The sequence below is a fragment of the Equus przewalskii genome, chromosome 13 (assembly GCF_037783145.1).
Source record: "Equus przewalskii isolate Varuska chromosome 13, EquPr2, whole genome shotgun sequence".
Classification (NCBI taxonomy): domain Eukaryota; kingdom Metazoa; phylum Chordata; class Mammalia; order Perissodactyla; family Equidae; genus Equus; species Equus przewalskii.
The window spans coordinates 18,474,411-18,613,687 of NC_091843.1; the positions used below are offsets into that span (position 1 = coordinate 18,474,411).

The window sequence follows — 139,277 nt, forward strand, 5'->3', positions numbered from 1 at the left end:
TAATTTGTCCTCTGAGGAAGACTGGGGCGGTCAGAGAAAAAAACCTTTTTTTTCTCATTTTCTACACAGGACAGCTGGGGACAGGTAGGACGGTCTTAACCACTGGGCCACAGGGATGGCGCCCAAAGATAAAATTCTTAAGAAGTTCAAGTTGGTGATGGTAGAGCATTAAAACAAGCAGGAGGCCCTTCTCAGCACAGGCTGTGAAGCCCAACTTGTGAGCTTCAGAGAAAGGGGATAGAAGGATGGTAATTGGCTCACAGTAAGCACCTGACAAAAGTTTAGTTTTTGAATGAATGAATGAATGAACGAATGACTACTTCTTGGCTCGGTCAGGTGGTGGGTGGGAGAAATGACTCCAGTCACTCGTGCCCCTGCCATCCGCCGGAGGAAGCCTCTCCCGCTGAGGGCACTGACACCATTTCTACCTGTGGACAGTGACCAACAGTGCAATGTGTTTTCATTCTTCAGAGATTCTGGGAAAACCAGAGACTGCCGAGAATGATACAGAAAGGACTGAAGACTGTGAATGACGTTTAGAATCCACTTAAAATGGCCCCCGGAGCAAAGCCTGAAGCTTCTGCCTCCTCCTCTCACCTATCAGGACTCCTGATAACTGAGAGCTGAAGTTTAGGAAAAGAGGGCTCCAAAGTTGTGAATAATAAAGGCTTTCCTTCTTTTGATGTGCCCTGTATAGACAGATTATTGAGAAAGAACAATACTGCTACTGAAAAAAAAAACAAAAAAGAAACAATACCATGAGTTGTTATTCAGTGGAAGGCCACTCTAGTAAGTATGTCATGTGAGATTTTAAAATAACATTCACTTTTTTTCTGATTATGAAAGTAATGCACATTTCTTGCAGAAAAATTAGAAAATATAGCTATATTAGAATAAAAAGTAAAATGAAATTTCCCGTAATCCTACCACTCTGATTACACAGTTAATATTTTTACGGATCTGCTTTCATTTCTTTTGCATGTGTGTGTGAATGTAGTACAGTTGGCGTCATACTCTAATCTTTTTCACATAATATAATGTGAACATTTTCCCAAGTCAATATTCACTCTCTTAAAAAATATTTTTTAAGAGCCAAATCCTTATTTAACCAGTCTCTGCTCGAACAGTTCAGTGTAATAAAAAAGGATTATGAGGAAATCCCCTGTAAATAAAACTTTATACTCATCTGCTTATTTTTTTGAATAAATTTCCAAAAGTGGAATAGTTGGATCAAGTGATAGATTTTTAAACTTTCTGAGTTCATTTATCTTTTAGAAATATGGTGTTAATTTATATTCCCAACAACACTGTATATGTGTCAACGCTGCATGCTACGTTTTTTAAAATCCTTGACAAAGGTGCATGCCTCTGTTTCCAAAAAATTTTCAATGTCTTTGGTGGTGAGTATGAGCACTTTAAAAATGATATTTATCCATCTGAATTTCTTCTTTCACTGCGGGCCTGTTCATCCATTTCTGCATTTTGGGTGTTGGTGTTTGAAGTACTGATTTATAAGAGATCTATACAGTAAGATCAACCTTTTGTCACATTTGCTAAAAACATTTTCTCCAATTTGTCATTTGCCTTTTTTGGTGATATTCGGTATGTTTAAGTCTTGCATATTTATTCAAATATATATCCTCATTCTTGCCTTTGGTTTCTTCCTATGCCTTATTACCTGGGCCTTCTCCTCTGAAATAATTCACTTATGTGTTCCTTTAATTCTCTGGTGATTTCTGGTGGTGGTTTGTAGTTTTGGGGCTTTGAGGAAATTAATTCATATATAGGAACCCACAAAATGGAGGCCACCATAGTGGGCCTGCTCAGGTCACAAATCTAAACCTAAGTCAGCCTGTACCTACTGGAAACACCTGTCAAGGAAACCTAACATACAACAATCACAGATCTCCACCTCAGCTTTAGTTAGCTCACCTTGCCCTAGAAAGTAGGACCCGATAGCCTTCTAGGAAATCCCCAGCCTCCTAGGCGGTCATGCCCTGTTTCCACATTGCCTCCTCCAACGTTCTGTAAAACTCACTCTTGCCCAAAATCCCGGGGGAAGAGCGCTCCACAGCTCCTGAGGCCCTGTACTCCCCACCCCATGGATTGTTCTCCCTTGAATAAAGGACATCAAACTCATCACTAAATTGTTTTCGTTTTGTCATTAGACAGGTTCTTATATTTATTTTGGTGGTGGTTTAAATAAATACCTAGTTTTACTTTCTTCCCCCAAATTAACTAACTGCCCGAGCCACATTGATCATCTGGTTAATTTTTACGTATATCGTATATGTTTCTAGACTTTCAATTATTCCGGTGATGCTTCTCCATCCATTCGTGTATCGACACCACGCTGTTTTAATTATAGCTTTGCAATATGTTTTAAGATTCAGCGATATGTCTATTCCCATTTTCAAAATTAAAAATCTTAGCTTTTTGCACAGATATTCTTCCATTCAAGTGCTAGAAAAAGTGTTAAGTCTCATCCTCTCCCATCTACTCACAACCATTAGAATTTATTAAAAGAGTTAATTTGGGTAAAGTTGCTATTTTCACCTCCTATTTCTTCAAGCCTTTCTTATTACGTTTCAACCTTTATAACTTCTTCATGAAGAGCCTGCACTTTTTAGTAAGTTTATTCCTAGGTTTTTTACAGTTTTACAAGAATTGATAATTTTGGGTTTTTTTTTTTTAAGTTAAAACTGCTCTTTAAGCTCCAATTAAAGCTTACCAAAGCTGACTTTACGATTTTTTTCCAGGTGGGTATTTGCTTGCAGGAAACTAGTCAGAAACCAAAGGCTCTTTAGCAGCAGCTAGCTATTATGTTCCTTCTATACTCGGCATGGCGGTTATCCCTTTATGCGAATTATCTTATTTAATGATAGAATATCCCCAGCAGGATGGTGCAACTTTTATTCTCATTTGACACAGGAGGGTTCCCAAGCTTCGAGAGTCTGAGGAACTTGGCACAAACCACCTAGTTGGTAGGTGGATTCGATCCCAGGACTGTGAATCTCCAAATCACAAATACCGTGCCATCAGATTAGCTGACTGAAAAGAGTGCCTTTCCGAAAACAATCAACTGAATTAAAAAGACAATGCTTTCCACCTACTGGACCGTCCCAAAAGATTGCTTTTCCTCCCATGTGAGGCGTAGATCAACATGTACTTCGCAGGAGCACAAGACATCTAGTTGACTTACTGAGCCTCCTGTAGAATTAGGGACTCGTGGATAATTAAGAGTGGCTTTTCTGGAGCTTTCGTGGGAACCGTCCGTTTGGAAATCTACCTCCCCAACACAGGACAGGATAAAACAAGAAAGAAAAAACAGGTGGAACGGACGTAAACTCGGCTAGAGCAGCGCACGCGGGAGACAGAAGTTTCTGGGTGCATCCCGCCCGCGCGTTTCACGTGTGCCGCGCGCAGGTGGCGCCGCGGTCCCTGCGCCCCCGAGTGAGCCGGCAGGGTGCCCAGGAGGCCACCGGGAGGCTCGGCAAAGGTGAGAGGAAGCTCTCCACCGGGGCGGGGGAGGACGGCTGGCAGGAAGCGGAGCCAGCGCTGGCGAAAGAAAGACTCCAATTCCCAGCCCCCCGCCCCGCGGGGTGCGGGGCCGGCGGCGCATGCGCGAGGCCCGGCCCCCAATTCCCCCAGCGAGGGAGGGAGGCCCCCGGCGGCCCGGAGGCTGCGAGCCGCGGCGGGACCGAGCGCACGCAGGGGCGCGGCGGCGGCCGGGGCGAGCGGGCTGCGGGGGCGGCCGTCGGGAGCGGGGAGCGCCCCGTGCGGTGCCCGCCGCGTGCAGGCTCTCGAAGGCGCCGCCGGCTCGGCCCTGGGAGGGGCCCGGCGCCCGCAGCCCCCCACGCCCGGAGAGGGATGCGTGAGTTTCGCCCCGGCTCGAGGGCAGGATGTGGGAGCAGGACAAAGGCTGGGCGGCGGGGGAGGAGTTGGGGACGGCGAGCCGGTGGCCGCCGCCGGAGCCCCAGCCTCGGGCGAGCTAGCGGCGACGGCAACTTTCTCTGCAACTTTTGCAAAAGGGAAGATAGAAATTCTGCAAGTTCTCGCACAGCTCCAGGTCGCCCCAGGTCCCGCGAGCAGAGGGGAGGGGGCACCACAACCTCCCCGGGACAGGAGGCGACCGCCAGCTCTGCCGAGCAGGGCAGGAAAGGGTCCCCGGGTGGGGACGAGCGACGATAGGGATGCGGGGGGTCGGAGCCGGGGGTCGCGCTGCGGCCGCTGAAGTTGCCCGTGTCTACGCAGGGTGCGCCCGGAGAGCCCGGTAGCCTCGGATCGCGGCGCTGCGCACGCGGTGATGGATGAGCCGTGGTGGGAAGGGCGCGTCGCCTCGGACGTCCACTGCACCCTGCGCGAGAAGGTCAGTCCCTCCCCGCCCTTGTCACTTACAGGACTGGGTAGTTAAAGTCCCTTCGCTCTCGATTCCGTGTCCTCAGGTCACCCCGCGTGGGAACTCAGAATCCTTGGTGCCTTGCTTTCTTCCTGCCCTTAGCTTTCTCCCGGAGTGTGTGGGGGGAGAAAGGAAAACGAGATTGGAGAGTTTAAGTTGATTCTTCTGATTAGGAGCCCAGAGCTCCGGCCAATTAAACAGAGATAGTCACTGTACTCTTAAGGCAGTATTTCCCGTCGTATTGGCGCTCGAGATTATTTTAAATGTCACATGAATGGACTTTAAAAAAAATAGTGTATTTTAACGTACAGTTTAAAAATGTATCTAGCAAATTCTGCGTAGGATAAATGATGCTCATTTTCCATTTATTGTAACGATGTAGCAGATCCTTTTAAATGTAAGTAAAAATAGTGACTCGATAACAAAGAAATATTAGGTAAATGAAATTTAAGAAACACTAATCTAAATGAAAGAGGCTACAAAACTAGGAGGCTGTGGGGAGAAAAACACAAACTCCCCTGCCAGTTTGCCTCTGGTGGCAGAAGGTGGGGGCAGCTGAAATGTGATCGCTCCACTCCCCTCGCCTCAAAGGAGGGAAGCTGATGGCTCCTGGGAAGGTGGAAAAAGTCCCGGTGGGCTGGAGGCATGGCCAGTGTGTCTGGCCTGCTGCCTGTGGGCTGAGACAGGGAAGGGTGGTTTGGGGAACAGGTGTGAAGTAGAAGAGTGTGTATTGGTTTCCTAGGGTTGCCGTGACAAACTACAGTCCCTCGGTATCCGCGGAGGTTTGATTCCAGGACCCCCGCGGATACCAAAACCCGCGGATGCTGAAATCTCTTATATAAAATGGCGTAGTGTTTGCATATAACCCAGGCAACATCCTCCCGTATGCTTTAAATCGCGTCTAGATTACTTATAATACCTAATACAAGGTAAATGCTGTGTATAATGGTTGTTATACTGTATTGTTTAGGGAATAATGACGAGAAAGTAAAGTCTAGCACACGTTCAGTACCGTCGCAACCGTCAGCGGAACCACGTGCGTAGGGCTTTGCATCTGCACTTAGTTGAATCCACGGATGCGGAACCCGCAGATCCAGAGGGCCCACCGCGCCACAAATCTGGTATGAGGGTCTTAAAATAACAGAAATTTGTTGTCGCAGTTCTGGAGGCCAGAAGTTCGAAATCAACGTGTTGGGAGGGCCATTCTCTCTCTAAAGGAGGGTCCTTCCTTGCCTCCTCTTAGCTTCCGGTGGTTGCACACAATCCTCAGTATTCCTTGGCTTGTAGTTGCACCCCTCCAGTTTCTGACTCCCTTGTCACATGGCTGTCTGTCTGTATGTCTGTCTGTGTCTGTTTTATCTCCTTATAAGGACACCAGTCACTGGAATAGGGTCTACTTTAATCTGGTATGACCTCATCTTAATTGAACTAATTACATCTGAAAAGACCCTGTTTCCAAATAAGGTCACACGCTGAGGTTCAGGGTGGGCTGAGGTTCAGGGTGGACGTGAATTTGGGGTGGCGGGGGGGATGGGACGCTATTCCACCCAGTACAGGGAGGGAGAAGAGGCCTTCCTAGTGGGGCTCCTGGGTCTCTGTACCGACAGGTCCCACATCCAGTGCACTTGCACCCAGTGTCTGTGGAGTTCTGCTTAAAAAGTCACCAGCTATGCGGGATTTTTTCCTCATTAGGGAATAGCTGTCTTCCAGCCAAATTAATTATTTTTTCTTTTTTCCTATATTTACTAGCCTGTCCCTGTCTTGTGCTGTTCGTCCAGGCTTTCCTGGGCTTCCCTGGGGCTTCTTCCTCGAGCAGGATGGCCAAGGTGCAGCACATTCTAGACATCTGAGAGGAAATCCTGGTCTCGAGGGTTCAGTTAAAAAGCAGGGGTGGTGGGATGGAGCCCAGGCTGCGCGGTCTCCGTCCTTTTCTGGAGGTGGTGGCTGAATGAATTAGTGAGGGCCGCCGTGGAAATGGGGCTTCCTTGTTTATCATAGGCTCGAGTGGCTGTCAGTTCTGCTTATAGCTTGGGAGGAATGACTTTGACCTAATTCGCCCCTTTCTACCAGGCAGGATTTCTGAGAGCAGTATAAACTCAGCCGGCTCGTTACCTGAGAATCCCCAGCCTTTTATACGTGAGTGAGTGTTCTCATCTCGCCTCCAGCCACTCAAAGGAGCAGGGCAGGCTGCTCCCCAGTAATTGTGCCTCACCCATGCCATGGGGTCATACTCCTTCACTGTTGGGCCACCCACCTCAGAGGGTAGATGGGTTTGTCCAGGTTTTACAGGTTAGAAATAGAAAACTCAGGGGTTGATGCTCAGGGTCACCAGTGACTTGAAGCTGGTCGTACCAGGGCAAACCCCAGGTTCTTTTTTTTTGAGAAAGATTAGCCCTGAGCTAACTGCTGCCAATCCTCCTCTTTTTTGCTGGGGAAGACTGGCCCTGAGCTGACAATCCATACCCATCTTCCTCTACTTTATATGTGGGATGCCTACCACTGCATGGCATGCCAAGCAGTGCCATGTCCGCACCTGGGATCCGAACCGGCAAACCCCAGGCCGCCGAAGCAGAACGTGCGCACTTAACCGCTGTGCCACCGGGCCAGCCCCAAATCCCAGGTTCTTGTGGTTATAATGTCCCGCCTCCCCAGTGTATTAACTATTTTTCTCCTTTATTTCCTTTCCCTCTTGAAAGAAGCAGATGCTTCTGGAGAAGGTTTGGCTTAACAGAGAGTTTGCAGAGAGAAGTAAAGACTAGGGGGAGCCCAGAACCACGCCAGCCTCACCTTTCTTGAGGAATGAGAGCTGGCCATTTCTTTTTTCCCCAGAGTAATTTTTTATTAAACATCTATCTAATAAAACTTTTCTTATACTGTAGAACAACTTTACAAGTGTCTGGCACACAGGAGACACTCACAGTTTGGTGAATGTTGCCAGATGGACGCAGAGCGTGTTTCCGTATGTGCCGTTGCGCTGTCGTCCCAGAACCAGGAGCACTTACTCTCGGCAGACTGGTGCAGGAAGCAGGCTGGGGTCGGGGGGATGGCGGGATCCCCGCTTCATCAGATGTGAGATTCTAGAAGAGCATTGTACTACAGCACGTAGGATGTGCCACTGTGGAAATGAACCTCAATGTGGGATGCAAGCCAGTAATGCCAGTGAAACCCTGAGCTGCTTATTTACCCTTTCTAAACCTCTTTAAACCTGGCCCCCATTGCCCATTCTTTCCACAGCAGCCAGAGCTTGGATCGTGTCGTTCCCTGCTTAAAGATCTCCCGTGTCTTCTCAGTGCACTTAGAATAAAATTCCCAGTCCTTACCACTACTTGTGTTACTTGATACAAGGGCCCCAGCCTGCCTTCCTCCCTTGTCTCACTGCTCCCGCCTGACCTCCTATCTCCTCCTTGAATAATCAAGCTTGTTTGTGTCTCAGGGCCTTTGCACTATCTGTTCCCTCTATTTGTAGTCGACTTTTCTCTATTACTGTTCCTCCGAGTCACTCTGTCAAACCATCCTATTTTGTTTTCTTTGTAGCATTTACCAGTATCTGGCATTGTTTTCTGTGTGTTTATCATCTTTTTTCCCAGACTAGAATATATGCTCCACAAGAATAGGCCTGTGTCCATGTTACTCAGGTCCGGGCCTTTGTGTCTAGAACAGAGCCTCCCGGATCTGTGTGCAATGACGAGAAGAAAGAATCTTCTTTACTTTCCTCTCTGTCAGTGGGGGTAACTGTGTTATAGGAGTGTTAGGAGTAAGTGAGAGAACCTAAGAGCTGTGTGAGACATGTGCTGGGTACCTCTCGGGTGTCGTGCCTTTCCACTTCCGATTGCTGCCTGTGAGCACGACGGCCCTCTCACGTAGTGCATTGTCAGGGTAAGGCCTGGGGTTTGTGACCACCCTCCAAGGGTTTACAAGTGTGACAGATAATCCTCGTAAGAAAGGCAGCATTCTGCCCTTGGACTATTGGACGGTGATGGGGTTGAGGCTGGGGATGGCAGCAGTTTGCCAAAAGTTATGTCCTGCTGAGGGCTGGGGCCCACGAGCTAGACACCATCGGCAAGATCTGACAGCCCAGCTAAGGCGTCCTGACTGGTGAAGAGGAGAATGAGCTCTCCTCCCCCGCCAGTGCTCTGGAGCAATCTCTCTCTCTCAGGTCACCTTTATCCCATGCTCAGCCTTAAATTGCTCCTTTGATCACCCTTCCTGGCCCTACTGCTTCTGCTGGAGCAGACCTAGAGCCCCCCACTTCGGCTACACCCCGTCTACCCCACATCTCACCTTTCTGCTGGGTCTGGGGGCTGCCAGCCAGGACAGGGGGTCAGGTTTCTTGCTGTTAGACCTGTGCCCTTGAACCTCTTCACTGAACACGAGGGGAGGAGCAGATCAACACCAGGCCGGTGGTGATAATGAGGCTGGTGGTGGTGTTTTTCTGGTAACCAGGTGTATGCCCTGGTGAGTATTCAGATGACAACTGAGAGCTACCTTTTTTTTATTGTGAAAGATGCATCCACCTAAGTTTAAACTTAGCAGGTTCTGGACGCACACGATGGAATTAGGGCATGGTGTGGCTCTCAACTTGAGGGCCAACTTCCTTGTCCTTCAAACCTCTCCCCTCTGCCATGTGTCCCGGCTCCAACCTCATGCATGCTTCTCACTGTCCCTGTCACCCTGTGTAGTCGTGTGTCCTGCCCGCTAGACTTTAAGCTCCTTGCAGCATGAGGTTGTGCCTTGTGTCCCGGCATTCCCAGATGAGTGTACCGTGTGGAGAGGGGCCGAGGGATGTCCACCGCCTCACCTGATGCAGACACAGGCATTGTGAGAGCACAGAAGGGAAGGACCGGGCTCAGATGGATTCTTCTGGGGCCCATGGAATGGGTATGCGGGAAGGCTTCCCAGAGACCCTACGTTGGGGCTCTTAATGTAAGGAGAATTCCTGTAGGCCAGCTTGCAGAGGTGATGTGGGCAGCCCCCAGAGGTGCATGAAGACAGACAGAGGGTGCAAGATGGATTGACCAGTGGGGTTGGGGGGCTGGATGAGATGTCATGCAAGGTGGCATCCAGTTTGGTGACTCCTTGACTCCGGTGTGTCACCTGTCTTCTGTAGGAAGCTGGTGACAAAACAATCAGAACTTGGCGTTTTCTCGAGTCCTTCAGGTCTCAGAAGACCGAAGGGCTCAGTGTACCCGCGACACGCAGCTGAGACTTGCTCTCTCTGCACCTTCTCTGTGGAAGAAGCAAATTAGCTTGGAGCCTTCTTTCCATCTGTAAACCAGGAAGTGATCCCTGTCCCACCGGCCTCCCAGGTGACGCTGGAGAAAATGACGGGCATGTTCCGTCAACCTCTGGGGCCTCTGGATTGGGGACAGGCAAGGGGCTTGGCAGGCGCGCTGGTTGGCTGGGGAAGCCTGGGCTCTCTGAGTGAGGGAAGGACACAAGGCTTTGGGCTGGCCCTGTGCCCTTGCCCTTGACTTGTTCTTTGTCTTCCTAAACCCCATGGCCCCTTGGGTAAGAGGAGTGCAGCCAACCGCTCTCTCATGTATCTGAGAACCTGGCAGAAAGAGGTGACGCTATGGGTCTGCTTTTTCTCTCTTCTCATTTTTAAGCAATTAAACACACACACTCAGAGTGGGATCTTTTTTTTTTTTTACTTGTTTGTTTAGGAAACTGCAAAAATAAATACAAGCAAACAGAAGAAGGTAAAACCCCTCCCACAGTCCCATCGCTTGGGAGTAATCTCTGTTGACATTTTGATGTAGGTTCTGTTCTTTTGTGTGTGCGTTGTCACAGAACATTTTTATTTTTGAATTTCTTATGGTAAAAATGGAAAACCTCTTGTCTCAAAACTCTTTGTTCATTTTGCCTTTTATCATGCACGCATTTCTATATCGTTCTTCCCCACTCAATTCCTGGTTATTGGTTATTAGCAAAAAATGAGAAACAATCAGTTGTGTTTATTTAGAATAGATAATACACGAACATTGTAAAAAAAAGTTCAAGCTGTCTGTGGGGTCTGGCCCTGTGGCATAGTGAAGTCTGGTGCACTCTGCTTTGATGGCCCAGGTTCACGGGTTCAGATTCCAGGCACAGACCTACACCACTCATCAAGCCATGCTGAGGTGGCAGCCCACATACAAAGTGGAGGAGGATTGGCACAGATAATAGCTCAGGGCTAATGTTCCTCAAGCAAAAAGAAAAATCTTTGGGACTGGCTTGGTGGTGTAGTGGTTAAGTTTGTGTGCTCCACTTCACTGGCCCGGGGTGCACAGTTTGGGATCCTGAGTGCAGACTTAGACACTGCTCATCAAGCCATGCTGTGGAGGTATCCCACGTACAAAATAGAGGAAGATTGGCAGAGATGTTAGCTCAAGGCCAATCTTCCTCACCAAAACAAAAGAAAAGGAAAAGAAAACAAAACAAAATTAAGCTGTATAAAAGACCAGATAGTGAATAGACTTCCTCTGTCGTGTTCCCCTAGTTTTTTCTTCCTTGGAAGGTACCACTGATCCCAGTATCTCATGAATCCTTCCAGAGTTATTCTGTGCATAAACAAATCAAATGTGTGTATGTTCTAACACAAGTGGTAGTATCATTTACACACTTTCCTGTACCATGTGATTTTTTTTAATGTTTACATTTTAATAATTTAATATTTTCTGTGAAACCACTGAACAGAATCTCCATGACCAGAAGGGACTTTTTTTTGTCTTTTCTGCTCATTGTAACAATAAAGATATATAGTAGATAACTCAATAAATTTGTTTTGAATGAATGAATGGAATATTTCTTTTTGGTCATTTTCTATCCAAATGTACACATTTTATTTTACAAAAATGCCATTAGACTACATTAGTGTTCGCTAACAATTTTTTTCTTAATTGTATATACTAATGACGTAGTCCTATGTCATTAACTATTCTAGAATATCATGCGTAATGTTTTATTGTATGGATATACCATGATTCAACGCGATGCTTCAATTAACTTGTCTTGTTGGGTATTTAGACGGAGCTGTTATTCATTTTCTAAATTGAAGTATAATTTATATACAGTACAGTGTACAGATCTTAAGTGTGCATACAGTTTTGAGTCTATAGTGAGTTTTGACAGATGTATACACTCATGTAACTACCACCATAATCAAGATATGGAACATTGCCATCCACCTAGAAAGTTCTCTGTTGCCCCCCTCAGTCACTCACCGCATCCTGCTCCCAGTCACTCACTGATCTGTTTTAGTCTCTGTAGGTTAATTTGTCTTTTCTCGAGTCATATAAATGGAGTTACGCCTGTGTATGCCTTTTTTTGTCTGCCCTTTTTCACGTAGTGTAATGCTTTGAGATTCATCTGTGTTGTATCTATTAGGAGTTTATTTCTTCTTATTGCTGAGTAGTGTTCCTTTGTATGTATATAACATAATTTGCTTACCAATTCCCCTCTTGATGGTCTTTTGGGCCATTTCTAGTGTACCATTTTACACAGCACTGTGGTGGGGAGCCTAGTCTGTGTGGATGCTCATGAGAATAAATCCCTGAAATGGAATTGCTGGTCACAGGGTATGACTCTAAGAACTTTGCACATCAGCAGTTAATACGTTCCCAAAAGGTCGGCCCAGCCTGTGCTTGCCCCAGTGGTGGGGGAGAGTGCCTGCTTCTCAGCAGCTTTGCTAACTCTGGATATTAGCCTTCCAAAAAAAAATAGGTCCCTTTAGATGGTGTCTCTTGCCTGTGCTTAAAAGGAGCAGGAACCCAGAATAGGAAAATCGCTGCGGGATGGCGGGGCAGGAGGAGGGAACTCTGAATACTTTCCAGCATCTGGGAGACCTGTCTGCAGCAGGGAACCAGCCTGAGGCCTGTGTCGGGCTGCTTGAGGGCTGTGAAGGTGACCCTCAGCCCTGGCCAGAAAACTCCCCATGCTCCCTCTTAGCCCCATCATTGCAGTGTGTGCTGTCCACTGCCCCCAAGGGGCAGTTCCTTGGAAACTGAATCCTTCTGAGGCTGAATTGGAAACTGAATCCTTCTGAGGCTGAATTTGAATTGTCTTGAGGCACTGGGTCCCTTGCAGGTCGCTGGAGCAGATGGTGCCAGAGTCTAGGCTATCTTTGTGATAGGGACATCCACACTGCTACCACCAGCTACTTAGTCCAGAAATGGTCATCCAGTGACTTGAGAGTCTGAATTGGGGAAGACAAGAGGGGGATGGGAGGATCATCAGAACAGAAGCTTCTGGAATTGGATAGATTCAGTTGTTATAAGGAAAAGTTGGAAAAAACGTGACTGCCCATCAGAAGGGAGTTGGTTTCACTGTGGTTCATCTATCCACTGAAATATGGTGGAGTCATTAGACGTGATGTGGTCGATAACTTTGTATGATGGCAATTGATTTTTCTGATCATTGTAAAAAATCCAAGCTACCGGGAGTGCTTCTGACGCTTTGGAGTAAACCACGGCTTTTTCCTTAACTTGTTATTATAGAAATATTTAAAGATACGCAAAAGTAGAATGAATCCTTCTGTACCTTCCACCCAGCCCGGAACCTGTTTCATCTCTTTGCCAGACAGCATGTCACTTCACCCAGAAATATCTACTAACAGATAAATATCTACTAACAGCTTTTTTTTTTAACATAACAACTGTGCCATTGTTACACTAAACAAAATTAACCATAATTCTTTAATATCTTCTATTGCCCAGGCCGTATTCAGTTCTCCCCAGCTGTCTCAAAAATGGCTTTTATAGTTAGTTTGTTCAAATCATGATCCAGATCTGTGCATTAATTACATTTTTAAAAGATTATTCTTAAGTGTTTTATTCTCTAATGGTCCCCCGTCCTCCATCCCCTTAAAAGTTTTTTTTTTCATGCCATTGATTTTTGGAGAAAAACAGGTCATTTGTCCTGATGAATGTCCCCTGTTCTTGATTTGACCTATTGCTTCCTCTTGATATCATTTAACTGAGTTCGGTATTAACAGTTTGGTTTATATAGTTCCCCACTCTTGTGGATTATAATTTGCTGTAACCTACTTGTTCTCTAGCTGTTAGCTCAAACATCACTTCCTCCGAGGAGCCTTCCCTGACTCCCAGACAAGGACAGGGCCGGGCCCCTTGTGATGTTCTCAGACCACCCTCGATTATTCCTTCTGCGCTCAGCACAGTTTGTAATTATACGCTTCTTAATGGGATTGTTCCATTTGGATCTGGCTCCATCCCTAGATGGCGGGCGGGGGCTGTGTCTCCTCAGATCTCAGCAGAGCAGCTGCTGCATGAGAGGGCCCACCCCACCCCCCGAGTTGGTATGTGCTCATCATGGACACCTTATCTGGGGTCTGTGCCTTACAGCCCACACACTGCCTTCTGGGAGTTTGCTGTCCACAGTGTTGTGGGGTGGGTAGCACGGCTGCTGCTAACTTCATTCTGCTGGTAGAGAAACAGTCTCCCAGGACTGAAGAACTCGGCCAGGGTCTCCCTGTTAGATGGAAGAGCTGGGGCCTTAAAACCTGTGATCCACTGTCCAGAGCCTGGCTTTTGACAGGCAGAGGACTCGCAGTCAGTCTTGAAGTCAGTGATGGTAAACTGTGAATTTCCCCTCCGGTGGGCCGACACCCTGGGCAGCCACGGAGCGAGGTGAGAAGGCGGGGGTTCGTGGTACAGAGCTGTTGCCTCTGGAGTTGAACTCTCTCGTTGGTCTCTCCTTTTGTGTTAACTTTCTGTTCCGAAAAAATTTCAAACTTGCAGAAGAGTTGCCGGCAGAGAACACAATTGTGAACATTTTAACACATTTGCCTTATCGTTCTCTTCTTCTATCTTTGTACGTTTTTTTTTCTGGAACGAAGTTGCAGACGTAATAACCCATTATCCCTTAATACCTCAGGGTTTATTTTGCATAGTTAATTTTAAGATGGGCCGTGAAGCGGTTTCTGGGGGAATTTATGTCAAGCCACTCAAAATGTCTTCCCGGGTGTCAGGAACCTCCCCGGAAGCCTGTTTGGGAGGAGGGGAGTCAGCATTCTGGTCAGGAAGGAGGAAGCCAAGTGGCCACAGGTAGTCTTGGTTGACTGTGAGTCTGGGAAGGGCAGTTCTGGCTTATTTCTGTGCACCATCTCCGTGGCTTATTTAGCAGAGAGCCTCTTTATCCAGCAGCTATTAACTGAGCCCCATGTATAGCCTGCGGACCCCTGGGAGGCTCTGCCAGGACATACCCGGACCCAACTCCCACCCTGGGGGCCCTTAGCACAGCTGAGGACATAGTCGTATTAAACCAGTTACGGCCATTCCATTTGTTGGTGGCTGTAATAGCCAGTGAAAGTTGGTAATGACTGCCCACCTTAATGGGTGCTGAGAGCTTGACACACCCCCTTCCAGTATCTAAGCCCTCGGGCCCCCTCTTGTAGTGGGTCCTGTAATTATCCCCATTTTACAGATGGGACATGCTGTAAAAGTTTAAGACTGAACTAACTTACCCAAGGCCGTACAGCTAGTACTGTAGATGGCAGAGCCAGAATTTGGACCCAGGCAACCTGGCTCCAAGCTCACACTCACACCACTATACCAACAGCTACATCCCGTTCCCTAGGAAAGTGTGAAAAGTTCAAAGAGGAGGTGCTGTTTGAGCTGGGTTCAAAAGGTGAGCACAAGCTGGCTAGACACAGAGAGGTGTGGAGGAAGTCCATCTCCCAAAGCCGGGGGCAGTGGATGATGGTCACACATCAGTGACCTGTGAGGGGCAGCCCGGTGAGTGGGGAAGGAGAGGGAGATGCGCCAGGAGCACTGACTCTGGGGATGCGGTCTCCGTAGATGTTTACACTTATCCTGAGAGCACTTGGAGAGCTGTGAAGAGGGTAGGGGCAAGGCAGTGCCAGACCACTGGACAATGGCCTTGGCCTTGGCAACCTGGGTGTTGGCAGTGATTCAAAGAGATGGCATTTGAACCAGGGCAGGAAGTGAGGAGACCTCAGAATTTTAGAAAATAGGATCAAAAGGGCCAATTAAGGGGCCAACCCTGTGGTGCAGTGGTTAAGTTCGCACACTCTACTTCGGCAGCCTGGGGTTCATCAGTTCAGATCCCGGGTGCAGACCTACACACCACTTATCAAGCCATGCTGTGGCAGGCATCCCACATATAAAATACAGGAAGATGGGCATGATGTTAGCTCAGAGCCAATTTTCCTCAGCAAAAAAAGAGGAGGATTGGCAGCAGATTTTAGCTCAGGGCTAATCTTCCTCAAAAAAGAAAAAGGGCCAATTAACAAAAGGACTGAAAGATTTCAAGTTTCTTGCTAGTTAGAACAAAGTAATTTTCCATTGCTGAGCACAATCAGCCTTTTTCACAGTGCATTGTTCTTAGACTGCTCCTTCTAGCAATAACTAGTTTCTCTGTAATCTTTAAGGACCCCCCACTGACCACCACAGTAAGGGAGTTGGTGTTTATTGGGTACCTACTATATGCCGGACCCTGTTGAGTGCCTGATGCACATTATCTCATTTGATTATTAAAGTTGCTTTAAAAAAAAGGATAAGTTAAATGTCCTGACTGAAGCTCAGTGCATGTTCATTCTTGCATTCAACACGTATTAGCAGCTGACCGGGTGCCAAGCACTGCTAGCCACTGGGGATGTAAGTGACGAACAAAACAAAGTTCTCTACCTTCATGGAGCTTAGAGTCCAGCATCAGGCTCAAGTGAAGTGCTTGTAAAGCACAGATAGGGGCCCAGGACGTCTGATTCAGTAGGTCAGAAATGGGGAGGGTAGTAGGTTTCTAGGGCCACCTCAGTCTGGCTGGCTTAAAACGACAGTTCATTCTCTCACAGTTCCGGAGGCTGGAAGTTTGAAGTCAAGCTGTCTACAGGGCCGTGCTCCCTCCACAGGCTCTTGGGGAGGATCCTTCCTTGCCTCTTCTAGATCTGGTGGTTTCCAGCATCCTTGGCGGTTCCTTGGCTTGTAGCTGCATCACTCCATTCTCTGCCTCTGTCTTCACATGGCCTTCTTCCTGTGTTCGTCTCCACCTAGTTTTTCCTCTGTGTGTCTGTCTCTGTTTTCTCCTCTTGTAAAGACACCAGTCATTGGGTTAGGACACACCCTAATCCAATACGACCTCATTTTAACTTGGTTGCATCTGTAAAGACCCTGTTTTCAAATAAGGTCACGTTCTGGGTAGACATGAATTTTGGGGGTCACTATCCAACTTAGTACGGGGGGGTGCCTCCATTTTTCAGGAGATTGCCGGGAGATTCCAATGCCTGTGGTCAACTGACCACAGTTGCAGAAACCCGGGACTAGAGACCAACAGGAGAATGGAGTCCTGGCTGGGGTGACTGGAGGGTAGTGGTGGTGATTACCCTACTGACCCGTTTTTGGGCTGCATGGTAGGGTCAAGGTGCCAAGGATGGAAGCCATCAGAAGGAATCTGGAAGTTAGGGACAGGAGCTCCAAGTGTGGAATGGAGAGCTTTTGAGGCCACAGCTTAGCAATGGTGACCTAGGAAGAAAGGGGGAGACATCCAAGGGTGGGACGTGTTACAGAGAACTAGGAAGGGGGCACGTGATGACCCCTGCCCCTAGGTAATGGAGGGTGTGGGAGAAGGAGGGGAACCCCAGTCAAGGGGGTGTGGGACGTGGTCCTATCAGGAAGCTGCTGAAGTGAAGACCTTGGGGGTGTTTTATGAAAAGGCTGTGAGTGTTGTCCATGGGGGTGGTGGGAGGGCTTAGTGGCATTGGTGGGAAGGAGACCACCAAGAAGGGGACACACATGACTTTGGCCACAGTTGGATGCCTGGCAGCTGTAGCCGTGCCTGGTGCAGAGTATGCCCGGAATGGCAGTGGCTCTGGCTCCTGGGAATGAGGAGGTGTGTCCTGAGCTGGCCCCCCTGCCCTTTGCTGAGTTCAGAGGGTTGGTGAGAGATGTGGTGGCTGGGGGCACCTTTCTCTCTGCTAGAAGGAAGCTAAGCCAGATGTCAGCAGGAGGGGATGTCACTGGCATTGTTGGCTTTTTGTGCCGGGGGCCTCCCTCTCGAGAGAATGTTGAAATAGTGTTCCCGCAGAGATGTCGATTCTTTACCGAAAGTGCCTCCTTGGGCTTTGTGAAGCAATAGGGCAGAGAGGGGAAGGAGGGTGACCCTCCAGCCTTGCGGGGCCTCCCGGGTCAGTGGTGTGTACTCCTGAGGCCTCTGAGGAACCCCTCCCCTTTCTTTTTCCCTTTCAATTTGCAAGTCTCCGCTTCCTGTTGGTCACCTTGGTTACCCATGGTGTTTCTTCACATCTTGCCACTCTTTGTTCTCAGGCAGACGCAACCCCTGGAGCTGTTTCCCAAGCAGCTGGCCCAGCGCCTGGAGGCCCAGCCTCCCTAGGGAGGCAGCAGTTGGCAGCAGTGAGGAGGAGCTTGGTGGGGAGCACAGAGGAGACCCAACGTGGTTTTCTGTTCAGTGGCTATTGTTGGGGAGCAGCTCAGCCCTGCGCTGCACCTTGGGCTGTTTCTGAAGTGGCTGTCACACCCCAGGCCTGGCCAGTTCCTCTCGTGTCTGAGTCCAGGATTTGCCACTGACGTGAGTGTGGCCTTGGCTCTCGCACTTCTGTGCCTCGGTTTCTGGGTACTAATGCTAGTGGTGGTCCGGCTGCCTGGGCCCACCTCAGGAGGCTGGGTGTTGGGATGGAGAGCCTAAAGTGAGTTAGAGTTGTCAGGGGGCCATGGTCTCCTGAGAGAGAGAAGTGGGGGCATGTGTGCGCCAAGAAGCGAGACTGGAAGGCCTGTAGACTGACACATGCACATCTTCGCAGTTCTTTCCCCGCTGTGGGGTTGCTCGTCATTTTCATTTTCGTTATTCATCTGTATTCTCTGAAATTTCTGTAGTGATGAGATATTTTATAATTGGTTAAATGTAACATTATTTTGGAAGGAAAACACAAACAAACCTAAACTGTCCTGTGGAGCCCCCAAAACATAGTTAAGAGCACGGAGTCAGAAAGCCCAGATTCTGTTTCATCATTTATTAACTGGGTGACCTAATCAGGTTATGTCACCTCTCTGAGCCGTCCTTGTCTGGAACACAGCGATGCTCATAATGCTCACCTCGTGGCCTGTTGGAGGATGAGAGCACGAAATGCATGGAACACAGAGTCTAGCCAATGAGAGAGAGAGAGAGATAGATATATAGATAGAAAAGCTTTCAAATTATATATATAATACATATTTATAAAATGGAAGGGTGTATAAGACTATTCATCATAATGAGCAATTCCAAGCACTCGTGAAGACCCGGGGGAGGTGCAAGAAGCTCGGGGGGCTGAATTCCAGGGAAAAGAGAAAACTGTCCTTGCCTTGGAGTGGCATTTGCCTCAGTCTACCCAATAGCGACAGAGGGTTTCCAAGGAGGAACCAGATCTGTGTTTTCGAAGGATTGGGAGCTGCCAAAATTATAAATATAAATATATGTAAAAGATATATATGTAGTCTATATAAGAGATGGGGGCATTTAGCCTTGGGCCAGGTCCCTGCCCACCCCCCCCCAAGTCGGCACGTAGCCCTTGGCTGCCTGGGGCTTCCGTGAACTGGCACCTGCAGCCTCTTGTGCCTCTCCTAGGCTTCTAGTCCCACGGCCGTGTAGAAGTTCTCACCAGGGCAGTTCTGCAGGTGGAAGCTGTGGTTTTTAATCTCAGTGAGCTTTTCAGTAAATCTCTCAGCTTAGAGTGATCAAATTATTCGGCATTGAGCCAGGGATTCCCACCAGCCTCGCCTGGCGGATGTGCTGGGGTTGAATTTTCCCCAGTGCACCAGTGCCCAGCCGCCAGCACCCTAAAGCACCCTTTCCCAGAACAAGCTCTCTGAGGTGTTGTTACTCTGCCCCCGCAAAAGGGGCCGGGGATGGTGGAGGTGGTGGTCTGTGGATAAATAAATTTACCTAGAGTTTCTCAAAACTAGATGTTTTTTCCTCAACAGATGTTTCAGGGCTTCTAATGGGCTAATGTACGATTCCTTTGAGTAAGCAGCAATGTAGTACGCACTGCTTCCCAAACTACTGGCCCACAGAACCCTTTTCTTCAAGGAGTGTATCTTAGCACTGGCGTATTGTGGATCACACACTGGGAAACGTTGCCTTTGAAAGGACTGAATGTAGAGTACATAATTTGTAATTCTTGAAGCTCCCAATCCTCTCTAAACAGTGACCTGCTTCGTCCTTGGTAACCCTCTGTTGCTACAAAGTAGACTGAGGCACATGCCACCCGAAGGCAAGGACAGAGCTTTTTCTTTTCCCTAGAATTCAGCATCCCCTGGAATCCTTGTACCTCTTCTCTGGTCTTCATGAGTATTTGGAATTACTCGTTATGATTAATAGTTTTTGTTCAACCTAAGATCAAGAGCAAATCTTTTTTTTTTTTTTACCTATTCATTTCAAGTATTTGCCATTCCCCAAATTTGGAGAGTTTGGTAATTATCGAGTGTCCTTTGTGTTAGGTATTAGAGTCACAGAGCTGAACAAGGTGAACCCAGATCCTGCCCTCTTGATGTTTTATAGCGAAGCGTTGAAAGACAGTGAAAATGGATGGATAGATCGATGAATGGATGAAAAGTCCTTGATGCCTGGGGAGTGTCTGACAGGGGCATGACCAGGGGACACTCTTTTCAGAAGAGACTTTTAAGCTGAGATCTGAAGGAAGAGTGGGTCAATAATGAGAAGGTAAAACCAGAGGCAGTAGAAAATAACACAGTGCAGGACACCAAGGGTTAAAATGAAGACTTCCCTTCCTCCCGTAGTATGAGAAACCAAGGGTGACTGGCTGACTTCTGCACTGCACGTGACCTTCAAACGCCTCTGAGGTTAGCCTCAAAATGCCAGCAGAGCCTGTGTGTCAAGAGCACACGCTGAATTTTTTCGTTTATCTGTCCAGCGACTGTGACAGGCCGAGGTCCCTGCCCAGCAGTCCCGGCTGTGGGCTCGGGGTCTGTTTAACTGCACTTTGGGGTGGGCCTTGCCCGTACCCGCAGGCACTTGTGAGCCCAGCACAGGGGTGGGGTGTTTGCCACCTCTGCCAAGGTCAGCGCCTCTTGGGGGGAGGGGGAGAGCAGTGGAGACGAGACACAGCCAGGAATCTTCAGAGGCCTGTGCTGGCCGGCCTGCTGCCTCTGTCCGGAGCTTGGTCGGGGCCTTTGTGTAGGTGTGATTCACTGGTGCTTGGCCTTTCCTGGAGCCCTGTGCCGCTCAGATAATCCTGTTTCTGCTTCAGAACCTCCGGGCAGAGCTCTTGGCAGAGTGGTTGACACCCACCACCTTCCTTCCCCCGAGAATGGCTCTATCTGGTCTCAGAAATGCTGGGGTTTCCCACTCAAGGGGGCAGTCACCCCCCACCCTGTTGGTTACCCCAGAGAAGGAGGCAGGGCCAGGCAGCGGGGGAGGAGGGCAGAGCAGGCCACAGGCGCAGGGACGATCCCCCAGTTGGTGTTTGCTCCAGTCACGGCTGTGTTCATCACATGAAACACTCCACTTATTCATTCGAACGTTCATTCACTCCTTCAGCAGATGCTCATTAGCCCTAACTCTGTGCCAGGTACCAAAGGTACACCCAAGACCTGGAGAGGGAAGTGGTGCCCTCCCTCACGGAGACCACATTCTGGGGGGTGGGGAGGACATTTAGTAAACAGGCCAACACTCAGCAGGGATGCGCCCTGCAGAGGTGTGGGGTGCTGCGGCCGAGGAGGGCAGTCAGGGAAGGCCTCAGTGACTGGGCCTGACCAGAGACCAACCGGAAGGAAGGGAAACAGCCCAGATGTCCACACGAGGGTTTGGTGAAGTCACAGCACAACCTTACAATGAAACGAGCTGGGCAGCCATTGAATACATGGCTTCCGGTGCTGTCTGAAGGGGAGGTGGGGCCCGCTTGGAGCTTATGATCCCGTTTTGTGAAAGTTTGCAGAGAGAAACATCGGAACAGTCCGTGTAAAACTTACTAGTACTTCTGTCTTTATGAGGGATTATAAGTGCTTTTTGTTATTCTTTTCTACTTTTGAAAATTTGTAAGTGAACACATAGTTTATCATTAGTAAACAGAAAAACATTACTTCTGGGTAGGACCTTGGCGGGGCCTTTGCATCGTGTGAGGCTGAAATGGGCTATTGAGTGCAGGGCTGGCCCGCGGATGTTCTTGTTAAAGGGCTGACGTTGTCAAAGCGAGGATACGGGGTTGCCACGAAATCGTCGGCCATACACTTTGAGCTGGGCTTTAACCCACTGGGTATCTGGGTATCTAGTCCTTCTCTCCATTTTTTTTTTCGAACTCAAAACACAGTTATTGAAATAGTAAAGTGGTTATACTTTGAATTTTTTAAATTTTAGTCTTTTTTGTTGATGTCTTAGTTCCAGGTGTGCAACCTGATTGGCTATCTGTGTATATTGCAAAATGATCACCAGCACAAGTCCAGTTAATGTCCATTACCACACAGTACAATTTTTTTTCCTTCTGATGAGAACTTTGAAGATCTACTCTCTTAGCAACTTTCACATATGCAGTACAGTATTAACTGTCGTCACCATGCTGTACGTTACATCCCCATGACTTATTTATTTTATAGCTGGAAGTTTGTACCTTTTGATCCCCTTCACTCGTTTTGCCCACCCCCCACCTCTGGCAACCACCAGTCTGTTCTCTATCTATGAATTTGGGTTTTTAACATAGAATGTTTTTTTTCAAATTTGCTGGGTTGAAATTCGTGAAAATAAAAATCACACGTGATCCCAGCCTCCAAGATAACCCCTGGTATCATTTTGGTGTATGTCTTCCATTTTCTTCTAGCCCATTGTTATTGTTTTTTAAAAATAAAATAAATTAGGGGCCAGCCCATGGCATAGTGGTTAAGTTCGGGTGCTCTGCATGGTGGCCTGGAGTTCGTGGGTTGGGATCCCGGGCGCAGACCTACACACCGCTCATCAAGCCGTGCTGTAGTGGTGTCCTACATACAGAAAAAAAAAATAGAGGAAGATTGGCACAGATGTTAGCTCAGGGCCAACTTTCCTCACCAAAAAAAATAATAAAATAAACTACTGTGGTAACAAAAGCAGGTTTTTGTAAGGTGGGCTCCCCACCCCAACTCCATCACAGCCGTCTGTCCTTGTGCCCTGCCTGCTCATCTGCTCATCTCCAGCCGTACCTGAGGCTCACATGCTCTCCTTTCTGGCTGGGCTGCTAAAGGGCCAGCAGCTGGGGAGGAGGAGTTTCGGAAGCCTCTTGACGCCCCTCCGCCCCTCTTCGTCTGTCCCTCCCCGCAGCCTTTCTGCTGGCCACACTGGTGCTGCCCCTGGCCCTGCTGAGAGGAAGGTCACCCTGCCTGGCTGGGTTCCTGCCCTCTTTCCGCCCACGCTGGCTGCTGAGTGCCTGCCAAGGGCCCGCCTAATCCGGGAGTGCTTTATAAGCCCCCCCTTGCAGGCTGCTCTTTTGTTTCTGGAATCCAGGCTGCTCAGCAGAGGGGGCAGGCTTCATGCATCCCGGCCGGCTGCTGCGGGCTTCAGGCTGACTTAGGTCAAGATGCTTGGGAGGAATGTGATCTCAGAGCAAAGCTCTCGTAATGACTGCCTTTTCCCCCTCATTGGCTTAGGGAAGTAATCAGCTGGACTCTCAAACTAAACAGGGCAGGCATGCTGGCGTCCCACAGTATTGTTTGTTTGAGAAAGAATCGCCCTTCTCTGAGTGCCAGAAGCTGAAGCTCAGAGCTCTCGTTCCATTTGGTTTGGGAGCTCTGCCGAGGACACAGGGACATGAGGACACAGGATAGGCTGATATCCTTTCCTGCAGAGGCCCCCAGGCTCAGCTGTAAACCCTCAGGTAGAAAGCCACATTCCACTGTACAAAGCAGGTTCCTTCGAGAGCCCGACAGAGGCAGAGTCACTCAGCTTATCTGCAGCCTGATTCCCCTGCTTGAGGGAAAGGCCGCTAACGCTTGCTGAGTCCTAAGGGGCAAATACTTTACGTTTATGGCAGCTTGACCCCGATTTTTCACATGAGGACATCGGGGTTCAGGATTCACATGCCCAAGGTTAGTACATAGTGGAGCTGAGATTCCCCCAGAACTGCCTGGCTTCACAGTCTCTGCAGAGCTCTTCCTCCACGTGGGCGGGGAGTTAGGAGTGTATTTGGTACAGGGAGAGACGTTGCTGTATTTATTCTTTCTTTTTTAACAGACTTTACTTTTTAGAGCAGTTTTAGGTCCACAGTAGTATTGAGCAGAAAGTACAGAGAATGCCCATATACCCCTGACCCCACACATGCATTGTCTCCCTGTTATCGACATCCCCCACCAGAGTGGTACATTTGTTACAATCGCTGAACCTACACTGACACATCATTGTCACCCAAAGTCCATAGTTGACAGTAGAGTTCATTCTTGGTGTGGTACGTTGTACAGGTTTGGACAAATGTAGAATGACGTGTATCCACAACGACAGTATCCTATAGGGTAGTTTCAGTGCCCTAAAAATCCTCAGTGCTCGGCCTTTCATCCCTCCCTCTCCCAGCCCTCGGCAACCACTGATCTTTCTACCGTCTTCATAGTGTTGCCTTTTCTAGGTCGTGTAGGTAGAATCATACAGGATGCAGCCTTTTCAGATTGGCTTCTTGCACTTGGTACAGTCATGCACCCCTTAACGACATTGTGGTCGACAACAGACCACATATACAAGGAAGTCCCGTAAGATTAGTACCATCCAGCCTGGGTGTGTAGTAAGCTGTACCATCTAGGTTTGTGTAAGTACACTCTATCCTGTTCATACAGTGACAAAGTTGCCTGATGTCACTTTTCTCAAAACATACCTCCGTCATTGTGTGACGCATAGCTATAATATTCATTTAAGTTTCTTCCGTGCCTTCTCATGGTTATTCATTCTTTTTTACTCGTGCAGATGTTTTTTTGAGTACCTCTTCCAGGCACACACTGGGCATTGGGCAAGTGGTAGAGGCAAGGTGGACATGCCCTCTGGAGCTAGAACTTAGCAGGAGGAGACACAAATAGTAAATATTTGGCCGTGGAGAACAGCGTACTATGAGGGAGAACAAGGGGGCCTGATTTGGAATGATGAGGAGTCAGAGATAGCCTCTCTGAGGAGGTGACATTTAAACCAGTGTCTGAGGGACAAGCAGAAATGAGGAGGAAGAACTCGCAGACAGCCATTCTAGCTTTCAGAATCCTGCCCACCCTTGAGTCTAGCCTTTTCCAGGAAGCCCTGCCTCCTCACTCCTCCTTGTCATGTATGCTTGCCCATTCCAAAGGTCCATATCTTTTATGCACCGATGGCTTCCGGTGAGAATCTGCTTAAGCCAGTGGACCGTTTTCCCAGGAGAATGTACAGAGGAAAGACCTACAAGTGTGTCGCTTTGAGTTCTCTTCTCCCAGTTGGCACAAGGGAAAATCCAGGAGTTAAGCTTGGCTGAGTTGAGCAGGGAGGGAAGTCACGATGTTGCATATCTGACCTGTTGTGTTTGGGGCCTTTGAACTGCCTTGATGAGGGCAGCGCCGCCCGGGCCAAAGGTCGCTTGGCTAATTTCCGGCAGCTGCCGCCTACAAAACAGCAAGGATCTGTGGCTACTTCTTGTCTGGAACCTTAGAGCCGTCTGCTTAGAGGAAATATACAAGTGGCCTGCAAGCTTGTGGGGGCTGCTGAAGGGTGCAGAGTGGGGCTGCTGTTTGGGGAGCTGCAGCCCTACATTGGCTGCTGCTACCAGCTGTCTGGCCATAGCTTGGGAGGAGGCTGGCCAAGAGATCTTCATGCGTGTCCACTCTGCCCAGGTTGATGCCCTGCTCTGAATCCTTCAGTGGCTCCCCATTGCCCCCAGGGCAGGCCAGGTATCTTAGCAGGACATGTAAGCTGGGATCCCCCAACTCTCCCAGCCTGCTTTATCCAGCACACCTCCCTGTCTGCCTGTTCCAAGGGCTCTAGGTTCCCTAAATGGGACACCTGTGTGGCTCTGCAGGTGGTGTTTACCCTGCTGAGCTTCCTTTCCTTCCTGCATCTTCAACAGGTTGATTCCTAGACATCCTTCCAAAACTTGGCTAGATTGATCTCTCCTCGTCAAAGAGCTGCCCACTGACCTGTTACTCTCTGCAGACCCACCTTCCTCTGTGGGCCCTGGGCGCTCTGCACTCACCACTGAGAGTCTGTCCTTCTTTTTTCCCTCCTTCTCCCCTCCCTCCCTGATTCCTTCAACAGTTAGTTATTGGGCACCTGACCAGGTGCCAAAGCAGACCCGGACCCCGCCCTCAAGGAATTTGAACTCCCGTGGTGGCTGCATAAATTCATGAAACAGTGAAGATGAATGATACACAAAGTCAAGTCTTTTCCTTAAAGAAGTTAAGCTGGGGATAAAAGATCTCCTCCCTGATTAAAAAAAATAAATACAAGCTTAGAAAAGATACATTAAAAATCTTCTAGTCTCAGATCTGTTGCTAGTTAAGTAAAGCCCCGAGTTAATAGGATAGGACTTTTTCAAACTCAGTTTCTGCATATGTAAGCATAAGAGAGAGGAAATAATTTGTTCAGGTTTAGCACCTTCCATGAGCAAAGCTCTAGGGCACCAAGATAGCCGTGTCCCGGCCTCCAGGCTCTCAGGGAACCGGCCAGAAGAGACAGGATCCAAGCGTGAAATTTCAACTCAACTTTCTCTTTGAGGGGAAAGTTTCTCTTACTGGGCCATAAACTCCATGAGAGTGGGTGATGTGTCCATCTTATTTTTTACAGCAGCTTTATTGAGATATAATTCACATACTATAAAATTCAACCCTTTAAAGTACACAATTCAGTTGCCTTTACTGTATTCATAGAGTTGTGCAACTGTTAACACTATCTAATTTTAGAATATTGTCATCATCCCAAATAGAAACCCCATATCCATTAGCAGTCACCCCTCATTAAACTCCACCCCCAGCCCACAGTAACCACTTATCTACTTTCTGTTTATATGGATTTCCTGTACTGGACATTGCACATAAATGGGATCATACAATATACGGCCTTTTATGACTGGCTTTTTTTTCACTTAGCATAATGTTTTTGAGGGTCATCCTGTTGTAACATGTATCAGTTCTTCCTTCTTTTTTATGAACTAGTAATATTCCATTGTATGGATATACTGCATTGTATTTATCCATTCGTCAGTTGATGGACATTTGGGTTGTTTTCACTTGGGGCTATTATCAATAATGCTGCTGTGAACATATCTGCATACGCATTTTTGTGTGGTGATATATTTTCATTTCTCTTGAGTATCTACCAAGGGTTAGGATTGCTGGGTTATGTTGTAACTCTGTGTTTCACATTTTGTGGAACTGCCAAACCATTTTCCACAGTGACTGCACCATTTTACTTTCCAGCCAGCTGTATGCAAAGGTTCCAATTTGTCCACATCCTCACGAGCACTTGTTTATTTCTGTTTTTGTTTTTATAATGGCCAACCTAATGGATGGGAGGTGGTATCTCATTGTGGCTTTGATTTTCATTTCCCTGATGATTAGTGATGTTGAGCATCTTTTCATGTTATTTTTCATTTTTCATCTTTTCATTTTATTGGCTACTTGTATATCTTCTTTGGAGAGATATCTCTTCAGTCCTTTGCCCATTTTTAAATTGGATTGTCTTTTTCTTTTCTTTTTTATTTTTGCTGAGGAAGATTCCCCCTGAGCTAACATCTGTACCAATCTTCTTCTGTTGTGTATGTGGGTCACCGCCACAGCATGGCCGCCGACAAGTGGTGTAGGTCTGTGCCTGGGAACCCAGGCTGCCGAAGTGGAATGCACTGAACTTAACCACTAGGACACAAGCCCGGCCCCTGGGGTTGCCTTTTCAGTGTTGAGTTATAAGAGTTCTTTATATAATCTGACTACAGCCTTTTATTGATTTATGGTTTCCAAACATTTTCTCCCATTCTGTGTTGTCTTGCACTTTCCTGATGGTGTCTTTTGAAGCATGAAAATTTTTTATTTTGAAGTCCAACTTGGGTATTTTTACTTTTGTTGCTTCTGCTTTTGGTGTCATATTGAAGAAATCATTGCCTGATCTAAAGTCATAAAGATTTGCTCCTGTTTTCTTCTGAGAGTTTTTTAGTTTTAATCTTACGTGTAGGTCTGTGTCCATCTCATTGCAGACTGTATCCCCAGTGCCTGGAATAATGCTTGATCTATAGAAGGATACTTACTGAGGGAAACGATGAATGGACATCTCTTGAATGAATGAACAGCTATTTCCTAGTCCCAGAGCTGTCTGCTTAAGTAAAGCTCCAGGGTTAAGTGAGTGGCCTTATATAGAGAAGGGGCATCACTTTGTTTAATCTCATCTCCCAGTGAACCTGCCACCAGTGAGCTCTCACAATTCCTTTTCTGCCAGCTTCTCCTTTCCTGTTTTTCCTCAGTTTTGCTTCTCTTTAGTCTCCCTATTTGACAAAAAGTTGCCAAGACATTTCCTAAATAAATCATGTCCGGTCTACTTGGGCAAAATTGTAAATATGGTAGATAGATAAGAACATTTTTTCCATTATAAAAATCTTGGTTGGTTTGATATTTCAGATATTTGTTTTTCTTGTATTAGACAAATAAATTCAGATAACACGGCAGTGCATACCTTACAAAGGAAAAGTCGCCTCCTGCGGGGGTGGGGCATATGATGTCTGGAACCTTTAGGAAAAAGTGCATGTGCTTGTAGAGAGAGGAAAGGTACAACATCAACAGCTAATGAATCTGCGGGGCGGCTGTTTGGGAGTTCTTTGTACTATTATTTAAACAACCTTTTTTAGGTTGAATTTTTTTCAGGAAATTGTCCCTTGCAATCCTAGCCCCAGAGGGAATTAAGCCGTGATCCCTGAGAGGTTCCCGTGTGCCAGGTGCTTCCCATTGGTTTTTCATTTACTCCTCAGCTACGGAGGAGGGAACAAAGGTGTGGCAGGTGAGGCAGGTGACCAAGTGGTACAGTTGGTTGAGCAGTAGAAGCAGAATCTGGATGCAGGTCTCCAGCCTCAGGGCCTACATTCTTTTATGTCCTTGTGTATCTGGAATAGTAAACGTTTCACTCGGGAAATGACTGGCTTCTTAGCCGATCTTCTTCACCTGCCTCTGTCATCGTGTCCCTGACACCTGACGAGCCTGCACTCAGAGAGGGCGGATGGGAGACGGTCCAGGAGTTTCTGGAATAGAGGGGCTGCCCTCCTGGGGCTTGAAGGAAAAGAACAGGGTATGGAGGGATCCTTGCCCCCTAACCAGCCGGCAGCTGGGCCCCCATGTCTCACTTCCCGGGGCATCTGAGGCTCTGGGGAGGCAGCCCTGACCTCCCTCTGCCCTGCCTGTCCTCCAGGAGCTGAAGCTGCCCGCCTTCCGAGCCCACTCCCCGCTCCTGAAGAGCCGCCGGTTCTTTGTCGACATCTTGACCCTGCTGAGTAGCCACTGCCAGCTCTGCCCCGCAGCCCGGCACCTGGCCGTCTACCTGCTGGACCACTTCCTGGACCGCTATAGCATCACCACCTCCAAGCAGCTGTACGCCGTGGCCATCTCCTGCCTCCTGCTCGCAAGTACGTGGAACCCGCTTCCTCCTCTGTGCTGTCTGCTCCTCTCAGTGAGCCTGGGTGCTCCCCAGTCATTTTACATTTCCCTGGTCTTTGCACATCTCCCATGTTCATCTTTAGCTGACTACGAATTATAGTGATAATAATCAACATTTTCTTTAGCGCCTGTGATGTACCAGGCTAAGTGATAAGGGCTTTAGCAGCCTGACTTAATGAATCCACACAATGCCCCTAGGAGATGCCCCTGTGTGCAGAACCCATGTCACTGGCTTCCTGGTCTGGGGCCCCTGGATGTGCTGGGAGGGGAGCTCTAGCACCCACTGTTCTTAGAGCTGTTTAGAAATCTGACTGCTTGATTGAGGCCCAACTGGGACCCATTATGTAGTTAGTGGGCCTGGGCACAGGCCTCATGGGTTTGCATCTTCCAGTAAGGCCTCACTGGTAACACGGTATGGCTTTGACCATCTATCTGCCTGCCTTAGTAGGGAGGCCTACGTGAATGTGCTGCTGCTTGCATCATCTGCTTAAAACAGAACTCTGCACGCCACCTGCCACTTACAATCGCCCCCTGGTTTACCAGCGACCAGCCATCAAGGTTCTACCTCCATGACCTCAGGCCTTTCTCCTCCTCACTCCCTGGGTTCCAGCCAAGCCCCGTCCTGTCACAGAACTTTGCACATGCAGTTCTGTCTGCCCGGAGAGCTTCCCGTTCCTCCCGCTGCCCGGCTGGTCCTGGTTAATTGTCACTCAGGCCTGCGTGCCCAAGAAAGCCTTCCCCGTTGCCCTCGGCAGGTGGGGTCTCCCTGATATAAGTCCCATGGCATCATGTCTTTTTAATTCACACCCGCCTCCTCCACTAAGCAGTGAGTTTCAGGGAGGGAGAGGAGCCTGGCGCGTAGTAAGACCTCAAAAAAATATTTATGTGACAAATGAAATGAGGGCCAGGAGTTCCTTGAGAGCCGGGCATCTATACTTCTCCAAGTTGCCCTTAATGCTCAGGAGCAGAATGCCCCAAAGTGGCCAGCCACGGTTACGCATTTCCTCGACATCTAGTATTTTATCCTTAAAACTAATCAGATTCTACGTTCTCCTCTGCTATATGTTATTGTCCTGTTTTATTATATGAGCACCCCTCTCCTTGAGTCCCGCTGATGCTCGAGAAGATGGCACCCCTTTCCTTCTGGGGCTCTGTGTGCTCCTGGCACGCTGCCATGAACCCCCATGGGCACAGTCACCCAGTTCCAGAAGCTTTAGACTTTCCAGCAATCCCTCTTGCTTTCCACCCTGGCATCTTGCACCTGCTGTTATTTAGAGTCCCTTTGGCTGTTTTGGGTTTACAGCCTCCCAGTTCGTGATTTTCTTTGCCTTGGACCAGCTGGATTTCCCGTGTTGCACAGAGGGGCCCGTCTTGCTAGGCGGCTCCTGTTGGCTGCTTCCAAGCCCCAAATCCACACACAGCTCTCTTTCATCTTGGGAGCCATCCCCATCAGCGGAGGGCAGAGTGGGCATCGCGTTTCAGGAGGCCCCGGAGGAGTCTGTGCTGCGGCCTTTGACCTGCCACTGTCTGTGATCCGTGGGGTGCATCGAGGTCGCGGGCCTGGGGACTCGGATTTCCATGGGGCGGTGGGGTCCTTCTGGGGAGCTGGGGCGGGAGGCGCACACTGCAGACTCCCTCGTGCTGCTGCCACCGTGCCAGGGGGAGTGGGCTTGGCGACACAGAGGCAGACGCCCCCCTGTGTCTGAGGGCAGCAGCCAGCCGCGGGCAGTAGGGACGGATTTTTCAAGACACCTGCCGTATGCTCAGAGGCCCAAGGAAAGAAAGTTTCCATGACGGCCTGAAATCCTCTCTGCTTCTCCCTCCCCTCTGCCCAGGTCAGCTGTGAGGGGGGCACCTTGCCTCAGGAAGTGTGGAGTTCTAATTCGGTACCAAATCACTTCCACATAGAGAAGAAGAGCGACATTCTTCTTGCCCCCTCCCACACCCCCGTCAGTTCTTAGGTTTTTAGAGCTGCTGCAGATAAGGGCCTTTGCACAGGTAGGAGCTTTTCACCTACATGCAGCCCCTTCTGCCTCCATGAAACAGGTGTCCGTCAGGGACCCATGTCTACAGGCCTCCGGAGGGAGTGGGAAAAGCAAGAGCTTCTATGTTGTCCCATGGTGGACAAGTGGCAAAGCCGCCCGCTGGTCTCTCTGTGACCGAGGTGGTTGTTTGTGTTTCCTACCTGAACACAGGACAGACTGTAAGTACAGTCTAGATAGAAATCTACTATAAATATAGTCGAGCCCCTCTCCTATAATCGTTCATCTTACACAGCACCTGTCCCCCACCCGTCTTGTTGTTGTTGCTTAATTAGGATAATTTGAAAACATGGAAACCCCACCGACTGCCAGGTGCGATGGCTTTGACAGTGCAACATAATAATCCTCATCCTGGCCGCAGCGGCTTCATTACTTACTGGTCTCTTTCTGCCCGCCCAGCTCTGTGCCAAACACTTTACCCACACATCGCATGGAATCCTCACAACCGAGCCTATGTACTCATGCTGTTGTCTGCCCATTCTGTAGGTTCAGAGAGGCTGAGTAACTTGCCCAAGGTCACACAGCTTGGAGTTTTATTTATTCTTTTAGTTGAGGTAAAATTTATACCGTGACGTAAAATTCACCATTTTGACCACTTTAAAGTGTGTGCTTCTGTGGCATTTAGTACATTCTCACTGTTGTGCAACTGTTATCTCCATCCAGTTGCAGAACATCTTCATCACCCCAAAAGAAACCCTTGTACCCATTAAGCAGCCACTTCTCATGCCTTCCCACCCCCAGCCCCTGGCAACCACTAACCTGTTTTGGGTCTATATGGATTTGCCTATTCTGGATGTTTCATATAATATAATATGTGGCCCTTTGTGTCTGGCTTCTTTCACTCCATGTTTTCAAGGTTCAGCCGTGTCATGGCGTGTGTCAGTACTTCAGTCCTTGTTGTGGCTGAACAATACTCCATTGTCTGGAGAGACGGCCATTCGTTTATCCGTTCGTCTGTTGATGGACATTGGGTTGCTTTCACCTTTTGGCTGTCGTTGGTTCGTGCTGCTGTGAACGTCCAGGTACCAGTCGTGTTTGAACGCTGTTTTCCATGCTCGTGCGTATATACCTAGGAGTGGAATTGCTGGTCCTATGGTAATTCCGTGTTGAACTTTTTGAGGAACCTTGAAGTTTTGCGTTTGCCTGGTTGTTGCTGCTCAGAGATGTCTGGGTGCTGAGTCCTTAGCCCCAGGGCATGGACCGGCCTGAGGAAGGAGAGAGGGTGAGAAAGAAAGGCAGGAGGCAGGGCCAGGGGCCTTTTTGCTAGGGTAGCATGGCCTCAAATGTAGGACCTTATTATTCTGAGACAGGAAGTATGAGATACGTTTTTATTGTGAAAAATCTGAAAGATACAGAAGCGCCTAGTGTAAAAAATTGGTTTCCTCCCAAACCCTTAATCTCATTCCTACAGTTTAGTGTATATCTTTCCAGACCTAAATATACTTATGTATTTTCATAATTGGGAAAATAAGCCTATTTTCATTTACAAGAGGAGGATGAATCATAGATTACACCCATATAAATGCCCAGTATACAAAATTGCCAGGTTCCCTCTCTTCCTCCCTTTTCCGTTCTCTTTTTTCCCCTCTATGTAATCCCAATTCCATCATACTTTCCTTTGCAAACTTCTGTTTTCTTTCACTGTGACTTCCGCCCACCCCCCTACCCCCCAGCCCCCGGGAAAACAAGGTTTCTCAGTACCGAGTTGTTTTCCTCTGGACTGTGAGCCCCGTCCTGCCCCTGGCCGACTGCTTCTGGTTTGTGAAAGGCAGTGGAAGCTAAGAGTGGCAAGTCCATCTCTTTCTTGGGGGAAAGTTCTGACTTTGGGTTGTTGTAGGTGAAGCCGAGTCCTATGTTCTTCATCTCTGCCGTCATCCTTCTCCCCAGGAGAGGGGAGCGTCAAGCAGGAGCCTGCTTACGGCCTTTCTGCAAGGGCCCCTCTCTAGACGCTGGCCGTCCTGCAAGGCAGAGTCCTTGAGTCCGGATGGAGTCTGTTGTGCTGTGCTGTGCTTACCTGTGGAAAGGCCCGTCTCCTTACGGCAGATTTCTAAAATTAGAAATGGTATGCTCACAGGTAAAGCGAGAGTCAAAGAATAAAATAAAAATATGTTGCCCTCCCACTCTTCAGAGATAACTTCTGGGAACAGCGGTTTTTTTTTGTCTTCTTCTAAAATTGACCTAGTATATTTTCTAGAAATGGTCTGTGCATGTACAGACATACAGTCGATCCTCATGATTCAAAAACCCCGAACTTGTGAGTTCGCTTGCTCACTAAAATTGGTGACCCCGAAATCAGTACTCACAGAACTTTCGTGGTCGTTGATGGACATGTGCAGAGCAGCAAAAAGTGTGAGTCGCCCCGTGTGCCCGTTCCCAGTGGAGGTCGAACCAGGCAACACTCTGCCTTCATGTTTCAGCTCTCATGCTTAAAACAAGCGTCCTTTTCTCTGTCTATTTAGTGCCATGCATTCTCATTTTTCTGCTTCTTGATGATTTTGCTATTTAAAATGGTCCACAGGGGGCTGGCCCAGTGGCGTAGCCATTAGGTTCGTGCACTCTGCTTCGGCGGCCTGGGGTTCGCCAGTTCATATCCCGGGCACAGAGCCACGCATCACTCATCAAGCCATGCTGGGGTAGGCATCCCACATATGGAATAGAGGAAGGTGGGCACAGATATTAGCTCAGGGCCAGTCTTCCTCAGCAAAAAGAGGAGGATTGACGGCAGATGTTAGCTATAGGGCTAATCTTCCTCAAAAATAAATAAATAAAATGGCCCCCAACCATAGTGCAGAAGTGCTGTCCGGTGTTCCTCGGTGCAGGACGACTGTGACATGCCTTATGGAGAAAATATGCATGTCAGATAAAACGTGTGTGTTCAGGCATGACTTATCGTTGGCTGTGAGTTCAACAATAATGAATCAACAATATATTCAGCAGAAATAGGCGAAACAAGGTTATGTATTGATTGATTGATGAACATGTGGTCAGAGGCTCATGGGAATCTAACCCCGTATTTCCTGTAGGAGAAATGGTTCTGTATTCACTAATTCAGTGCCCACAGGGCCTTTATAGAATGTAACTCCACGAATAACCAGAATCGGCTGTATAGTTACACACGTGGGTTAAAACCAAAGGTACTTTCTTTGAAGTACGTCAGGAAACGTCTTGCCAGTCTGTCTGGGTAGATTTTCTTGACTCTTTTTCTTGATTGCAGAGTTCCCCATGTTATAAACACTGCCATCTATTCACTGATTCCTCTGTCAATGGACATTTAGATTGCCATCTGGGTTTTTTTGCTGCTATAAACAATATGACAGCAACTCTCCTTTTCCCTGTATCTTTGCACACTTAAGTATGTCTGTGAGAGAAATTCCCAGCGGTGGAATCGCTTTGGTCAGAGGTGTGTGGATTTAAGATTTTGATAGGTAGCCCTAAATCACCTTGCAGAGGTTTCAACCAACAACTGATGAGATCCCTTCAATTGCACTTAATTTGTGGGCGCCTTTGGAACCGCGCTTCTCCACCTAAACCGCAAACCATTGGAAGAGGCGTGATGTCCCTCCTCCACCCTGGCGCCTCACCAGTGTCCACTTGTGGCTTTTCTTCCGTGCTCCCAGCGGGGCGTGCATTTGCCTTCCGCCTTCCCGCCTTGTCCTGTCCAGGAGGCCCAGGTGAGAAATGAGTTCCCAGACCGATTGCTTTTAAGGCTCCTCAAAGCTAGAAATCAGTATCTTCATCTCTTAGGGTAGGGACCAATAAAAGCTGCTGCCTGCCGGGTGCTGGTGCTCAGGAGAGACCTGTCCTTCTCTCTGTAAACCACTTGCTGCCCCTCCCTCATCCCTGCACCCCTCCGCTTCTGTCCTCCTGCTTTCATTACTTAGCAGCTGCTGCTTCTGAGCAGCAGCTTCTTTGACAGCAGGGCAGGGGGTGGGAGGAGGTCACCCCCAGATCCAGAAACTTGAAAGCAGTCTGAATCCCTCCTGGGAGACAAGGAGGAAGGAGGGCGCTGCCTTCCTCCTGGGGAGGTTAAAACACACCAGCTCTCCGCAAAGCTGGGAATGCTTGAGATGCTTCTGGGGCACTGATTCTAGGCAGCACATGCAAAGGGGATAATTTTTCCAGGAGGCCTTTTTTGGGGGTGTACTTTAGACGAGGCATGAGATTTACTTGAAGGATTAAACCCAAGTCTGCAAGGAAATGTGGCCATCCCCGTCCAGGAGATAATGTAACAACAGCTCCTTGCATCTCACACGAGAGTGGCCAGGAAGAATACGACATTTCCTCCCTGCCGTGGTTTCACGTTTCAGAAATCAGGATGGGTCTCATAATTGACGTGTGCACTTAATGTGAAGGCCATTTATTATTTCCTCCCCAAAGCTGCTCTAACATCGAGGGTGTGTCTTCTGAACAGTGGCATTTCGGCCGTGGCCACACGGCTCAGGGCGGACTGGAAAAAGTGGTCTGTCACGTGAAGCCACACTGAGCTCATCCGGACTCGGGGCTCCAGTGTTGCAGCCCCGTGAGTGAGGACCTGGTGATTTTCCGTTTCCTGTTCCCATCTCTGCAGACTGGCAGCCTGAGAGCTATTTCAGGGGAGGGATTTTGTGTGAAGTGTCTGTCAGACAGCTGGCTGGGCTGGAAACTCAGAAATTGTGCAGTTTGCCTTAGCAAGTCTAGTGCCCAACCTGTTTGTCCAGGGCCTGGGCTTCTGGTCTCTGAGGTTTTTTTGTGGCGAGGGGGATTCTTAAGCTGCGTGAGTTAATGGCTCCCACACAGGTAAAACATTCAAAAAACATTTATTCGACTTCTGCTGTATGCCTAACACTGTGTCCCGCCCCAGGGAGATGGTGGTGAACAGACGGAGTCTGCAGTCTCTGTCGTTGAAGATGATTCATTCCACACACATCTACCTACTATGCGCTGAGCCAGGGAGAGACAGTGGCACACAAAATAGATCAAGTCCCCATCCTAAAGAAGCAGCGGTGAAGCCAGACATTACCAAGAGGTTTCTGGGCACGTGCCAAGAACAAGCCAGTCTCCCTTCTAAGAAAGTCCACGTGTCCTTACTGCGAGCAGAACAGCCTGGCTCACACAGTTAGCGGGAAGATGACCGGGACGCTGGACATCAGGCATTGTGGCTGCTGGGAGCTAGGCGTTCGTCTTTCTTTTCTTTTTATTAACTTTAACCTTGAACCCTCTCTGAGGTGAATACTTGTGTCTTGTGGTACCTTCTCCCCTGGTACAGCCAGCATTGCATTATATCCGTTCTCCTGTTCATGCTGGATTTGGAGAGGGAAGAGCTCTGGAATCCTTATTCTCTACGCTCCTTGTTCCCTGGGAGACCCACCCAGATAGTTTTCCAGATTATAGCTCTTCCTTGCCTTGCCTAAGAGCCTCAGGCTCCGTGTGGTGGAGGGTTCACTCCCCTGGTCACAGCAGCCTGTGCTTTGCTGGGCACTCACCGCCTAGTCAGCATTGGTGGTGGTTGAACCAACAGGGCAGTCTCGGTTGGTTTTAAAACCACTTTCAGCCCGGAGGGAAATATGCCAGCCTGTTACACCCCTGGGCAGTGAGAATAGAGATTATTTTTGTGTAAGGTATGTTTGTGTGGATTTTCACAATTCACTTCAAGGAGCGTGCACAGCCTCTCCCTGCTTCCTAAGTCTTCATTTTAATCACACACATTTTGGTGTCTAGACAGCAAAAGTATTCTCTTCATCACTGTCATGTTGGGGTTTCTGGGACTCTCCTAGGAAAGGCTGACACCACCTGACTGATGGATACTTGTACAGCAGGTTCACGCTGGGATAGTCGTGGACTAGGGCAGACTCACTTTCTGGAACCTTCTCTGGCAGTTACTCTTCCAGTTCTGGCCTCTAGGGTCCCATCAGTGGCATCTTGTCTTCCGAGAAGTTTAAACCGTTTTTCCTCAGCAGGAGAGTGATATTTATTCCTTGTAGAAAATAGAAAAAATATAAAGAATAAAATAAAAATCACTTGCAAACCCACTGCTTTTTTTTTTTTTTTCTGTAATCACAATTTGGGGTGGAGGGCACATCCTGGCCTTAGTGATTGTGGAATAGCTAGTGTTTTTTGAGTGTTTATCTACCAGGCTGTGTTCTGCGTTCTTTGCATGGATTATTCATTTAATCCTTAAACAACCTTATGAAACAGGCAGTGTATTCTCCCCAGTTGACAGAGGAGAAAACAGAGGTCCAGTAGGTTAGGTAGCTTGCCCGTGGGCGCGTGGCTAGGAAGGAGCGTGGCTAGGATGGGGACCCAAATAGCCATCCCCCTGAGTCCTTGTTCTCAGCCACTACACAACAGCAGCTCTTGTCCTATGGCTGGATCACCTCCTTCCTTGGTTGCACCAGGAAGACTTGGGCCAGCAAATGGAGAGGTTTCTGGGGGACTCCTGACTGCTCTGCTCTCCAAGCCTGCAGAGCTGAATGTTAACTGCTCTGGATGGAGACTTCAGCCCTCAGGACCAGATCCTGTGTCTGGAAGCAGCTTCCCTTTTAACCTCTAGAGAAGTGGCCAAGATTCCCTCTCCTTCTCCTCCTCCCTGCCCCCAGCAGAGGTTGGAACAAAGGACCCAGCACCCCTAATGTCCACGCCTTAGGCACTGTAGCCAGAAGGACTCGCTGTCTGTTCTTCCTGCAGCCGCATCAGGCCTGGTCCAGAGCAGCCCCTGGTGAGCTGGGAGTGGGCATCTTGCAAAGCAGTGACCTTCATTACAGGAGAGGACTCCATTCCTCCACGCGAAGCATTTGATCGACCCTGGCCTGGATGTCAGCCGTGTACATGACAGGTGGCCCCCACCCCACAGCCCCTGCTTTTAGACAGACAGTAAAATTACTTGGGTCTCTTATGAACGGGAGCACAAAGGAGCCAGGGATTTGCTGGGCCACCATGTGGAGTCATTGCAGCAGTTGCTCTATCCTAAGACAGGGAAGTCCTCGCAGCCAGAAGGGAAGCTGGTGTCTGACCCAGCTGGCCGAATGCCACCTCTGACCTGGAAGACAGTTTGACAATTTCCTTCTGAAGAAAGTAACCACCCACGACCTCACCTCTAGTCTCTATTTCCAAAGTTGGACTCAGGAATTGATTCAGCCTGTCAGAAATGTGCTTTCCTTCATTCACTCAATGTTTATTCAGCCCTGCTCTGTGTCGGAGACTGGAGATGCAGCTGTGAACAGAACAGCCTTGCTTTTAAGAGAGGAAGGAGGAGGCCCCTGGAGCACAACGTGGAGACGGGGCTTTTTCTGTTTTGTGCTCCACTGTCTCGCAGGCCCAGCACGTAGTAGGTACGTGTGTGTGGAATGAATCTTCAACGACAAGGACTGTAAACTTTCCTTCTGTTCACCGCCATCCCCCCAGGCTGTAGGCCACTGTAAGGACCTTTCTTTGTGTCCTAAGGAAGAAAGGGAACTCAGCCAAGGAAGGTCCCAGGTCCACCTTCAGGCCAGGTCTACCCAGCGGGCCCCTGAAGCCCAGGTATGGCTGGGACTGGAGGCCTGTTCCCGCAGGACCTTTCCTAACCTCCGGATCCCTGGAGGGGCTAGGGCTCTTGACATGGCTGCAGCAGCTCCCCACCCCTGTGGTCTTCACACCTTGCTCCCTTCCCCGAAGACCCCCGAAGCCTTGTGGTATAGCTGGAAGGTGTTCTTGCTCTGTCCCTGGCTTTCTCTCACCCCCACATCAAATCCTGTCCAGAAATTAAACTGTCATTGCACCTGTGACGCTGATTGTGTCGTTGGTCCTGAATCAAGCAGGGCTTTATAAAGCAGAGCGAGTTCCAGTGTTTGTTGAGCACTGGGCACCATTCTCAGCACGCTGAGTCCTCCTGTCACCACAGTTCTGTCTACTTCTGTTACTCCCATTGCACAGACCCAAGAGGTTGAGACTTGCCCCAAACCACCCAGCCAGTGAGTGGCTGAGCCTCTGGGGACCCAGGGTGGTCAGAACGCACACTCTGCCCTCCGTGCTGCCTCGCAAGGTAAAACAGCCTTTCAGAGGGTGCTGTCCTCAGAGCAGGCTCCTGGCTTCTCCATCAGATTGCTTAGAATGGTCTCAGAAAGACAATTCTCTGCTGGACGTATGAGCAGTGCCCTCTTTGGGGATGAGTAGAAAGTGACCTTCTGGCTTCCAGTAACTACAAAAAGCCAAAGAGGTTTGTTTGGGTTTTTTAAATTTTTATTTATTTATTTATTTACTTTTGAGGAAGATTAGCCCTGAGCTAACATCTGCCAATCCTCCTCTTTTTGCCAAGGAAGACCGGCCCTGAGGTGACATCCATGCCCATCTTCCTCTACTTTGTATATGGGACGCCTGCCACAGCATGGCTTGCCAAGTGGTGCCATGTCTGCACCAGGGATCCGAACCGGCGAACCCCAGGCCGCCGAGAAGTGGAACATGGGAACTTAACTGCTGTGCCACCAGGCCAGCCCCCAAAGGGTTTTTTAAATAAAAAGACTTGGGCGGGGGGGGCCGCTAGGAGTAGGTCCTTTATTACAGAAAGTATCCTGTTAGAGATTCACTCTTCAACTTCATTTCTGTCATTGGAAGGAAAAACCAAGTCCTGTCGATCATTCCGATCTTTAATGGAAAGGGCTCTGGAATTGTTACTGAATAGCAGAAGCAGAGGGGAGGGTGAAGATGAGGGTATTTGCGGAGAGCAGGGCCGTTAGAGGAGGAGGGGCTTCGCCTGGCCCGACCCCCACATCTGTGGGAATTCCGGCTTGTGGTATAGAAAGCTCTGGACTTTGGAGTCATTTATTCGTTCATTAAAAAAACAGAGCTCTTGGGGCCCTGCGGCCGAGTGGTTAAGTTCCTGTGCTCCACTTCAGTGGCCCAGGGTTCACTGGTTCAGATCCTGGACATGGACCTACATACTGCTCATCAAGCCATGCTGTGGTGGCATCCCACAGAGAAGAGCTAGAATGACCTAGAGCTAGGATATACAACTATGTACTGGGGCTTTGGGGAGGAAAAAAAAAGAGGAAGATTGGCAACAGATGTTAGCACAGGGCCAATCTTCCTCACCAAAAAGCATAAAAATAAATAAAAAATAAAATATTTAGGAAAAAAACAACAACTCTGTCTAAAGCATTGACTTTGTGCCAGATGCCATGCTAGGTGAAGGGCATCTATGATGTTCTACAAGACAGATGTGGTCCCCACCCTCATGAGCAACCAGCCAGACTTTTCATTTTGCTTTGTCCCTTACCAGCTGGTGATTGGGGCAATTCACTTAACCCTTCCAAGCTTCTGAGTTCCTGTGGAAAACTTGCCCAGCCTCCCAGGGATGTCTCAGAATGAACTGAGAGCGCTTGTGAAGGGGGAGCACAGCCCGTGAGGCTCCCCTTCCTGGGGCTGCCTGCATGCGGTGATGCCTGCTGTGCTGTGCTGGAGCCTGGCCTGCAGCGGGGAGCCACGTGTGGACTCCCTGCCCTCCAGAGCTCACATCCTGATGCTACAGATGCTGCTTGTTGCTCACCGCCTGGGTGACCTGGTGGAGTCCCGCCCCTGTGGGGAAGACCCATCTGGGAAAGGCCTTGGACCCCATACACCCCTTTGCCTCCCTCTCTGTGAACCTTGGAACCACCAGCAGGAGGGTGCGAGTTCAAGGTCACAGCCCAGAGGAAGGAGGCTGGAGCCACTCTGCTGTCCACTTTGGGTGTCCAGCACAGCCTGGCTGGTGGATCAGGTAGGGTTGGGGGAGCCTTTTCTTGGGCTTATTTCCACCCCTTTTCCAGAGCCTGTAAGAAAATGTCTTACAGCATCGGCTACTAACTCTAGTTATCTGTGCCCGACTAACAGGACTTTAGAAGAAAACCCAGGTCTTGGGGGGCTGGCCCCGTGGCCGAGTGGTTAAGTTCGCGCGCTCCGCTGCGGGCGGCCCAGTGTTTTGTTGGTTCGAATCCTGGGCGCGGACATGGCACTGCTCTTCAGGTCACGCTGAGGCAGTGTCCCACATGCCACAACTAGAAGGACCCACAACGAAGAATATACAACTATGTACTGGGGGGCTTTGGGGAGAAAAAGGAAAAAAATCAAATCAAAAAAAAAAAAATCAGGTCTAGGGTGCAAAGAATAAATACCGTGTTCAAGAAATGATACAGCAGCAGCTGCTACCGTGTCTGGAGCCTCCCCTGTGTGTGCAGTCACATGACCTGCGCCCCTTGGGCCCTCACCACCCACCCTTTGACACGTGGGTTTCCCAGTGATAGCCCAAAATCATACAAGTTATAACAGGGGGTTGGGGATGGGAGGCTGGCACCTGAGCCTGGACTTGAGGCCGTCGGGAGGGGCATTCTCACCTGTTTCCAACTGGCTTCACAGGATCCTGGGCCCTTGGGATCCTGGGTCCTCATTAACTATCCTCAGGACAAGCTGTAAATAAAGCTGTCAGGTTCCGCCCCTCCTGGTGGCCACTTCTCTCCCCTCTGAGGAAGGAAGCATCTGAGACAGAAAGAATTAGCATCAGAAAGGTCTCCATTCAGCCTGGCCTTGCCTGGGAACTATTGGACCATGCTTCCTCCTCTGGAAAAGCCTTTTCACTAGAGCTTCCTCTGTCTTCTTGGGTCCCCACCACCTCTACTGTCCAGCACGTCCCACAGTCGCCCGGGATGATGTCAGGCCCCACCCGGAGAGCCAGGCAAGGCCGGGAAGCCACTGGGGCTGCTCTTCATCCCTCTCACCTGCCTCCCTCCCTTCCCATTGTCGTCAGCACCCTACAGAGTAGGCCGGGGGCGGGGGCGGGGGGGGGGCGGGGGCGGCGCTGCTCAGGTCTGTGAGGCAGCCACGGAGTCTCAATTCCTGATCAGATTTTGTTTCTCACTCTCAGATGAAAAGCAGGGGAGAGAATACTTTAAAAGAGGAGAGTAGTCCTTTCATGGGAGGGAGTAAGCTGTGCCTGTTTTCAAAGAAAGGGCATTTCTTTAGCAAAGAAGAGTAGCAGCTGTTGCTTTAAAACCTGGTTCTCTTTAGAAGGAAACTTTGGCCTCTTCTCTGAGCCTCCAGCTCCTGAACGGGCAGCAGGTCGCCCAGCATGAGGCTGTGAACCAGCATCGAGGACTGTTGGGGGGATTAACTGGGAACCGTGGTAAAGCAGCTGGCCAGGGGAGAGAGCCGCGCCGGGCCTGGGCGTCAGAAATGGGGCAATGCTGACTTTGTATAGAATCCTGTTCTGTGCTATTTACCTTTCTGTTTAAGAGTTTTTCTAAAGGTAGTGTAAAGGTTGGTGATTATTGGAGCTGGAACATGCATTCGTGGCGGTTCATTGTAATCTTTTCTATTTTTTTCTTTTGGTATATTTAAAAATTTCCAAAATAAAGTGAGTTAGTTTTTTTTAAGCAATTAAAAGTATTGCTTCTCTTGGCCCTAATTCAGAAAAGTCAGGAATCCTTTTTGGTCTGCTTAAGGCTTGATTGCCGGGACAGTAGGTGGGAGAAGACAAGCCAGTCTGTAGAGTAGTCTGTTCATAGAGACAGAGAGTGGAATGGTGGTTACCAGGGGCTGGGGGCGGGGCAAGAGGGAGTCGTTTAATGGGTGTAGAGTTTCATTTTGCAAGATGAAAGAGTTCTGGAGATTGATTGCATAACAATGTGAATGTACTTAATGCCATTGAACTGTACAGTGAAAAATAGTTAAAATGGGGCCTGGCACTGTGGCCAAATGGTTAGAGTTCCCCGCTGTCCACATCTGTGGCCTGAGGTCACAGGTTTGGATCCCGGGCACAGACCTACTCCACCACCAACCATGCTGTGGAAGTGTCCCACGTACAAAAAAAATAGAGGAAGATTGGCACAGATGTTAGCTCAGGGCTAATCTTCCTCAAGCAAAAAAAAAAAAGGAAGACTGGCAACGGATGTTATCTCAGGGCGAATCTTCCTCAGTAAAAAAAAAAAAAAAGGTTAAAATGATAAAATTTATGTTATGTGCATTTTACCACAATTTAAAAAAAAAGGAAAAGCCAGTTTGTGAGTGTCCCTCCTGAGGCTTGCTAGATCGGCAGGATCTTGCCACTGTGGCCTAGTCCTGGGGTTAAGAGTTTAGACCTCTTAGCTGGACTCCTTGTCATCAGTCCACTGACTGTCACCCGCCAGGAATCGCCCAGGCGCTCTATGCAGCAGCCCCTGGGAGTGTGGGAGGAATCAGTCACAGGTGTGCAGAGGGTCCTAAAAGGTGTCACTGTGAACATCCAAGAAGAAATATGTGGATGGAATGATAGAACTGTTAACAGTTCTTTTTCAACCCCAATGTAATAATATATTCAGGAAAGGACCATCTGTGGATGCCAAACCATTGAGTTAAAGGTTGGGAAACAGGATATTCAGAGTGTCAGGGTGTCACCTCACAGATTACGTATTAATTTCACAGGAAAATGGTACCCTTAAAATGGAGAGATCTAATGTCACCCCCTTCACCGAGCGATCAAACATAGCATCGTGTTGCTGGGACAAACTGACGTTACATACGTAACTCCTCAGGGGTCCGGTGAGAAGGACAGGGCACCACTCTGCAGTTCTCTTGCCCAAAGTGTCAGATCCCGAGGAAGCACTCAGCAGTCCAGAAGATGGGGCATTTACAAGACAGCTGGCCCAGATTCATCCGGAGTCGGTGTCATGAAAACAAAGAAAGAACGGGACTAAGGGACCTGACAGACACCATGTGTGAGCCTGGTTGGATGTAGATCCAAAAACACAAAGGTTATCAAAGGCATTCTGGGGGCTTTTGGAGGAAAGTCAAATGTGGCCTGAATATTAGAAGATGGTGCTGCATCAATGCCGATGTTCTTAGGATTGCTAATAGCCTTATGATAATGTAGGAAAATAACCCCAAGAATGGATGAGCAAGTGTCCAGGGGTGGGATGTCACCCTCTAAGTGAGTTAGAAATGGTCCAGTAAAACCAGTTTTTATACCCTCACACACGCACGTGCACACACACAGAGCTAATGTGGCTCGGTGTCAGCAGTTGGTGAATCTGGGTGAAGGGTCATCTGTGTTCATTGTTCTGTTGTTTTCTCTGTTCTGTTGATTTGAAAATTTTCCAAATAAAAAGTATATCAAAGGAGTCAAAGAGAGTCTGTGGCTCTTGTCCGACTTGGAAAGACATGGACTTCTGTCCCCCGCCCGTCCCAGGGGACCTGCCTGAAGCCTTCCAGGCATCTGTTGTCTGCACCCTTTGTCGATAAGGAGCAAGCAGCTGAGTGGCAGTGTTGGTGGCTTGTTGGTGGCGGTGCTGGGGACAAAGGTCTGGCCCCACTCACAATCATGGGAGGAGGGGCAGAAACGCCTGCTGGGCACGTGCGACACCAGGAAACTCCTAAAATGTTTTCTGGTTGTGAAATGTATTGTGCTGGGGAATAGTCGCTAAGCTGGGATCTCCGGCCAGCAATTAAAAGCAGGGTCTTTGAGGTCGCTTGTGGGTGTGGAGCTGATCTCACAGGAGCTTTTCCTCTGAGCCTCTGGGGCCGGAACAGAACCTCCCTGGGAGGATCCAGTGAGTGACCGGCACAAAGCCCAGGGCCCAGCCCAGCATGAGGCTCCGTGTGTTTCTGTGTACCGGGCGCTTCTTAGGCACTTTCCATTCTGCATGGCTATTTCATCTGCACAGGGGACATATTCCTAGAGAGGAAACAAATGGCCTGTGGAGTCTAGTGCCGTTAGGTCCAGAGCCAACTCGCTGAGGATTCAGACCCAGCTCTGCCAGCCTCTGGCCTGCAGTGTGCTGGGTCCCCAAGAAGCGCAGTGTGGGGAACAGAGGGAGCAGGTGACTTCAGATTCCTCTGTCATCCATGTCTCCTTCCATTTGAGGGTCGTCCTCTTGGGCCTGGTGGCTGAGCTCTGAAAGGTTTGCGAAGCACCATGGTCGGGGGGGACACTAATCTGAGCACATCTGCCACTCGGAATAGATTGCTGGCTGCTGGCGATCCTGTGGAAGGTCTTATCCGCCACCCCTAGCACAGTGCACGTTTCTGCCGGGCCGGGACCTTCACCTGGCCACCTTCTGGGCCAGGGAAGAAGAGAGCTTGTATCTGTTGAGTGCCTGGGAACCGCGCTGGCCCAGGTCAGCACAAGGTTCAGGGAAACCTTGACAATTTTGCAAAAAAATATTTTTTCTTTCTTTTTAAATAGCACAAAATAATACTCATTGGAGAAAAATGAGGGAATACAGGGAATCAGGGATCATCAGGTAACAGTTGAAATGGCCCAGAATTCCACTATCCAGAGAGCACCATTCGTTCTCTCCACGAATGTTCTTTGAGCACCTACTATGTGCCAGGGACTGTGCTGGGACCTGGGGGCACAGCAGCAAATGGGTCAGAGATGGTTCCGGTCCTCATGGGGCTGAGACCCATTAATAACCTATGAAAGGTCAGGTGCTGGCCATTAATATTAATACTTGATATTAAATAAGTAATGGGAGTCCAAGTGCTTTGATGACATCCAGTGGCCTCTGAACTGAGCTCTGGAGGATGCACGGTAAGGTGAGTGAGGGGTCCAGCACCCCCAGCTGGAGGAGGGGTCAGACTTCCATGGGGCAGGATCCTGTGCTTGGGGACATGGGATGAGGGGTCATGAGGCTGCGGAGGCTGGTAAGGCCTGGTCAGCCAGGCCCCACCCCAGGATTTCCATGTACGAGAGGGTCTTCCCCCTGGGGCAGCCTGGACCTTGCCTTTACCTGCCTGAGTTGCCCAAGCACGTGAGTCAAAGGAAGCTGTGTGCCTTGGAGGCGGTGCCATGCCAGGCTGAGCTCGGATAAATGGGGCTCAGGAAGGAGATAGAGCCTCCGGGTGCCATGAGCTGCTTAGGAACCCATTGTCTCTGGTCCTCACCGTGTTGTACGTTTCCACCCACTCCGCTCCTGCCCATCAAGACCGGAGCTTCACGGCACGCTGTTTGCCCCCTTAGTGGACTGTTGCCTGGCTCACTGAGGAGGAGGAGACACCAGCTTCCTGGAGTTGGTGTTTCCTTTCTCAGTGACGTCTTCTGAGGCCTTCCTGAGGAATGTGTTGCATCTGCAGTAGGGCTGCCTGTCGGGGTTACTTCTTTCTCTCTCCTAAAAAGCATGAGTCTCATGAGAACTGGGTCAGAGGCACTCGCGGTTGTGCACAGGTGTGTGGACGCTCTGTGGGCTGCTCCTTTGATCGGCACAGACGTGTGCCTGGAGCTCAGCCCGGCTGCTCCCTGCCTCTGCTGACGCTCGCTCAGCAGCTGCTGTGCATGCTGGGAGGCTGGGCTTTGAGGCCACGGGTGAGCAGACTCAGGCCAGGCCTCCGGGCTGAGCATCTGATGTGGGGGTCGGGCAGTACATGGGCACTGTGGTCACGGAGGCCTTCCCAGGGGCGGTGACTTTGAAGGTGAAGGACAAGGCTGAGTGAGTGAAGAGGGGATGGGGAAGACAGACAGAGGGGCTGCATAGACGAGGCTTGTAGGCAAGGAGGGCACGGTGCCTTCAGAGAACCGCAGTGACGGAGGCCACAGCCAGGTGTGCGTGGTTTCCCCAGAGTGAGGCATGGTGAGGCTGGAAGGGCCCAGCAGCCCCACCTGCAGAACCCCCCTCCCCCCTGACCCCTTTCCCCTTGGAGCCACGACCGCGATGACTGCCAGGGCTTGCTGTGTAGATACCTTGGTCCCCTGGACCCATGCGTGGGATAACCCAAGGCTTGTGTTTTATTTTTGTTTGTTTGCATCTAGTTCCGTGTAGTTTTATTTCATGCAGTTTATTTCCAGGACCTTCCAGTATCTATTCGTTGTTCCTTCAGTACTTTCTGAGCTCTGTGACATTTGTGGGGTTTCACGTCTTTTTGCCACTGTTCATTGATATGCATGTATTCCAGCTTTCTATTCCTGCAAAAGGAACGCCCCAAAACTTGATGATTTAAAACAGCAATGATGTGGGTGGCGTGATGGTTCCTCTCCTGATTTCCCTGGGGCTCATTCACACAATTGCTGGAGGATCAGCTGGGTCGGAAGGTCCAGGATGGCCTCATTCACACGTCTGAGAGTTGGTGCTCCTGTTGTCTGGACACCTTGGTTCTCGTCCTTGTGGCCTCGTCGCCTCCACTAGGCTGGACTGACTTCCCTCCGTGGAGGTCTCAGCATGGCACTCCAAGGGCGGAGGCGGAAGTTGCAAAGCCTCACCTTGGAAGTCACGTAATGTCATTTTCCCCCCAGTTTTATTGAGGTATAATCGACATAACATTGTATTAGTTTAGGGTATACAACATAATGATTCGATATATGTATATAGTGAGATGATCACCACAGTGATTTGTTGTCCATCATCTCACATAGTTACAGGGTTTTTTCTTGTAACAAGAACTTTGAAGATCTACTCTCTTAGCAACCTTCAAATATGCAATACAGTATTATTAACTGTAGTCACCATGCTGTACATTACATCTCCAGGACTAATTTATCTTATAACTAAAAGTTTATACCTTTTGATCCCTTCACCCATTTCCCCCACCTCCCACCGCGCTCTTCCTGGATGCGGTCAAGTGCTGTCTTCCAGTAACCTCTGCTTCTCCCACAGGTAAGTTCGAGGATCGGGAAGACCATGTACCCAAGCTGGAGCAGATAAACAGCACGAGGATCCTGAGCAGCCAGAGCTTCACCCTCACCAAGAAGGAGCTACTGAGCACGGAGCTGCTGCTCCTGGAGGCCTTTGGCTGGAACCTCTGCCTGCCGACGCCCGCCCACTTCCTGGACTACTACCTCTCGGCCTCCGTCAGCCAGAAGGACCACCACTGCCACAGTTGGCCCACCGCCTGCGCCCGCAAGACCAAAGAGTGCCTCAAGGAGTACGCTCACTACTTCCTAGAGGTCACCCTGCAAGGTGGGGCCCGATGTCAGGAGCTGTCACCCTTCCCCACCCACATGGGCCAGGATCAGGTGGCACGATGGCATGTCCATAGGAAGTCCGTACTGACAGGGGCCCATCCACCCAAGTCACCAAGTCACTCCCACTTTGCAAGGAAAAAGCAAAGAAGGAGTGAGGATTCCCCCAATACGTAGAAGAGAAATAACAACTTATATGCAGGCAGCTGGTACCCTACAGACTTACGATCATCTGGTAATTTTTCTTAGGGTAACCTGGAACATTGCAAATGATCTGAATAGCACAGGTGCACAGGTAGGTTGTTCCTGAAGAGCTGTCATCATACAGATGAGGTGGGGGTGGGGATTATGTTTACGTCTGCCTTAGCAATAAAGTTACCCTGTTTGGGGACTTTTATTTGAATCTCACTCTTCCCAATGTCTTAAAATCTAGGTATTAGATAAAATACTGGGTCAGAAATACTGTTGAGAGAACCACTCGATTAGCCACCGCAAAGCGAAAATGGTCATGAGTAACAGTGTTAATAATTGCGATATAAAGCATTAACTGAGCGCTTACTGTGTACCAGGCACCTTATTTTAGTGCTTTGTGTACATTATCTCATTTGAACCTCATGACGACTCCACGTGACAGTCCTTTCTGTTGTTCTCATTTTACAAATCAGCTTCTTCAATTGATGCTCAAAAGGTGAAGACTTACCCAAGGTCATGGCTACGATTTGAACATGAGGACACTCACTCTGTCTGTGCCTGTAACCATAATACCACCCTGCCTGATTGATTCATGCTTTAACAGGCCAACACTGAAGTCATCAAAAATTATAAACAATTGAAGATGGCATGATAACGCACTGACAACCAAGTGTCATTCGCGAAAACTGGGGGAATTTCAAGTTGGCCTTTGCATATAAGTAATACCAGCTCTGTGTGTTGCCAGATAGCTCAGCAGGACATTAAGATGTCTCAGATCATTTCTCAATGTGGACATGTACCAAAACATCACATTGTATGCCTTAAATATATACAAATTTTACTTTTCAATCATCCGTCAATAGGGCTGGAGGGGAAAAAAAGATTCCTCAGTAAACCTAAGTCAAGAGCCAATTTTAGTTTGAATATCAAACTCTTATAGCCATTCATTCACTCAACAGATTTTTATTGAGTGCCTACTGTGGGCCAGGCTTCATTACCCTTAGTAAGTAGCCCTCAGTCACACCCCAAAACAGAAGTCTTTGAAATGGTACGTCGTTCACCCCTAACAGCCAGAGAAAGGACAAATGATTGGCGGTTCTGCGTGCAGCCCCCGGGAAGCTATGGACAATATTTTAAAGACCACTTGCTCTAGGCTGCCATCACAAATCCCAGACTGCAAGCCATGGCGTTTAAGATTCAAGAATGGAACTTCACGCTGTTCCAATTTTTCATCATATGTGTGTGGCAGCAGTGGACAGCCTTGCACCTAGTCATCTGTCTGGCACTTCTCAGGGGGACCTCACCCCCAGGGTGATGCTTTGTGATACTGACTCCCTCTGTGATTCCGTTCCAGATCATATTTTCTACAAATTCCAGCCTTCGCTGGTCGCTGCAGCCTGCGTGGGGGCCGCTAGGATCTGCCTTCAGCTTTCTCCCTACTGGACCAGAGACCTGCAGAGGATCTCAGATTACTCCCTGGAGCATCTCAGCACCTGCATCGAAATCCTGCTGGTGTAAGTTCCCGTTGGGATCCTTCCATGTTTCCAAAAGACCCAGGTTCCACCTGCTCTGCAGGCCCACCTCTAACGATTGCCTGAAGTCTGAGGCTTGTGGTGGTTACCCCAGCTGGTGTCTCACTTTAAGTGGGCCGTGTTGACTCCTAATAGAATTGGGATTTGAGGAGCCAGGCCCATGGCCGAGCGGTTAAGTTCACGTGCTCTGCTTTGGCGGCCCAGAGTTTCGCTGGTTCGGATCCTGGGCACGGACATGGCACCACTCGTCAGCCCATGCTGAGGCGACATCCCACATGCCACAACTAGAAAGACCCACAACTAAAAAATACACAGCTTTGTACTGGGGGGATTTGGGGAGAAAAAGCAGGAAGAAAAAAAAAGAATTGGGATTTGGGGAGTTGGTCCTTCCTATTTTGGGTAGCTTTGGGTTTGCAATTTTTAGGTCAAAGAGTGAGGGAGAAGAGCAGCTCTGTGCACATCCTTCTAAATGTCCGGGTTCTTTGAGTCCCAGTGTAATCTCTTGGAAGGAACTCTCATTACAGGCTGATTTTCTCAGACATGGCCACAAAGTTGACCTCTTAGCCAGTAAGCCTAAAATGGCTTACCCTAAGAGACCACAGCCTGCTTGCAAGGGTCCCTGGGAATCTTGGGGAGGAGATGTTCAGTGTATCAGAGAGGATGTTTAAAGGCATCATAGACCCAACACCATGAAACTGATAGCAAGGCGAAAGTAGTGACCACACGGAGGAGAGAGGACTGAAAAGTCATACCTGGTGACACCCAACAGGTGGCAGCATTTCCTGGATGCTGGTCCCTCTGGCTGCGTGGGGGGGATTGAGGCAGCGTGGTCACAGCAAAAGCCCACGGGACCCTGAAGAGCTTTCTCTCGGCCTCTGATGTGGGAGCTTTGCCCATGCTGCCCATGTCTCATTCCTCTAAAATGTTTACAGTCTGTACCTTTCAGAAGGTACCAGAGCCAGAGAACGTGATCTGGTCTGAGTGAGGATGGGCGCCCTGGGTAGCTGGCACCAGCCCTGGCTCTTCACCATGCTTGTCACTGCTCTGGGATAGCCCCCTTCTCAGAGCTGCTGCAGCCTCCTTTTGCTCTTTTCTCTCATCAATTTGTTTTCCCAAAATCTCTATGGGGAACCTCTTTATGAGATGATAAAACACCTGTTCCGGGGCTGGCCCCGTGGCTGAGTGGTTAAGTTTGCGCACTCTGCTGCAGGCAGCCCAGTGTTTCGTTGGTTCGAATCCTGGGTGCGGACATGGCACTGCTCATCAAACCACACTGAGGCAGTGTCCCACATGCCACAACTAGAAAGACCGACAATGAAGAACATACAGCTATGTACTGGGGGCTTTGGGGAGAAAAAGGAAAAAATAAAAATCTTTAAAAAAAAAACACCTGTTCCATCCCCCATTTCAGATGGAAAAACTTAAGATCTGCTAGCTCAGGAGCAACCTAGCTGGGGATGGAGCCACCAGAAGGGCCTGGAAGGCAGAGGTTGTGCTCACCTGAGCAGCGGGAGCTCTGCCTTCTCAGTACCGGGCGCTGTGCCAGGCGTGGGGATGCAGTGATGTGCAAAAGCAGATGGGGTCCTCCCTCTCAGAGCCTGCACTCAGCACGAGGGGCCAGGTAGTATCCCGGAAGTTACTGTCTGGGGTGTTGACTGCTGAGATGGGACAGTGCAGAGGCTGCGGAGAAAGCTGGGCTGGTCTTAAGGAGTCAGCAGAGGTTTTTTTGTAGGAAGGAGATTCCAGCTGAGATCTGAGGCCTGAGTTTAGTCAAAGAACAGCTGAGGCGAGGCTGTAGGCAGTGAGCACAGGGTGGGCAAAGCCAGGCAGTAAGAACACACAGATCTCCTCGGATCGCACTTAGCAAGGCAGGTGGAGGTGCACTCAGGAGTCTGGTGTTGTGGTCTTTGACCTCCAGGTCTCACCCAGGTCCTTTCCTTCCAGAGCTTATGATAATGTCCTCAAGGACGCCGTTGCGGTCAAGAGCCAGGCCTTGGCCATGGTGCCCGGCACACCCCCAGCCTCCACTCAAGTGCTGTTCCAGCCGCCCGCCTACCCTGCCCTCGGCCAGCCGACACCGCCCACCCTGGTGCAGTTCCAGACCCCCGTGCAGGACCTGTGCCTGGCCTATCGGGACTCCCTGCAGGCCCACCGTGCGGGGAGCCTGCTCTCGGGAGGCACTGGCTCATCCCTCCATGCCCCGTACCCTCCCCTCCAGCCCCTGGATGTGTGCCCCGTGCCCCTCCCCGCGTCCCTCAGCATGCAGATGGCCCTCGCAGCCGAGCCCAGGCACTGCCTCACCGCCACCTACGGAAACAGCTTCTTCAGCGGGAGCCACGCGTTCCCCACAGGCTGCTTTGACAGATAGGGCCCCTTTGGGCCACACAGGGAGGCCTTGGAGACCCAGGCAGAGGAAGAGGACACTGACGAGGAGAGCTCAGCAGAGCGAGGCGACTGGGAGGCTGTCCCCACAGAGCCTGGTCGCCCTTGAATGGAGAGGTCCGTGCTCCTTTTAAATAAAACTGACCCAGAGCAAAACAGTGAATGACATAACTCACCCAAGAGCATTCCTCTGGAGGACGTCTTCCGCATGTGGCCGGGATGCACGGGGATGGCTCGGTGGCCGTCCCCTGGAGCAGGGCCCAGTGAATCATGAAAGCCTGGCTAAGAGGCCAGGAGACTGGGAATGGGGTGCAGACCACCAGTCCATGAGCATGTCTGCTTTTTAGTATCAAAGACTCCTTTTTTCTTTGCCGACGGCAGCTACACCACTAGAAAGAAGGGGCAGCCTGCTGTGTTCTCAGGACCCTGGTCAATGCTATATTGGGTGCTTTTCTTTTCCTGGCCCCACACAGGGGTCCCTGTGTGTGTTGACGCCTGACCGGCTGCCTTCCAAGGCACAGGGTGGGGCGGCTGTCTTGCCTTTGTTGTCGAACCTAAACCTTCTTGGGCCTTTTAGATATTTCACATGCTGCTGCTTCCCCGAAGTGACCTAGCTTTCTGTTCCGTAAAATATCTTGTTTACATACTGCATCAGGGATTTTGTGATACTTGAAAATTCCTTAGGAGAAAAGCAATGTTAATCGCCACACTGCCTGTCCCGCACAAGGCCTGGAGGTTGGAACCCAGCTTGTAGCTGACCCGTGGGTGACAACAGAGCTCCCTTTTCAAAAGCGTATGGTTGGGGAGAACCACTTTCTAGGCTCTCAGTTCCAGGAAATTCCACGTCGTCTTGGATGCTGTGTTCACTTGTAGAACTTTGATAACCACCCAGAGGAAGAAGGTTGTTGAAATGTAGACAGAGGTTTGAAACCAGCCCCCGACGCACACACATGCTTATGTATGTGGGCTTAAGCCCAGCCTCAGCTTCGAGTCTGGCTGAGAGCAGAGGATAATAATGTGGAATGTGTGCTTAATGCCACTGGATCTGGGGCGTGGGGGTGTACAAAGGAAATGACACCACCACCGACGACAGGCCAGTGACTGGATGGAAGGCCAGTATTTGGGTGTCTGCAACGAGAGGGCTCTCAGGAAGACCCTTGTAACCATGTGCAATATGTTTTTATTTTGACTGGCAGCTGGTGCTCAGCGTGTTTTTTGTTTGGTCCAGGGTCTGGGGACACATTATTCACTCATCACAACTGGGAGGTGCCAAGAACCATGGAAGCATTTTTTTTGGTTTGTTTTTTAAGAACCCACGTTGGTTTTCTTGACTTGTTGGCCAGTCCAGGAGACCGTGGCAGGGGGACTGCCCCAAAGTGGCTGCAGCCTGCTGAGTCGGATCCGAAGGTGGTGTTCAGGGCAGGGTAAGCCTCAGTGTGGAAGCGGAATGAGAAGAGAGACTGGACGTGGAGACGGTGCTGCCACTTTGCCACACTAGCGTAGGAAACTGCACGTTCGTTTGTTGTTTTTCTCTTTTGCCTTTGCCAACCTCCTTTTATTTATGTGCGACTGGTTTGGATTCCAAGTTATTGTGTCTGTCTTTTTGGGGGCTGGGGGCTTGTGAGGGGCCCCCCAGTAGAGCCTCACAGCCAGCCGGCCCCCAGGAAAAGATGCCCTGCAATAAACACGTCACCTGCTCCTGGTCTCTCAGTTCTCTTCCTGGCCGGTTCTTAGCCCGCCCCCTGGCCCCCGCCCCCTTTCGCATCAGCTCCCTTGGGAGTGTCTGCTCCTCCTGAGAGGTTGTGGGGGCGGGTGACAGCAAGGCTGGCTCCTGTGGAGCTGGGTCCTTTGATTTGGGTTGGAACTGGGGCTCCCTGGGGACACAGGCAGCAGGTAAGTTAAGGCTTGACATCCCAGCTGGACCACTGTATCAGTCAGGCTTCTCTAGAGAAAGAGAACCTGTTACATATAGAACGAGAGAGATTTATTTTAAGGAATTGGCTCAGCATTGCGAATGCCTGGGTTAAGGTCGGGGTCAGGGTTCCGCTTCCTCATGCCCTCTGGGTTCAGAGTCCGGCTCTCCAGAGCCATCACTTCTCTCCTCTGAGTGCTCTTCTCCCTTGAGCCTTTATATCAGTGATGCTCAGCAGGGCTCATTTTTGTCTGCCAGGGGACACTTGGCAGTGTCTGCAGACATTTGTGGTTGTCACCATTGGGAGATGGGTATGGCTGGTACTGAGTGGGTGGAGGCCAGGAATGCTGCTCAGTATCCTGCAGTACGCAGGACGGCCCCCACAATAAAGAGTGATCTGGCCCCAAATGACAGCAGTGCCAAGGTTGAGAAACCTCAACTCACCTGTCACCTCCTAGAGAGGTCTCTGTGCTAGCCCTGGTCACTCTCATTATCCCTTTTATTTTCTTCATAGCTGTTAACCATCTGAAATGATCTCAATTTGTTTACTGGATTTGAGGGCTGTGCCCTAAGCTTCCTCCCCCAACAGGATATATAGAATGTCGTCATCACCTGGTGCTGGTGGCACTAAGGATAGCAGCTGGCCTGTGTTGAGCATCTACTGTGTGTGATGTACAAACTAAGGAATTTGTTCGTATTATTCCAGTCATCCTGGTAACCTGCAAGGTAGGAACTATTACTAGCTGTGTTTTACAGATCAGAGAACGGGGGCATGGAGAAGTGGTTTACCTGAAGACAGCAGTGGTGAAAGAAGGAGCCACAGTTCGAACCCAAGCAGGCTGAGTGCCTGCCGCCCTGTGCTATCTCCATCAAGGGTTTCAGGTGAAAGGCTCTGTGACTGTCCCAGCTGGCTGTCCCGCTCACCTGGTGGGGAGGACATGACATCAATGGATTTAGGTTCATAAAAGCAAAGAGTTGCCTGGAGTTCATGCTCTGGATTTGCGGAGTGTCAGGCGTTCTCAGAGCATGCTGGCCGGCAGACAGATACAGAAACACAGCTCCTGGCACATCTGCCATGGACTAATGTGATTTATGGTCCATCTGTCTGCTCACATTCGGCTCTGATCTTGGAGGGGTCCCCCCAGCCCCACTGGTGAAGGCAAAGATCTGGGACCAGGCTTGAGGCTTCCTTGGAGCATGTCCCGGAGGGACGCTGCCTCTGGCTGGCTCTGGCAATCCCTGGCACCAAGCGTCTGGGAAAGAATCGTACCTGCCCTCATAGACCTCATTCTCTGTTCCTCAGGGAAGACCTTTGTGACTTGAATTTCAGCAGAAAGGCCATAGCATTTGGCAGGAGTCTCAAGTCTAAGTGCCCACCAGGACCAGGCAGGTAACATGGTGAGTGAGTCTAGCTTGGTGACTGAGACAGCGTGACATCGTAGGGACTGTGTTGAAGCCAGTGTCCCCCTAGAGGGTATGGCTTCTACTCAGCTCTGGCCAATTAATACTTTTCAGGTATTTGCTCTGGGTTAGCGAACTGTCAGATGTCCAGAGAAACTGGAAACCTGCACCTTCTAGGAGATGTACTAATTTTTCATTTAATTTAGAAATTATATTTTAAAAGATTTTTAACGCGATTGAAGACCAGTAAGATACATTGTAAGTTAGAGTGGTTCTTGGGCTGGAAGCTCGGAACTTCTCGTATGTAGACAAGAACATTGAGCCTGAGAGGGGGAAGTCTGAGTTTGTCTGCTCTCAACTGAATGACCTTGAGAAAAGCAACCTCTTCACTCTGAACCTGTCTCATTTGTAAGCAGGAAGTCCATCTGCCTTCGCTTCAGGTCGATGGTAGGAAAGCACAGAGTGCTTGGTATCGTTACTGAGCAGTGCGTTCTATGAGGGTGTTGTATGTAGTGGGCCCTCCCTTCTGTGGGGGCCCAGGGAGCCTCTGAGCTTCACCTGCCTCCAGCCCAGCTGCAGCCTTAGAAGAGGATGTCCTTGAGTGGTCAGGCTTCTGCAGGGCCAGCTTGGACCAGGGTTTCAGGCCCTGCCCCTGCCTGAGACACGACAGGCAGGATAGACAGGGAGTCAGGCTTTCTGCTGCTCCCTGGGTCTGGGCAGGTCATTTCTCTTTTCTGGATGTCAGTTTTTTTATCTGCAAAATGCGAGGGTTGGGGGGCCAGACCCGTGGCCGAGTAGTTAAGTTCATGTTCTCCACTTCAGTGGCCCAGGGTTTCACCAGTTCGCATCCTAGGCACGGACCTGGCACCGTTCATCAGGCCATGCGGAGGCAGCATCCCACATAGCACAACCAGAAGGACCCACAACTAAAATATACTACCATGTACTGGAGGGCTTTGGGAAGAAGAAGGAAAAATTTTTTTTAAGTTTAAAAAAAAATGTGACGGTTGGGACTGGAATAATCTCCCAGGTCATGCCTGGCGGGGAGCACTTCACAGTGACAGCTCCCTGATCTTCAGACCTAAGGAATATGGTTCAGCAGGTCCGGGGGGCGCCCGGGCTATCCTTCTAACAGGACCCCCAGGTCATGCTGTGCACAGCTGGTTTGGGACACTTCTCCCTGCTTTAAGAGCTCTGACCCTGTGTGTGCCCATTCTCACCAGCTGAACCACCAGGAAGGGCCCTTAATAGCTGTTTAGTGAGACTGACTATGTGCCACGCCCTGTATTTCACACTTTCCTCGTGCTCTCTTAGCCCCGCTACTCTTTTGTCCTCAGAAACAACACTGTGAGCTAGTAGTAGTATCACTATCTTCCAGATGAGGATACTGAGGTTCAGGGAGGCTCAGGGTCTCACTGTGGGCAAGTGGTAGACTGGGTTTCACACTTAGATATGCTTGACTGAGGAGTAGTGTGGCCTCCACGTTGTCACCCATAGATCTCTCATACACACCAGCACCAAGGCCCAATCTCTCAGGATTTCTCTGCCCACCGTCTTCCCTCTGCTCCCCCAATTTACTCTCTCATCTTGGTGTCCACAGGGTGGCAGGTGGGTGGTGGAGCGCCACCTAGTGATGGTCTGTAAAGATGCTTTGGGATGCTCTTGTTTCACCAGATAAGCTTGGCAGGAGGGAGGCGGTTTCCCTGGCAGAAGGGGGGAGAGATGATTCCCGAAGATCAGGGTGAAGGCCGTGAAGGGCCCGGGGTAAAGGGCGCCCGACTGGGGTCTGTGGTGTGGCCAGTCACTACAGCGTCTTGAGCAGCACAGCAAAATGATGAAGCTCCTCTAACTTTTTGGAAGCCATGAGAGTGGATTTTTATCCTTTACCCTTGCAACTCCCCTGGTTCCCAGGAAGGAAAGGTCTTATTAGCCCATTTTACATGTGGGTAAGGTGAGACTGAGAATCCAGCACCTGCCCACGGCCTTACAGCTTCCCGGAGGAGGAACCCCTAACCCTTCGTCACACTGGTTGATAACAGTGGTGGCGATTGGCGATGGTGGTGGTGATGGTGGGCGTGATGGCGGTAGCTAACATCTAGTGAGTCTGTAGCATGACGCCTCTATTAGGTAAGGGAAGTTGTTATCCCCATTCACAGGGGAGGAAACTGAGACTCAGAAAAGTGGCTGAACTTACCCCAAGTCACAGCTTCTAGTTGGTAAGAGAGGGATTCGAACCCTAGCAATGTGACTCCAGAGTTGAATCTCTGAACCACTGTCCCTTCTCCTGGCCAAGGAAGCCTCCTTGCCATTTGCCAGCAAAATGGACACTTTTCTCTAGTTCACCTTAGTCCCTTTACCCTCATAAGCTGAACTGAGAAACTGAAGCTTCCATCAGCCCAAGAGGCCCAACCCCACATTACTCTCAGAGACTCATTCACTGCTGTGTGACCTTGAATGAATTTCTTCCTCTCTCTGAGCCGCGGTTTCCATATCTCTGAAATACAGAGTTTAAAGTGCTGAGCTGCAAGGTCCTGCTATTCCATGAGTCTGAGAATCCGTTACAACACTGGCTTAAGAATTTCTCCCCTGCCGGTGATTTGAATTTGTCCTTGAATCAGTTACCAAAGTAAGAATTTCTCTCTCTCCTCTCCCCTTCCCCACTCTCTTTCTTTCTCAATTTTCAGCCTAATTATGGTTAACTCTGTTATTTAGAGACTTATTATCCAAGCTCATTATGAGTAATTATTCAGTCTGGAGGGGAAACAGCAACACTGCTAGTTTAATTTAATGCTTACCTAGTTCACTTAATTAGCAATAAGTCTTGGCCCAAAGATGGGATTCGTGGGGTCCTGGCTTGGTGGGAGGCGGGGCAGGGGTGTGGGGGTAGGGAGGGCAGTGAGTGCTGTTCTTGGAAAGATAAACAAGCTTCAGGGCAGAATGTGGGAGGAGGCGAAGAGCGAGCTGCCAGTGAGCTGGGCCCTGCTGTCTGTCTTGTCTCTCCCGGTCGGCTGAGGCTGGCCCCCAAAGGGAAGGCCATGGATTACATGGGCTAGAAGGGTCTTACGTCAGGTCGCACTTATTAAGCGCCTGCTGTGTGCCAAACCCCATGCAAGGCATTGAGTCAACCTTATTTCTTATGTCCCGTGTGCCGGACTTGTATATTCAAGGTAATTTAGATACTTCAACTTCCAGTCTGTGTTCCTCTCTTTTCGGCAGGCCTACAGGTGTGATTAGTCAAAGAGAATGTCCCCCTTCTGACGCGACTGTCTCTTACATCTCTCTCCCCTCTTCACGAAGGGGGGCCTCAGGGTCAGGGCTCTGCACAGGCAACAGAACCTAGCTAGAAGTCAACATCTTTCAGCTTTGATTTTTTTAGTAGTTTTCATCTATTTGTGGCAAAGGATGTTAGCTTTCCATGTGTAGAAGTGATGATGGGCTGGGCCAGCCGGGTGGCACAACAGTTAAGTTTGCACGTTCTGCTTCGGCAGCCCAGGGTTTGCTGGTTCAGATCCCGGGTGCGGACGTGGCACCGCTTGGCAAGCCGTGCTGTGGTAGGCATCCCACATATAAAGTAGAGGAAGATGGGCACGGATGTCAGCTCAGGGCCAGTCTTCCTCAGCAAAAAGAGGAGTAATGGCAGCAGATGTTAGCTCAGGGCTAATCTTCCTCAAAAAAAAAAGAAGTGATGTAAAGTTTGCATTGTAGTAAAAATAAGTGAATTTAAAATAAAAATTTTAAAAGTTTCTTTTTTTGCTTTTTTTTTTAAAGATTTTATTTTTCCTTTTTCTCCCCAAAGCCCCCCGATACATAGTTGTATATTTTTAGTTGTAGGTCCTTCTGCCTGTGGCACGTGGGTTGCCACCTCAGCATGGTTTGATGAGTGGCGCCATGTCCTCGCCCAGGGTCCAAACCTCTGAAACCCTGGGCCGCCAAAGCGGAGCGCGTGAACTTAACCACTTGGCCACAGGGCCGTCCCCCTTAAGTAAGTAAATTTCAAAATAAGTGCATTTAGGGGCTGGCCCCGTGGCCGAGTGGTTAAGTTCGCGCGCTCCGCTGCAGGCGGCCCAGTGTTTCATTAGTTCGAATCCTGGGCGCGGACATGGCACTGCTCATCAGACCACGCTGAGGCAGCGTCCCACATGCCACAACTAGAAGAACCCACAATGAAGAATACACAACTATGTACCGGGGGGCTTTGAGGAGAAAAAGGAAAAAATTTAAAAAATCTTAAAAAAAAAAAAAAAAAAGTGCATTTAAAATAAAAACAGTTATACAGAGAAGTATAGGGTCAAAAGAAGTCAAGGTGGTATCCAGATGGGGAACACTCCCAGGAGAGAGATTCGGGGCTCTGGGTTGGGGGTTATGTAGCCAGGAGCCAGCAGGCCACCGCCTCTACCCCATGCCCCGGAGAGATGCAGTAATCAGGCAGGGACATCTGCTAAATCCAAATGCCGCCTCCCTTGGAAGCCTTCCAGACTCAGGGCTCCCAGCACCTACCAGGGCATCAGGGCAACCCTTCTGACCACCTTCCCCAGCCCACTGCAGCCTCTCGAAGTTTCTCCCAGGCCCCCCTGTCCAGACCATGACATTCCTGTCTGTTCTGTTCCTCCTGTCACTCCCATTGCCCCTTTGCCCCCTCATAGACTCATTTCTCCTCAGTTCCTTATTGGTCCTCCTGGCCCCTCTTTATACCAGTAGGTAAACTGAGGCCCAAAGGAACGACTCCACAGCAAATTAAGAGCAGAGCCACGGCTAGGCTGAAACAGCTTCCCTGGCGAAGCCCTGGGGCCTGCATCCCAGTGTCCTCACAGCCAGAAGAGCCACACCTGCCCCCACCCACGAATTCTGATGTATTTGTCCTCCTGGCCCATGTGAGAGTCAATGTGTCACCCCTCCCAGGTGACATTTGTCTCTTGAAAGGATTGTCTAACCACAGAGTGGTGGGTGGCAGGTGGGCGGGTGCTCCACAGAGGCGTGCCACCATGCTGCTGGAGCACCACCTCAGGCTTCTTCGAGGTCAGGTGGACTCGGTCCACGTTCAAGTCTTCCTCTGCCGTGACAAAGATCCCACAGGGACCTCAAGGCCACAGTTTGGCCCGTGTAGCCATCCTCAGGGGTTTCCCGCCCCCAGCCAGCCAGAAACTGGCCCCAGACACCAGAAAACAAAACCAAAGACAAAGAAGTTCTGGGGCGAGCAGAACGTCTGTTCTGATCCCAGCTTTATTGGTGGCTCTGCAGCCCCCTTGGAGCCCCGCCTGCTTGCTCAGGCCAGCCTCTTGCTCACGCGCTCGTAGGTCACGCCCCTGACCGTGGATGTCTGAAAGAAGCAGCCAGAACAGAGGAAGTCAGTACCGGGGCCCCAGGTGACCATGGGCACCGCTGGAGGAAGAGTGGCCTCCGGTCCCAGCCCTGAGGAGAAGCGAGTCAGCTGCACCACTTCTCTGGGCCTCAGTTTCCCCTTTTATTACGTGAGTCACTGTGCGGTCTCAGTGTGGCAAAAGTGCTAAACAGATGTTGAGGGTGATGTGGCTCTTCGCATGATAAGCTTCCAGCTCCTGTTCATTTCCCTTCACCTATGCCAGGCACTTCCCTTGAATTATCCCATTTGACCCTCCCAACAACACTCCAGGGTTGTACCCATTGTACAGATGAGAAAACTAAAGTCTAGAGAAGTCAAGTGACCCTTCTGAGGTCGAGAGGCCACACTCAACCACGCCACCGTACAGCGTTCATGGGCACCTGTGCTCGGTGAGCGGAAGATGGTCCCTGCCCTCCGGAAGTGTAAGGTTCTGTGGGAGAGGCAGGCAAGAGCATGCTGTTCAGTGAAGGCCCACTGTGTGCAGTGCCCTGGGCTCAAGGCTATCAGGACACGCTGTCGTGAGATGGACAGGCGTTGTCAGTTGGTCCTGATACCCAGCGAAGGAAAGCAGCATTCTCACGGGAAGGGGGTGGGTTGCAGAGGGGGTTTTATGGAAGCGGGTTTGTCAAAGGGCAGTGGTGTGAGGTGATGTGTGATTTGCCTGTGGGATGAATGGAAGTTGGAGTGGGGTGGGGGGAAGCTGAAAGCAGCAGGGATGCTGGGCTCAGTCCAGAGGAGAGGTGCTGAAACACGGCAGGGGAGCTGCTGGTGAACTGGAGGCCAGAGGAGGGACGCCCACCAAATGTACTCCCTGTTGGCAGAAGGAAGGTGGTGGCCAGGATGACTCTGAGCCTCTAGAGATGGGAGATTTGGAACCCAGACGGTGCACGTGCATTTGTATGCGTGCATTCCTATGCCCTTGTGCATGCATGCATCGGTGTGTGCATGCATACGTGTGTGTGTGACAACCCTGGACTCTGGGCACTGCTCACACGACACAGGCTCCCTGCTCAGGACCCTCTAGGTATCAAGAAACAGGTTCATTCCATTTGGGAAGATCAGTTCTCTTGTCGGGCACAAACCTGCTTCGGTTCTCCTGCCTGTCCTCGCTGCACACCTCGCAGGCTGGGGAGCCTGCCTCTGGGAGTCAGAACCCACTGCTGACTTCATGTAAAAACATGTCCAAAACTTTCGTCAGAATCTCCAAGAGCTCAATTTCCATCAGAAAAAAGTATAGTCACTTTTGTCCTTTTTGTATATTTTTTTAAAACATACATCTATTTATTTCTAGATTTTTAAAAAAATTAAAATGAAGGGAGGAAGAACAGGCAGAGAGCCTAGTCTAGAAATCAACTGATGGGATCTGCCTCCACCATGAACTAGCTGTGTGACCATGGGAAAGTTACTTGCTGTCTCTGAGCCTCTATGGCTTCTCTGTAAAATGGGAATAATAGGAGTGCACTGAGCCTGTTGGGCCGTGTGCTCCGTTCCTCTAGACTGGGCTTGAGATGAGGAAAAGGAGGAAACAAGAGAGAAATGGATAGAGAGCAAGAGAAGAGAAGGAGAAGATGAGGAGGTGGCAAACCCTGCCTCCCTCATTTCCCTTCTCCAGAACCTTAGGGAGAGTAGACTGGACCCCAGGGGGCTCTGGCCTGGTATATGTGTTGGCCTTGCCAGCATTTTAAAAAAATGTTTAGAGGGCCGGCTCAGTGTTGCAGTGGTTAAGTGCACACAATCTGCTTCGGCGGCCCGGGGTTCGCCTTTTCGGATCCCAGGTGCGGACATTTAATAGTCTGGAGATTTCACATAGAAGTGCAAATTTCCAGCTTCTCTTGAAAAATTAGGAGATTTAGCAGGAAGAATCCGCAGTCCCTTGTAGAAGTGGAGTGGGGTGGCAGCTGCCCTTGCAGGGCCCACCCGGACCCTCCATTTACACTCTGGGAAGAGTCCGTAAAAGCTCTGGCTAATCAGTGAGGCTTCCTGTGCCTTGGTCTCCTCGCCTGTTAAATGGAGGTTAAAACTCCTAACTGACAGGGTTATTGTGAAGAGCCAATGAGATGACATGCCCCAGTGCTCAGCATGGAGCCTGGCGCATGGGAGGTGCTCACAGAGCCAGCTGCCCAGAGGCCCACCTCTCAGGGACCAGGGCTGGGGCCAGAAAAGTGTCTGATCCATCGTCCCAGGAGCCAGCAGGACACTCACCTCCACCAGCTTGTCCCCCACAATCTCCGAGGAAAAGTGAAAGTTGGGGGAGTCCACCGTCAGCTTCCCACCCTCCATCTGCACGGTGGCCTGGAAGAGAAGCGAGACCCAGCCTGAGTTGGCAGAGGCCCCCGAACCCAGGCCAGCCCCTCAGGGAGGAAGGGCCGGCCACAGCCCCAGCAATCCCCCTCTGGCAGTCACTTGGCCTTATAGACAGACAGTTACATACTGTTTATCCAGAGAGAGAACTTGCGCGAGTCGCTCAGCCTCGCTGTGCCTCAGTTTCCTCTTCTCTGAAATGGGGGTAGGACCTGTACCTACTTCACAGAGTGACTGTGAGGATGAAATGATTTAATGTGATGTGTGTAAAGTGCTCAGAACAATGCCTGGCACATGCTGAGCGCCCCTCGTTAACTACGGAGTTGGTTGTGATCATCATCATCAGGGTGACAATGCTGTCGTCCAAGGACGTCGATTGCGGCATTGTTTGTAAGAGTTAACAACCTAAATATCCAGCCTAGATTCCCCACCCGTAGATAGCCTAACTGTCCGCCAGTGAGGGAGTGTTAAATAAACGACAGCGTTTCCATACAATAGGATACTGTGCAGCCATTAAAAAGAATACGGCAAATCACTGTGTGCTGGCCCAGAAACACAGCTTGAGAGATTGTTAACGTTAAAATACCCAAGTGACAGAATATGAACATTATGACTAATTCTCTGCCTTGGTGGCCTGAGGAGCAAAGTACTGATGGCCATAGTTGGGGCTGGAGGGGACCCAGAATGGGTGGAAGACCTGAGAGACCAGTCTGGATAGGATGACGACAAACAGTTACCTTTTACTTCTTTGCTACCCAAGATTGCAATTTCAAACCCGGATGGGTCTGATTCTGGGATTATTCATCTCTAGGCTACGCTGGGAAGCAGCATAAAAAGTGATTCTGCTCTCTGAAGCCAGACTGGCTGGGTGTGAAGCCGTGCCCCTATTGTGTGACCGGGCAACCTCTCCCGATGGCTCAGCCCGACTCCCTATCTGTAAGATGGGATAGTAATTGTAGTGACCTCGTGGGATGAACCACGTGAATGTGTGTGAGGTGCTCAGCAAGTGTCTGGGATGGATTAAGTGCTCAGCAAATGTTAACAATTTTTACTGTCGTTGGAGTGTCCATTATTGATGGTAGCACTAAAAACCAGGAGTGGTTAAATCACCAAGTAACTCAAGCTCCTAATGCTGGAGGCTAGACTGGAGAAAGAAGGCTGCGCTGTGGAGCAGCCCCAGGGGATGTGTTTGAGGAGAAGTTAGCCAGAAACCTGGGGAAGGAGGGAGGGGCGGCCAGCGGCCTCTCACCTTGAACTTCTTGCCCCCCACAGTCTCCATGTCACACTCCTTGCCGATGGTGAACTTGTTGGTGATGGAGTGGCCCCCGGGGTAGTGCTGGGACCAGGTGAAGTTCTGCCCGTCCTGCTGCACCTCCGAGATGATCTTGAAGTTTCGGCCCTTTTCGATAGTCTCGCTGGGGATCCCTGGGCCCGGGAACAAGCAGAGTGGCCGTGTCGGAGCGGCTCACAACCTGTGACTTTGGGGAGGAACCTTTCTCCCCTGCGGCAGGCTAGCACGATAATGAGGGGCACCAATCCCAGACCTACCACAAGCCATGTGGCTTGGGCAGGTCACCGCCTCTCGGAGCCTCAGTGTTTCCATCCACACAATGGAGCTAATAAGGCCCATTTCACAGGGCTGTTGCAAGGATTAAAGTGATTGTGTCTTGTAAAGCCTCTGGCATATAATTGACAATAAATAATAGCTGCTCTTCTGGTAGGACTGTAACATAAATATAACAGAAATCTGCCAAGCTCACAGAGTTCTAGAATGAATGGGACCATCAAGACAGTCTCCTAACGCTCTGATTCCACAGTTCGGAAATGAAGACCCAGAACGGGAATGGGGCTTCCAGCATCTGGATGGGGGCTCCAGGCAGAACTGGGTCTCGAACTGAGTCTGGCTCACTTCCAGTTCCACACTAGAGTGTCGCAGGTGAAGCCAAGTCCCGGCTCCTTCAGGGCCACCCCCAATCACTGACTCAGAGGGGCTCTTTCCTCCCCAAGGCTCCAGAGCACGTGGACTGTGCTCTCAGGGCCTTCCTGGCCACTAGGGGGTAGGGCACAGGTAGGTCCCGTGGCACTGTCCTCTGAAGCTTGACAGTGGCACTGCCTCAGACTGAGACAGCGCACCAGGATTGCTGCAGGATTAAGTCCATGGCCCCATTGGTTCCTCACAACCAGTGTTGCAAATCGAGCAGTGAGAGGAGTAGGATCTTTGATCTCTGCCCACAGTGCCTAGCACGGTAAGAGGCCCTTGTTTGGTGAATGACTGAGTGAATGAGTGACTTGTCAAACCTGGTCTCTATATTGACCCTTTGGTCACCACTCCCCAGGCAGGTTGTGGTGACAGCACTCATCATCTCCTCATAGGGTCCTGGGTTCTAATGACCTCTGCCACTGATTTACAAGTCTTGCTGAGACACCCTTTCAGTAACATTGGGTTGGCCCTTGCATACAGCAGGGGTTCAATAAATGTTTGAATGAATAAACCAATCAAGTCTCTGCTTCACCAATTACTAGCTGCGTTACCTTGGACTAGTAACTCAACTTCTCTGGGCCTCAGTTTTCCACCAGAAAGTGGAGATAGTAATATTCCCTAACTGCTTTAAAGTATTATGGTTCTTATTAGTCCCAGAGCCTGGAACAAAGTAGTTGCTCAACAAATGCGGGAGTGAATGAATGAATAAGCGAAGTCCAAGAGTTTGGGTTGCTGGCCCCGAGCTGGCTGGGACAGAGCAGCCAGGGAAGGTATATTCAGGAGCTCACTCACCAATGTGCTTCATGAACTCATCGTAGTTCTTCTCACTCTCGATCTCGTACTTGCCGGTGAAGGCCATGCTGCCGGGAGAGCTGGAGGCCAGAGAGCAGGCGGGGGCAGGAGAAAGCTCGTGCTGCTGAGCCCTCTAGTGCCCCAGCTTATAAATGCCTCCGGATGCCGAGCTCAGCCCCCAGGTCAGCCCACTTCTCCCCTGAAGAGGAAGCACTTGCCGTTTTATGATGTGGGCAGGACCGAGCCCTGAGGTTATTCACCCTGGGGAAGGGCTGGCTGTGAGCCCATCGTGCTCCCAGGGCTGGAGCTGCCACCGGGTTTGAGGTGTCATCCACCTCTGCCCATCCCTCCCTGTGTGCTCTCCTCATCCGTCATTGACTCGTTCAGCCCCTCATTCATCGACCAAAGTGCATCGAGCACCTGGCACTGCGGATGCACTGAGTGAGACACACGCCCTTCCCAAAAGAGCTTCCTGTGAGTCCAGAGACCAACACACTGCTGCGAGAACTCTCCTGCAAGCAGGATGTGCTGCGTCCTGAGAGAGAGGCAGATGTGCGGCCCGGGGCATGGGGAAGAGCCATGGTGTCCAGCTGGGGGCTGGTGCATCCTTGCATGGAGATGGCGTTTGATGCAGGTCTTGAGGGAACAAGAGGATTTGGATGTTTAGAGACACAGTAGGGTTGGAGGAGGCTGAGCCTGTAAGGAGACAGCATTCTCAGATGAGGGAACAGCGTGATGAAGGTGGGAGGGCCACAATGGAAGGAAACAATGTTTGGCTGCAGCAAAGAGCACTTGAAGGAGAACAGACACAAGGAGGGTGCAGATAATGCGAGCGGAGTGGAGCAGCAGCCCACGGCCCCAGGGAGCCCACTTAAAGGAGGAGGTGCCAGCATGCATTGAAGACCCACTGTGCGCCAGGCACGGGCTAGGAGCTTAATGAATTGTACTTTGTTGGAACTTCACTGCGGGGAGGGCTGGGAGTTCAGACCCTTGATTCCAGCCCCTATTCTGTCGTCTGGCGCCAATCCACACGCAGGACCCTCTCCTCAGCATCACTCCTGCCCTACCTGTCTTGTGGGACTGCTCTCTGGAGCAAACAGACTGATGATGAAAGGATGAGGCACTCTGCAAGGCTCTCCTTCTTATTATTAATTAAGGGAAATTCTGCAAGTCTGTCTCCTTACCAGAATCAGCTCTCCATGAACCCCTGTCATTTCCATCCAAAGCAGAATTCACTTCAGCCGCTGACCCCCAGACCTGGGCCTGAGCAGTTTCTGAACGGATGAAACCAACTTTGCCACATTTTGCCAGTCTTCAGTCTCCAGTCTTGGAATTCCTTACCCCAGCTGCGGGTCCTATTTTTTAAAAACCGTAAAGACACATATTAAAAAGGAAACAACCACATACACATATCATCGTGGATTTTCTGATGATAAATTATATATAGTGATTCACAGCAATGGCAGAGAGGGTCCTTGATAGCAGTTTGATATCTATCCTTCTGAACTTTTAAGTGTGTACATATACTGTCTTATGTAAATGAGATTCTATTGTTCTGTACCCTATTTTGATGTTATGATATAGGTACGTGTCTATATCATTACATAGAGGTATATCATATCCTTTTTAATAACTTCAGAGTATTCTATTGTATGTATGTTTCATAATTTACATAACTATTGCTGGATCTTTAGGTTATTTACAATCTTTTTCTATTATAAATAATTCACACCTCTTGGTGTACATGTCAAATTGTTTATTAAGATTGTTTGCTAAGGATGAGTTCCTAGACATGAAATTCCTGGAACAAAGGGTTTTTGTACCTCAAATGTTTGTATCTGTTACTCTCCTGCCTTTCTGAAAGGCTTGAGCAGTTTATGCTCCCACCTGGAGCATATGAGAATTTCCCCTCATTGACAACATTGATGAAATAACGACAATAATAGCTAATGTTTATTGAGTGTTTATTATGCACTGGGTACAATACTGAGTATTTTACATGGATTATCTCATTTAATCTTTAAAACAGCTCCATAAAGTGGGTACCATTATTGTCCCCATTTTGCCAAGAAGGAGACGAAGTTTCAGAGAATTTAAGTAACTTGCCCAAAGTCGCAGAGCCCCTGTGTATAGTTCATATTTACTACCAAAACAACTGTCAGCATTGTTTGAGGATATTTCCAAAAATCCTCCATAATCCCATTACCCTAACACTGTAACTGTTTATATTTTTTCAGTTCTCTTCCGCTATTTTCTCCCTCCTTCTCTCTCATCTTCACTTTCTTTCTCACTGACTCTAATTATAGCAGATATATAATAGCCATAATCACCATGTAAATGCAATATTCCATTCGACTTTTCTTTACTTAGCATTAGTTTATAAAGACAGTCCCGTGTTTCTATAAAGCTGACATGTTTATTGTTAGAAATGGCTGCATAGGGGCCAGCCCCGTGGCCGAGTGGTGGAGTTCTTGTGCCCCGCTTCGGCAGCCCAGGGTTCTGCCAGTTCGGATCCTGGGTGCGGACGTGGCACTGCTCGTCAGGCTGTGCTGAGGCGACGTCCCACATGCCACAACTAGACGGACCCGCAACTAGAATACACAACTATGTACTGGGGGGCTCTGGGGAGAGGAGGAACAACGTTTGGCTGCATAGGAGGCTGGCCTGGCGGCGTAGTGGTTGAGTTCAGTCACCCTGCTTCAAGTTGGGACTGAACTGGTTTACACCCAGCTTGCCTAGGTGCTGAATTTCTCAGGACTCAGAGTTTAGAACATCTTTAGAATTTCCTCCAAACATCCTGCCCCCAGCATCACAAATTGTGCCGTCTAGCAAATCTATTTCTTTTCTTTTTAGCAACCTTTATGGAGGATTTTTAATTTTCAAAGTAACGGATGTTCACAGTAGAAAATTTGGGAGCAAGAAAGCACAAATAAACTGAAAGCTCCTATAATCCCACCATAGTGTCTTATGTTTCAATTGTAAAATTAATACATGCTCAGTGTTTAACAGGACAGAAGCTCAAAACTGGCAAAGTAAAGGTGAAAGCCCCACATCTCTCTACATTTCGTTTTCCAGAACCAGCTGCGACTAAATTCAGCATATAAACTTCTGGACATTTCTAACATGCGCACAAACATATTTGTGCTTGTCCTTTCTTCCTTCTGTTCTTTTAGCAAAAATGAAATCCAAAGATACTGTTTTGTCTTGCTTTTTTTCCACTTAGCAGTATATCCTAGACGGTAATCTTATTTCTCCATGGAAGCTGAAAACTGTCCCATTCGCTATTGAAAGGGACTTTTCAAGTGAAGAAATCCACTAGTATAATGCATTATGTCACTCTGGTGCAGGCATGGGAAAACAATGGAGCATTTGCGTCTCTCTGTAAACCTTGGAGGAAAACAGTTGAACCGCAGTAACTGGGATGGAAGTTAGATATAAGGTGACAATCGGTGGGTAAGCTAGAGAAGTGTGAGGGTGGGTCTCTGGTCTTGCAGGAAGTGTGTACTGTGTAGAATCCCACCTGCATGCCTTGGCCTACCTGGAATGACGGCTCACCTTTCATCTGTCTTTCCAAATTCGAATTGTCTTTCCAACTCTACCTCCTCCAGGAAGCCTTCTCTGATTACTCCAACCTATAGATTGCCCCTTACGGGAATCCGCCTAGTGTGTACCATCTGCTTGTAATGGCTCAGGGGGAAACCTAGGCTTTAGAGTCATGCGTATTAGTCTTCATCTATTAGCTCTGAGACTTCAGACACGCAGTCTTCATTCATTCAACAAACGTGACATGAGCACCTACTGTGTGCTAGACTCTGGAACTACCAAGTATCTGTCCTCAAGTCTTGTGGGAGACCCAGCCTAGTAACAGGCGATTACAACACAGTGTGACAAATGAAATGTAGGCCGTAACACTGGGATATTGTGGGAAAACAGAGACAGCCCCCAACCACCTAAGCGTCAGGGAAGGCTGGTTTGAGAGCCATTGACAAATAAGCAAAGCTTTATTTACTCATTATTAAGTGGGGATAAAAATAGCTGTCTTTAGAGTTTTTATGAGATTAAACGAGAGTATGTAAATACAGCGCTTAGCACAGGATCTAGTGTTTCGTAGGTGCTCAGTGAATGATGCTGTTGTTCCCACTCAGTGGCAATTTGTCTGGTCTGCTGGCCTATGGTTTTTTTTTTTTAATTTTTTTAAAGGATTTTATTTTATTTTATTTTTGAGGAAGATTAGCCCTGAGCTAACTGCTGCCAGTCCTCTTTTTGCTGAGGAAGACTGTCCCTGAGCTAACATCCATGACCATCTTCCTCTACTTTATACGTGGGACGCCTGCCACAGCATGGCGTGCCAAGCGGTGCCGTGTCCGCACCCGGGATCCAAACAGGTGAACCCCAGGCCACGGGAGCGGAACGTGCGAACTTAACCGCTGCTCCACCAGGCCGGCCCAGGCCTTTGGTTTTGAAGGACTATCTATTGTAGCATTGATTTAACTCTACAAAATGTGTCTTTTATTCCCAATTAGAATTTCATCCCTTGAGGAGAGAGGCTGTATTTCTCCTTCCTCGTGGATGTGTACCTGGCAGGCCCTGGGATACTGTGGCTTGCATTTTACTTGTTCAGCTCCTTCTGGAATAGGCTGTGAGGCTGTTCTTCAGTGTGGTCTTCAGCATACACTGCCGAGGCGCAGTGCCTTGGGGCCAGGAGGGGAGCGCTTGTGGAAAATGGAAATCCCTGGGCCCTGACCCCCAGAGGGTCTGATTTGGGATGTCTGGGGGGTACCCTGGGATCTGCATTTGACCAGTCCCAGTGGTTGTGATGCACAGTTACTCTGAGAAGCCCCAGGCCAGGGGACATGGGCAGGAGCTGGCAGGATGGACCAGAGGGCCTCCCCAGGCCCCCGCATACCGCCCTTTCCCATGACTTCCTTCTGCACAATCAGAATCATTCTCCTTAGCAGCTGCTCATCCAAGGTCAGCGGCAGGCTGGGAGTGCTGGGGGTGTGGCAAAGACGCCTGACTCAGCTGCACTCCTCTCCCCTGCCCTGGAGTCTGGGTGCCTCTGACCCTCCAGTCCTCCTCCCACCCATGCCCTACCTCTTTCCCTCTTCACCAGGGTTCACCTCTTTGTTCAGACAATCATTGAGAACCTTCCACGAGGGGTAAATGACCTCCAACTGCCTCCATATCACAGTGAGGTTTTATGGGGCAATTGAACCAAGAGAGCAACTATACCCCCAGATAGAGATAAAGGATGGCCCCGAGGCTAATCCCCTGGGCCACCCCAACTTCCCACCTGAACTCCGGCTCCCGCCTCCAATCAGCCACCGTCATCCTGAGAGTAACCGGGGCAGGGAGTGGAGGTCCAGGTGCTGAGTCCCTGGTTGGAGGAGAAGCCCTAGGCCTCCTCATAACCTCCCCACCCCAGAACCTTCCAGGGCCTTGAATGGAGTAAGTGATCCATCAGGGTTATAGATTGTTAACCCCCTTCCTCTTCTTGCCTCAGCCAAGAATCTGAAATGCTAATTGGGGTTGGTCCTAGAATGTCAGGGCTAAAGGAGACCTCTGAGGGCAATTTATTCCATGATGCTTCTCCTAGCTCTGCTCTCAAGAGCCAGAGGCTAACAACTTCAGCATTCCCTTGGAAAGTCCAGTCGGCACTTGGTTTATCCGGAATTGGAAATTAGAAGAGAGAGACTCTGCGGCCAGGCTGCCTGGGTTTGAATCCCAGCTCTGCCCCTTGCTGGCTGTGTGACCTTGGGCTGGTTATTTATCTTCCTCTGTCTCAGTTTTCTCATCTGCAAAATGGGGATAATAATTGTGCCTACTTTAAAGGGTTGTTATGAGTAGTAAATGAGTTAATTTTTGTAAGCACTTTTTCAGAGTCCGGCACAGAGCATATAAGAGGGTGCTAAGTAAGTTGGGGCTGGCCCGGTGGTGCAGTGGTTAAGTTTGCACGTTCTGCTTCGGCAGCCCAGGGTTCACCGGTTCAGATCCCAGGTGTGGACATGGCACCGCTTGGCAAGCCATGCTGTGGTAGGCGTCCCACATGTAAAGTGGAGAAAGATGGCACGGATGTCAGCTCAGGGCCAGTCTTCCTCAGCAAAAAGAGGGGGATTGGCAGCAGACCAATCCTCAGGGCTAATCTTCCCCAAAACAAACACACACAAAAAAAGAGGGTGCTAAGTAAATGCTTCTGGGCAGGCTGGCTGTGCACCCTCAACACCGCTGTGTCTGGTCACCAGCTTTGCAGTGACAAGTATCTCCATCATTGCTAAGTGTCACGCCCCAGAGTTCAGTCCTCATTCTTGTCTTTTCTCTGAGCACTCACTCCCCTGGTGCTCTCATCCAGTCCCTGGCTTTAAATACCATCTATGTGCTGAGGACTCCCCATTTTTTTCCCCATCTCAGACCTCTTCCCTCTGGACTTAAATCCTACTGCCTACTAACAGCTCCACTCTGTGTCTTGTGCCATCTCAAACTTAGCATGTCCAGAGCTCCCGTCCTTCCACCCTCAACAAAGCCTGCTCCTCCTGGCGCCTTCTCCGTCTCAGCTGATGGGGAATTCTAGAAGCCAGCATTGTCGTGCACCTGCAGTGTGCTAAATGCTCTACAGGAATCATCACCCAATTCTCGCAGCCAGTCTGCCAGGGAGGTCCTGATAGCATCCCCACTGTGTAAATGAAGAAACTGAGGCTCAGAAGTGTCACAGTCAGTTGGTAAGTGCAGGAGGCAGTCTAGCTTCAGATCCTGCGCTCATGTCCTCTAACTAAACTCAGCAATTTGATTTGGCTGCAGCTTCCAGAACCAACAAGGCTCACAGAAACCATTATTGCTCCTGCAGTACTTAGCAAGTGATCCCAAAGTGCCAGCCACTGTCCTGAAGCGCTCAATATATGGCATCTCATTTAATCCACGCAACAAACTTCCAAGAGAGCTGTTATTATCACTACTTACAGAAAAAAGTCTAGGCTCAGAAAGGTTAGGTGACTTGTCCAAGGTCACACAGCTTGTGGTTGATGAAGCTTGGATTTGAACTCAATTGTCTCTGGCCTGAAGTGGTACTTGCCACCACTATGGATACTGCTGGCTCTCGGATGAAAAGCAGAATGACAGTTTCTGGCTCTAATGCCAGAGTTATAACGGATGCATTCATTGATTCATTCATTCAAAATATATTTACTGAGCGCTAGGCTTTGTGTTAGGGAATGGAGATACACAGCAGAAGAGAAGACAGTGCCCACCGCACTGAATGAGCTCCCAGCCCCGCAGCTCATCCCCTTTCCCCCAGTCCGTGCCCTGCTCTTAGCCTCACCTCCTTTCCTCTCCAGCCTGTGGATGCATCACTTGCTCTGCCAGGACCCTCAATGTTTTTTGGCCACCTTGGCTTCCCAGGTCCCATCTTTGGACCCCCAATTTTTGTCTTTCCACCTCCCATCTCCAGGACTGCTGACTACAACCAGAAGAAAAGGTACAACAGGGGCCGACACCACCACAAATTCGTGATGCTCCCTCAGCTGGGTTTTGAACAGCTCAGTAGTCACTCCCCTCATCACTGGGTGGTTCCCAGCCCCATTCCCCATGGCAACTGGTCTTATCAAGTCTCCTATATCACTCCCACCACCCCAGTGCCATCCCAGCCCCAGCCATTACTTTAATGGCCATATAGTAATCCATTGCATGGATATACCACAACTTACTCAGCCAGTCCCTCACTGGTGGACAGTTAGGTTAGGTAGGAAAAAGTGTACACAGGAATAGGAGACACCACAATGTGGAGAAAACAAAACCAAAGCATTATTCAAGACTGTGTATTAACATGATAGTGTTGAGATGAGCGAGGTGGGGCTAAAGTTCCTCTGGGTGTTCATGGGTCATAAACCAGCAGAGGACAGTGACCTCAGAGACAGTGCCCAGAGACAAGATGGGAAGTCCTGTAGCCACTGGTCTGCAGAGCAGCCTCCTCACTGGAGACAGTCTCCGCCAGACAGGAAAAACCCTTGCTTTCTGCTTCTGCTCTGTATCTCTGCCTGTCCCACTCCCTCCTTTTGAGCTGATAGAATGTGTGACTGTTGTAGACAGAGCCCATTGTGTTGTAAGTAAAGAAACCCACTTGAGCCAGTTTAGGCCAAAAGATGGAACTTACTACGTTTCACCATACGTAATTGCTGATATTGATCTTTTTGACCTATAAAAAAAACAATTTCATATAGGTCAACCTAATATTTTTAGGGATGCAGGGGGAATCCAAGGGGGTGGAAACAGAGGGCTTCCTGAGAAACTAGAGGAACCAGTCTCTCTCTCTCTCTCTCTCTGTCCATGTGCAGCTTCTCACTTTGTCCAATGATTCTCCAGTCCTTCTCTGCTGCCCATGTGCACCACGCACTAGGGCTTTCAGAGCATCCAACAGAAGCTAAGTCAGGAGAGAGTTAATCTGATTGGTCTATAGTGCGACAAGTGTCTGCCTTTGGTCCAACCAGCTGTGGGCAGGGAGGCGGAGCTCTTCACTGCAAGCAATGAAAACTGATTTGAGCGGAAAAGAAATTTACTGTAAGGATATCAATTAGATCACAGAATTTTTCAGCCTGGAAAACAAGCAGCGATGAGAGTGGATAAGCAGCTAGAACCACAGCCACAATCACGTCACAGAAAGGGTTTCGTGAGGGTCCTGCTGCCAGTAGCATCAAGAGCTGGACTGGGCAGTTTGCCCCTGTTATCAGTGGTGGCACTGCAGCCACTATTCCCCTGCACACTGGACGTACCCCTCCAGCCCCCAGCACCAGAATGGATTCTCTTGTCCCTGCTTCTTTGTATCTTTGCAAGCTGCAGAGGAAACGTGTTAGTGGGAACGTCTGATGGGTGGAGCCCAAGTCATGGGCACGCACCTCATTGCCATGGGTGATGGGAACACAAACATCTGGCCTTTTCTGCTTTGCACTTGGAGGTGGACCCCACCTTCCACCAGGACGCATGCAGTGGGGAGTTCCCTAAAGACAGACAGAAGTGCAGATGCTCCGCCCCACCAAGGGGGTCGTGAGGTACCACCCCAGCCATCAGGGCCAACTGCCTTGGCTAGAGAGGGACAGTTTTTGACAAAGTGACTGTGGGATGGGCAGATGCCTAAAAGGCATCCACCACAGTGACGTCTCCCCAAGATCATGGGCTGTGCCCTCCATGAAGCCTTTTTCTCCTTCTGATCTAGCCCACTCAGGCCGGGCTCTCTTCCACTCAGAACCTGCATAGGAGGGCAGGATTCAATTGTTACCATTGCTTTTCTGTCTGAGATGTAACCAGCTGGAGGGCAAGAAGTCTGCCTTGTGCTTCTGTTTGACCCATCCAGCGGCTGACCTAGGGCGGGCCCGTGGTAGGGGCTTTACTTGTTAGTAACAGACACTGATTCCTGGTGACGAGCAAAATTTTAAAAAATAATACAGGAATTTTGGAGGAAGGTATGGGGTAGCTCAGGTAGGCATAGGAAAAGCTAAACCACCAGACCTCAAGGTGGCCATAGCCCCGGAGCAGGAAGGAAGGGAGAGACAGACCCCATGGGCCACTGCCGTCCAGTGAATCTCCTTCAGCCATCCTCCATCCTTACAGCCCTCCACTCAAGACTCAAATTCCCTGCTTGGCCAATTCCTGGCTATATCACTTGGATGGGTCATTTAACCTCTTTGCTTGGGATTCCTCGTTGACAGCATGGGGCTGACAATTAAACCCGTCTCTCAAGGACTTGGAGGATTGGATAACTCAATACGTGAGGGTACTTAGAAAGGGGCCTGGCACCTACGAATACTTAATAAAAGTTAGCTAATAAAAAGGTACCAGGGGAGGGGCCAGCCTGGTGGCACAGTGGTTAAGTTTACGTGTTCCATTTCAGCCGCCCCGGGTTCACCGGTTGAGATCCTGGGTGCAGACCTACACACCACTCATCAATGTATGCTGTGGCAGGCGTTCCACATATAAAGTAGAGGAAGATGGGCATGGATGTTAGCTCAGGGCCAGTCTTCCTCAGCAAAAAAGAAGAGGATTGGCGGCAGATGTTAGCTCAGGGCTAATCTTCCTCCAAAAAAAAAAAGGTACCAGGAGAGAAAGTCCAATTGGCCGAGCTAGGGACACATATCCACTCCTGGGGGTGACTGAAAGGTCTTGATTGACAGTCCCACAAAGACCCATGTGCCCCAGGGGGAGGAACAAGGACACGGAGAGAACATGAAGTGCTCTTACAGAGGAAGGGGGAATGGATGCCAGGCAGGCAAGCTCCCTAGGACTGAAAAAGAAGATTGCCCACCCTCGTGTCTACTGGTCTCATCCTGCCTGGAGCCAGAGCCAGGAAGGAGGAGGAGGCAGGAGATATAGATCCAACAACATCCAAGCAACTGCACCTGCAAACTTCTGACCAAAGCGGCCCACGACCTTTGAAAAGTATCGCTGCGGGCCAGGGTCAGATGCCAAAGGTCTCCATCCAGCTCCCTGCGCACTTATTCATCGCCCCCTCTCCTGCCGCTGGCTAAGCATGAGGAATTCCTGTGGCTGGCACAGAATCACTCCTAATGAATTTCTAATGAACTCATTTGGTGTTAATGCGGTGTGTAATGCCGCAGGACACTCGTTATAATTTAGCCTTATTAAGTCTCTGGTTATTGGGAACGACTGTTGCCCTAAGCTCATAGGCAGGAGAAAAGTGATTACCTGGAGCAGGCAGTTAAGTTATGGAAAGACTGGACATTCAGAGAAGGCCCGGAGGCGGCTGCTCCTGTTGTTTTCTCCTTGGGCTGTGCTGCTCTCCAGAGGGGAACCGGCTGTGCAGGGCTTTGAGCTGGGGCAGAGAGCCTCCCTGACCTCCTATTCTGTAACATCAGAGCTGTGCGGGCTGCTGCCTGCGGGGTGGGGTCTTCAAGGCCCATCCAAAGGTGGCCCTGTTCCCAAACAGTCTTCTCCACTTGCCTACTGCTTGGGTCTGAATTTCCGCCATATGTGTGGCTGCCTTTGTATTGGAGGCACTGCTGCGGGTTGAAAGGTGACCATTACACGCCTCTGAGTTCACAAAGCAGTCACAGATAGATTATCTCGTCTGATCATCACAGCATCCCAATTATCGTCATTATACCCCTTTGACAGATAAGGAGATTGGGGCTCACAGAGGTGAAGCAATTACCCAAGGTCGCTGGGTTCCCGGACTGGGACTGCAACCCATATCTCCCGACCCCCAGGTCAGTTCCCTCTCCAGCTCACCTCTCATTTATTGCCTGGCATGCTTTTCCTGCACACGTGACTCACATCTCCACCTGGACCAGACTTCCTGGAGGGCGGAGGCATTTCTATGATCCTCTTCACCTGCTTGACTGGCCTTGGCTCGGAGGATGGGCCTCAAGCCTCCCTCGGTGAGGGCGGGCTGAGACCCCTGGAAGATTCTGTCATACACAAGTTGATGTTGTGTCTTCTTTTACCACTTCTCCCTGAAATTTTCTCCTTATTCTCACTTTCTTACAACTAACTTCACACTTTTGGCTAAAATGTAGATCAAACCTTTTTCTTCCATTTGAAATCGTTTTCTCCTAGTGATCAAAGTAACACATGCTTTTTTCATAAAATTGAGAAAAATACAGAAAAATCTAAAGAACATAAGGATCATCTGTAATCCCATCACTCAGATATATGACTATTGTTCAACAGTTGTGCATATATCCTTCTAGATCTTTTATGTGTGCATATAAATATATGTACAAACATTTTATCCAAAATGGGATTGTACCTTATATGCTATTTTGGAACTTGCTTTTTATTAAACTTAGAAACGTGAAATTTCTGAAAGATGAATTTACATTGTCAAATAATAAGCAAAAACTAATTTATCAAGAATATCCTGGGGCTAGTCCGGTGGCGCAGCAGTTAAGTTCGCATGTTCCGCTTCTCGGCGGCCCAAGGTTCGCTGGTTCAGATCCCAGGGGTAGACATGGCACCACTTGGCAAAAGCCATACTGTGGTAGGCTTCCCATATATAAAATAGAGGAAGATGGGCACAGATGTTAGCTCAGGGCCAGTCTTCCTCAGCAAAAAGAGGAGGATTGGCAGTAGATGTTAGCTCAGGGCTAATCTTCCTCAAAAATAGAATATCCTTGGTAACTCCTCTGGGTTATGGGAAGATACGAAAGAAGGAGAATTTAGTGAATAAAGCCCAAGTAACCTCATATATAAGCCAGAAAGGAAATTTGTTTTCTGCTACTTTATCTCCCCAAACGTCTTGTTTATCAGTTTGATTTAGGGATTTGGCATGAGAAGACCAACGGAGCGGACATGAGGGCCTAGCTGCAGAGTCACATGGCACAGGGACAGGAAGGGTGGGTGGGGCCATGGGAGTTTACAGGTAAAGCCAGGGGCCCGACGTGGCCCTTGCTCACCTCCCCAGCCTCCTTCTCTGCTGAAAACTCATTTTCACTCGAATCCCCCACACTCACTGCTCCATTTTGTACCTCCTTGACTTTGCACATACTTCTCTCTCTACCTAGAATGCCCAGTGGCGTAAGTGGTGAAATTCGCTTTCATGCAATGTCTGATCAATCATTTGCCTACAAGGAAAACAAAAAGAGCTCCTTGGAGGGCAAGGTAGGTTTGGGGTCAGTATGGAAGGGGGTGCTGAGCGGGCAGGGGGAAGGTTTCTTTCCCCTTTGAGGGGGGAACAAGCTTCTCACGGCCTTCCTGGGTGCTGTGTTTAGTTCAGCCTCTGTGACCACAGGGCTGCTGTGCACGTCCAAGCCACTTGGAATTGATCTCCTGCCTCCTAAGCCGTGTTCTGGTCTGCAAGTCCTTCTTTCCTCACTCTCTCCAGAACTTTCTATCAGTTCGGGGTGAGGGGCTGCTGGCCTCTGCCAATGGCTTCTCACCCTGCTTGCAGCCCAGCAGTTCCTCAGAGCTGCAAGAATGTTTACTGTAATTGTTCAGACGTGGGCAGGAATGGGTAAGTTCATGTTGATATCGATGTGAGCAGCATGTGTGTCTGCGCCTCTCTGTGCAAAAATGCGCACCGCCCAGGTGCATCTGTGTCTGTGGTATTGTTCGTAGGAACTGTGTGTGGGAGAAAGTATGCTATGTGTCCCTGTATCTGTGTATGTAGAAGGCTGTAGCGTTCTCCGTGTAGGCGTGTATCCCTGCGTATACCTGTGGAGCATCATGTGCTCGTGTGCTCAGCTGTGACCTGTGTGTGGCTCTGGAGCTGTTTGTGTACAGCTTCCTGGAAATGTTTGTTTCCTGAAGGGAGGGGAGCTATTAGTTGGATGGCTTAGACTTCAAGTAAAAACAAACAAACAAACCCACAAAAAACGCCTGAAACAATCAATAAAGTGATTACCTCACATAACAGGAATTCCAGAGGGGGGAGGGAGAACTCACAAGCTGACTGGTTGCATTGATCCATGATGTCTTTAAGGGCCTGCCTTCTTTCCACCTCTCCACTCTGCTTAATGCTGCGTCTTCATGGTCACAAAATGGCTGCAGCATTTCCATATCTCACATTCAGACATTAAGAATCCAGCGAAAGATAAACGCATCTTTACTTCTGGGGTGACTTTCCTAAGAATGAGGAAGTTTTCTCAGAAGCCCCAAGCCTACTTCCCCCCAATGTCTCATTTGCTAGAACTTGTGTGTGAGAGAGCCAAAGCTAAACCGATCTCTGTTAAGGGGACTGAGACACCAAGTCTGGTTTAAACTAATCAGCATCCCCCTCCTGGAGCTGAGGATGGAATCAGCCTTTCCAAGCACAAGGCAGCTTGGAGGAATGACAGTCATCTGACAGTTCTGTCAGGAAGGAAGACAAGTGGGAATGGATGTTGGGTAGACAGTCCCTAGTGTCTAGTGCAAAGGTGTATGCATATACGCAAGCATGTGTGTTTATAAGTGCATGTGAGTTTGTGTACATATGAACAACAGTGAGTGCATAATATGTACGGGTGTTTCAATGACCCATCATTGCATAACAAACCATTCCAGGGCTGGCCCAGTGGCACAGCAGTTAAGCGAGCACATTCTACACTTCACGGCCCGGGGTTCGCCAGTTCGGATCCTGGGTGCGGACATGGCTCCACTTGGCAAGCCATGCTGTGGTAGGCGTCCCACATATGAAGTAGAGGAAGATGGGCACGGATGATAGCTCAGGGCCAGTCTTCCTCAGCAAAAAGAGGAGGATTGGCAGCAGATGTTAGCTCAGGTCTAATCTTCCTCAAAAAAACAAAAAAAATTCCAAAACATAATGGCTTAAAGATTTTATTTTTCCTTTTTCTCCCCAAAGCCCCCTGGTACATACTTGTATATTTTTAGTTGTGGGTCCTTCTAGTTGTGGTATGTTGGATGCTGCCTCAACATGGCCTGATGAGCAGTGCCATGTCCGCGCCCAGGATCCAAACCAGCGAAACCCTGGGCCGTTGAAGTGGAGCGTGTGAACTTAACCGCTCAGCCACGGGGCCAGCCCCAACATAGTAGCTTAAAACAACAAAGTTTTATCATTTCCCATGATTCTGTGGCTCAGGAATTTGGGCAGCATGTGGCTGGGTGGTCATCTGCTCCACGTGGCATCATCTGGGTCCCTCACAAAGCTCCATTCCCCTCGTGGCTAGGCTGAGCTGGCAGGTCTAGGAAGGCTTCCCTCCCGAGTGTGCGTGTTAGTGCTCCTGCTGTGGCTCTTCTCTCCTACATGACCAGCTCGGGCTCCCTCGCAGCATGCAGCTCTAAGGGTGGTTGGGCTTCATACATGGCAGCTGACTTCCACCAAGGAGGAGGCAAGAGCCGATTCAGAAATCTCAGAACGTTCCTTCTACCACAAATATTCAACAGGTGGGAAATAGAATCTCCCTTTTGGAGGTGTGTACCGGGGGTCCCCCTGAGCTAGGGGCTTGCCTTGTGTGCCCGCATCATGGGAAAGTTGATGGAGTTGACCTGCCCTGGCTGTGGCCTTCCTAGGTGGGTACATTGAGACTGCACATCCCGGCCAAGGCAACAATCTAATCACTCCTGGGATCTTGTCCTTGACTGGGAAGCCTTGGATCCTGAGCCAGGAAGAAGGCTCAGCCCTTATCATAACCCCACTAAAAGCTTGCTGCTGGCAATGCAAGAGGAGATGCTCCACATTATTTTTTTTGATTCCGTGAGAGCCTGGGGTTTTCTACCTGGGGCAGCACTGACCTCAAACAGCCAATGGGAACACTTAGCTGTTATAGCCCCTCCCTCCACCATCCCCACCCTAGCCTCACTCACAGGGCTGTAAACAGGGCCAGCCCATGATTTTTTTTTATTTAATATAGCTTGAAGAACGTTCCGTGTTAGGGCTGGTCTGGTGGTGCATGGGTTAAGTGTGCATGTTCCGCTTCAGTGGCCCAGGGTTCACCAGTTTGGATCCCAGGTGCGGACCTATGCACTGCCTATCAAGCCATGCTGTGGCAGGTGTCTCACATATAAAGTAGAGGAAGATGGGCACGGATGTTAGCTCAGGGCCAGTCTTCCTCAGCAAAAAAAAGAGGAAGGTTGGCAGCAAAAAAACAAAAAAAGAAGAATGTTCCATGTTGGTACTGAAGAGATCCTCATTCTTTTCTGCAACTACCTAGTCTTTCATTCTATGACTGTACTTTAAGGTGTTTGACCAGTCACCTACTGAAGGAGCGTTTAGGTTACTCCTAACCTTTTGTTATAGCAAAGAAAGCTGCAGAGGAGAATGTTGTGCATTATTTTATTTCGCATCTGTAAGATCACTGCTGTAGGATTAGGTCCCCTGAATAGAGTAGCTGAGTCAGAGTATGTGCTAGATACTGGCAGATGGTCCTCCGTGAGGGTTCGTCCCCCACCCCCCAGCATATTTGAGACCACCTCCCCCTGCCCTGACCCTGGGGCTGGGTTTGAAAGGAGACCAGGTGTGGCCAGCCCAGGATGAAGGATAGAGCCATCCCCAGGGAAGCCCATGGCAGGAAAACACAGATGAGGCACCTGGGGACAGTCCTATGACATCAGCTGGTAACACAGACCACTCCTCAAAATAAGAGCGCAACCACAGTGCAGGGAGAGCTAGGGCCGAGAGCTGGGAGATGGGGCTTCTGGGCTCAGGTCTGCTGCTTCAGCTTGACAAATGGCTTTGGGCAGACCACTTTCAGAATGACAATGGTTAACTCCAGGCTAGTGCTAAGCACGTGGCATACATCATCTCCCATAAACTTAAGAGGCTGGTACTTCAGCAGCCTGAGCTCAGAGAGGTTAGGGAACCTGCCCACAGTGGTCCAGCTCTTAAACGAAGAGTCTGGATTTGAACCCAGGCTTAACACTGTGTTTCACTGCCTCGGCCTATCGCTCAATGAGGTGAGGCAGCTAGACTCTGCCTAAGCCTTGTCCATCTCAGAAAGTCACGTGGCCTGTGACGTCACGGCGAGGGGCTCAGTCAGAGAGGAACTGGCTGGGGGCAGGGCAGGTGGGGTGTGGAGCCCCCTCCTCGGAGAAGGCCATGTCAAGCTCTAGCTTACTGCAGGAAGGGTTCACTCCCCAGCAGTCTTCTCTCTGCTTCCAGGCTGGTTTCGGGTTTCAGGCTAGATCGTGAGCTCCCTGGTGAGCAGAGACGCAGGCGACAGTGGGATACGTCTGTGTCCCTGCCTGTGCCTGACGCTGGAGCTTGCCACAGGGTGGAGCACACAGCAGGTTTAGAGGTGAGGAAGAGGAGCTGAGGTCAAGGCGGGGGAGAAGCTGGCTAGGGGCAGAGAGAGACGGGCCCCAGCAGGTAGGACGCCGGCCAAGCTGAGCCCCACCCTCCTCCCGCTGCCACAGATGCTGCGAGCTGGAGCGCTCTCTAGTGGCACACTCTGCGACCTGGCCTGGGGAGGTGCCGGAGGGCCTGGCCGGGGGAGGGGAGGCGGGATATGGGGCGGCCCCCTTGGCCCCACTATCATCCTGGGGGCCCGCCATTACTCCAGGGAGTGTCCTTCCTCGGAGGGAAGCCAGCTGAATAATAGTAACAATGAGGCGCTCACAAAAAGAGTCACGAAGAGGCTGGACGAGGAAGAGGACTCTTGAGGCCATGATGGTCCATTATTAGAGTCACAGGAAAGGTGTAACAAATCCCCCAAGTGTCCTGCCCCTGCTGCCCCACCACCGGGGGCAGGGCCGGCCTCTGCCTCTGAGCCTCCTGGAGCCAGGGAAGCCTGCAAGGAGACCCAGAGCCACAGTGTGGAAAGGGGCTCTTGAGGCCACCTAGTCATTCCTTCATTTCTCTATTCAATAAACGTTTATGGAGCCCCTACTATGTGCCAGACACTTGGACGCCGGGGATATGGAAATGAATGATGGGCAAGGTCCCTGACTTCCAGGAACTGAGGTTCCCGGCAGGAGAGGCATACAACAAAGAAACGAGGTCATTCTCATGGTCAAAGTGCTGTGAAGGCTCCACAACAGGATGACGCGCCATGTGTGAGGAGGTGATCCTCAGACCCAGTGGGCGGGGAAGGCTGAGAGGGGCATCTGTGCAGACACCTCCATGCTTAGGACACAGGACTGGGGCTGCGAGCCCGGGGGCTCAGGCAAATGTTCGCCTCTCGTACAGACCTGGGGGCAGTGAGCTCAGCATACTGCAGGAACGGAAGGAAGGCCGGTGTGGCGGGGAGAAAGAGTAAGAACAGCTTTGGTCAGGGAGGGGGCCAGGGCCACGCGTGCCTGAAGACGAGCCAGGGGTTTGGATGTGATTCCAAGGGCCCAGGTCATCAGTGGGGGGCTCTCATGAGGAAGGCATGATCCGATGGGCGTTGTTAGTAGGTCATGGCTTCTGCTTTGTGCAGAATAATGGATAGGGAGAGCGAGGTGGAAGCACAGAGGCCAGCCAGGAGGCGACTCCACATCTCCAGATAGAAAGAGAAGGCAGCTGAACCAGGGTGGGGAGGAGTCAGGTTCCGATGCATCTTAGGGGCACAGTGGACAGGACCCACTGGTGGGTTGTCCGGGAGAGAGAGGGAGAGCCCAGACTGGGGTGGGTGGACAGGGTGCCTTCCCCATCCCACGCCACACCCCTTTCAGCCTGGGTGTGGGCCCATTGAGTGGTCTCCCTCAGATCACTTAGAGGAGGGGCAAGGGACCCTAGACTCCACTGCCAGAGCCCCAGAGCCCAGAGGTGCTGTCAGCCTCCTGTAGCTCTTTTCCCACTCCTTCCCTCCCTTCATCTGCAGTCTCTCTCTCTCTCTCTCTCTGTCGTAGACACACACACAGACACACACACACGCGCGCGCGCGCATAGTTGACTGCAGCCTTATCAGCAGGCAGCCTCCAGGGACAGAGCAGGAGGCTGACTGTGGAGTTTTCCGAGGAGGCGGCCCCTGCTGCTCCCCACTCCCTCTGCCACTCCTGCCGCCTGCACATCACCCTCGTGGCTCCTGCAGCTTTGAGCTAAGCCCCCCAGACCTGTGGTTCTCAACTGGAGGCCATTCTGTCTCTTTGCGGCATTTTTGGTTGTCATCACTGGGGAGGCAGCGTAACCGGCATCTGGTGGCTGGAGGCCAGGGATGCTGCTCCACATCCTGCGAGGCACAGGACAGCTCCCACAGTGAAGAATGATCTGGCCCCAAATGTAACAGTGCTGAGACTGTGACCCTGCCCTGGGCTCCACCATCAGAGCTGGAAGGGACTGTCCTCTTCCTCGAGGTCCCACTGTCACCACACTGCCATTTATCAGGTGGACGCTATGTGGCCCACTGTGCCTGCATTTTCTCTCCCTCCATCTTCTCTGCCACACCGTGAGGTAGGTAAGATTTGCCCAAGGTCACAGGGGCAGTGAGAGGCTGAGCTGGGATTCAGACTCTAAGCCCGTGGTTTCACCACCCCCTCTCTAGTAAAGGGATTTCACAGGGTGTGGCATTGTTATTAGCAGTGGGACACTTTGTTTCAAGTGAAATCTTACTGGGAAGTCCAAGGTGTAAGAGATAAAGTGGGACTGCCTAGGTTGAAGCAGGGTGGGAGCATATCAAAGACCTCCCATCCCCACCCCACTTCCCATGGTCCCCATGGTGCCTCCAAGGCCATCTCTCCAACCTAGGAGGGCCACCATGGAGGGCTACACAGGTTGTGCACTGCAGAACTCCAGGGGGCGCCATTCCTAGGGCTAGCAAGGCTAAGGGAGAGATTCCTGTAGCCGGGGTGGCAAATAAGTTTCATCCTGAGTGGGAAGTGATGTGGATCAAGGCTGCCCCAGGGAGAGAAGCCCAAGGCGTCCTGCCCTACATACCAATCTATATGACCCGATTCATATCTAGAGTTACACGACCACACAACAACCAGACCCCACCCGCACTGATATCATTTAATGACTTTTTACATCACCTTTCCTTTGTCTAGTAAAAATAAGTCACGTACCCATGCCTTATAAATTTAGCCCTACCCTCAACACATGGCAGCTCTTCACTGCCCGTGGGTCCTGTCCCCATGTTATCTCTGAATAAAAGAGCACTACCTGTAGATCTTGAGAGTCCAAGAAATCTTTCTTTCGACTCCTCTGTTCACTGAGCCCACGTCAGGAAGGTATTGCTTAGCAGACACCGTGATTAATTAATGAGTTCTGGAGCAGGAAGGCAGTATGGGAGGGGCTGTGAATGCCGTGTCCGCCTCCCCTGTCCTTAGATGGGAAACAGGAAATTGAATCTGACTAGGCGATATCTTGCCCCCTCCCCCACTCCTTGCAACTCACTGGTGACTCAGAAATGGAACTGTCGACCCTACATTGAAAAAAAAACACAAGGGCCAGCCCTGGTGGCCTACTGGTTAAGTTTGACATGCTCTGCTTTGACGGCCCAGGTTCAGTTCCTGGGTGCAGACCTACACCACTCGTCTGTCAGTGGCCATGCTGTGCAGTGGCTCACATACAAAAAGAGGAAGATTGGCAACAGCTGTTAACTCAGGGCAAATCTTCCTCAGCAGAAAAAAAGAAAGAAAAAGAAAAGAAAAGGAAAAAACCACAAGACTTGAGGTTCATACACAGGCCAGTCCCCCAGGAAAGCCCCCTGGGATTATGGGACCAGTGGTGCCTCTTTCCCAGAGCAGTCATGTTTCCCTTTTGGGTCCTCCTGACGCTCATCTTAACCTAATACTACCTGGATTCATGTGTTTGCACAGAGAGGCACTGTCGTTGAGATTTTTACATCCCTGTTGGGGAAGGTTTGGAGCTAGAACTGGCGGAATGAGCCAGAATGGGGCTGTCCCTTCTCCAGGCCCCACCCTGGAGTGAGCTCCTTCCCCGAGGGCCTGGGCCTCTCCAGACCGTTCGTCAAGCTGTGTGACATTTTGGGTGGCTGGGCCAGGAGGACCAGCAGAAACCCTGTTAGGGGGACAGCAGGCACTGTCTGTTCTCTCTGCAGGGGGTTCCCCAGCCACCCTGGAGCCTGGGAATCTTCCAGCCGGGGATGAATCATCCTGGCCCACGTCCCCTCTGCCTTCACCCCCTCCATTGCTTCTGCCTTGACACAGCTACAGAGCAAGGCCATGTTCCAGAGCTGACGCTCTCCCTGCTCTGGAAACACAGGCTGCAGGCCTCCCTCGGGGCACGTACCACAAAGAAGGGGGCTGCACAGGGAAGTGGTAATGGCACACCCCTGGGGGACGGAGGGAGACCATCAGTGTATACCCTTTGTACCTCCTGAAATGAGTACCATCATGGACCTATGTAAGAAAAAAAAACTGAAAAGAGAAAGAATCCGGGCTGGCCCAGTGGTGTAGTGGTTAAGTTTGCACGCTCCATGTCGGTGGCCCAGGGTTGGCTAGTTTGGATCCCAGGCACGGACATATGCACCGTTCATCAAGCCATGCTGTGGCAGGCATCCCACATATAAAGTAGAGGAAGATGGGCACGGATGTTAGCTCAAGGCCAGTCTTCCTCAGCAAAAAGAGGAGGATTGGCAGTGGATGTTAGCTCAGGGCTAATTTTCCTCCAAAAAAAAAAAAAGAGGGGCCAGCCCCATGGCCGAGTGGTTAAGTTTGCTCACTCCACTTCGGCAGCCCAGGGTTTGGATCCTGGGCGAGGACATGGCACTGCTCATCAGGCCATGTTGAGGCGGCGTCCCACGTGCCACAACTAGAAGGACCCACAACTAAAATATGCAACTATGTACTGGGGGGCTTTGGGGAGAAAAAGCAGAAAAAAAAAAAGATTGGCAACAGTTGTTACTTCAGGCGCCAATCTTTAAAAACAGAGAGAAAGAATCACTTTGGGGCTTGGTACTAGAGCCCCCAGATGGGGAGGGGGCCAGGCCAGCTGCAAACACAGAGAATGGGCTATGCTATGAGGGTTCTTGTCCTGGCCTCTGAGAGATGAAACTCTGCCTCCCAGGAAATCCACCATCCATCTGTTTGCTCATTCAGGCAGCAACTACTGCTTGAGCTCCTACATTGTGCCTAGCACTGGAATGGGTGCTGGTCGAGGTCCCTGCTTCCCTGGAAGAAACAGCCCTATGGGTGGGGAGTGGGGACGGGGATGCAGAAGGACAGAAAGAAACAGGCCAACAATGCAAACTGATAAGTGCCAGGACTGGGACCAACTAAAGGGATTACCACTAAGGTGGACATGAGGGATCAGGCAAGGCTTCCTGGAGGAGGTGATGTGGAAAGGAGTTTGAAGAGTGACTCAAAGCCAGGGAGGGTTGAGAGTGCAGTGGAGGAGGGTATTCCAGGAAGGAGTCCCTGGTGAGAGGCCAGCTCAGGGACAGACAGAGTGAGGGGACTTCTTATCAGATGCAGGAGCCCTGTGGTGTTGTCTCCAGCTGCCATTGAACCCAGATGTCTTTCAGCAGAACTCGGGCACACCTGCCTCGTCTGGCCCTAGTGTGCACATGTCTCTGCCCTGGGCGTCAGGGAGTTCCTCAGTCCAGGACCGGGCATGTCTCCGTGGCTGCCCTGCTGGCTGGCACAGGGCCAGGCACGCGGTCAGGCTCAACATCTGTCGGATGGTTGTGTTGCAAGTTCATGATCTTCCACAGAGAGGATAGAGATCCATGCACAAGGAGTCACCAGCTCATCAGACATTGGTTGAGGACCTACTGGGTGTTGGCCATGGGCTCCATACGGGGGACTTAGGAGAGAACAAGCAAACAAGGTTCCTGCTGAGGTGTTTCCACTCCACTGGGGGAGACACAGCATGTGCAGAATATCAGATGGCAATGACTTCTGGAAAGAGAAGGAAACAGGGCTTGTGCTAAGAGGGTGGGTGGGGGTGGCCAGGGAAGCCTGGCTAGGGAGGTGTCATGGGGCCATCGCTTACATGAAGACCTGCAGGAAATACAAGAGGGCAGGGCAGGGCAGGAGACGTGGTACCTGTAGAGCCAGAGGAACAGAAAGGAAGCCACTGAGGCTGGAGCACAGGGAATGAGGACATGGCACAGGGGAGAGATGGGCAGGGGCCAGGCACGCAGCATGCTGTGGGCAAGGTAAGGTTTGGGATTTTATTCCAAGTAAAGTAAAAGTTCTAAGCAGGGGTATGGCAGGATCTCATCTGCAGTTTTAAAAGATCTCCTCTCCCCCTCAATGGATAGATTCGGGACATATCCTCAAGGATGAATCAAAACAACTTGCCCATATACTGGGCATGAGTGAAGGGGACAGAGGAATCCTAGAGGCTCCTAGGTTTGGGGCCTGTGCAACGGGCTACTCTGGATCAGTTCTCAGTAGAAAGAGCTCAGATTAGGGGTCAGACAGGCCCAGATTTCAATCCTTACTTAACCTCTTCAAGCTTTGATTTTCACTTCTGAAAGATGGGGACAAAATTGCACATAGAAGGTGTTAATTCTTGTCCCTTGACCAGAGAGGTTACAGACGCCCAGAAAAATAAAGTGTTCTGTCCAAGGTCACATAGCCAGACTAAGCAACTCCAAGTTTGTTCAAACCGAGGGAAACAAGGAGGGTGAGTAGGGGGTCTGGAGGCCGACCTAACACGCAGTTCAAATCTTGGCTCTGTGCCTCAGTCTCCTTGCCTGTAAAGCGGGACTATGACGTTTCTATCTCCCAGGCCTGAGATGACTAAATGAGGTATTGCATGGTGAGCACCTAGCCCAGTGCCTGTCAGGTAGCAAGCACCCAGAAAACGAGCACAGAGCCCAAAGAGGCTCCCTCCTAAGCTTCAGGGCCCCATCTTCTGCTGGGGACACATACCAGCTGGGGACACATACACGTGAAGAATAATATCACTAAGGCAGTAGCTTCATCTACTGTCTGACTTCATCCGCACACCCAGGCTGAAGCAGGTCAGTATTTTCACAGATGAGGAAACAGCTCCAGAAGGGCAAGGGACCAGCCCCAAAGCCCCCATTACCAAGCCTGGACTCTAAACTAGGAGTGGCACGCAGCTGCCCGTGGCCAAGCCGCCTGTTTTAGTGCAGCCTGGTAGCTAGTGTGGGGACCTGGAATTGGCCACCCCAAGATATGTCTCTTTGGCATCAGGATTATTTGAGGCTGATTGCTTTTGATAAACTGGGACAGGGAAGGAGGCTCTGAGGAATGGAACTTGCCCTTTGTTAGGACACATTTACGTTTGTAAGGTAAATCTCTTATCTGTAAAGGTGCCTCCCTCTCTGTACCAGGAAGAAGAAAGGAGATGACCTTCTCTCTAGAAACTCTTAATACCAAAGGCAAGGACTTAAATCTGCATTTTATTGTGCTAGTCTGGTAACCTCCTGTAACTGACTTCCCTCTCCCTCCCAACATTGGCATTTCTTTAAGGATTAAGCATCTTTCCTTAGGCTAGGAACTGATTGCTGCACTCACCTGTGACCACCCAGCTCCAGACAATCGACTAGCCTCCTGCTATGCCCACCCAGACAGCAGACCACTACCTGCTGTGTCCATCAAGCACTGTGCGGACAGGGCAATCTTGTGACTATTGTGGGAGGGACATTTCAATCACATGTGAAACACCCTGTTTGGGGGTATATAACCACTATGTGCACCCCACTTCTTGGGTGTCCTTTCTTCCTTTGGGAAGAAAGGCCCCGGGCCATGGTTCCTCATAAAGCTTTGTTTAATTTTCTCTTGCTATTCTGTCTCATGTGAATTTAATTCGTTCTCCAGCCAGATGAACCCCCATTTGGGAAGAGGAAATGTCCTCCTCCCCTACACTAGAAATGGTTGCTACGTCTTTAAAGGACTGAAAAGTAAATGAAGAAAATTTCTTGACATATGAGAGTTATAAGAAATTCTAATTTCAGCTGCCGTAGACAAGGTCTTTTGGGAACACAGCCCTGCTCCTTTGTTTACTATCTCCATGGCTTTTGCTGCAAGGGCGGGGTTGAGTAGTTGTGACAGAGAGCATACAGCCCAGAAAGCCTAAAGGGCAAGGAGGCAGGATGGACAATGCCATGGGAGATAACCCAGGGTCCACCGGAAGGCTGTGGGGGAGGGGAGAGGTTCAAATCCGGAGAAGGCAGGTCAGTGCAGAGACCTCTCCAAGCGGGAGGCACCTTGGGGAAACGGAGTCCAGCTTCCTCTTTTTAGATGAGAAAAACTGAGGCCCAAAGACTGGAGGCAGCCTGCCTGAGGCCACCCAGCGCGTGGCTAACAGCCAGATCCCCAGGGCTGCCTCCCTCTCCGTGGGGAGACGCGGCCAGCGCCCCGCTGGGCGGCGCATCGAGCCCCTGGGGCCTCTTTGGTTCAGTTGGGCCGCGGGGGGAGCGGGGCGCGTTGCAGGGCGCAGGGGCTGGAGAGCCAGCGGGACGGCCCCGGAGGATGGTGGCGGCCTCTCCCCGGCGGGGAAGGGGAGGCGCCTGTGTCGCGGCCTCCGCCTCTTTCCCGCCCCCGGCTCGGCGCTGCAGCCAGCTTTGCCTCCACCCCACCGCCTAGTTCTAAGGCGAGTCCCGCGTGCAGCCAGCTGGTTACCTGGGCCGGGGGATTTGCCCCGCTCGGTTTTTTTCCTTCCTATTTTGCAAAGCACGGAAGACACACCCAGCTCCCTGGAGCTCTGAAAGCAGCATTTGATCCGCGCGCGGTTGGGGAGCTCTGGGCTGATAAGCAATCGGGAGGAGCTGCCGGCGGGCAGCCCTGGGGTGCGCGCGGCTCCAGCCGCCAAGCTGCAACCCGAGCCCCGCCCCCGCCGGTTTCCCTCCGGGGTGAACTGGGAGGGCCGCCTGGGAGGAATCCAGAAGCCTCCTTTGTCTGCAGCCTGGAGAAATAAAAGAAATAGCAAACATTTATTAAAGGTGTGGCTTAGAATAGGTGCTCGGAGAGTAACTGGAACTGTTAGGTCCTTCACCACCTGAAGCCCGGGCTTCCCATGGCGTCCATTCTGGAGGACGTCCATTCTCCAACACCTGGAAAGTGCCGGCACGACTCCTAGTCTGAGCCAAGTTTCTCCTCTTCTGCGACCACCTCTCCATGGTGCCCTCAGGAGCCCAGTCATTGGAAAACTTCTGGATCCTCAGCCTCTTATCTACACGTTCCCTTAACCCTCCAGCCCGGGAACACGCCCCGCCCCCGCCCCAGGGCCCTGGGCCCTTACGGGCCCCTTAAGGGAAGCTGTTAATTCCCCACACCGCCCTATAGATCAGGGTCTCCCGGTAAGGTCAGTGTCTTCCTCCTTGTGGAGGCTGGCAACCCATTTCTCCTCCCTTCTCCGTCTGAACACACTTCTTCCTGTGGACTTAATACCGCCAGTCTTGACAGTCCACAGCCCCTGTTGTAACTCTCTCCTACAGGAGGTCAGACATCTCCTTTAATCCTGTCACGATCACTTCTCTCTCCACCCACCTGAGCCACTTCCTCCCAGGACGGTAACCCTGACCCCTACTGCCAGCATCACACCTCCTCTGAAATCTCAGTTCCAGGGGTCCTTGCTCTCTTTGACCAGCACCTCCTCTCCCTCCTGTTCACTCACTGCTCCCTCCAGCATCTCTTCAACTTCACCCGGAACTCCAACCCATTGTCCCTAATTGGTCACTGTCCCCCTTCCTTCCAGCCCGGTCCCCAAACACCGAGTTCCCCATCCCAGACTCACCACTAGTATTAGTTTTGTGTATTATTACTTCCCCTTGCGTGGAAGGCTCTCTTGAAAAGCTTGGGTTCTTCTACAGAAATGTCCTGGTTTTTCTCCTCCCTCCCTGGCTGCTCCTAAACAGGCTCCTCCTCCATTTGGCGTGCAAATGTACTGTGCTCCTCCACGTGCGGCCCTTGAACTCCTTTTTCCTGTGAACGCTCTTCTACGTGATCTCTTCAGTGCTGTGACTTTAAATAGCAGGCATAAGCCAGTTGCACCAAGTTTATTCCTTCAGTTCTGACTTCTCCGGTGTCCAACCGCTAACTGACGTAGACAGCTAGTAGTCATCTCCAAGGCAGATCGTGGTAATGCCGCCATTTTGTGAAGTTGCGTCCTCTGAAGAGCCATGAAGCTTAACTAGGCTTGTGCTTGTGTGGATCATCAACTACCTCACCTCTCCTAACCTCCAATCATCTGTCTCCACACTTCAGACCACCCTGCCCTTCATAAGTTGTGCCCCAAGCCCTGGATGGGGAGACAGATCTAAGAGCATATGCCCCCATCTCCTTGCAGATTGATCTCACAAAATAAGCTACATTTCTTCTCCCAAAAGTTCATGCTGTAATAATTGGCTTTTTTTTTTTTTAAAGATTTTATTTTTTCCTTTTTCTCCCCAAAGCCCCCCGGTACATAGTTGTGTATTCTTCGTTGTGGGTTCTTCTAGTTGTGGCATGTGGGACGCTGCCTCAGCGTGGTCTGATGAGCAGTGCCATGTCCGCGCCCAGGATTCGAACTAACGAAACACTGGGCCGCCTGCAGCGGAGCGCACGAACTTAACCACTCGGCAAAGGGGCCAGCCCATAATTGGCTTTTTTTTAATGCACGTCGGGTAGGAGAACCCCATTTGTGTGGTAGCACCAATCCTGCTTCCCCTGGTCGTCCCTGTTGCAGTGAATGACATTCCAACCACAGGTGCTCAAGCCCAAACAAGATGCCATCTTTGATTCCTCTCTTCACTCCTACAGCCGGGGAGGAGAGGAATCGACCTCTCAGGAGTCCTTGTCAACTCCAAAACGTGTCCCTAAAGCAGGCATTTTCCTTGGTCTCCCACACATAAGTCTGAGCCCTGAACACTTGTCCCCTAGATTATCACAATCTCTTCATCACTGGTCTCCCCAGGTCTTCCTTGAGTCTCTGCCATCTGTTCTCACACAGCAGCCAGAGTGACCATCAGGTCAGGTCGTGCCTCTGCTCAAAACCCTGCTGTGGCTCCCACTTCCTTCTGAGCGAAAGTCCCTACAATGGCCTGCAAGGCCCAATGATCTGGGCCCCACGACGCTCCTGTCTTAGTCCGTTCAGGCTGCTGTAACAAAATACTACTAACTGGGTGGCTTATAAACAACAGACATTTATTCTCACAACTCTAGAGGCTGGAAGTCTCAGCAGGGTGGCAGCGTGGTCAGGTGAGGGCCCTCTTCAGGGTCACAGACTTCTTGTTGTATCTTTACATGGCAGAGGGGGACCAGGGAGCTCTCTGGAGCCTCCTTTATTAGGGCATTAATCCCATTCATCACCTCCCAAAGGCCTCATCTCCTGATACCATCACCTTGTGAGTTATGATTTCAACACATAAATTTTCGGGGACACGAATGTTCAGATCACAGCCCCTCTCTGACTCATCGCCTGCAGTCCAGTCAGTCACACTGGCCTCCCCCCGTTCCTGCGGCAGGGCCATTGAACTGGTGGTCCCCTCTGCCTGAGAAGCTCGCTCCCTCACTTGCCGTGTTTGGTTCAATGTCATCATCTTTTTTTTTTTTTTTTGAGGAAGCTTTGCCCTGAGCTAACATCCACCACCAGTCCTCCTGTCTTTGCTGAGGAAGACTGGCCCTGAGCTAACATCCGTGCCCATCTTCCTCTATTTTATATGTGGGAGTCCTGCCATAGCATGGCTTGATAAGCAGTGTGTAGGTCCACACCTGGGACCCAAACTGGCGAACCCTGGGCCACCAAAGAGGAGGAACATGTGAACTTAACTGCTGCACCACCGGGCCCACCTGATAATGTCATTTTCTCAGGGTCCAGAGAAGACACTTTTCTTCATTGTTATAGTCTCCTTAGGGACCAGAGGCGGCACTGTCACCAAGGGCAGGAATCATGTCTGTATTGCCTTCTGATGTATACTCTGCCCCTGGAACAGTGCCTGGCACACAGGAGGCCCTTCGAAAGTATTTTCAGAATAAATGAAACCAAATTCCTGAAGGCTTTAGGGCCTTGGCCCCAGCAGGTCCTCCTTCAGCTTTTGCGCTTGAGAAGTCAGGGCCCCTTCCCCGGGCTGCAGCCGCCAGCTTCTCTCACATTTTCCAGATAGCACTTATCATCACGTGATATGTGTAGTGTGTGTCTCTCCCACCTGGTAGGGAAAGTTGGTCATCTCCTTTCCCCACGGCATCTCCCTGTAGGCACACAGTAGGTTCTCAGTAAACACCAGCTAGATCAGGATTGCTCATCTCCACAGGACTGACATTTGGGGCTGAAGCCTTCTTTTTTTAAAGATTTTGTTTTTCCTTTTTCTCCCCAAAGCCCCCCGGTACATAGTTGTGTATTTTTAGTTGTAGATCCTTCCAGTTGTGGCATGTGGGATGCCGCCTCAGCATGGCTTGACGAGCAGTGCCACGTCCGTGCCCAGGATTCAAACTAGTGAAACCCTGGGCTGCTGAAGCAGAGCGTGGGAACTAACGACTCGGCCACAGGGCCAGTCCTGAAGGCTTCTTTGTTTCAGGGACTATCTTGGGCATTGTGGGATATCCGGCAGCATCCCTGGTCTCTACCCCCTCCAGTTGTGACACCCAAAAACGTCTACAGGTGTTGACAAATGGGCAAAACTGCCCGGTTGAGAGCCACCATGTTAGTCGAATAACTGGTGAATGAATGAGGGAACTCAGTGCCGAGTCCTACCTTGAGCTCTCTCCTCTGCTCCCTAAGTCGAGTCCATTCCTGTGGGAAGCTCCCCAGCCCCACTGAGACAGAGCACAGAAAAGGCTTGGCCATTCCTCTCCTTCCAAAACACTGTCTCCAAGCCCCACCCCAGAGAACAAACGTCCTCTAAAACCTCTGAAAGCCCTTCAGTCACATGAAGTTTAGAGTTGTTTAATACCTAACAAAGGTTTTACCTCCCAGGTGTGCGTGTGTGTCTCCAGGGTGGAGGTTGGGATGGAAACTGGCACCATCCCCTCTGCCATTCAATCCTTCCCAGGTAATATTTGCATTCCTATACTTCTCCCTTACCCTCCAACCCAGCCCTGACTATTGAAAGGGAGGAAAATGTCCTTGGGTTTTTAAATGAACTCTTTCTTCCCAAATAACTTCTTTAGCAGCCACAGCTGGAAGAAACATTGATTCATGCATTTTTTCAACTAACCTTTATTAAGCATCCCCATGTGCCTGGGACTGTGTTAGTGCCTTATACATTAACTATATATTTTATATCCATTTAATCTTCACAACAATTCTATGAGATCATGTTATTACCCATTTCACAGATGAGGAAACTGACGCACCCAGAAGGAAGTTCTGGAGTCAGTTCTCTGCAGAACCTTAAGCCCAGTAAGGCCTGATATCCAGGCCAGTAAGTCCAGCCACACAAGACAGAGCCCCTTGGACACTCTATCAGGGAAAGCGTCTCACACTCAACAGATCCACGGAATTTGTCTCTCTTCCCCAGACATACTTCTCTTCTTGGTTCCTCAAACCCCCAACCCCCCACCCCTCCATCTCCTGTCATCCCTGTCAGAAGCCAGGCCTCTGCTCTGTCCCACTCCTAGATCTAATCAATCACAGAAAATCTTCTTATCTTTGGAAACCCCACCAAACAAGCCCCAGGCAACCCCCACCCCCTGCATCCTTCCTCCAGCCCCAAGCTTTCTAAATGCAAATCTTCATGACCTGCATAATATCCTGCAGTGGCTCCCCATTGTCTTGGGGATAAAGTCCACAGTCCAGCTCATTTTGAATCTCCAGGTCCACCTTGCTCCTCCCCACCCTAGTGGAGCTAAAGCTCTGGCCCCTGCTGTTGCTGGAATTGGAGCCTCTGCATGGGCTGCTCCCGGCTCCTCTCTTTGCCTGGACAACACTTAATTGCCCTATCAGACTTAGCTCAGCCTTCTCTGTCCCCTAAGACTAAGTGATGCCATGATACCCAGTGCTCATCCCTACCCTATTGGAATTGCTTACCTGTCCCATCCCCCAAGGAGAATGTAAGCTGTAGAGTGCTGGGGTCCCATTGGTCTGGTAAGCAAGGGCCTGGCAGACACAGCAGGTGCTCAGTCTATTTGTTGAAGGAGTGAATGATAGACGAACAAGGAGATGGGTCAGCCTGGATGCCAAGCACAGAGGCCGGCGTGTTTACACAGTTGTCCTAGGGTGGGGGGCATCACACTCTTGTAGGGGGGTGGCCCAGAGCCTGGCTTTGGAGTGAGGTAAACAGGACTGCATCCTATTGCTGACAGTATTTGTGGATGTGACATTAGGTGCACTCCTTGGCCTCACTGTGCCTTGGGTTTTCCTCCTGCAAAATAGGATGATATGGGGCCAGCCCCGTGGCTGAGTGGTTAAGTTCATGCGCTCGGCTTTGGTGGCCCAGGGTTTCGCCAGGTTGGATCCTGGGCGCAGACACGGCACCACTCGTCAGGCCATGCTGAGGCGGCATCCCATATAGCACAGACAGAAGGACCCACAACTAAAAATATATGGCTATGTACAGAGGGGCTTTGAGGAGAAAAAGGAAAAATAAAATCTTTAAAAAAAAAATAGGATGATAAGATTGTCTTCCAGTGGGTAAAACGAACAACATGACCTGTGAAAGGGCTCTGCAGACAGTATTTGTCAAATGCTGGTTCTGTTTCTGCTGCTCAGCAGGATGGCATGATGACAAAGATGAGGATTTGGAATCAGGCTGCCTGGGTCCAAGTCTTGACTCTTCCGCTCTTCCATGCATCAGCTGTGTGACTTTGGGCAAATTACCCAACCACTCTGAGCCTCAGCTTCGCAGTGTAAATTGGGATAATAGTACCTACCTCCCAGGGTTGCTGTGAGAATAAAGTAAGATAACATATGTAAAGCAGTTAGCACAGTGCCCCAATAAATGTCGACTGTATTTTTAGCTATAATTCCTGTAGCACACTGAGGTCCCATGATATAGTGTGATGGGAGAACCCTCGGTTCTCCATGAGTCCTTGTCTCTGCTGTTCAGTTTTCACGTCTATACAAAGTCAGCTCAATGGGCTCCTGCAACTTCTTCCTCCTCTTCTTTTTTTTTTTTTTGAGGAAGATTAGCCCTGAGCTAACTACTGCCAATCCTCCTCTTTTTGCTGAGGAAGACTGGCCCTGAGCTATCATCCGTGCCCATCTTCCTCTACTTTTATATCTACTTTTATATGTGGGATGCCCACCACAGCATGGCGTGCCAAGTGGTGCCACGTCTGTACCCGAGATCCGAACCGGCAAACCCTGGGCTGCCGAGAAGCGGAATGTGCGAACTTCACTGCTGCGCCACCGGGCCAGCCCCCCTCCTGTGACTTCTGAAATGCCGTGATTCTGAGTCCTGCAGGCCTTTGTCAGCCCTCACGCTACCTGCTACCCCTCCCCAAGGAACCCCGCTTTCCAAGGAAAGAGGAAAGACTCCTTTTCCATCTCTCCGTCTCCGCTCCCTCAGCCTCATCAAAGCTGGCTTACTGGTGGCTCATCCCTTTTGGGGTTCCTTCCTGCTTTCAGTGGGTGCTAATGGGTTAATCAGAGGCACTAATGGAACCGAGGGGAACTCGGTGTCAGCTAACGCATGGGTCGCTCCATCTGCCCTCCCTGTAACACAGTGCCTCCACCCTGGTAAAGGGCACTCCGGGATTTCCTGTCGGCTCGATCTGCTGGTTTCTGACACCTTGAAAGTCAAAAGGCTGGAGTGGGAAGGAGAGGGACTGACAGAAGTGGGGACAGAGGGGAGAGGCTCTGAACCAGCTGTTCCATCCCAATTCTGTCGCTGACTTGCTGTGTGAGCTTGCACAAATCCATTCCCCTCTCTGGGCCTCAGTTTCCTCATATGTAACATGAACTAGGTTGGGGTGTAAAGGCTTTGCTGGAGCTAACATTCTAGAACTTTCTTCTTCTTTTTTTTTTAAGATTGGCACCTGGGCTAACAACTGTTGCCAATCTTTTTTTTTTCCTGCTTTTTCTCCCCAAGTCCCCCGACTTCATAGTTGTATATTTTAGTTGTGGGTCCTTCTAGTTGTGGCACGTGGGACACTGCCTCAATGTGGCCTGATGAGCAGTGCGATGTCTGCGCCCAGGATCCGAACCAGTGAAACCCTGGGCCGCAGAAGCGGAGTGTGCAAACTCGACCACTTGGCCACGGGGCCGGCCCCTAGAACTTTCAAATCCTGTCACTTTTGCAGCTGAAGAGTGAATGTCCTTCCAACTTCAGTCAACATCCAAAAACTATTAAGTATCTATGGTGTGCCAGCCTATGCCAGGCTCTGTGGACCACGGGGAAGTGTGCGTGTGTGAATGAGACACAGACCTGACCCCGGGAGCTCCCAGGCTCTGTGCCATCCTGCTACAGTTCTTCTATTTACAACATGGAGTGGAACGAGGAGGCCTCCACCCTTACTGAGGGCCTCTGTGTGCCGGCCTGAAGGCACAGAGGAAATACTGATAGCTGACGAGCTTTCAGTTCTTTTAGTTCTCTGACTAAACCATGCTCTCTTGCCTCCTGGCCTTTGCACAAGCCATTCCCTGTTCCTGGAACAGCCTCACCTCCCCTGCTCTTGGCCTGTCTAACTCAACTTATTTGCCAGGCCTCACCTTCATTCATTCCTTCAACCCATATTTACAGAGCACTTGCTGTATGCCAGGCTGTGCCAAGGGTTTAGGATCTAGACGAGAACAAGACTCACGCTGTCCCTGTCCCCTGGGAGCTTAAGATTCCTATGGGGGGAGACAATCTATTAAACAATTTCACCAAAAAAAAAAAAAATGTAAAGTCGAGATGAACATAGATGGGACAGAAACAAGAGCTGAGACAGAAGGTGGGGTGGGGCATCCTGGAAGAGGCAGCAGCGTGTGCACAGCTCAGAGGCAGGAAAGAAATGGCTTGTGAACAGCACGGAAAGACCCATGTGGCTGCAGAATGGGGAGAGAGGAGGGTAAGGGAGGCTGGAGCGGCCGGAGCAGATCAGTCCAGAGGTCCTTCTTGGGATGCCAGGCCCCCATGTTTGGGTAGGTGCTCCCCAGTGCTTCTGTGTCATGGCAGCTGTGGCTCTGCATCCTCAGTGCCTGCTCACATCTCTGACTCCTCAATTAGACCCCAAGTCCCTGAGGACAGAGATCACCTCCTGTAAGTGCTGTACCCTCTATTCCTGACTCGCTGAACACAGCAAAATACACATCCTCCGTAAGAGCTGCCAAACACCGTCTCTCCAGTCTTCCCATCTCTATACTTGGAACCACCACTCATCCAGCCACTCCAGCACAAACCCAGGAGTCGTCACCAATGCCTGGATTTCCGTTTCTCTCCTCCCGAGAACCGCAGAAAAAGACCTGTCCCCTCTGTCTCTCGAACCACCCGAAAATCTGCCACGGCCGCCACCCTGGCCCAAGGCCCCACAGGAGCTGCTCAGCGGCTCCCTCCTCGACTCCTCCATCCTACCACTCCCCTACTTAAAATGCCGGCAGCCAATTCTTTTCGACCGTGCAGGCTGAAAAGCAAAACAAAAACACAAGCACAGTCACTTCCCACTGTGCCTAGAACAAAATCTTTATCCCAGCCTCCAAATTCCTGCTCACCTGGCCCATCTAGGTCTCCAAGTTCCCCTCCTACACTCTCCCCTCTGCTCCTCTAGCCACACTGGCCTCTCTTTCTTCTTCTTTTTTTTTTTTTTTTTTTTAGGAATTAGCCCTGAGCTAACATCTGCTGCCAATCCTCCTCTTTTGGCTGAGGAAGACCGGCCCTGAGCTACCATCCTTGCCCGTCTTCCTCTATTTTATATGTGGGAAGCCCACCACAGCATGGCTTGCCAAGCGGTGCCACGTCTGCACCCGGGATCCCAACTGGCGAACCCTGGGCCGTGGAAGCGGAATGTGTGAACTTAACTGCTGCGCCACTAGGCCGGCCCCTCTTCTTTTTCTGATTCTTACATATTCTAAGGTTTATTCCTGCCTCGGGATCTTTACATGTGCCATTCCCTCTACCTAGGATGCTACTGTCATATGCCACTTAACGACAGGGATACGTTCTGAGAAATGCGTCATTGGGCTGTTCTGTTGTGAGAACATCATACAGTGTACTTACACAAACCTGATGGTCTAGCCTACTACACACCTGGGCTGTATGGTACTAATCTTATGGGACCACCATCGTATATGTGATCTGTGGTTGACTGTACGTCCTTATGCGGCGTATGCCTGTATTTGCCCAGATTTTCACCTGGATGTTTCTTCCTAGTCCGAACTCAACTCCAGTGTCAGCTCCTTGGAGGGGCCATCATGCTACCCGCCCTCACCATCACTACTTTCCGTTACCCGCCACCATATGCCCTGTTGGATCTACCTAGTGTTTCCTTGTTTATTCATTGAGTGTTTGTGTATCGTCAGTGTTCCCTCTCTCAAAGGTCAACTGCACGACAGCAGGGGCCTTCCTTGCCTCACTCGTAGTGATGAGGATTTTAGGCTGATTACTTTTAAAACTGCAGATGAGAAGCAGGCTCCGAGGAACGGAGTTTGCTTGCCCTTTGTTGGGAAACACTTACATTTGTAAGGGAAACCTCCATCTGTAAAGATGCCTCCCTCTCTGTGACAGGAAGAAGGCAGGATGGCCTTATCTCTGGAAACTCTTAATGGGGAAGGCAAGGACTTAAGTTGGTTACTGTCTGGCAACCTCGTGTAACTGATTTAGGGTGGTGGCTTCTGGCCTTTACTTAATCCGATTTGATTCTTATCTAAAAGTTGTGGGACCACCCAATGGCCAGACCCCACCTGCACTGATACCATTTTAACTTTTTTACATGTTCTTTCCTTTGTCTTATAAAGAGATGGCTCACATACCTATGCCTTAAATTTAGCCTTACTCTCCACCCATGTTGGCAGCAGTAGTGGGGGCAGCAGCAGCAGCTCCTCTTGCCCGTGGGTCCTGTCCCCACGCTATTCCACACTATTCTCTAAATAAAAGAGCACTACTGCCAGATCTGGAGAGTCCAAGAAATCTTTCTTTCGACTCCTCGGCTCACCGACCCTGCATCAGTAGCTGTAACCCCAGAACCTGATGCATCATAGGCCCTCGGTTATTGGTTGTTGAATGAGAGCATTGATGGGTCTCTTTTATACGGCCGGCTCTGTTCTAAGCACTCTACATGTGTTATCCGACTGCATCTCAGACAGCAACCTCGAGAGAGAAGCTGCTTAGACAGGTGAGGTGACCGGCCCAAGTTCATGCAGCTAGGCAGCGATGGAGCCTGACTTCAAACCCACCTGCCCCTCAAGACTGCACTAGCAATCATAACAAAGTGCTGATCCCCATAGTTAACCCTGGTGTTGCACCAATGAATGAATGAATGGACGAATTATAAACACCTGGAGTGAGTGGTGTGCCTGAAAGAATGACATTCCCAGCTTTAAGAAGCTCACTGGGGCCTAGCCCGGTGGCGCAGCGTTTAAGTTTGTATGTTCCGCTTCAGCGGCCCAGGGGTTTGCCAGTTCGGATCCCAGGTGCGGATATGTCACTGCTTGGCAAGCCGTGCTGTGATAGGTGTCCCACATATAAAGTAGAGGAAGATGGGGACGGATGTTAGCTCAGGGCCAGTCTTCCTCAGCAAAAAGAAGAGGATTGGCAGATGTTAGCTCAGGGCTAATCTTCCTCAAAAAAAAAAAAAAAAAAGGCAGCTCACTGCCTTCCTCTCCTTGGGTCTCTGTTTTAGAGTGGGGAAAGAAGGGCGCATTCTCACTGACTGAGAGACTGTTGTGTGCTGGGTACTGTACCCATGGCCCTTGTGGTTATCTGCTTTGCCCAGACTGGCTGCCGAGTCAGTCCAGCCAGTGAGGGGACTCCCGGGAGCATCCCGTAGCTGTGGGCTCTCCCTTGGACAGCTCTGCTATCTTGTGAGAGCTGTGTCTCTGGCTGGCTGCCCACCTGCCTGCCAGCCACAGCTTCTTAGCTCATCAATCATGCGCTGCGCTCTGCCAGGCTGTATCTCAGAGGAAGACAAGTCAAGTCAGCTGAAGATGGAATGGGCCGCAGGCTCAGGAGGCAATCGAAGACACTGGCGGGGGAGGTGGGGGGGGGGGCACCAGAAAGACAGCTGAGGACTGGATCGATCCCCCGCTAGGGAGGGAGGAGGGGTCGATTAGGGGAGGAGGCAGGGGCAGGACTCCCATTGGAAAAGCAGTGGGGTGAGCAGGCGAGATGGAGAAGATGGCTGGTGTGGGCGGGGGTGGTTTCCCATTGCAACAGAAATTCAGTCTCCTGGGGTGCCCTGGCCGCACCCGCAGCCCCGGGGGGTAGCCGGACAGCGCTCGGAGGGCGGGCGCTTATGGCGGCTGGTTGATCGCAGGCTCAGCTGCCCTCCCGCACCGCTGGGCTCCCTGTGGCCTGGTTTCCCGGCAGGCACCCTGCCTCCCAACACCGCGGGGAAGGGAGTGGAGGGAGAGGCCGGGCATCTCCATCTTCACCACTTCCTCTGCTTTCTCGGCTCTGAGCCTCTGGGGATTGGAATTTGCACTATCTCCCCAGGGAGGTTCTGCGGAAAGTCAGGATGTCTGAGCCTTAGCCTCCTTGGAGATCTTCTAGGCTAGAGAAGCAAACCGGCAGGCTCTTGTTGTTGTTTTGCTTTTCAGTCTGCACAGTTAAAAAAAAAAAAAAGGAAAATGAATTAGTTGCCAACCTTAAAACAAGATTAGATTGCACATCAAAATCTGATTTCTGGCTTCTCTTAAAAAATCCAACGATCTGGCAACTCTGGGCTGGCTTTCCCAGAGCTGGGTCGAGGCTGCTCCAGATGGAGCCCACCACGCCCTTTTCACCCTCTGTGTTGCTGACCAGGTCCTGGGGATCTTTGAGTGTCCCACCCCTCGCCTCTTCCAGACCCCTCGCTGGGGAAAGCGAGGCCCACAGTGGGCAAGACATGAGAGCAGGGTCCAGGGCTGACAGCTAGCCCTGGGACTGAGAGGCCTCCAGGTTTCAGAGCTCAGGGCTGCTCTAGGAACTGTGTGATCTCAGGAAAGTAACCAAAGGGCCCCTCAGAGGTCCAGTTTTCTCATCTGCGAAATGGAGACAGTGGTAGTACCTTATGAAGAATCAGTTAGATGCTGCACGTTTAACATTTAGCACCATCCCTTGTATGTTTACAAGGAAGATACACGTAGTTTTGAACAGGTAATACATGTGATAATATATATGTTCCAGTTAATAGTCACACACACACAAAGTATCTCAAAACTTAGTGGCTTGAAACAACAAGGTATTATTGTCTCTTGCAGTTCTGTGTGCTGACTGCATTCGTATGTTCATATGGGTGGTTCTTACCTGGGGTCTTTTGTATTGTTCTGGTTACGTGGCAGCTGAGGGTGCCATCATCTGAATGCTTGACTGGGGCTGAACTTCCAAGACGGCTCATGACTGGCATATGATGTTAGCTGTCAGCTGGAGCTCAGATGGGACTGTGGACCTCAGTGCCTACATGAGGCCATTCCGTGTGGCTTGGCCTTCTCCCATCGTGGTGGCTGGGGTCGGAGAGAGTGTCGCAGAGTAAGCAATCCAAGAGAACCAGATGTAGCTGCATGACCTTTCATGACCTATCCTTGAACATCACACAGTGTCACTTCCACTATTCTTTATTGGACTAAGCAGGTGCAAACCCACTCAGATCAAACAGGAGGGGACATAGACCCTACCTCTCAAAGAATTTGGGGGCTGTTTTTTAAAACCACCACAGCTTATATGTAAACTGAAGCATAAGTCCCCCTTCCACCCCATTCCCCCAGGGCTGAATTACCCTCCCTAACAGCAACCCCTACTAATGAATTTCCTGTGTTTCTTCCCAGAAAGAGTCCACACATACGTGCACGTGAGAGTTATATGTATACAGATGTGCCTAGCACCTGCATATTCTGGTTATTCAAACACTATTCCAGCTCAGGAACCAAATGGACTCTGATAGCCTCTGGGGTGAACTGTTTGCTATCGAACTCTTGCTATTTGCTATCTGAAATGAAATGCAGGAGGCAAAGATTCCGATAACATAGCATCCCTTGCTTTCCAAACCCTCACTTTCTGAATTCAGAAACCAAATAGATTTGGAGAGCAAGAGATGCTTGTGTAAATATACATAAAAACACCTTTTCCTGGGCGCCCTCCCCCCATGTGAGCATACCAGGCACACTCACTGATCTATCCCTTGCACTTTTCACTTAACAATTTATCTCAAAGATCAAACTGTTTCAGCACATATAGTTGGGTCTCATTCCTTCTCCGAGCACAGAGCATTCCATTGTTCAAATGCACCGTAATTTGTTTATTCAAATCACCTCCTATTGGCCACTTGCTTTTTTCTTTTTTCCAGTCTTCTGCTAATCATATTCCACAACACAGTGAATAGCCTGGTCTGGAGTCTTCCTGCCCTTGTGTGAGATTGTCTGTGTGATGAATTCCTAGAGGCAGAATTCTGGGTCAAAGGGAAGGGTTCCCATGACCATCTCGACGCCACATCTTCTCTTGTGTTCTGGCCTTGATCTTTTGCCCTTGCTCCTGCTGTCACCTTGTGAGATCCTGCCTGTTTCCAGGGCAGCAGGTGGCAGCTGCTTCCCAGCTACTCGCTGAGGTCACATAGAGGCCTGCAGTGGGGAGAGAACCCTGCAGGGACAGAGATGATGGCCTTTGCAAAAGGAGGATGGGGGGAACTGAGGGGGGGACCCCACTCCTCTTATTTGCCTTTTGGTTTTCAGCAGCAGCTGCATCTGTTTCTCTCAGACCCCAAGCCGTTGCTGGGGAAATTCAAGCTGCTCTCATTCCCTTTAAAGGGAAAAAGGGAGCTTGCTTCTTGTGGCAGGTCTGCACCCAGCTGTGCAGAGCCCTCTGTAGGAGCTTCCAGATGTGCAAAGACCATGAGGAGGAAACACCATCAGGAGCCGCAGTTGCTCCTTCCCCTGTTTTCAGTGTCACGGGATGCCCATGACTGCTCGGTTCTACTCCTGTGCTGGACACAACATCGAAACAGAAGTCAGGGGTCTGAATTGTTGCCCCCATGGTGTGTGTCTTCAATTCCCATTTCAGGCACAATTGCCCTTGTGTGCCCTGCACTGTGGTGAGGAGGCTGCATGGCACTGAGGTATGCAGGCCATTTACTGTGTGCTCTCAGATCCATTCCCTGCCCTTCCCCTGCTGGGCTCAGCTTCTAGGGGGCTGAAGTGCATTTCCCAGGCTCCCCTGCCAACTGGTTTCCTAGTAAGTTTGGCCACTGGGAGGTACTGGTAGATTAGAGAGCAGAGGGTGGGGAGAAGTCGAGATGTATGCCCTGACACTGACACTTCTGCAGTCTCTGTCAGTGATTCCAGAGGATGGCCCCTTCCTCCAATGTCCTAGCTCCTACCAGGCGGCCTGGCTCATAGGCTGCAGTGACACTGACCCCTCCCTGTGTTCCTTCAGCCCTGGATAGAGATTTCCTACAGTGGTTAATCTCTAGATAGCCCCGCATATCCTTGGTTTTCTTCTCTTCTAGCCCTGTCTAACTAGATGCCCATGTTAAATTCCTTCTCTTGCACTCTCTGGCGTGAGTTTTGACTTCCTGCCTGGACCACATCTGATATGGTGTGTGAGCATGTGGATTCAGGTTGGAATGTCTGGATTCATATCCCAACTCTATCCTTTACTGGTTGTGAGACCCTGGGCTCTCAGTTACACTGTTTGTAACCACGCAAGTTGCTAAGCTCTCGGCGCCGCCTCTGTTCCTTTATCTGTAAAGTAAGAATAATAACAGTACCTATCTCGTTGGCTCATTGTGAAGGCTAATTGGACGAATAGTTTGTAAGGTGCTTAGAGCAATGCCTGGTATATATTAAGCACAATATATATATGTATATTTTTTGAGGAAGATTATCTCTGAGCTAACATCCACCACCAATCCTCCTCTTTTTGCTGGAGAAGACTGGCCCTGAGCTAACATCCGTGCCCATCTTCCTCTACTTTATATGTGGGATGCCTGCCGCAGCATGGCTTGATAAGTGGTGAGTAGGTCCGCACCTGGCATCCGAACTGGCAAACCTCACACTGCTGAAGCAGAATGTGCGAATTTAACTGCTGCACCACCAGGCTGGCCCCTACGCAAAATATTAATACTAGTTTTATTATTTTTTTCCCCATTTAATCCTCACAACTTCCACAAGAGACAGGGGCTGTTACTGTCCTGGTTTTACAGACAAGGAAACAGAAGCCCAGAGAGATAAAGTGACAGAGGTCATGCAGCTGTAGTAACGGGATTCATGAGGTCAGTTGGACTCCAGTTTACGCCGCTCTACCATACCGCCAATCCAAACCACATTCAGTGGGCAGGCTGGGGACCTCAGCGGGGCTGCTGCAGCTCCCATACTGACTGGCGGGCACTGGGTGGTTTGGCCTGTTTGGCACTGTCTCTCTCACACCCTGCCCATCTTTGCAAATGGGAAGCCAACACAGCCAGCAGCCCGTTCCCCGGGCCAGAAGGAAAGGGGTGAGTCTGTGATCTGGGAGGGAAAGAGGCAGTGGTGAAGGAACATAAGACCATTTTCACCCGCTTCATTGTAGTGACCATTCATTGAGCTCTTCTTATGGCTGCAGATAATGTGGTCAGGTACACGCTAAATTATTTAAGATTTTTGAGGCTGCATGTAAAGGAAACCCAACTAAATTGGCTTAAGGGAAATGCTAATGAATTGACTCAGGGAACTGAGAAGTCCAGGAGTGGGTGTGGCATCAAGCAATATATGGTGATGTTTACATCATCGTCATCGTCCTCGTCACCTTGGTTCTATTTCCTTCTAAGAAGTGACTTCATCCACAGATAGGTGGGCTCTCTCCAGACTTATAGTTCCTAGCTCAATAATTCCAGGGAAGAGAGATCCTTTCCCAAAGCAGACTCTGGTTGGACTGCTTGAGTCTTAAGCCCACCCCAGGGACCAATTGCTGCTGCCAAGAAGACATCACAATTGGCTGGGCATGGTCAGTGCCCCATCCCTGTGGCCAGGAAGAGGCTGGGCCTCTTCCTGTGAGGCTGTGACTGAAAGTCTCGACAGAGCACGCAGAATGGTGTGGATCCCAAAGAAAAGGAGATGATGCAGACAATATAAAAAGGAAACGTGGATGAAGGAGTTCATGACTGTCACCATAAATGCATCACTCTTTAATCTGTTCTATTATTAGCTTCATTTTGCAGAGGAGGAGTCAGGCACAGAGAGATTGAGTCAGAAGGTCACACTTAGTGGCCCAGCCAGGATTGGAACCTGGGATTGCCTGACTCCAGAAGTACCAACTTTACCCATGGTAGTTCCCAGGAAGGGGAGGAATCAAAAGTGGGAGGGAAGATGGAAGCCTTTCCCAGTACATCTGGGCCCTGCCTTCCGTGGCCTATGGTCATTTCCAGTAGGAAGGTCCAAGCTCTTTCTGTGGGCAAGGAGCTCACCAATACTTGTGCTCAAGGCTCTGTTGCAACCCCTCAACCCAGGACCCTGGCTGGGGTTCCACCAGCTTGTTTTCATCTCGGTGGGCATGAGTCAGGCTCTGCCCTGGTCAAGTTTGGGGCTGAGCTGTGTGGCTTTCTGTCTGTGCGTTTGTATACACAGGAAGCAGTCCTCTTCAAAGCCAGCTTGGCCAACAGCAGCCCAGCTGCCCTGTTCCCTCACAGGAATCCCCTGCCCCTCTCCCCACTCCGACTCGACCCCAGCCAGTTCCTCCGACAGGCCACTTCCAGCCCCTGGAGCTTCTATCTCATGATGCTCCTTTTGCCTGCCTGAAAGTATTTCCTCTACCCTCTATCTGGTTGACTCCTCATCCTGTTGAATTCAGGTCAGGGGTCACTTCCTTCAGGAAGCTTCTGTGACATGCTTGCGGTTCTCCCTTGGTCTTAAGTTCCCCGCATCTGTGCTTATTTCTAACATAGTGCTAATCACATTCTAATGAAATTCTTTTTGCTAGTCTATTTTCCTCACCAAATCCTAAGATCTCTGAGGATAAGAACTTCATCTCTGAACACAGTTGGTGCTCCGTAAATGTGTGTTGAATTAACAAATGAATGAATGAGTGGCACCACTGGGACCTGACATGTTCCCTTTGCAGGTCCAGGCACTGACCAGGGCTGCCTAGGGTGTATGTTGGGGGCATGGGCCGTGCAGAAAGGCAGCCAAGGTTCTTGTGGTTTCATGGATAAACCCCTCTGATTCGGACAACAAGGGCAGGTCTTCAGAGGCCGTTCATTGCCGGCTTCTCTCTGCCCTGAAAAAATAAAGTAGAATTTAGTCCTTAGGTAAATTATAGAGTAAATCATAGAATTGTGTGGAATGTTGGTGCCATGGAAGCTGATGTCAGAGAGGGATTTTTTGCTTTTGTAACTGTTATTAGGGAGGAAAAACTTTTCTTCCACTCTCTTAGATTAAGTTTTCAGGGGCTTGCGAATCAGACTGACAAAAGACAGATTAGCAAGAAAAAGACAGATTTAATCACATACATACAGGAATTCACAGAAAAATGTGGCTCAAGGAAGTAATTAGAATTTGGGGCTTGTATACCATTTTAATATGGGGAGGGAAGGGGGAGAAAAGGCACTTACACAAAACACATAACTTTTAGGAAACATAAATGGGCCCCTAGAAGAATAGACGGGAGGTATGATAGTTGTGACAATGTCTATTTAGGTGTGGTGATTCGAATCTCTAGTCAATCTTCTCTGGTTGCTCCCTGACGAAGGGATTTATGACAATTGAGTTCTTTTAGGAGGCTATGCTTTTAGGTGGAAAAGAGATTTCAGGAACTCAAATGCCTCCTGCTCAAATATTTTATGCCACAGTGGTATATTCTGGATCCTTTCACTGAAAAGTCCGCAGATTGAGACTGCATCAGTTAAAGCTGAATCCAGGAGTGCAAACCATTTCATCAAGTCCCCGGTCTCTATCTCTCTCTTCTGCACATCAATTAATGCATCAATCTATTCCCCCCGCCCCTTCATTTCTCTCCCACTCTTTTCATGCTGTCTTCTTCTGTGATGGCTTCATTCTCAAGCACGCTCTTCCCCGTGTCACGTCCAGATGGTCTCCAGCACCTCCATATGTGCACCAAGCCAATTGCTGGCAATTCTCTTTTCCTGAGTGTTCCAGCAAAACTCCTTGGATGGGGTCTCATTGGATCCAGCAGGGAAAGAAACCAGCTGACCAGCCAGGCCATGCCTGGCACACATGCCCAGCCTGGAGCCAGGAGGATAGAAAGGCCAGGTCAGCCTCACCCAAACCCCATGGACTGAGAGTAGAAGAGGCGTGGTTTCCGGAAGGACAACTAGGGTGCTGCTAACAGAAGGAGCAGAGTGGATTCCAGGCAAAGGAAAACCACAGACGTCCTCTATACACAAAGAAGTTTATCATGTGAGAAGAGCTGAATCATAGAATTGTGGAATCACAGTGTCAGGAGGTTGGAGCTGAAAAACCTTTTAAAAGTGGGTTCCTGCAGCCCGTTATGTGACAGCTGTTTGCCTTGTGCCCGGGGGAGCTGCATCCTGTCCCTGGCTGATGCCTGAGTCCTGGGCAGCCTGGGGGATTGGAGAGGGTTCCCCTGGTGTTCCTCTCCGTCCTCACTGCTTTTCCACTGGAAGATTCTGGGTCACAGCTGCCCACCAAGACCTTGTTTATGCTCCTTCCCAGTGAGTTCTGGGCTCTGGCCATCTGCCAGGCTGGCAGGCAGCCACGCCGACCGTGGGCTATACACTCCCTCCCTGACGCAGAAGACCAATCAGAGAGACAGCCAGGACTCCTCTGGAGCTAGAAGCAGGCCAGGGAGCAGGGAGCAGTTCAGCCTGAGACTGAGGCCCAGGGCCCTCCTCTAGCCTAGGATGCTGAGGCTCCCCTCCTCTGCCCCTCCTCCAGCCTTGGGAGCCAGGGCCCCGCCTCTCTAACCACAAACCAAACGGGAGCATCCTGTTCAGACCTGCCCAGACACTCCTGGGACCTGGGGCCATTATGTTTCTCCCAAGTGAGAGCTGAAAGCCAGAGGAAAGGACAGTTAGCCTAAACAAAGCCTTACAGAGTGGAAAGGCCAGGCCTTCTCCTTCCTCTGCCCCCCCCCCCCCCCCCCCGCTGAACGCTCAGAGGTTCGGAGGCTCCAGAGAGGCTGACCCAGGTCTCAGAGAGATTCCCCAGATAAAGCCATCCTTCCTTCCTGTCCTCCTTCCCTCTGCATTTCTCCCCCCACAGAATGTTCCAGCAAAAAGGGAGCTTTCAAAACACCTACTCCGGAGATTGCAGACTGGCGGCTCACAGTTCAGAACATGTTGTATTTGGCCCTCCCACTGTTTAAGAAAAATTCGAGCCAACATTTAAAAAATTGGGAGATTTCACATAAAAATTCACATGTCCGGCTTCTTTAGAAAAACTGTAAGATCTGTTAACGCTGGGTCTGCGTGTCCAGGTGGCACCAATTGGCCATGCTGAGTGTCAGCCAGCCCCATAGACAGAGTAGGCACCCCACAGCCCTGTAGACAGGGAGGGAGTCACAGTCCTCTTTGTCCCCTGCACTGAGATCAAGTACCAGTTGCGGTTTTCCTTTACCCTTGGTGTTTTTGGTTTTATTACTTTAGATAATTTGCCTCTAGGGCTCCATCAGAAATTGAAAATGAAAGACTGAGAGGGTGGCATCTTTTAAGGAAATCAGAAGAGAACCTACCTCTTTGTAGAGGAAATGAATATTCTTAGATGTTTCTATTATTAGCTTGGCCCCCGTGAGCACTTGGGTTTGCAACCCCAATCTAATCAACCTTCCTAATTTTGCTGAAGGACTAATTTGGGCTGAGAAAGCTACAGTTCAGTCTCTTGACCAAGGATGTGTGGAGATCAGATTTGGCCACCCCAAAATGTGTCTCTTTGGTTAAACAGAAGACTCTGAAAGAAACTTTGACCTTCCCTCTAACTGCCTAAAAGAATTTAAGATTGAAGGCCTGTCCCCAGGACAGGTCATCACCATAGATAACTCTGGGTATCTGTCGACTGTGAGGGTCCTTGCTAAGCCCATTCTTATCAAAGTTCTGTCTACCAAACACTTGCTTTTCTCCCCCCATGTGAATTGCTTTGAAGTCCCAAACTGCCCCCTCCAACTTCCTCCTTTATCTTTAGCTGAAGATGGTATTTAAGGTGGCAACTTGGGTCGTTCTGCAGTTACTCAGCTTTCCTGGTTTCTCCCATGCATACATGTTATTAAACTTTGTTTGATTTCCTGCTGTTCTTCTGTCTCATGTCAATTTAATTCTTAGACCAGCCAGAAGGACTAGAGGGTAGAGGAATTGTCTTCCTCCCCTACAGATGCGAGGTGGGCCAGTGGAAAGAAACCCGCACCTGCACTTCTTGGATGAGGAGGGGGCTCCAGGCTCCCTCCATCCACAGCTGCTCTCAGCAGGGATGAGCACATCTTTCTGAAGCAGCATCGTTCTCGTCTAAGGGCCTCTCACTTGAAGAGGGAGCCGTGCAGAGGAGATAAGTAGCAAGATGAGAGGTCTGGGCCCCTGCCTGTGAGAAGACTTCCAGGAAGGAGGGTTGGGGTGGGCTGGACCGAGGACTGAAGAGCTGTCTGGGAGCTGGGAGCTGACCTGTTCTCTGAGGCTCCAAGCTGCGCAGTGGACTCTGGGAGGCAGACATCATCTCACGAGAGCAAAGAAGTTTCTATTGAGTCTGGCTATTTGAAGAAAGAGCTGTCTGGAGAGGGAGGAGGTTCCTGCTCTTTGAGATGGTCAAGCAAGGCTGAAGGTCATTGATGGGGATGTTGGAGGGAGATAAGAGGTGGAGGGTCTGGGTTGGGCTGAGGTTACTTTTCGGAAGTTCTCTGATAAATATCAGAGGCTTTGGAACCCTCTCAAATCACAAAGAATTATGTGTCTGAGGACAATATTTGTGGCTTTTTCTCTGGTCCACAAAGTGTCGCCTGAGCCTACAAACAGGTTATTGAGCAAGTAGGCAGGTAGTCTGCCAAGAGGAAGGACGATGCAGAGCGAGAAGCACAAGACTGTCCACGGCTCGGGTTCAACGCCCTGCTCCATTTTCAGCCATCAGCCATGCCATTCCCTGGGCCACTCACTAACCTCTCTCTGCGTCTGTTTCTGCGTGTGCAAGACAAGAACAATGGGACCTACTTTGTAGTCTTGTTTTTAAAGGTTAGGTGAACTTACAACAATTGTAGTGGTATTAGCGATCATTATTGCTAACATTCCTTTCAACTCTGAGATTCTACTGGGAACAGATCCACACATTTTGAATGTATGCATAACTGGGAAGGCTTCATATAGTCTTGCATTTTGCATGAAGTGATGCTATAATCCATAGGCGGGACTCTTTTTTTTTTTTCTGGTGAGGAAGATTGGCCCTGAGCTAACATCTGCTGCCAATCTTCCTTTATTTTGTATGTGGCATGCAGCCACAGCATGGCTTGATGAGCAGTATGTAGGTCTGTGCCTGGGATCTGAACCTGTGAACCTGGGCCACCAACGTAAGTGCACAAACTTAACCACTACTCCACCAGGCCAGCCCCATAGGCAGGGCTCTTTAATAGTGGAACTTCAGTCTGTGGTGGGGCAAGGAGGGGAAGCCACATAGCTCAGCTTAGAACTTCTCTCTTAATATGGGCTTGAGCTAGTTAAACTTCTTATGGCCTTGGTTTCCACATCTGTAGAATGGGAGTCGTGACAACACCTACTTCCTAGGGTTGCTTTGAAGATTAAAAAACATAATACATTTTAAGCATTCAACCAGTATGTTGCACATATGAGAAAGAACTCAACAAACTATATCCGTCACCATCATTCTGGGTAGGGGCTTCTTTATGAAGATCCTAACATCACAGGGCACGAGTCTACTGTAGTTCACATACTAAGCCTCAGGCATCATCCTTGTAGTTCTGAGATTTATTTTTTGCATATCCAGGCTCCCCTGTTAGACTTCTTTTTTTTTTGAAGAAGAAGAAGATTAGCCCTGAGCTGACATCTGCTGCCAATCCTCCTCTTTTTGCTGAGGAAGACTGGCCCTGAGCTAACATCCATGCCCATCTTCCTCTGCTTTATATGTGGGATGCCTACCACCGCATGGCATGCCAAGTGGTGCCATGTCCATACCTGGGATCCGAACTGGTGAACCCCGGGCCGCCAAAGCAGAACATGTGAACTTAACCACTGTGCCGCTGGGCCGGCCCTCCCTGTTAGACTTTTCAAGCCTTGGGGACAAGAAATGGCAACCACCACAGATAGTGGAAAGAGCAGGAACTCAAGAGCTGCGAGTTCTAGCCCAGGCTCTGACACTAACTCGTGGTCATGTTTCTGTGCTGGATCTCAACATTTCCCTTGGTTGGAAATACAGCTAAGAATTACTCAGTGCTCCCCTGTGCTGAGTGTGCCCTGCTGACCCTTGCACGGCTGATCTCATTTAACCCCAGGATAGCTTAGTGTAGTAGCTTGTATTATTTTCATCCCATTTTACTTAGGAGGAAACTGAGGCTCAGAGAGGAAACAAACCTGACTCCAGATCACAGGGGTCAAGAGATGGAGCTGGCAAAAGGACAACTATTGTACGATTCCACTTATATGAGGTACCTAGAATAGTCAAATTCACCGAGACAGAAAGTGGAGTAGTGGTTAGCGGAGGCTGGGGAGAGGGGGGAATGGGGAGTTAGTGTTAATGGGTACAGATTTTCAGTTTGGGAAGATGATGAAAATGTTCTGGAGATGGATATGGTAATGGTTGCACTACAATGTGAATATACTTAGTGTCACTAAACTGTACACTTAAAATGGCTTAAACTGGGGCCGGCCCCGTGGCCGAGCAGTAAAGTTCACACACTCTGCTTCAGTGGCCGGGGTTCTGCTGGTTCGGATCCTGGGCGTGGACATGGCACCACTCGTCGGGCCATGCTGGGGCGACGTCCCACATGCCACGGCTAGAGGGACCCACAACTAAGATATGCAGCTATGTACTGGGGGGATTTGGGGAGAAAAAGCAGAAAAAATAAAATAGAAGATTGGCAACAGTTAGCTTAGGTGCCAATCTTAAAGAAAAAATTGCTTAAATAGTAAATTTTATGTTATATATATTTTACCACAATAAAAAAAGCATTAATCATAAAATTAAAAATCAATAAATTGGACTGCAAAATTAGAAAAAAAAAAAAACAGATGGAGCTGGGGGCCGGCCTGGTGGCACAGTGGTTAAATGCACACATTCCCTTTGATGACCCAGGGTTCGCCGGTTTGGATCCCGGTGCAGACGTGGCATCACTTGGCAAGCCACACTGTGGCAGGTGTCCCACGTATAAAGTAGAGGAAGATGGGCACGGATGTTAGCTCAGGGCCAGTCTTCCTCAGCAAAAAGAGGAGGATTGGCAGCAGATTGGTAGCTCAGGGCTAATCTTCCTCAAAAAAAAATTTTTTTTTTAATTAAAAACAAAAAAGAGATGGAGCTGGTTTGGGATCCAAAGCCTGCATACTTCATCACTAAGCTGCCCCAGTTCAACGCAATGATTTCTCGGAACTTAACTCACCAACATCCTACGTGGCCAAGAGTCAAATCCTAGCAAAGCCGATCTCACTCTGGGTGGTTTTATTCCCCACTCTGTCTCTCTGTCTTACCCACCTCATCCATCCTCTTTCCCCCTCCACCCTCAGGACCACGGTACTTCTGGGTTACCTGGACTAGCTTTCAGAAAGGGAGACATTGCTACCAAAAGCCTTCATTTTATTTACTCATTTTTTCTAGGCCCTGGAGATATGAACTACTCCTGGTCCACGCAGATGAATATATCTCTTAGGCTGATGACTTCCTAACAGTTACTGAGATGATTTACCTAAAGTGCCTGTCTGCTGTATGGCAATTTGAATAATCAAGGCTTGATCGAATCCCAGAGTGACACTAGAGCGCCGTTTATTCCACAAAAGTTAATGCCAATAATGTGCCAGACACAGCCCTAGCCGCTGCACCGATGGGTCAGGGTTACTTTCTAGTGGAGGAAGGGGGAAGAATGAAACCAACAAGTACACACATGAACAATTTCAGATAAGGATAAATGTCAGAGAGACAATAACACTAGGCGAGTGACAGAGCGTGAAGAGATGTGGCTGGTGTGGCGTGTTCTCAGAGGAGGTGCGGCGAACATCCGGCCGGCCGGCTGCCAGGGAATTTAAACTCCTCCGTGGCCTTCATTCCTCAGAAGACCTTCAGGAGGAAGGTATTATTATCCTTAGTTTACTGAGGAGGAATGAGGCTTCCAGAAGTTAAATAACTTGCCGGAGTTGCAAGCTTGGAAATGGCCTGCAGGAATTCGAAACATAGCCCTCGCATTAACTTCTTTGGTTTCACTGTAAAATGAGTGGGTTAGACTAAGATGACTCCTAAAGGTCTTCCTCTAAAATCACATATATATAAAGAACGTACAAAGGAGATCTGGCGGCAACTGACACCTCTAAGAGCAGGTGCTCCGGCTATTTTCGCTCTACACAAGGAATAAAATACCAATTATGACACAAGGGCTGGGAGGGCCAGGCTTCCTTACTTTCTGTCTGCCCACTGAGGTTTCAGAGAAAGCATCTCAGTGGTTTAGCAGCTGCTGGAACAGGTCAGCAGTCAAGATAGCAAATGCAAATGCCTCAGGCCCGGAAATTCCTGCCTTGTGAAGATGAGGACGTCAGGACCTCAGGCAGTCACAGGGCAGGGCTCACCCAGGTGGGTGCCCAGAGCCCCTGGTGGGGTGTGGAGCCTCTTTCTAGAGATTTGTGGTCTGGTGGTTTCAGGTTCGCAGGAGCCGCAGTCTTGGCCTCCCCAAGTTTCCCTCTTCAGCTCTGCAGCAAACTCTCACTCCAGTGTCACCTCAACTGGGATATGGTCCCTGACCCAGACCGCAGAGTTAGCCGACTTGTCTGCTTCTGCATCCTCGCTCCTGGGTCCTCCCTTTCTTAGAACACTTCTAAGAAAAAAGTCGTAATGATGAGTATTTGGCCCTGTGCTAAGAGGCCTTACAAAAATGATCTCACTTAATCTTTTTTGTTGTGATGGTGGTAAAATATACGTAACATAAAGTTTACCATTTTAATTCTTTTTAAGTGTACAATTCAGTGCCATTAGGTATATTGACATTATTGTGCAACCAGCCCCTGGTGATCACTGTTCTGCTTTCTGTCTCTGTGAATTTGCTTATTCTAGGCATTTCATATAAGTAGAACCATAAAATATTTGTCCTTCTGTGTCTGCATGATGTTTCCACAATTCATCCATATGTCAGCGTGTATGCATAGTTCGCTCCTCTTTAAGGCTGAATAATATTCCATTGTCTGGATATACCGCATTTTCATTATTTATTCTTCCAGGGATGGACACTCGGGCTCTTCCCACCTTTTTGCTATTGTGAATATTGCTGCTATGAACATGGGTATGCAAATATCTGTTCAGGCCCCTGCTTTCAATTCTTGTGGGTATATATATCCAGACATGGAATCGCTCCATCATTCAGTTAATCTTATTACTTAGGGGCCTGCCCTGTGGCTGAGTGTTTAAGTTCACGCACTCTGCTTTGGCGGCCCAGGATTTCGCCGGTTCGAATCCCGGGTGCGGACATGGCACTGCTCATCAGGCCATGCTGAGGCAGCGTCCCACATGCCACAACTAGAAGGACCCACAACTAAAAATATGCAACTATGTACCGGGGGACTTTGGGAGAAAACAGAAAAATAAAATCTTTAATCTTATTATTTAGTTAAGAAGGAAGGTAGCAGAATCATCTACATTTAACAGATGGGGAGACCAAGGCTCAAAAGAATCAATTTGCCCAAGGCCCGGAACTAGATAAAAAATATGCTGTCCCTACTCTCTTGGGGTTTACGGTCTAGTCGGGGAGAAGAAAGACATTAAATAGCTAGTTACACAAAAAATTATTCAATCACAGTTGTGACAAGTTCTAGGTCTTCTGTCCTGCTACAGCTGATCACCAAGCCCACAGCTGCTCCACGGCTCTCAGGTCCACCTTCTTTGCTGTGTCTCCATGGCCACCACCATCAACAGCCTCCCTAGGGGGTCTCCCAGCCTCCAGGCCCTCCAGGTCATTTCTTACCCAGCAACCAGGGGAGTCTTTCTCAAGCACACATCTAATCCTGCCACTGAACCCACTAAGATTCTTCAATGTTTGCCTGAGGTCCTCTAAACTGGCTTATCGGTTCCTGCGTGTTCCTACTCATCTTCCCACTCCAGGACAGTGGGACTGAAGATCGAGACTCGCAGATCTCCTGTGCAGCCCCTGCCCAGGCTTTCTCCACCTTGACCCTATTGACTTTTTTGGGGGAACCATTCTTTGCTGTGGGGGTTGTCCTGTGCATTGTGGGATGTTGAGCAGCATCCTTGGTATCTACCCACTAGATGCCAGTAGCACCCCTCATTCCAGTTGTGACAGCCATAACTGTCTCTAGACATTGCCAAAGATCCTCTGGGGGACAAAATTACCCTATTCCACTCACTCCTCTACCCTGTGGCTGCAGGAGCATTTAGCCAGGAGCTCTGTTTATCTGGTGAAGTCGTGCACATTCTGCAGGTGTCCCTCTTAGGTGCTCCCATCAAGCTGTACCTTCTGTCTCCCCCACTAGGCTGCGAACATCTGGAGGGCAAGGACAGCATCTAATGCATCTTGGTATCTCCAGTACCCAGCTCAGCACCTGGATCTAGATTGAACCCAATAAAGATTTGATGGGGCCTGGTCCGGTGGCACAGCGGTTAAGTTCGCACGTTCTGCTGCAGTGGCCCAGGGTTTGCCAGTTTGGATCCCGGGTGTGGACCTATGAACCGCTTGTCAAGCCATGCTGTGGCAGGCGTCCCACATATAAAGGTGAGGAAGATGGACACAGATGTTAGCTCAGGGCTAACTTTCCTCAAAAAAAAAAAAAAAAGATTTGATGGATGAATAAATGAGTAAATGAAGTATGAACTATACATCTCTCCTGACAAATAATGACTTTCTTTTAAGGAGAACAATCCATCTCTGGGTCCCTAGTAGCCCTAGGAGGGTTTGGACTCTGGTAGAGGTTTCCGTCAAGGCTCACATTCACATATCCTTTATCATAACTCACCATCACCACCCACGGACAGATGGGTTGCTAAGGAAACAAAGGTGTTTGGGGGATGCCTGAACTTTTGAAGTTGAGGACAAGGGACCAGCTTGGGTTAGTGGGTCCAGGGCAGTGCTTTCCAATAGGACTTTCCACGGTGATGGAACTATTTTAGCAACCTGCACTCTTGAAATACAGTAGCCACTGGCCACATGTGGCTATTGAGCACTTGATTGTTACAGGCACAAATGAGGAACTAAACTCTTTATTTTATTTAACTTTCGTTAATTTAAATCTAAATCTGGACAGATCTAGAGTATCCGTTTCAGACTTAACGGACTTGGATTTTAGTCCTGCCTCTGACTTTAACTCATCTGTGTGATCTTGGACAAGTGTCTTTCCTTCTCTGATCCTCTGTTTCTGACTCTGTAAAATGAAAGATTAAATTAGAACAGAAATGACAAATATGTTTCCTCTGGCACGCCAGCCTTCATGGATTGCTGATGGCCGCCTGGAGCACAGTCTGGAGGAGAATTCTGACTCCCCGTATGGCCTGGGAGGAGGAATGCAATGTCTGAATGAGCCCTGTGGTGGATCCTGATGGGGTGCTGGGAGTGTTGTCGGAGCCAACTCAGCTGAGCCCCTCTCTAGGATTTGCCCTTGAATGAAAGGGTGCTGCCTCACTAGTCAATGCGTGGGTCTAAGAGACAACTCTGCACAGGACATTCCAGCTCTGGAGCTCCCAGTAGGATGCCCTGGGGCCTTTGTTACACGTACATCATAATTCAACTTCTCCCCTGTCCCATTCTGCTTCCCTCCCCCTCCACAGCTGTTGATCCTGAAAGCATCTCCAGTAGATTTCCTGCATGGAAATCTCCATCTCAGAGTCTACTTCCCAGAGAACCTGGTTCTAAGACAGCACAGTGATGGGGGGGTGGGCTGAGGTGGAGAGAGTGGTGGTACTCGGGCCATGAATTTGCCACCTAGGGCCCAGAGAATTTATAAATTGGGTTTTCCCACAATGGCCACTGGTACCTATACTGAGTGACAAAAAACAGCCCAGCTACTGTCCTGCTTCTAGGAAACTATATTCCCACCTGAATCTAGCCTCTGGGGCTGCTGTCGTTAAGGAGAGGCCAAGCGTGAAAACCAGGGGGAAAGCCCACAGTTCACTCCTCTCTGATGGTTCTCTCCAGCTTCTGCCTTGCCCAGAAGACTGTGAGACTGCTCTGAGTTCCCTGACATGTTGGCAGGCCCCAGGGAGCTTTGGAAGGGCAGAGAACCAGCTGACATTGACAGAAGAGACAGCCCTGGGAGGAGGGGACTCCTGGAAGCATAAGTCACAAGCCACTTGTCAGAGCTTCTCTGCCATGTGGGACAGAGAGAGTAACACTAGCGGGGTGGAAGACAAGTCTCTTGGTGGACACATTTGCTGGGTGTGTCTGCGTGTGTTCCAGGTGCAAGCAAAAGGTACATTACAAGCATTATTTGGTTTAATTTGTACAACCCTATATGTGTTAGGGACTCTGATCCCATTTTATAGAGAAGACTGAACCACAGTTCAAAAAGAACTCTCACCCGAGATTGCATAACCAGTAAGTGGCACGGCTGGGATTCAAACCCAGAACTTTCTGATTCTGATGCTCACCTTCCTTTCCTACCCCTCCCATGCCCTACTGCTGTTGTGATTGCCAAGCCAGAGGCTCACATTCGTCAGAACATCAGAGCTGGATGGGCCCTTAGAAACCACCCAGTTCAAGCACATGGCTAGGAGGTGCTAAGCTATGTGCCAACTCTGATCCCCAGGTGGTAGCTGATTAAAACACTGTGTCGAGAAGGATTCTGAGGTTGATTCCCAAGAGTGCCATGATCAATTAGTGACAGCTGCCATGGCAGGGGTATGTGTGGCAGAATATAGATCTGGTCTTGGTCATCCCAGAACTGATCCAACCCCCTCACTTCACAAATGGAGAAACTAAGGCCCAAAAAAGTGATGAGACTTAAGTAAGACATAGGTTTGGATGGTGGTAGAACTAGGATCAGAATTTGGGCAACCGATTCTTCCCATTGTCTCCCAAGGTCAGTCTGCTTTTTGTGCCTTCTGCCTCAGATCTTGGCAAAGGAGCTGCTTGCTGTACTTAAGCTCAGAAATATTCACCTCTGGTGACATTCAAATTGGTGGTGAGCCCTCAGAAGTCACGGGTCTCAGAGCCACCTAATGCCCCCTGTATCACTGAACTGGGATTAGAGCCCTGATAGGGCAATCTATGAACTCAGAGAGAAACTCAAAGAAGTGTTCGGCACTCGAGTCTGGGCCGCAGGGCCCGCTGGAACCGAGCAGAGATCACAGCCTGACCTAGGCACTTTCACCCTCTAGGGCTCCATTTCTCATCTGTCAACCAGATTGTTGTAGGGGGAATTCCCAGGGACTGGAACAAAACCAATGTGTTTAGTCTGTGGCGCTGATTTCGAGAAAACGTTTGCTTTATATTCGTGCTTTCTCTGCAATTGCTGAAAGATTTTTACTTCACTGTCCCAAGGGGAATCAATTTTTGCTATCTCCCTTCCTCCTACCACATGGAGAAAGGGAAAGATGCCATAAAGACATTTCAAAAACCAGATGGGCACCAACTTGAGCAAGGAAACAGATTAGTCAACCAGAGAAAGCTCTGATGAAAGCTGAGCGTTGGCAATGGGCTGAATTCCTATCACAGTGCCTGGAAGAGCTTAGAGGATGTTTGCTGAATGAATGAATGAGTGAACGAATCACTCAAAGCCTACCTCCTCAAAGAAGCCCTGCATGGCAACCCTATTTAAAGTAGCTCACTTCCCCTTCGACCCAGTCACTCTCTATCTTAAATCCTCCATGTAATTTCTTTTTTTTTTTAAGATTTTATTTTTTTCCTTTTTCTCCCCAAAGCCCCCCAGTACATAGTTGTGTATTTTTAGTTGTGAGTCCTTCCAGTTGTGGTACGTGGGATGCCACCTCAGCATGGCTTGATGAGTGATGCCATGTCCACACCCAGGATTCGAACCAGTGAAACCCTGGGCCGCTGAAGCAGAGCACGTGAACTTAACCACTCCGCCATGGAGCCGGCCCCTAGATTTAATTTCTTTATAGCATGTACCAATATCTGAAATGATCTCTCCAAAATGTATGTGTTTATGTTCTGCTTCCCTTCATTAGAACGTAAGCCTCGTGGGGCTGGCCCCGTGGCTGAGTGGTTAAGTCTGGACACTCCGCTTCAATAAAGCTGAAAAAAACAGAAAGAAATACCATACTGTGAATGGCCACTACTACGAGGTAAGGAAAGTCCAGCTAAGCAAGGGATGGCTAGTGCTTTACCCAGCCAAAGACGTCGAAGTGGTTCTGGAAACTTCGGTGGGTTGTGGTGGTAGTTTTGGTGGGAATAACAGCTTTGGTCACGGAGGAAACTTCAGCGGTCGAGGTGGCTTTGGTGTCAGTCGTGATGGTGGTAGATATGGTGGGAATGGGGGTGGCTATAACGGATTTGGTAATAATGGAAGCAATTATGGAGATGGTGGAAGCTATAATGATTTTGGCAATTACAATTATCTATAAATTTTGAACCTATGAAAAGAAGAAACTTCGGAGGCAGAAGCTCCGGCCCCTTGGGTGGTAGAGACCAATACTTTGCTGAACCAAAAAACCAAGGGGACTATGGCCATTCCAGCGGCAGCAGTAGCTGTGACAGTGGCAGAAGGTTTTAATTACTGCCAGGAAGTAAAGCTTAGCAGGAGAGGAGAGTCAGAGAAGCGACAAGGAAGCTACAGCTTACAACACGTTTGTGAGCTCAGCCGAGCACAGTGGTGGCAGGGCTTAGCTGCTACAGAGAAGACATGTTCTACACAACACTCATGGGTAAGGGCGAAAAACCCTCAAGGACTGAATTCGTGACTAATTGTGTAACAGGTTATTTCAGTTTCTATTCTGCGTAAAGTGTAAAGCATTCCAACAAAGGGTTTTAATGTAGGGATTTGTTCTTTTGCACCCATGCTGTTGACTGCTAACTGTCGTAGTCTGGTCGTGATGCTGAATCAACGTGTCTTTAAAAGGAAGAAATCAGGGGCTGGCCCGTGGCCGAGTGGTTAAGTTCATGCGCTCTGCTTCGGCGGCCCAGGGTTTCGCAGGTTTGGATCCTGGGTGCGGACATGGCACCGCTCATCAAGCCACGCTGAGGCAGCGTCCCACATGCCACAACCAGAAGGATCAACAATTAAAATATATAACTGTACTGGGGGGTTTTAGGGAGAAGAAGAAGAAGAAGAAAAAAGAGAAGAAGATTGGCAACAGATGTTAGCTCAGGTGCTAATCTTTAAAAAAAATACAAACAAAAAGAAGAAATCAAGCAAATCCAATCAGACATCCATAGCCAAAAAGTGAACCTCGACATAAACCTCATACCTTATATAAAAGTCAAATCAAAATAGATCGTAGACTTAAATGTAAAATGTAAACCTATAACACTTTTAGAAAAAAAGAGTTAAAATTCAGTATCTCGGGCTTGGCAAAGAGTTCTCAGACTTGACACCAAAAAGCATGATTCATAAGAGGAAAAATTGATACATTGGACCTTACCAAATGTGAAAGCTCATGCAAAGATGAAAAGACAAACTACCCAGTGGAAGAAAACATTTGTAAACCACATATTTAAGAAAGGACTAGTATGTAGAATAAACAGAGAACTCTCAAATTCAGTAGTAAAAAACCAGGCAATCCAGTTAGAATATGGGGAAAAGAAATGAAGAAATCATCAAAGAGGATAGATAGATGGCAAATAAGTACATTTTCCTGTTCAACATCACTAACTATCAGGAAATGCAAATTAAACCCACAATGAAATATCACTACACATCTATGAGAATGACTAAAATAAAAAGTAGTAACAATACCAGAAGCTGGTGAGGAGGCAGACAATGTGGGTCACTTGCATATTACTGGTGGGAGTGTAAATGGTACAGCCATCGGGAAAACAGTTTAACAGTTTCTTTAAAAATGAACGATTCCACTACCATACTGCCCAGCAATAGCCCTCCTAGGCACTTATCCCAGAGAAATAAAAAGCTTATGTTTACACAAAAAGCCAGTATACAAATGCTCATAGCAACATTATTTGCAATAGCCCCAAACTGGAATCAACCCAGAAGTCTTTCAACGGGTGAACAGTCAAACAAACTGAAGTACACGCATGCCGTGGAATACATACTACTTAACGACAGAAAGGAACAAATTATCAATCCATTCATCAGCCTGGATGAATCTCCAGGGAATTTAGGGGAAAAAAGTCAATTCCAAAAGATTGCATACTGTATGATTCTATTCATGTAACATTTTTGAAACGACAAAATTTTAGAAATGGAGGACAGGTGAGTGGCTGCAGCGTTTAGAGATGAAGAGGGCACGTGGGAGGGAAGTGAGTGTGGCTACAAAAAGGAAGCCCAAAGGATCCTTGTGGTGTTGGAATGTTCTGTATCTTCACTGTGGTGTAGACACAGGAACCTATTCAGGTAATAAATTGTATAGAATTAATGCACTCACACACACAAATAAGTACAAGTAAAACTGGGGAAATCTAAATAAAATGAGCGGATTGTGTCAATGTCAGGATACTGGTTGTGATATTATACTATAGTTTTGGTTTTTTTTTAAATTGCGTGAAAATACACATAGCATAAAAGTTACTACCTTAACCATTTTCTTTTTCGCTTTTTTTTTTCTCCCCAAATCCCCCCCAGTACATAGTTGTATATTTTCAGTTGTGGGTCCTTCTAGTTGTGACATGTGGGACTCCACTCCAACACGGGCTGACGAGCGGTGCCATGTCTGCACCCAGGATCTGAACTGGTGAAACCCTGGGCCGCCAAAGCCGAGCGCACGACCTTAACCGCTCGGCCACGGGGCCGGCCCCCGTTTTAACTGTTTTTAAGCACCCAGTGCAGTAGTGTTCAGTTCGTTCATTCACCTTGTCGTGCAACCAAACTCCAGGATTCTTTTCATTTTGCTGAACTGAAACCCTGTACCTATTAAACAATAAGTCCCTATTCCTCCTGTTTTATCCATGCTGTAGCCTGTCAGAATGTCCCTCCTTTTTAAGGCTGAATAACATTCCGTTTATATATACCATATTTTGTTTAACCATTCATCCATTGATGGGCATCTGGGGTGCTTCCACCTTTTGGCCATTGTGAATAACGCTGCTATGAACACGGGTGTTCAAATACCCCTTCTGGCCCCTGCTTTCGATTCTTTGGGGTATATGCCTATACCATAGCTCTGTAACATGCTACCATTGAAGCACGCTAGAGATCTTTCTGTGTTATTTCTTACAATTGCATGTGAATCTACAATTATCTCAATAAAAATTTCAATTAAAAAATTCAAGCAAATTCCTCTCGTCATGTTAGCCCCTGCTCTGCAACCTTGAAACATCTTTGCACTTAGATGAGGAACTCAAGACTGGGAGAAGTAATTGGCTTGCCTGAGGACTCACATTAGTAAGTGCTGGATTCTAAAACCACATTCCGGGTGAGACCTTCTGTCCTGGCTCCTAACCCACCCGAGGACAGTTCTCCCTTCCTGGCTTCAACCCCATGCTGTTAGCCCTTGCTTTGTTTGTTTATATTTTATTTTTTCAAGTAACTTCTGGAAGGTCTTTGATTTCTCCAAAGTGCTTGGCACAGAGCCTTGTTACAGTAACAAGTCTGGAAAGCTTTGGGCTGGTTGCCAGGGTTTCCAGATGGCTGTGTGAGCCAGTCCTGTCTGCCCTTGAACCTCACCTCACCTCTCCCTCTCACTGTGCAGCCACTCCTGCCTTCTCCCAACTCCTCCTGCCAAATGCCTTCCCTCTGCAGGGCCTTTGCATGTGCTGTTCCCATTGGCAGGAAAAAGTTTTCTCTCTTGTCTTAACTCCTACTCATCCTTCAGATACCAGTTCATATGTCATTTCCTGGGCCAGGCATGTTACATGCGTGTAATTTTCCTTTATAGCACTTTTCACAATTACTTGTTTATTGACGCTCTTCCTCACTAGAGCATAGACTCCCTGAGGCCAGGGCCTGTGTCTCTCTGCTTATCATGTATCCTCAGTGCCTGGTCTAGAGCCTGCCATGTAGAAGGGCCTCAGTACATATTTGATGATTGAAATAATTCACGGGAAGGGAAATGCTTGGACTGGGAGATCTGAAGTTCAGGAATACCCTGGGGAAAAGAAGAACCTGAGAACTGGAATGGAAAGAAGGCTTACTTTCCACTCTACTCTTCTGAGTGGTCTGAATTGTTCATTATGTCCATGCGTTCATTGGAAAAATATTTTAATCAAAAAAAGAAAGAAAAGAAGAGGAGATGGAAGAGGCCTACCGGTAAGGAGGGGACATTTGAATTTAGATCTTTGCCTAGACTCTCTCCATGTACCCATTCCCCTCTTTCACTGGTGCTGAGGAGAGTGACGTCAGAAACAAGGGGTCCGTTGCCCTGGCAGATGTGGTCCTGCCAGTTGCTTGCATTGCCGAGCGGGAGGTTTACTCAACCAAAGACTCATGGGGAGAGATTTTCGATTCTAATTTTTCCTTATGCTTAAACATGGCACAATAGCCTGCCCTAGCCAAGACACGTTCCTTCCGAGCTTGTCATGTGTGCTAGCCAATACTCAGGTCATCTGGAGTCCCAAATCGTTCCGTCCTTTTAAAAATACTGGCCTTTATCTAGAAAGAAAGGCAGGGAGGAAGAGAGGGAGGGAGGAAAGGAAGGAAGGAAGGAAGAAAAGAAGGAAGAAAGAAAGAAAGAAAAAGAAAGAAGGAAAGAAAGATGCCCCTTTTGTCCTCCTTTTCTGCCTCTGAGTTGCTGTCAGAGGAGAGGGCTGGTGGGCCTTGCCCCCAGTCCCAGGACAAATTCTTTTTCTATTGATTCTGTGCTTTTTGGCTTTCCCCATGTGGCCACCTGTCTAAGGCCCTGCTTTGGCCACCTCAGGGAATTCAGGGCCAGGCCTAACTAGTCTGTATCCTAGCTACCTTGGAAAAAGGGAAAGGACCTGATGAGAGATGAGCTGGAAATAGCAGAGGAAGTGTTCGGTGAGGGAGCAGGCAGAGGTGAGCAGAGGCCACAGCTGCCTTTGTATATCAGCTGGAGAAGGTTTGTTGGAAAAAGCTAGAGCCTTATTAGAATAGTCTCTAGACTGAGATGACAGAAAGAGATTGATTAAAGAAAGGAAACAAATGTGTTGTACACCAGCTGCCAGGTGCCGTGCATCATGGTTGGCTGTTCCATGTACGTTAAGTCATCTAATCTTCATAATATTCTAGAGAGTGACAATTATTAACTCACATGGCAGACGGAAGAACTGGGGCCCAGAGAGGTGAGTGATGGAGCCAGGATGTAATCTCAAGGCTGCCCCCAAACCCGGTTCTTTCCCTGGGTACCCTGCGTCTCTCTAAGAGCTGATGCTCTAGCCATATTGCCTGGATGCTCTGACCAGCCCTGCCTGTCAGGCATTAGCTCTAGTCTCCAGCAGGTAAGCTGCAAGTGTGGCTGCTCCACAGGCCATTAATTAAACCATTAATCAATCAACCGCCATGATATGAATTAATCAAGAGTTTTAACTTTGGATTTTGACTGCCTGGGTTTGAATCTGGGCGTTGCCATTGACTGGCTTGGTGTATTTGAGTCTTTTAGACACTTAAATGACCATCGGTCTTTCTTTGCCTCAAATTGTTCATCTGTGAAATGGGGATTAGGTTGTTGTAAGGATTAAGTGAGTTAATATATATAAAGTTAATAGTACGAAGTACTTAGCACAGACTCTGGCACATAGTTGGAGGTCTGTAAAGGTTAGCTATTATTTATTGACTACTACATGCTAGGCAAGGGGCTAGGGTTTGGAGATGAGCAAAACAAGGCCTACTCCTTGCTCTCTTTGGTCTCGTGCCGGGGGAAACAGTAAGTAAATAATCACACAAATAAACAGAAAAATCTGTGTGTGGGGGTACATAGCCCCTATGACTAGGTAGAAAGTTGTGATCTGAAAGATGGATGGGTAGATGCTAAAGAGGCAAGGAGGAGGGCACCGGGCTCCAGGCAGAGTGAAAGGCATGTTCCCTGGGCTCGGAAAACAGTACATCACTTGGGTTATTGAGATCCTTTGCGTTAGAATCCTCTGAGCCTGTGTGCTGGTTTCCATTTCTCAGGACAAAGTCACATCTTGAAAGCTGATCATGGAACCAAAGCCTTCGCAAATACCATCAGTGTCTCTACAAGATGAAGATCCTTTGCGGGCAATAACAGGCTGATTAGTGCTGCATCCAAGGCGAGGGAGTGGTTAAAAGGGTGAGTTTTGGGTTAAGACCGAACTGGGCCTGGGTCTTCAACTCTTGGTGGGTTTCAGGTCACCTGTGGAGACTTTTTAATACGTCCCACGGCCACAGCCCAGGAAGTCCTGAGTTGGTGCCTTTAGGTGGGGTCTGGTAATCTCCATCTTCTCGTGCTTAGCTAGCGATGAAAGCCACAGAGTTCTCGCTTTGAATCCCGGCTCCACCACCCACCCGCTGGATGACCTTGTGCAAGTTATTCAACCTCTCTGAGACTCAATTTGTTCAATGAGAATACTAATATTTACTCTTAGGGCTATCATGATGATGAAGTCATATTAATACACGAGCCCTTGGCACATAGAAAACATTCCAAATATGGTACTCATTTTTATTAGCATTTTTGGTTAACAATGGAATATTCTTTTGGTAAAGTTGGCAGTGGGAGTGGTTTATTATGGGAATCCTGACCCACTGCAGGCTGCCAATGGCTCTCACACCAACTGCCAGGTAGATCAGAGAGATTTTCAAATTAAGTTCTTGTTCTTCCCTTCTCAGTTTCTCTTCTTCGAACCACTGATTTTAAGTGAACATAAGGGCACTTCAGCCTTAGGAGGATGTAGGGTAAGAGTGAATTTTTTTTAGGAAGATTGGCCCTGAGCTATCATATGCTGCCAATCCTCTTTTTTTTTTTTTTGCTGAGGAAGGCTGGCCCTGAGCTAACATCGGTGCCCATCTTCCTCTACTTTATATGTGGGACGCCTGCCACAGCATGGCTTGCCAAGCGGTGCCATGTCCACACCCGGGATCCGAACCAGCAAACCCTGGGCTGCTAAAGTGGAACGTGTGCACTTAACCGCTGCACCACCGGGCTGGCCCCCTTCTACAAATCTTTATGGAGGCTTCCTGACTGCCAGAGACTGTTCTAGGTGCAGGGGTGGGGGATGGAGAGGTGGACAGAAGGGACAACAATTAAGAATATAAGTACATAAGTAAATAAGACCAATCATTTCGTGTAGTGATCAGTGATGGAAGGAAAAAACAGGTAAAGGGGTAGAAAGGAGAGGGGGAGGTACAGAGTCTGCATAAACTATCATGCTCCCTTCAAACTAGTCTCTTTGAGACTTTACACTTAGATGTTGGTATTATTCATTATGATTTTCCTTCGCTTAGAATAGCTTTCGGAGACCAGAACGCATACTTTTGACTACTCTTTAAAGTGGCTAATAGGGGCCAGCCCGGTGGCACAGTGGTTAAGTTCGCGTGTTCCGCTTCTTGGTGGCCTGGGGTTCGCCGGTTTGGATCCTGGGTGCAGACACGGCACTGCTTGGCAAGCCATGCTGTAGTAGGCGTCCCATGTATAAAGTAGAGGAAGATGGGTAAGGATGTTAGCTCAGGGCCAGGCTTCCTCAGCAAAAAGAGGAGGGTTGGCAGTAGTTAGCTCACGGCTAATCTTCCTCAAAAAAAAAAAAACAAAGTGGCCAATATTTATCCATTAAGAGAAAAATATCCTTATGGAAAATTTTAATCATGCAAAAAATTAGAAAGAAGAAAAATTACAATGGCTCCTATTTCGAACATTCGAACGTAACCATTATTATTTAGAGTATTTAGTCCCAGGATTTTTTATGCATTTAAACATTGTCATAATATTTTCTATCCTTTTAGACTTGTCACAAACATTATTCATGTTAATGCAAATCTTTAAGAACACAATTTTTAAAGTTGCATAATATATCATTGAGTGGCCATATTACAATTTATTCACCGGTCCTTATGGGTGAAATTTAGATTGTTCCTCCCCCCACTTTAATACAGCATGTAGTGATAAACTTCTTTACACATCAAGTTTTTTAAAAATTACTTCACTGGAAATGGAAATGAAAAATTAAGGTCCTTGTATATATTATCAAATTGCTTTCCAAAGAGGAAATAAACTGTGGAGGCTTGAGTGTCTGAAAGAATGCTCATCTCGCCTCACTTGGACCCATATTTGGTATTATCGTTTTTTAATCTTTACAAGTTTGCTGGGGAAGGCATCGTCCTTCACTTTTGTTTTAATTGGAATTTTGGCTCCATCACTTACTGGCTATGACGTGACCTTGAGCAAGCTAGTCCACAGTTCTAAGCTTTGGAGTCTCACAGACCAGCTTCAGAGTCTTGACTTAGCCATTACCAGCTGTGTGACCTTGGGCAGGTCACTTCACTTCTCTTAGCCTCAGTTCTTTCATTTGTGTGATGAATAAGACCCACCTTGTAGGTTGCTATGACAACTAAATGATACCATGTTTGCAAAGCACCTAGCAAGTGGCAGTCATTATAGTCACAAAGCCCAATATGACTAAAAGACATGATTATTATGGCCTCCCCTTAGACCTGTGGCTTTAAAATGCCAGCTTCCCTAATCCCCCACACTGCAAATCTGCAACTGCGAGACGTGAATTCGGAGTTGGAGAAGGTTAAAGAGAGCAGGTCTCCCCTCAGCTTTAGAAGTCAGGCGTGATCTCCCTGAGGGCTGAGCTCTGAAAGCTGAAAGCCGGGAGGAGGACAAGTCTGAAATCCATTGTAGCTCAGGCATGGGAAGCTCAGTTCTAAATCCCCCGTCAGGTGGAAATGGGGCTGACGGGGAGTAGTAATCCCCTGGCAGCCCCTGGTCTCCCAGGGCCTCGGGCACTGCGTGGAAGGATGCGGATGAAGCCGGAGGCAGAAGCAGGCAGTCAGCCCCACCACAGCCTGGCCTACTCTGGACGTGGGGCACCAGGGCCTTCTTGATGTCCTCAGTTTGGTTAACAGACCTTCCTGACATTTCCCAGCCGAAGGGAAAATGGGAAGGGCTGATTAGATAGAAATCCCTCTTCCATATTCGAGCAGGATGAAGGCAGATGTGTTGACTTCCTTTTAAGTACCTGTGTCACTTCAACTGTAATTACCTTTACCCAAATTCAGAACAGACTAGGGTGGGGCAGGGAGGGAAAGGATATGAATCTATAATGAGATTCTAAAAAAAACCACCTTATCCAATTTATAGCCAAATGCAACTGCAATCATTTCCTGGGACAATCATGGGGAGGCAGAACAGATGGAGCACAGGTTGTAGAGTTTACCAGATGTGGGTTCAAATCCTACAGCCCCACTTACTAGGCAAACGGCTCTCAGAGCCTCAGTCTCCTCACCTGTCACATGGGGATAATAATAGGACCAACCTCATGGGTTTTACAGAACCAGATATGCTACAGCATCTATTAGCCCAGTGTCTGCAAAGTAATAGGCTCTTAAGAAATGCCAGCTGCTTTTACCGAGGGAGACAGCTGTGGGGGCAACGTACTGCGTTCCGTAGTTGAAATGTTCGATTTTGTTAGTATTAAAAACAGTCTTGGGGCCGGCCCAGTGGCGCAGCGGTTAAGTTCAGATCCCAGGTGCGGACATGGCACCGCTTGGCAAGCCATGCTGTGGCAGGCATCCCACACATAAAGTAGAGGAAGATGGGCATGGATGTTGGCTCGGGGCCAGTCTTTGTTGGCAAAAAGAGGAGGATTGGCAGCAGATGTTAGCTCAGGGCTAATCTTCCTCAAAAAATAAATTAATTTAAAAACCCGAAAAACGCAGTCTTTTATGAAATGATGAGAGTGCATAATAATAGTGAGTTTTGGCAAGCTTACCTGGCAAAATGAAGGGTTCGCATCCCTAAGCTTGTCCTCCAGGAGTAAAATGCAGATAACAGTACCTTCCAGACCATAGTGTCGTGAGGAGAGAAGCGTGGGGCGCTGCCCTGCAGAGGTCGGCTGTGCTCAAACCAGATTTTTTTATGCCAGCTCTGTCTTGCAGAAATACAACGTGAGCCACATATACAACTGAAACGTTTCTGGTAGCCATAATAAAAACATCCAAAGAAATGGGTGACATTAACTCTAATAACGTATTTTATTTAAAATATCATTCCAATATGTAATCAGTATCAAAATTACCAATGAGATATTTTACAATATTTTCTCCCCTAAATCTTTAAGATGTGGTATGCATTTTACACTCACAGCACCTCTCAATCTGGACCAGGTACATTTCACGTGTTCTAGAACCACAGGAGTCTGGCGGTCACTGTGTCGGGCAGCGTAGCCGGGACGGTATTGGCAGGAAAGCTAGAGAGAGACACCGATTTCAACTCTTGCTTTCTCTTGTCTGAAGCTCTTAAAAATGCAAAATAAAGCTATGAAAAGCATCTTTCACATTCACTTTCCTCTCTTTGGAATGTGTGTTTTTTGAGTACTCAGTTCCTGGGCTGACACAGAGGGAGGCATTGGGCTGTGGGCGACCCTGGAAGCGGGATGCAGATTTTCTTTTTGTCTACGACCAGCATTTCTAGCAGGAGAGTGCATACTTTCCCATTTTGGAATAATAGAAACCACTTATTACGTGCCAGGCATAGTGCTAAGTGATTGACATCATTACTTTATTTAACCCTCACAAGGATCCTACAAAGTAGGTTCTATTATTATTCTGTTTTTACAGATGGAGAAATAGAGGCTCGGAGAAGTTAAGTAACTCACCCAAAGTCACACAGCAGGGAAATGGCAGGATCCACTCTCATTGAATCTGAACTCAATGTCTATACTAATGAGCTATTATGCCATTCTTTATCATTAGCAAATTGCAGAGTTAGGATTCAAATTGACCTCTGACTTCAAGTTGATCCATTCAACCACTCTCTGAAGCTGCTGGTTTCTCAATTTAAAAGGGAATAATAGTGGTCACTTTGCAGGGTAATTTTGGGCATTAAATGAGCTAATTTACTTGCAAATCTGTACAGGACATGGCAGTGCTTTGTCTCGCTACAGGAGCTCCAGCTCTGGCCTTCTACAATGGGCTCACGATCTGATTACCATAAATTTCAGTAACCTTTAGAGGCAGTCCCGGGAAGTGTGACCCCAGTGCTTGGCACGAAAGGGCAAGCAGTTAGAAAATCTGGGATGAGACTGTGGGCCCAGCACGCCCCTGTGTGACGGAGTGCCGTGAGCACTCGGCAAGGGGCCAGGGCATTCTTGTTCCAGTCGGCGATGTCCCTGGGAAGGGCTGAGAAACCTTGGGCAAGTCCCTTCTCTGTAAACTGGGAGGTCGGGGCCAGAGGGGATCTGAATTCCTTCCCAGCTCTGACCCTTCCCTCTGCACAGCAGAGGACGGCCCCACCCTCCCGCACCACACACACACACACACACACACACACACACACACGCACACACGCTTTTTAAAGGCCTAGTGCGTCAGCCACGTGACTGCGAATGCACGCGGTGCTCTGTTCCCCAGTGGGCGGAAAACGCAAGGGTGGCATTATTATGAATGAATATCGAGCAAGAACCACAGGGTTGAGGCTTCAGAGAGAAGTCACTATGGTGACCAAAGCCGAGAGAACGAGTGCGGGCTCCAAGAGCCCCCCAAGGTCTCTTGCCTTTCATTCCAGAACTCTGCCGGCTCCCCGCACCGCGAGCTCTCCCGAGTTAACTGCCTCAAGGTCAAGGGAACAAAGAGAGGACGACAACTAAACTGGCTTGTCTGTTTCCTTCCTTGTCAGCATCCACAGACCTGGGTGGAGTGGGCTGAGTGTGGAAGGAATTCGGATTTGGATACAGGAGCCAACTCATACAGAAGGGGGTCGCCCCTGAAGGTTCAGGGACCGTTGGGGTGGGTGGGGCGGGGCGGGAGCGGCGCCAGGAACACAGCCAAGACCCAGGCCTCTGCTGCGGGAGGAGAGCTCCTCATGAACCATGTAGAGTCCTTGAAAAACTCTTCTGGGACTCGCTTCTCGCCTTCACCCAGCAAACACACGAGAGCAAAAAATGACGCGTTGTGGCCCAAAGAAGAACAGAAATGGCAGGCTGCTGGACCCTCTGGATTCCAGGAAGTGGACTCTCTCATTCCTCCTCCCCATCAGATAGATCCTGGCAACCCAGTCAGCCTGCGCCTCTGCCCACTCCCTCCAGAGAGCCTCTGTTTGGAATCTCAGACTGCCCAGGCCCTATTTTATTCGCTTATTTATGTATTTATTTACTGAAGTAAGAATTTAAACATTTCCCCCAACAAATACATGTTCATTCTAGAAAAATGAAAAAATTAGGATAACAGGAACATGTAGATAGGCAAAAAGAAAAGAAAACCCATAGTGATCCTACCTGCGAAAAATAACTATTCACTTAGTCATTTGTTTATGAATTCTACAAATATTTCTTGAAGGCCTACTATACGCCAGGCACTGTGCTATGTGGGAGAGGTCTGAGGATGAACAAGACAGACATTACAGAAAAAAGGGCCTTTTTTCTATGTATAGCTGTACACGCATTCCTTCCTTTAAAAATCTCTGCTGTTTTTAAAACAAACAAATACACATAAAACAGAGAGAAGGAATTTGGTATAAAAATGAACCAAAGCAGCTTAGAACTGAATATTCAGGTCATTTTTGTATTTGCGTATGTAGCAACTATGTAGTCACAGGAATAACTGGGGATTAACACTGAAATAGCTGCTTGGCAGTGAATAGTCATGGAGTAAATGAGAAGACCCGTGCCTGGCCCCAGCTCTGGCTCAGAATTTGCAGTGGAGGAACCAAGTGACCGCCACGCTCCCGGCCAGGCCTCAGACCTTTGGGAGGGATAATAAGAATAGTTACTGCCTCAGGAGATGGTCCATTCCAACATAACCCTCACATCAACTATTTGAAGTAGAGGTGATTATTATCATTACCATTCGACAGACGAGGAAACCGAGACAGAAGAAAAATTATGATGACACAGAAGCAATTCTATCAAAATGATCTTGGGTTTGTGGTTTTTCAAGGATGGCTGTTGTATCACAGGTACCTCTGAGGTTTCCACCCATTTTCAGAAAGCTTCGCTTAAGGCTGTCAGAGCAAATGATACCCTTCCCAGAGAAAACACATGGAGCTCTTTGTAATCAATGAGCTAATAGGTATTAATCTCTGGTACCTATACTTACAAGCTGTGTGACCTTGATCAACTTACTTAACCTCTCTGTGCCTCAGTTTCCTAATCTGTAATGATGATATTATGAGATGTACCTCATAGGGATATAATAAGGTTTAATTGATTTGATGCCTGATATGAAGTAAGCACTTGATAAATATTAGGTATTATGACTTGACCCAGCACTATTTAAAGGAAAGTATAAAATAAAGTCCTTACTTTATAAAGGATCTAACAATCTAATAGCTACCACATTTGAAATGATGAGAAAGCCCAAGTGAGAGGAATGTCAAGTAAATAAATGTCCTTAGAATTTTTTTGAGGGGGGTGTGGGTACAATCAGGGGTGTTTAGAAGCTAAGGTCAGGTTTAACCCATGGGTATGGAACTAGAGGGCTGCATAGAAATGCACATTGGTCTGCCATTTACCCGAGGATCCTGTCCCAGGGGATGGCTAAGGAAATATCAGAAACAGCCAAAAGATCAAAGTTGCCAAGAGCACATTCTTTGGAGACTGACAGGCCCAGTTCCCATCCTAATCCCACAGGCCAGCTCTGGAAGCCTTCTTTGACCTCTCTGAGGCTCCCCCCAAGTTGGGTTGTTGCAAGGATCAGTGTTCATTTCTGCAAGACATGCAGCATGAAGCCTGGCCTACTCTCACAGTTTGCCCAGGACTGCGCCACCTTTAACACCGAATGAACATCCTGCATCCCAGAAAACCTCTCGGTCCTGGGCAAACTGAGATAGTTAACCTGGAACCACTCCCTCCAAAGCAGGGTCCTTGGGGTCTGTTTTTAAGAAACTATGTTGACATGGCAGCTGTTGAGAGTACACAAAGAAGGGGGCGGGAGCATGTGAAAAAATCTCCGAGACCGTGGAGGAAGATGACCCAGGACAGTGCCCAACTTTGATGTGCTCGATGGCCCCAGGCTCATCTGGCTGTTGTCTCTGCCTTGCACATAGTGGGTGCTCACTAAAAGGTCGGATCAGTGATGGCTCTCCTTATAGGGACTGTCCTTAATATTGGGATTTACCTTTGTAATATGATGGCCTCTTCCACCTGCCAGTCTGAGGGGAGGCTCTGTTACTAGAGGGCAGCTGGGATAGCATTTAAAGCACCTGCATAGAACAAGAGGCTTTGAAAGAGTCGGGGGATGAGTGTGTGCAGAAGGGGGAGGTTTGGGGAAACAGCTGAAATAGTTTTCCTTTTCACTTTTGTAAACCTTTAAATGGTGTGATAATCATTTCCTAATGATCTCTAACTCTTAGTTCTCACGCCCGTGTACCATCTTCTCCCCTCGTGTGTGGGCTAGACCTAGTGACTTGCTTCTGAACAGAACACAGCACCAGTGATGGGATGCCTCTCCTGAGCTTAGGCTATAAAAGACTGGGACTCCTCTCTTGCTGGCACCATTTCGCTCTGGCTCCTGTCCTATGCTCGCTCTGATGAAGCAAGGTGTAAAGTGTGAACTGTTCTATGGAGAGGCCCATGTGGCAAGGAGCTGAGGGCAGCCTCTGGCCAACAGCCCCCGAGGCACTGAATCCTGCCAAGAATCATGTGAGTGAGGTTGGCAAGGTCAAGCTTTCAGATGGGACTGCAGCAACTGCTGGCATCTTGATCATCTTGATCTATGAGATCAAGGTCTTTGAGACCCTAAACAGAGGACCCAGCTAAGCCATGCCTGATTTCTCCCCACAGACACTGTGATAAAATAACTATATGTTGTTTAAGACACTAGCTGTAATAGATAACTAATACAAATCTAAATACAGAAAAGCACATATAAGTGCACAGCTTCATGAATTTTATACACTGAACATACCTGTGCAACCAGTATATGGATGAAGAAACAGAAAGTTATCAGAATCCCAGAAAACCCCACTCATTTTCCCTTTTAGTTACTAGCTGTACTGCTCCCCTTCCCCCACCAACAATAACCTCTATCCTGACCTCTAACAGCATAAATTTGTTTTGCTTGTCTTTGTACTTTATATAAATGGGATCACACAATATGCAAAAGCATAGCTTTTTAGCAGATTCTTAGAGAGATCCCTCGATACATTGAGAACTACTGAGACACCTGGAGAGAGAGCCAATGATTGACATGTTTGTCAGTAGTTATCCATCACAGTCTTGGTCTGGGAGTAGGCGATCTGATTTTAGAAGAGAAATATTGGTTACCCACACAGAAATAGCCCTAGAACAGGAGTAATTCTTCCAGCCACCGTGCTCGGCAGCCATGTGCTGGGAGTCAGTCAGTTCCTGTTGTTCTGAGTCTCTGCTTCCCATGGTATCATCTGTCTGTAATTCGACTTCCTGAGAGACCAGGCCCAGAAAAAACAACCACTAAGTCATAATTAGCCATATTTATCCTTCTCCATGAACCAACACCCCAGTGTTTGGGTTTTTACCTTGTCTTTCACAAGTTTGGCTATTGGGACTCGGAGCCCCTGGAGTACGATCAACTCCAGATGCGATGATAAGACTGGATTTCTAGATCCAGCTGCTAACAATCATTCAGCTAAGCTCACTATGATTTAGGGTCTATGTTCAACACTTTACGTATGTTACATAATTTAAAAACAAACAAACCCTATAGGAAGGTAGTTATTATTAGGATATTTTATAAATGAGGAAACAGAGGTAAAACAATTTGCCTAAGATCGTGCCCAGATCATACAGCTAGTCAGAGGCCAACTGGGGAGTCACGTACAGGTTCACTCACTTCCACTGAGTATTTAGCCACCAAACTATAGCATCCCGCAGAGCTCAAGATCAAAGTCTGCTTGTGACAGCGAGGATCCACTTGAGTAGTCAGCTGGATTCCTCATCCCTGCCATTTATCTACCCATCTATCTATCCATCCATCCACCCAACCATCCATCCTTTCAATGATCTGTCCAATTAACCAGCTATCTATCTGCTATGGTCTGAATGTTTATATCCCTCCAAAATTCATATGTTGAAATCCTAACCCCCAAGATGATGGCATTAGGAGATGGGGCCTTTGGGAGGCGATTAAGTCATGAGGGTGGGACCCTCATGAATGAGATTAGTGCCCTCATAAAAGAGACCCCAGAGAGCTCCCTTGCCCTCTTCCTCCACCATGTGAGTATACACCGAGAAGTCTGCAACCTGGAAGAGGGTGCTCACTTGACCATGCTGGCACCCTGATCTCGTACTTCCAGCCTTCAGAACTGTGAGAAATAAATTTCTGTAGTTTATAAGCCACAGAGTCTGTGGTATTTTGTTCTAGCAGCTTGAATGGACTAAGACATCATCCAGCCTTCCAACCATCCATCTAACCCTCCACCCATTCATTCAACCATCCAGCCAGCCACAAATACCATATGTGGTTATCCATTCCACAAATATGGAGGGCCTCCTCTATGCTGATTCTATGCCAGGAGGAGGCCGAATGTGGCATACAACAGCACACGTAAAAGCTGGGTTCCCGCTAGATTTGGAACTCCCTGAGGGCAGAATCTCTTGTTTTTGTATCTGCAGTACATAAAATACGATTTGGCTCCTGTCCTCCCTTCCAACCTTATCTCACCTACTTATCTTGTTACTCATTCCTCTTCAGCCACACTGGTCTCTTTCTGTTTCTGGAATAAGCCAAAACCTCTTTTGCCTCAAGACTTTAGCAACTGCTGTTCCTTTTGATCCAAATTTTTCATTCAGCAATGTCAGTAGCTGGCTCCTTCTTATCTTTTGCATTTTAGTCAAAATGTCTTGTCCTTAGAGAGGCGTTTTCTGACCACCTTCTCTACAGGAGACGCTCTCTGCCCCTCTCTCAGCTGTTCCCAGTCGCCTCACCCTGTTTATCTCTTTTTATGGCATTGCTCACAATCTGTAATCATCTTGTTTGTTCATTGCTTATTTTCTAGCTCCCTAGCTAGAAAAATAAATCCAAGAGGGCAGGTGCTAAGTTTTTCATGTTCTTTCTGCATGCCTTCTGCCTGCCTAGCCCAGTAACTGACATATGGTAGACTTTCAATATCTATTTGTTGAATAAATGGATGAAAGATGCATGATCACATCTTCCCAGGATTAGGAAACTTGAAGAGTAGTAGAAAACAGTCGTTGAAAGATGGAGTAGGAATGAGAAGGCCTTGACAGACAAGCAGAAGAGGGTATGCTTGATGTGAACACAGGGAGCCGGTAGAAGCTCTTGAGTTGTAGGATGAAAATAGTGATTTAGAAAGGTGACTTGATATGCCACAATCTTCTATAGAACCTTAACTTGAAAGATTCACTGCAGCATCTTGCAATGAATTACTGTAAGAGGTAATCAGCTTCTAGGACCCGAACTGTATTTTTCTCCCTGTGGAAGATTATACAATGCAGGAACAGTGTGGGTCTAGGAGTTTCATAGAATTACACCTTATGTTTAATTAATCGACTATGGTGAACTAGAGACAAAGTGATCACGGTGAAAACGCCGTAAGGTGGGATCCATGTCTGTTTACTGCAGACATCTAGCCTGTAGGAGAACAAAAGATTATTTGTTTAGTGCATGAGTGAGTGAAACAATCCTGTACTTGGAAAGAACTGAATTAGATAGGATCTGTTGCTAGCTCTCTGTGTGACCTTTAAGAAGATCTTTAACCTGGCTAAGGGTCAGTTTCCTCATCTGTAAGAGGGAGAAGGCTTAACTCACAGGATTTTAAGTGAAAGCTGTGGGAAAATCTCTGGCACAAAGTGGATACTCAGTAAATTCATTTTGTTCTGATACTTTGGAGATGCTGAACCTGCCCTGCCCGGGATTTCCTACTGGCCTTTTCCCAAGATCCCCATGGCTTGAAATAGTCAGAGCAGATGGTGATATTTACTTTTTGCCATTTTTAGTCCTTTCAATGTAAAACTGGAATTCTGACTCAGCAACTTACTAGCTGAGTGACCTTGGGCATCCTCTTTGTGCCTCAATTTCTTTATCTATTAAATGGGCATAATAACGGTACCTGCCTCACTGGAGTATTGTAATGACTAAAGTGTTTGTACTAGAGCCAAGTAC

General features: G+C 49.2%; 2 protein-coding genes and 1 long non-coding RNA gene across 4 annotated transcripts; 1 reads left to right on the forward strand and 2 right to left on the reverse strand.

Annotated features, from left to right (window-relative positions):
• Window positions 1–2,899: 2,899 nt before the first annotated feature.
• On the forward strand, window positions 2,900–53,651 carry CCNJL (cyclin J like). 2 transcript variants are annotated; one of them, XM_070569104.1, is made up of 6 exons: window positions 2,900–3,499; window positions 4,255–4,369; window positions 28,709–28,922; window positions 47,543–47,845; window positions 49,394–49,553; window positions 51,516–53,651. In XM_070569104.1, exons 2-6 carry the CDS (start codon window positions 4,307–4,309, stop codon window positions 51,937–51,939), a joined length of 1,164 nt encoding a protein of 387 aa, XP_070425205.1. In that variant the 5' UTR covers window positions 2,900–3,499; window positions 4,255–4,306; the 3' UTR covers window positions 51,940–53,651. The 2 variants fall into 2 exon arrangements, with proteins under 2 accessions (XP_070425205.1, XP_070425204.1); XM_070569103.1 differs by lacking the exon at window positions 2,900–3,499 and adding an exon at window positions 3,606–3,874.
• Window positions 53,652–60,445: 6,794 nt separating this feature from the next.
• FABP6 (fatty acid binding protein 6) lies at window positions 60,446–66,364 on the reverse strand. The gene is made up of 4 exons (XM_008523363.2): window positions 65,700–66,364; window positions 64,176–64,351; window positions 62,828–62,917; window positions 60,446–60,583 (listed from the first exon to the last, which is right to left on the reverse strand). Exons 1-4 carry the CDS (start codon window positions 65,764–65,766, stop codon window positions 60,530–60,532), a joined length of 387 nt encoding a protein of 128 aa, XP_008521585.1. The 5' UTR covers window positions 65,767–66,364; the 3' UTR covers window positions 60,446–60,529.
• An 18,622-nt stretch (window positions 66,365–84,986) lies between these two features.
• LOC139075061 (uncharacterized) lies at window positions 84,987–91,804 on the reverse strand. Its single transcript, XR_011525092.1, has 3 exons — window positions 91,669–91,804; window positions 90,555–90,837; window positions 84,987–87,854 (listed from the first exon to the last, which is right to left on the reverse strand). It is a non-coding gene; the product is annotated as an uncharacterized lncRNA (long non-coding RNA).
• Between the last annotated feature and the right edge of the window lie 47,473 nt (window positions 91,805–139,277).

Excerpts from the sequence above, each read along its gene's own strand:
- CCNJL (XM_070569103.1), top strand. The coding sequence starts at position 3,621 with ATGCGCGAGGCCCGGCCCCCAATTCCCCCAGCGAGGGAGGGAGGCCCC. Across the intron at positions 28,923-47,542 it reads CTCCTGCCTCCTGCTCGCAA|GTAAGTTCGAGGATCGGGAA; the intron begins GTACGTGGAACC and ends CTTCTCCCACAG. Across the intron at positions 49,554-51,515 it reads TGCATCGAAATCCTGCTGGT|AGCTTATGATAATGTCCTCA; the intron begins GTAAGTTCCCGT and ends CTTTCCTTCCAG.
- FABP6 (XM_008523363.2), bottom strand. The coding sequence starts at position 65,766 with ATGGCCTTCACCGGCAAGTACGAGATCGAGAGTGAGAAGAACTACGAT. Across the intron at positions 64,352-65,699 it reads TGAGTTCATGAAGCACATTG|GGATCCCCAGCGAGACTATC; the intron begins GTGAGTGAGCTC and ends TCCCGGGCCCAG. Across the intron at positions 62,918-64,175 it reads TGGGGGGCAAGAAGTTCAAG|GCCACCGTGCAGATGGAGGG; the intron begins GTGAGAGGCCGC and ends CTTCTCTTCCAG.